This window comes from Pimephales promelas, chromosome 19 (genome assembly GCF_988280905.1).
Source record: "Pimephales promelas chromosome 19, fPimPro1.hap1.1, whole genome shotgun sequence".
Classification (NCBI taxonomy): domain Eukaryota; kingdom Metazoa; phylum Chordata; class Actinopteri; order Cypriniformes; family Leuciscidae; genus Pimephales; species Pimephales promelas.
Window position 1 is genome coordinate 5,069,157 of NC_142787.1, and position 144,179 is coordinate 5,213,335.

Below are 144,179 nucleotides of genomic sequence, written 5' to 3' on the forward strand. Positions count from 1 at the left end.
GGTGTGTTTCCTAAATCCATTTCCATTTGTATCCAGGCTCCAAGCGAGCTCTGAGTGCTTGTCGCTCCAGCAGCGAGGGATGAGAAAATGACGAGCGGGTAAAGCTGGTGGTTGACGTGCCGTCCCAAGGGGCAATCAACACTGCTTGCATTAAATCAAATAGACTCTGAGTGTTTTTCACTTGGCTTCCCAAAGTAAGGGATGGCAGTGCATTATTCATGAGCATTTGAATATGTCAAAACCACTGAAGCCAAATTAACTTTTACACTGTGTCGAAAGTTTGGCTAAGCCAGGCGGCAGCTGAATACATCTTTCAAATATTTAGAATACTCACTTGTTGAATGTTCCTTTATTTACATCATTCTTATTGAGTTGGGGCTCCAACATTTTTAACAGCCGTATCACTTTATTTTTATTGGTAGTTAAAAGTAAACGTTCCTGTAACATGTCTTAATTGGCTATATTGAACAAAAGTTACATGCAAAGTTTTAGGCAAAGTTCACGAGAATGAACCTCATTGGTTCTTACAGAAGCTCAAACGTGATGCGTAACACGAGAATGAATCTCATTGGTTCTTACAGAAGCTCAAACGTGATGTGTAACACGAGAATGAATCTCATTGGTTCTTTCTGAAGCTCAAACGTGATGTGTAACACGAGAATGAACCTCATTGGTTCTTACAGAAGCTCAAATGTCCTACGAAACACAAGAATGAATCTCATTGGTTCTTTCTGAAGCTCAAACGTGATGCGTAACACGAGAATGAACCTCATTGGTTATTGCAGAAGCTCAAACGTGATGCGTAACACGAGAATGAACCTCATTGGTTCTATCTGAAGCTCAAATGTCCTACGAAACACAAGAATGAATCTCATTGGTTCTTGCTGAAACTCAAATGTGCTGCGTAACACAAGAATGAACCTCATTGGTTCTTCCTGAAGCTCAAACGTGATGCGTAACACAAGAATGAATCTCATTGGTTCTTTCTGAAGCTCAAATGTGCTGCGTAACATGAGAATGAACCTCATTGGTTCTTGCAGAAGCTCAAACGTGATGCGTAACACAAGAATGAACCTCATTGGTTCTTGCAGAAGCTCAAACGTGATGCGTAACACGAGAATGAACCTCATTGGTTCTTGCAGAAGCTCAAACGTGATGCGTAACACTAGAATGAACCTCATTGGTTCTTACAGAAGCTCAAACGTGATGCGTAACACGAGAATGAATCTCATTGGTTCTTACAGAAGCTCAAACGTGCTGCGTAACACGAGAATTAATCTCATTGGTTCTTTCTGAAGCTCAAATGTGATGTGTAACACGAGAATGAACCTCATTGGTTCTTACAGAAGCTCAAACGTGATGCGTAACACGAGAATGAACCTCATTGGTTCTTACAGAAGCTCAAACGTGATGCGTAACACGAGAATGAATCTCATTGGTTCTTACAGAAGCTCAAACGTGCTGCGTAACACGAGAATGAACCTCATTGGTTCTTACAGAAGCTCAAACGTGCTGCGTAACACGAGAATGAACCTCATTGGTTCTTTCTGAAGCTCAAATATCCTACGAAACACAAGAATGAATCTCATTGGTTCTTGCTGAAACTCAAATGTGCTGCGTAACACAAGAATGAACCTCATTGGTTCTTCCTGAAGCTCAAACGTGATGCGTAACACAAGAATGAATCTCATTGGTTCTTTCTGAAGCTCAAATGTGCTGCGTAACATGAGAATGAACCTCATTGGTTCTTGCAGAAGCTCAAACGTGATGCGTAACACTAGAATGAACCTCATTGGTTCTTACAGAAGCTCAAACGTGCTGCGTAACACTAGAATTAATCTCATTGGTTCTTGCAGAAGCTCAAACGTGATGCGTAACACGAGAATGAATCTCATTGGTTCTTACAGAAGCTCAAACGTGCTGCGTAACACTAGAATTAATCTCATTGGTTCTTGCAGAAGCTCAAACGTGATGCGTAACACGAGAATGAACCTCATTGGTTCTTTCTGAAGCTCAAATGTCCTACGAAACACAAGAATGAATCTCATTGGTTCTTGCTGAAGCTCAAATGTGCTGTGTAACACAAGAATGAACCTCATTGGTTCTTCCTGAAGCTCAAACGTGATGCGTAACACAAGAATGAATCTCATTGGTTCTTTCTGAAGCTCAAACGTGCTGCGTAACATGAGAATGAACCTCATTGGTTCTTGCAGAAGCTCAAACGTGATGCGTAACACGAGAATGAACCTCATTGGTTCTTGCAGAAGCTCAAACGTGATGCGTAACACGAGAATGAACCTCATTGGTTCTTACAGAAGCTCAAACGTGCTGCGTAACACGAGAATGAACCTCATTGGTTCTTGCAGAAGCTCAAACGTGCTGCGTAACATGAGAATTTGAATGTTTCCCCCAATACTGTATGTATTTATGTGTGTATACAGTAGTCAATATTTGAAGTGGTTCAAAACCTTACATGAAAATTATGCATGAATTTTGAACAATACCCATTCTTGTCTTAAGACAACTTTTATGATCCACTTCAAATGTTGACTACTGTGTATTTAACATCTTCCCTACTGAAGACTTTAAATTATTACTATGAACATGACAACCAGCCCCAGTGTCTACATGCAAACAATAAATGTAGAAACAAATATAACATCTCTTATACATCTCTTACACTTTCAAAGCTGCCTTGCTAAATCTCAATTGTCACATTAACGATTACTTACAAAATAAAAAATTATATTACCGGTCCAACCGCAACATCTTACCGTTTCAGAGAAACACTAAATATAAGATACGTTTGTTTTTGGATTATGCAGCACAATCATTCACAAAGAAAATAAAACACACGACAACGGTTTCAGAGGGGAATAATTCTTGGAATGGATCATGATATTTTTTCTTCCTTTTTTATCTCTCTCTCTTTTTTGCTGAGCCATCTTTTGTTGTAAATCATTTTACTTTTGGCCAATTGAAAACGTTTTTTTTTCTTTTCTTCTTGATATTCTTCTTGCTCACCCCCATTCCATTCTCTTTATTGATTAGCAAACATGCAACTGTTAGAAATCCATTTTACAAACAAAAAACTGAAAAATACATCCATATATATTTAAATTTATAAACAGTAATAAAGTCAAAATCTATTTACGCTAAATGTATGACTTTGCACTAATGTGGCGTAGTAAAACGGTTATACAAATGAGCAAAATCCATTCTTTAAATTCACACACACAGTCCCAAGTCCTTCTACTAGACTCGTGTACAAAACCTATATTAAGACCTGCCAGACCTTAAATGAACAACCGAGTTATTGACAAATCATTGTTGCGATTCTAAAAACAATATGTACCATCGATTGGGAAGAGCGGGGCAAACGGGTGCATCACTGAATTCCAATGGCTACGAAACGTGCTATTACTGTCACATCAACAGCATACATACGTTTTACACTGGTCCTTCAGTAAAAGGAACTATAAACTTAGATTTCATTTTAGCAAAGTATGTAAATATGAATATTAAAAAAATATATATGCATACATACACATTTTCTTTTTTTTCCAAATGAACACGCATACATACGCCAGCATGCTATTGGGTAATATTGAAGGTTACAGAAACGGGACCCATTTCTGCAGGACCAGGCTTTTGAAATGAGTGGAGTGTCACAAAAAAAAAAAAAAAAACCTATATAAAGCGTGGTGTAATCTTATAAGAGTGTGTTTTTTTAGTCCTACACTCACTTAAATAAGCCTAAAAATTTTGAATGCGATCCGTTGAGCGACTCATTAATTCGACCGGCTAAAATAATGAAGCGAGCAGTCGTTATTACTGCAACCATTTACAAAATATACACAAAAAAGGGGAATTATCTCGTAAAACGTCAGCTGGACACTGACAATTTAAGGCGTAAATGAAGTGTAAGTCAATTTCACAACACCACTGTTCATATTTTACCTCAATTAACAAGAATCATATTCTCGGACCCTCATCCAAAGCTTTTTGGTTTTGGAACATCATCTAGAGATGTGAGAAATAAATATGAACACCCTGACCAAAATCAACTGTGCCACATATATCTTCTATAGAGTCCATATTTACAGGAAGTGACACTAATATTAAGAAGGAAAAAAAATCCACTATAATGCCTAAACGTTACAGAGCAGATACAAAAGCGTTTTGTTGTTTGTTTGTGAAAACATCATGAGGGCATTTCGTTTCTTCACAAAGGAAAGAGATGCCAAAAGAGTGCATCCATCGGGAGAATTTCCACCAAAGTGCAGATGACGTTACATGTTAAATCATATTAAACTGGGGGGGTGAAACAATTCAGGCAAAAAAAATAATAATTCACAGTAGTCACAAATGTTGTGAGTTACTGACATCTGCTCATGCACAGTGAAACAAAATGTTTCCCATCTCAGCAAAAGTGAGAGTTTGATACATAAAGCAGACATTTCAGAGTGACAGAAACACTGCAAATCTCCACAGACGTCTCACATTCTCGTACGGAGAACGCGCTTTGCCTTTTTCATTTCTCCATGTCTCAAAATACTGAAAACCGTCTTTAAAAAAAAAAGAGAAAGACAATAAAGTCTTATTCAAATATACTTAAATTAACTTTCACAAACAAAAACTAAAAATGAGAGTCCTTGAACAAAAAGTGGTGCCGTCTCCCCTTCCTCATCGCCTCCATGAGCGGCTCTCGTCTTCGTCTTCTTCGTCATCGTCTTCTTCCTCTTCCTCTGGAAGCAGAAAGGGGCTGACTGGATCCTAGAGAATACGAGACAAGATCCACCATTTAACTTAGGGTGTATTCACACCTGCCTTGTTTGGTTCGATTGAATCGACCTCTAGTTCGTTTGCCCCCTTGGTGCGGACCTTTTGGGCAGGTGCGGACCAAACAACCGAACCGAGACCCAGCTGAAGAGGTGGTCTCGGTACGGTTCCAAACGAACTCTGGTACGGTTCGTTTACGGTGTGAACATGAACCGACCCAATTGCAAGAAAGCACTGCGTCGAAAGAGAATATTGCGCGTCTTTCTGCGTGTCGTGTGTGAATGTCTAATCGCGCAAAGATGCAAAAAATTATAATAATCATTTGCAGTTCATAAAGCATTTGCAGTTCACCACCTTTTGGTGGTGGTTGACGAGTTTCCCCCTTAAAGCGAGTGCCGAGAAAAGTTCTATATAAATGTAATGAATTATTATTATTATTAATGTAAGGATAGTTACAATGCAAGGATGATGATGCGTTAATTTACGTTAAACTGGACAAACTGAATCGCAAGCGTTAACATTGACAGCACTTGTTAGTACACAGTAAGAATCTCATTATTTGAATGAGTGAACATAGCCCCTCTCTATGAATGAAAACTTTATACCTTCTCCGTCTTCTGTGCAGTGCCACTTGTAACGCAAAGTTGAGATGTTGCCCAGAGATAAAAAAAAACAGAAGGTGGTCGAATGAAAAGATGCACGAGAGACGAGAGTTGTCGTATTTCCCCGCGTTTATAGAGCCACTCAAACGTTACACTCGTCGTCTTCTCAAAATCCGAACTTCGTATAGATGACATTCATTAGTTTCTTCATATTGCGTTTGTACAGAATTAACACAAAATTAGTAAAAGAACAAATATTGCAGTATGAAATATATGGAAATATCTCCATGCTGAGCCTTTTTTGCACTTCCTGATTTCCCTTGAGAATCCTTGTCCAATGAATGGACGACCTTAGCGAACATGTGGTTTGGTTTACAAATTTTGGTTCACTTGCAAAAAGAGCAGTGTGAAAGCGAACCATACCAAAAAAAAAATATATATATATTTTATTTGGTCCGGACCAAAGCAAGTGAACTATCGGACTTTCCTGGTGTGAATACACCCTTAAATTTAACTTCATGTTGGTTTCGAGCCAGTAAAACGTAGTTGAACATGCAGTTACCGTCATTACATGGATTCCTGCAGCGTTGACCTCGTCCTTCGAATCTTCCTCTTCTGGTTCGGTGGACACAGATGGGGTTTTAGGTTTGTACCATGAGATCTGTAGAATTCGACCTTTGAACTTTGCTCCTTGGTTTGCAGCCTGAAAAAAAACAAAAACGATTATTTAGTGCGTTTAAAGTCTACTAAGTCTACTAAAACAAAAACCGTAAGAAGTAAGAAGACGGTACGTTTTCTGCTTCACTGCGGGTTTTGAAGGTCATTATGACACTGGTAGCGTCGTGGTCGCGAAGCTCCTCGATCTCGCCAAATTTCTACACAAGAGGTCATATAGATTGAGCATTAATTAGGTACAGAGAGACAGATAGATAATAGAGCCTGACCGATACAAATATTTTTTTTGGTTTTAAAATCCGATATATCGGCCGATATTTTTTTAAATTTTTTTTCAGAAACGCGCAACAAAATATTAACAGATTTCCCTAACATTAGTTATTTGTAGTTATTTATGAGTTTTAACTAAAATAATATGATAATGCATTAAAAAAAATAAAAATTATTGTCACAAGTTACAGACTGATGATAGTGGCATTAGCTAGCTTTATGGTTAGCTAGTCTATGATGAGCCATAATTTAGCAATGGATAACGTCATACTGCAAATTGTAAAACGTATATTTTCAATATAACAGGCCGAAGAGAGATGATGCGTCTCATTGCTATAACTGTCACACGGTATTAAAGAAATACTTCAGTCACATTGTCAAAAAAAGTTAAAAGGACAGTCATGCTTATTTAAGTTAAGAGAACTGATGGGGATGTTCTTTTAACTATTATTCAAGCAATGTATGTATCGTGACCAACTCAACGAATTGCCCTCTGGGGGACAAACTATACAACTCCAACACTCATGACATGGTTCAAGCGTGTTTCGTCCGTTTTATTTTATTTTTGAAATATTCATTTATCGGCCATTATAACTGCTGATAGCGATGGTTTGGAAAATGCCTAATATCGGCCGATAATATCGGTCTGGCTCTAGATAGATAGATAGACAGACAGGTAGATAGACACACAGACAGACAGTATATGGAGATATAATCCTGCACTATTTAAACTCTTACCACGAAGTGCGGCATGAGCTCCTCCTTCTCTTCCTGTGTGAAGCCGATAATAGAGATGGCTCGAGGCCTGTGGTCCACCACCATGTGATTGCCTCCGCCACGCCCCCTGAGGCTCCGCCCCCTGCCCCTCCCTCTGCCCCGGGCCGGTAGCGCTGGGGGTTTGCCCCGTCCCGCCGATATCAGGCCCAGCCGGGTGGCCTACGTGAATCAAATCCAGAGGGGGATGTGTGAACAAAACTTACAACAACTTTTAATATAAAGTTTAATCACATAAATATATATTTTACGCATCAAGTGCTGGGCAACGATTAATCACATCCAAAAATAAAAGTTTGTTTACATAATTATATATAGTACACACACACACATATTATTTTGTATATTTATATTGTATATTTATATATATATTTGCAAGTCAAATCACCATTTATATAAAGCACTTTTAATAATAGCATATTTCTATTATATATAAATATAACAAAAAGTATAATATATACATCCGTGTGTAATTATATATATATATATATAATAAACACAAACTTTTATTTTGGATGCGCTTAATGACGATTAATCGTTGCCCAGTACTAAAATTAATACAATGAAATAGGATATTCATGGATGTAAAGGAATATTGAGTTGCAACCATCCAGAACACCCTAGCAACTACCTAGCAACACCCTAGCAACCACCCAGATCACCCTAACAACTGCCTAGAAACACCATAGCAACCACCCAGAACACCTTAGCAACTGCCTAGCAACACCATAGCAACCTCCAGAACACCCTAGCAACTCTAAACTTCCAAACTAGTACAAGACTTTGTAACGTGCCTAACCTTTACCCTGACTGCAGACTGAACAATTAAAGCCACACCAAATGCTGATCATTTCTCTTTCATGCCCTGAACAGTCTTTCAGCCTGTTCGCTCTCTTCTGTTAATTACCTTCCCTCATCTCTTACATGGGAGCTGCTCAAACTTTAATGGGATGAAAAGCAGCAGCGTGTGTTGTTTGGGGACTGGTCCTTGGGGTTTGGGAAGTGCTCAGAGTTAAATGTGCAAGAGATGAAGTGTAATGACATGCATATTACACACCAGCTAAGATAAGCCCAGTGCCAGCCGTGATGTTTCGTTGTCTCTCTCGTTTTAGAAACGTGAACGTCAGGGCTGAGTGTGACATTGTGTTTGCATGAAATGAATTATGAAGGTTCTGGTTGGGCACATCAGTGTCTTTTGCTTCAGTAAAAAAAAAAAAAATTGGAAAATAAGTATGGGGGTCTTAGCCACTAACATATATGGCGTTTTATGTACAACTATAAAAATATGAATCTTGTAAAATAGGTTTAAATGGCTCTCATTTTCCGGTTGGCTAACACGTGTGCCACACAGCTATCGCTACTTTAGAGCGTCAGGTCATAGGGACATTTTTGATACACAAAACAACTATAATAATATTAACTCTAAATTCAAAAGAATAAATTCATTTAAATGCACAATTATATTTTATTTTTGTATATTTTCATTTTCACCACGATTCCATTAATTACTGTAATGTGTTTAGATGTTTTAAAATGTAATTTAAATTACTGTCAATCATAATTCACATTAGATTAACTAAGCAATTATACATACAAACATATATATATATATATATATATATATATATATATATATATACATACATACATACATACATACTTACAATACATACGACATTGTATGTAAACACTTGTGTCACGGTTCGGTACATTTTTTATACAGCAAAAAGAAAGAAATGCCAGAGAAATTTCCTTGATTTGATTTTATATTTCATTATATTTTTATTAAAACTAACATCATAAAGTATGATATTTTTTTTTAACTTTAAACAATGATGGAGCTATACTTGACCAGTGTTTCCCCTACCATTGTTTTCAAAACTACAGAAATATATTACTGTTGTACAGTAGAATTTAGAGATGTCCCAATATAATACACAAACACTAATTTTTTAATCAAAACTGAATTTAAGGAATAATCCATGTTTTCATTTTAACAGTAAAGCTCATTATTTAACAAAAAGTTATTTAATTTCATATTATTAAAATTTATGATAAATGATAAAATGTTTTATTATCTCATTACTCCAGTCTTCAGTGTCACATGATCCATCAGAAATTATTATAATATGATGCTCAAGAAACATTTATGATTATTATCCATGTTGAGATTCTTTGATGAATAGAAAGTTCAAAAGAACAGAACTGATCTGAAATGGAAAGCTTTTGTAACATTAATCACTACCATTCAAAAGTTTGGGGTCAGTAAGAATTTATTTTTTTATTTTTTAGGGGGGAAGAAATTAGAAAATACTTTTATTCATCAAGGATGAGTTAAATTGATCAAAAGTTACAGTAAAGACATTTAAAGTGTTAGAAAAGATCATTTTTTAAATAAATGCTGTTCTTTTGAACTTTCTATTCATCATAGAATTTTAGGGGGAAAAAATGGTACACGACTGTTTTCAATTTTGAAAAAAATAATTTATGTTTTTTGAGCATAAAATCAGCATATTAAAATGATTTCTGAAGGATCATGTGACACTGAAAACGGATGTGTAATCAGCAACAGTTAAGGTTTTGAAATTCAGCTTTCAAATTACATTTTAAAATATATTAAAATAGAAAACAGTCATTTTAAATTGTCATAATATTTCACAATATTACTGTTTGTCATTTTTTTTTTCATCAAATAAAGCAGCCAGAAGAGACTTCATTTAAAAACATCAAAAAACTTACTGATCTAAAACTTTTGACCGGTAGTGTGTATATATATGTGTTTGTGTGTATATATATATATATATATATATATATATATATATTACACACACACACACACACACACACACACACACACACACACACACACACACACACACGTATATATAAATAAATAAATAAATAAATAAATAAATAAAATGAAGCCAGTTCTGGTTAATTGGCATCAGATGAACAGGTCACAGTGACAGAAAGTGGCCGCTTACCTCCACCTGCAACTGACCCAACCTCCTCTTCAGATCTGTTGTGTCTTCTCCTGACGTCAACTTCTTATGGAAGTCCAACTCCGCGTCCAGCAACTCTTTCTGTGCCTAGAGATGGAAAAAACAGACAGTTATACAAACATTTAATAACATTTATAAAACAAAATTGGCAATGTACATTTAGGTTCTAAATTTGAAACCTGCAGTTTAAATTTTTTGTGTTCAAAAATGAACTATTAATAAAGCAAGTACACCATGGATCCATTTTCCAAACCTTGTTTTTGTCTTACCGAGACAAGCGTTTATATTTAGACAGACCTGCGTCACTTGTCATAGACATAAACAGAGAGAAGCAGCTCTGGCCACAGTGTTCTGAGCGCAGCTTCATACAAGACACACTTACGTCTGTTTTGGACTTTGATTGTGTAGTGTTGGCAGGAGCTGGTGCGGTCGGGCTGATCTCATTCTTCAGCTGAGAGATCTTTTCTGTCAGTTCTTTAAGAGTCTTCATGATGTTTGCTCTCTCCTCTGGCTTCATCCCTCTGTTCTTTTCCAGGCGGTTTATCAGCACCTGCAGAAGGCAGTTCAGGTTTGGTTACATTAAACGGCATGTAGAAACCACTAATAGTTCTAATATACGCTCCTTACATGATATTGATTCAACCGAGACTGAATCAGGACAAGCACAGTGACTTTAGGGCTGTCACAATACCTCACATAAATTCAAGTGCTCGGTTTAAAAACAATCCTTTTTAGCAATTTACTCGTATGAATTAACCGGCAAAATACCGGAAGTGGTGAACTCCACGGATAAGAATCCTTGACCTGTATTATTAATGCTTTTCTAAGGCTGCACAATATTAATACCATTTAAAAATCATATATGGGATAGTGCTATTGTGAAACATCCCAGGCTGCGATGCAATTAATATATATATATATATATATATATATATATGATTTATTTATTATTTTTGCAAAGTTGGTTGATGACATTACTGTAAATAAAGTAGCTAATAGTTAACAGTTAACACAACTTATAGTTGACTTGTTTAACAAAGTGCTATGGGAAGTCAAACTAACTTTACTTATTAATTGTGTTAATTTGCTGTCATCTCTTATCATCTAATATCCATCATCATTAGCAAAAAATGTTTTCCACATGGGGCCTTATGAAAAAGTTACATTTTAAGTTATTTGAAAGGCTATTGTTCACTTATTACACACACAAAAAAAATCCAATTACTCGATTAATCCTCAAAATAATCTACCTATTATCAAAAAAAACCAAAAAAAAAAAACATTAGTGACCACCTTAGATTCATATAATATTTACTACAATTATTAGGAATAAATTATTTGAAAAGGAAACAATTTGAGCATGATAAAAATGAAGCCATAAAATATCTTTATACTCTACATAGATACATCCTGATTTTGTATTTAATCCTATTAAAGTATTTTTCACAAATAGTTTGAAACAGGAACTAAACATCGTAACCAATAGTGTAGTTGGGAATCATATGTTTTTCAAATAAAGAGAAGGTAATGCTAATTGTACACAGCAAATATGAGATAAATGTGACATATGACATGGGTGTGAACATAAAAATAGTAGGGCTGTGCAAAAATTAATTGCGATTAATCGCATCCAAAATAAAAGTCTGTGTTTACATAACATATTTGTGTCTGCTGTATATCATTTTGTATAAATAAATACACACACATGCATGTATATATTTAAAAAAATGTGTTATTCATATATAAAATATTTATATTTATATAATATAGATTATGTATTTTTATATGTATATATATATACATTATTTAAGCGCAAATAATTCTTAAATATATACATGCATGCATAGGTATTAATTTATACAAAATAATTATATACAGCACACACAAATATATTTTGTAAACAGAGACTTTTATTTTGGATGCGAATAATCGCAATTAATTTTTGCACAGCCCTAAAAAATAGCCAAACACAAATACTCTAAAATGCAGTAATTACAGTACTATCGAAATATAATAAAAAACATGCGTGTCCAAACATTTATCTAGCTGTGTTTCACTTCAGGAATCTTTCATACCTTCTGACATTCGATCTGTTTTTCAACCATTTCTTGTTTCTTCTTCCTCATGTCTTGCTGCAGTTTCAATGCCTCCTGAAGGTCAGAGGTCATGTTAGGGGACTCATAAGTACATTACAGACTGTGCAATCCTAGTCGGTGGATCTGCCTGTATCGGCTTACAGAGGTGAGGAGGAGAAAGGAAATACTCACATGCTTCTTCTTCAGGACCTCCTGAGCTTCCAGCGCTTTGCCCGTTTTTCCCAATGACTTTGATGCGGTTTTCAACACCGTGCGTGAGAACGGACCCTTCGGTAAACTCGAAGATGGCGTCAAACCCTTGTTTAACAGAGAAAATCATACAATTGTTGATTTTTAAAGTTTATTACCTACATGTTTATGTGTTTTATAGTTTAGACACACACAATCGGTTGAAAGTTTGGAAGATTTTTGAAAGCAGTCTATTAGTTTTCGGTTTTATTTTAAAATCTATTTTATTCCTGTGATCAAAGCTGAATTTTCAGCATCATTATTCTTCAGTGTCACATGATCCTTAAGAAATCATTCTAATATGATGACATTTATTTTACCATCAATGTTGAAAACTAAATGCTAAATATTTTTTTAGTCTGTGTTTTCGATGTTAAGTCGCACAGAGGTGATAATAATAACAAAAATCCTTTAGTTCAGTCCGAGAACAGACGTGTTCACTGTAGTGTCTGTTTAATGCAGCACAGATCAGCAGCAGGAGTCAGATTTCATTTATCACGAGAGTGAGGCGAGCTGACTGACAAGACGATGGCACAAGATTTGGTCTCAAAGCGAAATGTAAAAGCACCTATTTGGCAATATTTTGGATATAAACCCAATGCTAATAGGGAAACTGCAAAGATTTAGTTGTGTTTCAGTGAACGTTACATTATTACGTCAGTAGATGGCGACGAGTCTTTATGAGCGAGACTTTTATTTTGAAATCAGCCCAAACAGGGTTGGAAACAAGGTTATTTCTAAAGAACGCCTTAAGCCAAGTTCACACTACATGATTTTAAGCCCGATTTACAAATCGTTGAGCTCGCCGACAGGTCAGGGTGTTATCGCGTCCAAATTGCAGGGGATTAGCGGGCGATGAATGCTCGACAATCTGTCAACAGCGCATCAAAGAAGCTTGCAGACATGTCGTCGAGTCCAGAAAAATATCTAGCATACTAGATATCCTCTTGCTGTCGCAAGACTAAACCTCAGTGATGTCATGAGCTACAGCCAATCAGAGCAAGTCACCGGGTAAATCTGATTTTTTTTGCGTTTTTTCTCAGTTTGCAGCACTAGTTTCTGTCTGACGTCCATATTGGCGTGTTGTGTTCTTCGTCTTTTTCGCTGGGTATTGGCGCGCGTGCTGTTTCGCGTCATTTCTGGTTCGTTTTATCGCGATTCTTTGTGACAAAACGTGGTTTGTAGACAAGAGAATCGTTCGGTGACAGACAACTCAACTTGTGTAGTGCGTTACCTCCTGTCGCGGATCAATCACGTTGTGTCGTGTGGTGTGAACAGCTCAACAACTTGAACACTCCTGATTTCACAGAGAGCAAGTCGTGTAGTGTGAACCGCACAGTTCAGCCTGACGTTTTAAAATCATGTAGTGTGAACTAGGCTTTACATGATGCAACCGGCAAATGCATCGACTAGCGCTATCATGGGAAATCCCTTTATCTGTTAAAAAGATACTAAGATATCGCTTTCCTCAGAGGATGTTTTTATTATGAATATAAGAATTAACTCGTTTACTCTCTCTCTCATTATACTCTCCAGTGAAGCAACTTAACGTTCCTTCATTACTAAAGTGACGTAATGAGTGACGGAAGCTCAGGCTCAACTATTGAGGCTCAATTTGAGATTTGAATCTGTGGTGGAAGAAAGTAGTTCTACACAAAATAGGGTTTTTTAGGGCCCTATATTTTTTCCCAAATTCCGTTTTATTTTTTCCCAAATTCCGTTTTTTCCATTTTAATTTTTGCAAATTCCGTTTTTTCCGTTTTAATTTTTGGGAATTCAGTTTTTTTGTTTACCCTTTACTGTTATTTTAGTTGTAAAAAGAGCTTTAATGTTGCTTTTAATGTTAATGATTAAAATGTACACAAATAAAATAGGCATTTACTCTTAAAATGACAAATACTGCATGATGCAACATAACACTGCACTCTAAGTACTTCAAGTAACAACAAAATATGGTTATGAGCTTTAAACTGTCCTGTAAAAATACATTATATTAGTTTATATAAGTTAAAATAAAAGTCACACTCTAGCTGCGTCGTAATGTGCATACGATCCATGCTAAATAGCAGTGTTGTAGTCGAGACCACCTCACTCGAGTCCGAGTCGACACCGAGACCAGAGAGAGTCGAGTCCGAGTCAAGGCCGAGTCCATAGAGAGTCGAGTCCGAGTCGAGTCCGAGACCAGAGACGGTCGAGTCCGAGTCAAGACCGAGTCCATAGAGAGTCGAGTCCGAGCCAAGTCCGAGACCAGAGACGGTCGAGTCCGAAACCAGAGACGGTCGAGTCCGAGTCGAGACCGAGACCAGTGAGGGTTGATTACCTAATTTACTTTTATTTACTTAGAGAAATCCTTTTTTTTTTTTTTTTTACTGAATTTACTTAGAGTTTAAAAAATATGATCAGTTTAGGGTAAAAAGGCCACATAGTAGGTGGTGTTAAAAGTAATTTTATTATAATTTGTCATGCGCAGTTGCGCACTAGAAAATCACCAATCACTGGGCGTGTCAATCAATTTAAAGAAATATTTTATTAACATACATTAATAATCATGAAAAATATTTTGAATTGAACTCGAGTGGACTCGGGAATAATTCCGAGTCCTAAAAAAAAAAAATTTCGAGTACGAGTCAATTCCGAGTCCAAATGGACACGAGTCCATGACAAGACCAAGACCATTAAAATATGGTCTCGAGACCGAGACGAGTCTCGAGTAATACAACACTGCTAAATAGTATGTGACATTACTGTCAATACTAATTCGGGCATAGTATGCACATTGGGACGCAGCTTCAGTCACTGTCGAGCGCTCTCTCGGACACACTCGTCTCTCTCGCGCGCACTGTTGAGCGTGCGGTCTCGTCTCTCTCTCGCGCGCTCTCGACTCGGGCACACACTCGGTCCGGCACCTCATAGACAGACTTGCACGGAGGGGACTTTGTGTGTGTGTGTGCGCGTGTGCGACGAGTTTCTTAACTTTTTCGCCGACGAAAGCAGAGCCATGGAAAGCCGCTTCGCCATGCTTTCAGTGGAAACGTGGCTATTGTTTTGATGCCGTCATGAGCTGAAATGACGGGAGGGGTTGTGTCGCCCAGATTTGCTTCCCCATCTCTCTGCATTTTCCCCAGACATACGTTCTTTTCCCATCGCGGAAATTATAGGGCCGTAGTTTTTGAAGACACTACCGTTTCCGACTTATTTACACACTCGTGCCGACAAACTTTTGTATAAAGGCAGTATCACGTATCCGTGCGATGTGGCTCTCTCGTCCCATGGCCGAATCACAGCCCTTCTGATAAAGAGCCATATCACAATACTACTCGTGTGATTTTGCTCATTTCTATTCTCTCTGAACAGATGTGTGTGCAAACATTCAAGTGTTTTCTTTACCACTGATGGCTCTTGGTTCGGGCTGGTGGGTTCAGTGCCGCCCATGATTCCCGTGGCAGTCTGGTGTTTGGGGAAGGTATTATTCAGCGCGTAAGCTCCTGCAGGGTGCTGCTTAATGACCTGCACACACAACTAAATTCAGTCAAAGTATGTAAACGAATGACAAAGTTTGGAACCATGAATGAACAGTCACGGTAAGAATTTCATCAATCATTTTTGAGTTAAAGGAGTAGTTTACTCACCCCCATGTCATCCAAGATGTCCATGTCATTCTTTCTTCAGTCGAAAAGAAATTAACGTTTTTGATGAAAACATTCCAGGATTTTTCTCCATATAATGCATTTCAATGGGAACCAAACGGTTCAAGGTCCAAATAAGCGTTTCAGTACAAACTGCAAACTGTTCAAAGGGCTTTAAACGATTTCAGACGATGAATAAGGGTCTTATTAAGCGAAACGATCGCTCATTTAATAAATAAATAACAAAGTTTAAGTTTTATAAGCTCAAATGCTCGCCTTGCACTGTTCTGTGATGCACGTTCGTGACTCTCCTGTTCAAACTCGTTTATCAAAATGAATGAATCTTTTCCCGAGTCAATTGGTTCGTTTCGTTCGTTGAATGAACCAAATGACTCAGAAAAAGATTTGTTCATTTTGATTCATCGTCTGGAATCGTTTAAAGCCCTTTGAAGCTGCACTGAAAGTATCTTTTGGACCTTGAACCGTTTGGTTACCACTGAAGTCCATTATATGGAGAAAAATCCTGGACTGTTTTCATCAAAAACCTTAATTTCTTTTCGACTGAAGAAAGAAAGACATGGACATCTTGGATGACATAGGGGTGACTAAATTATCAGCAAAAGTTTTTTTTTTTTTTTAAAGTGAACTACTCCTTTAATAATCTATTAAAACGGATACAAACTTCTCTATGGGGAAACGAGAACTATCAATAGTAGGGCTGGGCAGCAAGAGCTCATTCTCCAAATGTTAGGAGAGCAACAAATTCCAGTTTTAATTTTTTCTGAATCTGACAATCCATCAGTGGGTGTCGGACCTTGTGTGCCGTGGGCTGCTGCTGGCCAGGGTTTGTGTTCTGACCGGGTCCCTGCTCCTGTGTGCTGGATGTGGGCTCTCTATGCCAGTAGACTCTGATGAAGCGGTTATTGAGAACGGCCTCAGTGCTGGAGATGGCCCTCCGAGCCTCCTCATTGGCTGTGTACTGGATCAGTGCTGCCTCTGGGTCGCCCCCGAACACCACCTGTGGAAACGACAACAGCTTTACATCTCCATCACTACAACTGCATTCATTGACCTGTATAACAAAAGTGTTACAGAACAATAGCAAATATGTAGTTGATAATCTACTCTACACTGAAGTTTACCTGAATGTTGACTATGGTTCCAAATTTGCTGAAGTGCTCATTGAGTTTGGTGATGTTGTTGAGGTCCCGGGGGATTTTGCGGACCTCCAGTTTGGTGTTGACGTAATAAATCTTTTTCGGGAAGATGGGTTTATGCTGGTTATTGAAGTTTTGTCTGTAAAACAGGAAAGACCACATTACACATCTCAATCAGGACATCCATTGTAGTTTCCTTTGCGTTCAAGATATATTAATGAATAGACACTAAAAATAATGTAAATACAATTAATAATTATTAATAAACAATAAAGTAGTCTCTGCTGCATTTATTTGATAAAACACAATATGACAGTTTTTTTCTGTATTTTTGAAGTACATAATAATGAAATAATGGTTTTCTATTTTAATATACTTTAAAAAATTATTTATTTTTGAGAATCAAAACTGAATTATTATCAGCCATAACCCGAGTCGTAGGAGTCATATGATCCTTCAGAAATCATTCTAATATGCCGATTTAATACTCAAGTATTATCAATGCAAAAACAGCAACAACCTATGTTTTTTTTTTCATCAGGATAAAAAGAACAGCATTTATTCAAAATAGAAATATTCTCTTACAATATAAATCTTTATCATCACTTTTAATCAATTTACCACTGACTAAAAGTATCAGTTTCTTTGAAAAACGGTAGTGTATATTGGATATTGCTGTTCTTTTTTATTCATCAAAGAATCCTGGAAAAAAGAATAACAGGTTATAAAAATAGTTAACATATGTTTAACAATTAATGACAAAGTTATAATTAATATGTTAAATTGTAATAATATTTAAAAATACTACGTTTTTTTTTAGCATTAGAGATGACAAAAGTACATAAATGACCAAAGTAATAATAAGCATAATAATCAATATTGGATCCTTTTCACATTTCCAGGGTCCTCTGAAGTTCTCATAGTTGTGTAAACTTCAATAACAGTGAATATAATTTTTGTAAAAAAAAAAAAAAAAAAAAAGAAATTCCCATTTGGTCCAATAGCAAAAGAACAAAATCCATGATAGCGTTTCCAAGACTTGGTTTCCGTGTGGCAAATCAGTGAATGGACAGTGAAATGTTTCCTCAGTGAAATGTACTGAGCAAACACGATGGTCCTTGATGATCTCTTCAGGTGAGTTTGGATCTAACGTTACATCCAGTGCAAGTAACTTAGCCACTGATTCATCAGGTCAGTGTTTTTGGTTGGAATTCTATGAAACATCATGGTATTACCTGGTCTCCCCTGTTTATTGTAACAGCTCTTTACAAAAAAACGAACAGCCATGATTGTAAACAATGTTTTTACTATCTACTAATTTATTTTATTACTAATTGCTGACTCTGACTCTATTACTCCAACTCTGAACGAACACTCTAAAAAGATGGCTGTCGCATATGACCTTGTTATTTGTACACTCTGTGACTATACAAATCACAACATGTAAATAGGAAAATGTTTGCATTATTTTGTCACTTATTGGGATTAGTCTGCTAGCTGTATCCATTTACATCCAGTCTTTGTGCTAAGCTAGGCTAGCGGTGGGTGCGTCAGAAAAAGTTACAGCACATACGGAGATGAAAAAGCTATGTATGGACTTATCTAACTCTGGGGCACACGGTGAATAAGCTAAAGTCCCAAAAAGTCGGAGTGTTCCTTTAAAGCTGCAATACCTAAGATTTAGATGCCGCTAGAGGGCGCTACATTCAAAACAACAATGGCTTTGCTTGATGACGACGTGGAGGAACGCGGAATGATGGGAACTGTTGTTTTCAACTCCACCGTGGATAAATCAGTCAGACGGGAATCGAAAATTAGTTGTCATGGATGAGGTAAAGTTCGATTTCTATAAACGTTGCGCTTAATGACATGCTTGTTTTTCCTTAAACTGAAATAACCGCAAGAAAAGTCAGGTTTAAAAGTAAATTAGCTACTGTACGAGTCACTAGACGAAGCTATGGTGGAGAGGGTTTGAAGGGGCAGGTCTCTTGCAAGGAGTTGACGTGGCTGGTCCTCCTTGGTAACTTTATAAAAAAAAAAATCAATTTAATGTACATTTGACACATCTTTTCATGTTGTGTAAGTATTCAACCACAGCTACAGTTTCACAAAATTAACGTTAAGGGGGTCGCACACCGGACGAGAAGCTGCAGCGCCGCGTCGCGCCACATCTTTAAAATTCAAACACATTATTATCTATAAGTGTACACATACCGGCGGCGCCATTCGGCGTCTGTCCGCGGCGCCCAGCAACGCCTCAATCAGGACCGTGTTCAAAATCCTGCTGCGCCACAGAGCGCCATTTACATAGTTTTATATAAAATTTTAATTAGTTTTGTCTCAAATCGTTGCTAATGGATCCTGACTTCGCCCTATGCTGCAATATACATTTAGTTTTGCAGTCATTTACAGAAATCAGCTGCTTGAATGACAATTGCTGATGTTATTATTAGAATTTTCAGGTGAGATTCTCAAATCATTCAGTTAACGGATGATCTGAGGTAAAGTTTTCAGAATGCAGACTCAGCAACGATTGTATTTAATTGTACAGTACAATCATAACATAGAACAGACATTATCTTCATTTCCTGTCATTAAACATAACAATATTGCTGGCCATACACTGATGAGAAAGTGCGCGTCCGGTGTTCGATACTGTGGAGTTGTCCTAAACGTGGTGCGGCGCTTCTCGTCCGGTGTGCGACCCCCTTTACAGCCAACAGTTCACATTCCGAGAATAAATGAAAAGAATAATTGTGCTCCATTCCATAACAAATGCGTGAAACAAGCTGACGTTTGTTGCTTGATAGACGCTAACGCACAACTACAACTACCGCATTTGTCCAGGACTACACGTAGTACGAGCGGAAACCGAGGTAAGCGGATATGACGCGATTGACTGGCGACTCCCAGCTCACCCCTGCTCATACGCCCCGTTTCCTTGGTTAAAATCTCAATTTTCTCGCGATTTAAACATTGTTTGAAACATTTGGAATATTGCGAGTTATCATCATAACTAAATATATAACACTGGCCTTGTGATTTTGGGATATTTTAATGCAAAAATCTTAGGTATTCCACCTTTAAGGACAAGCGGCTGCATATTATAGATACTGTCTCTTTAAGAGCTGCACACGATGCGTCTAATACAACAAGCAGATTTTCTCTGTTTGCGTTCACTCCAGACATAACCAACTATTTTTATGTAGACCTTGTGTGTATTTGACAGTATTAGCACAATAAGACTTGAAAGATGTTTGTGGTGAATTTATAAAGGTCATATACTTAGACTGCAAAATAAGATCTACTGAAACAAAAGCCATGTTTCCATCTACTTGTCAATCGAATTATCTGAAATTCGGTTAAAAAACTCATGCGGATAAAGCTGGTGAAAGCGTGTTTCCATCCAACGGCTTTAAAGCGAATAAAAACCTGTACGTAATGACGTCACATGCTGTTTTGCGATCAAATTGGTATATCGAATTGATTTGAGACATTTTAAGGTGTTTCCATTTATTTTCGCACTGAATCGAACAACATTCAAGCAAACTCTACCAAAAAAAATCTACCAAAAAATGATCAATATTTCACAAGTTGAAGGCTAATAATGCTTATGTGCCAGCTGATTGCGACATATGAATGGGATAATGTATGCGAGGCGGTTGTTGGTTGTATTCGCTATAACAACCGCCTTGCTATATATTATCCTGCTTATTAGCCTACATATAAATCAACCAAATAAATAAATAAATCAATAATTTGACACAAAATATTGACTTAAAAACGAGTTTATTGATTTAAAAACGAGTATTGCTTCTGCTAAAGAAAATAGTCTGTTCCGTCTCTGAACTGCGTCCATGGCAACGGTGTGTTATACTAGAAGTTATACTCTACATTACAATTCAACCAAGCCACGTAAAAACAAGCAAAACTAACCTAAGAAAACAGCGATGCTATAAACATTGCTATGATGATGACGATGCACGTATGCCCGACGACAGCGGAGGTGACTGTGGTTTGGGAACGACAGCGCTCCATCAGTTCTGGGAGATCGTGGTTCACGGAAACCCTTTGGTTGAAGCATCTTTTTGCTTTGTCCACTTACATCTGTCTTTGTTGACATCCGCCATGTGTGCGCAAACAGACTGGCCGGAAATGAACTCGTCTTCTGACGTGTTGCAACCATAAAAGGGCATAAAACTTAATCGCAATTCATTCGGCAAATAACGTTTCCATCAGCTTTTATCGCATTAGCCGTATATCGATCAAGAGAAAATCCGATGAGACCGAACGTATTTCAATTGAGTCGATTTTCATGAAATTTCATCGAATTTTACTGTTTCCATAAGGCATTTTTTTAATTCGATATCACTTAATTCGGATAAAAACGTGTCGATGGAAACATGGCTAGTGAGTAGTGGCTCATCACTCACTTTTCCATCCAGGGTTTTTTGATCAGTGGCCCGTCACCCGACGGCAGACACCTCTTCCTGTTCTCCTGCTCAGAGTTGAACCTCGCCTCACTGCTCGACACACTCGGGACAGACGGCTCCGTCTGAATCACTATGTTAGCTGCTAAAAACGCATATTAAACACATTTAAATTGATGTTGTCATGATGAATACGTTTGAAATTCTCATGCAAAATAGTCACTGGTTTGGAACTGATATTTTACATCTGATACCTCGTGAGTTTTGTCCATCACCAGAGGTAAGGCCGATGAGGTTGGGTCTCTGCGTCTGGATGCGAGGGATGAAATGACGGTACTGAGCTCTGCCTGGGCCGGTCAGTGCCGGGGACTCTGGGTTATAGGCCTCGGGGTCGTAGCTGTCTGTATGTGACACAAGAAAGACGTGTTAAAACATTTGTGTGTGCAGGGGGGGAAAACACTACAGGAGGTTCTTTCCTTCGATAAATTAAACATTTACCACATGTGTTTGAGAGAACTTTCTCCAAATTACCCGTGTTATTCAGAAAATGCAGTGTGTAAGACGCAGCAGCAGCACAACTACATGGTCAGAGTCTGTCACTGCAGCCTTCACACACACATCCCTGATACACTACACTGAAAACTGGCTTTGAAACGACTTTCACTCAGAAATTGCTAGTACATATAAAAAATTACTACAAAGAAACAGCAAAAGAAGCACATTGAATTAAACACGAACCAGAAACAGTATTTTCTTTTAAACGTACTCATTCTTTTTCAAGGTTTTAAATGCAACAAAAATGTACACCGAGTCCGAATGAATAACCTGACTCGCGGTTTTGTATGTTTTCGGTACAGCAGGACAAAAACTGTTTTTTTAGTGGATAACTAAACAAACTATGTATGGTTATAAATGAAAAACACACTGCAGTTTATGGTGCTGTTGTATATTCGGAGGAAGAGTTTGTGAAGTTAACCCTCTGGGGTTCTTCGGGTCAATAATGACCTGAAGCGTTTAAATAAAAAAAAAAATGTTAAAAATCGCAGTTTCGTCGGAATGGTCCGAAACTTGGTGACTTTAATGGAACTTGGTATATGAACACCCAAAAAAATTGGGGACAGGATTTGAAAAGCCTAAGTGGTCGTAAAAAAAAAAAAAAACACACAACAGTGAAGGGGTGAATCTATAAAACATCAAGAGTGCAAAACAGACACATCCACACACACAAACACACTAAAAAAATTCAGATTATAAATGTGTTTTGCATTTTTAAAAAGCTCAGTTTGTCCACAAGATGGCATCCATCCAATTTCAAAAATTGCTTTTATGAAGCCTAGGCTTGACTCCAAAAAAATATATATTTTTAAAACAATTTTTCTATTATATTCAATGGGGGAAAATTTGGTCATAATTATTGCATTAAGACTAATTATAACCCAGATAGCAAACTGACATTGAATCAACGTGGAAATATGACATAGAAACAACGTTGATCTGACATTGTTTTGCTCATCGAATTAACGTTGAACCAACGTCAGACGCGTCATTCTTTCGAAACTAACGAAAAATCAACTTGAAATCAACGCGTTGTTTCAACGTTATGAAAGCAAACCAATTTTCGATTTTCATTTAGCTTTGAAGAATGCCGCGTCTGACGTTGGTCCAACGTTAATTCGATGAGCAAAATCAACGTTGCTTCAATGTCATGAGAGACGTCGAGAGACGCCCCGAGTGTGACTGTTAAACGAAGAACCCCAGAGGGTTAAACAGACTCGCTCGCTGTCAAGATAATCGTTCATGCGAGATGGAAATTTGTTACTTTACAGATAAGTATACACTGACACGTTTTAAGCGGATTACACACACATTTGACAGCAGGGTAGGTTTACCTGTGGTGAAAATCAAGATTGTAATGTTGTTTATATGTCCATGTGGTGTTTCTAATATGCTTTAAAGGGTTAGTTCACCCAAAAATGAAAATTAAGTCATTAATTACTCACCCCCATGCTGTACCAACCCCGTAAGACCTTCGTTCGTCTTCGGAACACAAATGAAGATATTTTTGATTAAATTTGAGAGCTGTATAACTACCACATTGGCTCCTAAGGGACTGCCTCTTGACGGCCCAGAAAGTCAATGAAGAAAATGTTTAAATATCCCAAGTGACTACCGTGGCTCAACTATATGTTTATCAAGTGACGAGAATACTTTTTGTGCGAAAAAACAAACAAAAATAACGAGTTTATTCGACTATTTCTTTTCTTCCTTGTAGGCCAGAAACGAGATTTCCTTAGATTTCCACGACGCATGCGCGAAAATTGCGATCTGAAGTAGTGTAAGCTGGTGTAAGCAGATCGCAATTCTCGCGCATGCGTCGTGGAAATCTAAGGATTTAGATCAAGAGGGCCGTCAAGAGGCAGTCCCTTAGGAGCCAATGTGGTAGTTATACAGCTCTCAAATTTAATCAAAAATATCTTTATTTGTGCTCCGAAGACGAACGAAGGTCTTACGGGGTTGGTACAGCATGGGGGTGAGTAATTAATGACTTAATTTTCATTTTTGGGTGAACTAACCCTTTAAGACAAACCATGTGTAAATTCATAAGACCAAAGACACGGTTTGAAATCACTGGTGTTTCTGACGTCACAAACGACCTTGTAACCAATCAGATCAACGTGTGATCGTCAACCAGTGGATCTCTGAGCTGAGTGAGTGAATGGAGGCAGGGCATATTTGCATATTTATTGAACTGCGTATACTAAATAAGGCATGGGTGTCGAGTTACATTCAAGGTATATTAAGGCATGAATAATTTTAAGGATTTTTTTTTTTAAATGTCATTTTGGTGATCAAAGATAAATACATTGGATACTAGAGCCCGACCGATAAAGGATTTTGAAGGCCGATACCGATACAAATATTTTTGGGTTTTAAAATCCGATATTTCGGCCGATATATATATATATATATATATATATATATATATATATATATATATTTTATTAAATATTGTTGGATTTCACACACGTGTAAAAGAAAAGCTAACTTTTCTGCACAAGATGCGTTTGATACTTTTTGTCTAAATGTTCACTCCTCGCAAGTATAACTTACATTTTTTTCAATGCAGGGACTGTAACTAGAGATATGCTAGTTATAAATACAGTAATAATTACTTTATTTAGGCAGAAAAAGTTCATTGTGGTTTCCAAGCTCATTAATGTTAACGTTAGCGGTCTTCCACTGATGATAGTGGCATTAGCTAGCTTTGTGGTTAGCTAGTCTATGATGAGCCATAATTTAGCAATAGATAACATCATACTGCAAATTGTAAAACATACATTTTCAATATAACAGGCCAAGAAGAGATGATTAAAGCGCGTTTCGTCCGTTTTTTTTTTATTTTCTAAATATGCATTTATCGGCCATTTATAACTGCCGATATATCGGTCTGGCTCTATTGGATACAATTATTGACTACAGGGGGACTTTAATATAAAACAAAAGTCTTATGTTTAAGACAAGCTGGATCGTCAGCAGTTCACTCTTTTGTTTCAATTGTGCTCGCAACAAATTAAATCAAATGTAAACAATATTGTACGCATGCGAAACCGAAAGACCCGCACTGAAAACGTTCGGTACGAATCCATGCATCATTACGCCCCTAACTGACACACACGACAAGACCAGAACCACCACCAACAGACAGGAAAGAGGCTTAGTAAATCAACTGATTTCTTTAAAGGGGTCAGACTTTCATCCCTGAAGGCTACTTATAATGAAGATCAATTTAAAAGCATTTCTTATGGACAGGAAAAACACAAGTAGCTGGAATATCAGAAATCTGTCATGACCCCTTTACAACACACACACACACGGACAGTAAGGTCGAAGCACCACCGCTCAAGCTGAGGAGAGAGAAGCGCAGTGGCTTACATTCAGAGAGAGTGTATTGAGGATGGAGAGAGGCAGAAGAGGAGGAAGAAGAGGAGGAAGGAGGTGGTGGTGGTGGTGGTGGTGGAGGTGGAGGAGGAGGTGGTCCCACTCCAGGCAGGGCCAAAGGGGAGGAGGTTCTGGTTCTGGAGTGGGGTGGAGTGTCTATCCCAGTAGCTGGGATTAGAGGAGGCCCTAAAACAAGACAAGAGCAAACTCAAGCACACTAACATGTACAGCTAACTTCCATTATTGCATTTTAGGACAAGCGTTCAGAGTTGTTGTGAATATAAATTCATTCTCAAGATTTATCGTCCAAGAGTTAATGAATAATATTGCTAAAAATTAACAGTTAAAGGGACAGTTCACTTTGAAAGGTCAAACCGTTCTTGTCTGTCAGTCATATAATGCAGGTCTATGGTCACCACCTCAAAGAGCATGCACAGAGACATCCAAATTAAACATGATTTAATGACTCGTAAATGTGAGTACACACTGATGGCCTAAGACACGAAATGAGTGGTTTGTGTGAGAAAACGAACAGTATTTATATCGCTTTTACCTTTTGTAACGACAGCCACGTCCAAGTGATCTGAGGGCGCGGGTGCTTTGATCTGCGCAAGCGGCTGGAGTGCTCTCTCGCCCGGTTGTGAAAAAAATTCAGCGTTGTCTGTTAATATATCGAAATCGTCTCCCATTGTGATTTCATGCATATCTGAATACGTTTAGATCTTCAAAGTGAAGGGTAACACTTCTGAAATCCCGCACCCTCAGATCACTTGGACGTGGCCGTGGTTCCAAATAAACGGTAAAAACTATATAAGTTCTGTTCCTCTTCTCACACAAACCGCTCGTTTCGTGTCTTAGGCCATCAATGAGTACTTACATTTACGAGTCATTAAATCATGTTTAATTTGGACTTCTTTGTGCATGCTCTTTGAGGTGGTGACCATAGACCTCCATTATATGACTGATCAACAGTTTGACCTAAAAATATCAAAATTGAAACTACTGTAGAAACAAAGACACCTACATCTTGGATGACCTTGAGGTAAGCTAAAACATAGCAAAAATTAATTTCAAAGTGAACGATCCCTTTAAAAGCATTTACCGTATTTTCTGGAACACAAGTCAATTTGTGTATTATCTAAAACATTCTACGTCTTGTATAATGCAATTAACGTCAAGCTCGGAAAACGTGCAAAGTGCACACATTTTAGATTAGTGGCAAATGAAAGCGGTACATGAGCCCAAGTTTATTAGTATAGGCCATTTCCCACATGCTGGCAGTTTCAGAATCACTTTAAATACATTTGTTTAGGCTTGGCTTTTTTTAAGGAATGTTGTTTATTTTATATTTATACTTATTTTCCATTCCAGTTCTGAATAGTTTAATCTAAAGGATTTGTTGTGTAGTGAGGGGAACTAACATGCATGTTTAGACTGTTTGCAATATTTGTAAATGTGTCATACTAATATTTTACATTATTTCTCAACACCATCAGGTAGCCAATGTGTTTTAGAGAAAAACATTTATTTCATAATATGATTCCCCCCCACATTCAATTATTTTACTTCAATGAAAATGTTAGACTTTAGCAATTTTTTTGAATGAAAGATCAAAAAGGATAAACAACAATTTTTTACAGCCAGTTTTGATCATATTTACCAGGGGTGCCATTAATTCTGACCACAAATGTATAATGCATCTAATAATATAATGAAATATATATTCATTTCTCAACTATGAAATTTAGACCCGGTTTAATCTATTTTAAGATGCGACAAATTTTTATGGAAAATACTGTAATGCAGTGTTGTGAGAATTTAATGTCAATTTATAAACATTAAAATAAATGAATTTATTAATCAATAACCCAGGAAAAAAGGTAAAAAAAAAAAAATTTAATTCCTAAACATTAAGACATTTAATCAAAATTAATATTTTAATATTTTAGATTTTAATAAAACTAAGTTAACAGGAGAAAATAATTTAACATTCATAATTAATAACCCAGGAAAAAGGTAAAAAAACAAAACAAAAAAACATTAAGACATTTAATCGAAATTAATATTTTTAATAAAACTAAGTTAACAGGAGAAAATAATGTAACATTCATAATTAACGAATGACTTGATTAAACTAATAAATAAAAATTACAATTAAATTGACTAATAAATAAAAAATTAAAATCACCTTCTAAAGACTTTAAAACCCCTCTAATAATAAGAGCTACAAGATTATGGATAAATTGATCATCTTTTTTTGCTTAAAATAGCGCTGCATGAGCCTACCTCGCTTCTGAACAGACAACTAAACAAAATAAAGTCATTTACTAGAGTTTATGACAAAATGTTAATCGCTGCAGTCTATTTAAAAAGTTTAAACCATTTCAATGAATTATTTAAAAGAATGGGTTCGAATGAATGATTCAATGACTCACTCATACCTATAAAACATGGTACCTGCTCTCTCTGGCTCAGCGGCAGCGCAAACACACTTCCAATGTTACGCTGTGATGATCAGGCTTCTCAAACGTTTACTATATTAAGGCCAATCGTTGTCATTTAGGAGGAATAAGATTGAGTAGGTGTATGAATCCAGATTGCGACCTTTTAATGATTAATCGTGCAGCTCTACAATATAATATAAATGACACAACTACAATTAAATTAATAATGATAAATAAAACACATAAGCATAATTTAAAGTCATTTGTATATACATATATAAACACGCGCGTCAAAATCTGTTAAGGGGTAATAATACGACGACTTTTTCATCATTTACAACAGGATCTGCATTTTTATGCATTCAAATAAATGATTTTTGTTATAAAAGACAATAAAAACAACTGTGCATCAAAACCACTCCTTTCCAGGTAAAAAATTTGCCTGATTTTCAACTGTGAAATTTAGAAATGAATTTGCAACCGCTGAATATTTTTGACAGGCCAAACATCACGCAAGTATCATGTCATTTATTTAAGCCACGTGTTCAGTGCACATCCATACATGAGAATGCAGATCATCACTGTTATATGGCTGCCAATTGATTACAACAATGAATAATGATCTCTGTATTAATTATCTTGAGCCTGCTGAAATGTTCCTATAAATATATTTTCTTTCCAACTGTGCATTCTGAATAATAAAGAGGCTAAATATATTTATCCACTGAGCTGCAGCAGTCATATATGCCTCTTTCTGACATTTCATACCTGTTGGGTTTACATTTTTAAATGAAATTGACTATTAAAATGATCGCTTGTGCGCGCTGGTGTTTATTCCAGTCTTTTAAAATGGTAGAATGAATGAATGCTGGTGAGATGCCTGTAACGACGTTAAACAGGCTAGGATATTTAATCAATAACGTACACAGCAAAGAGGAGAATGACAGTCGACAACTTTGAATATTATAGCATTTTGGGAATAAACATGTAAATAGTGAAAAGACTTTTTTTTTTTTTTTACTTTTTTTTTAAGTCTACTTGTTTTTTTTTTGTAAACTGAAAAGCTGAAAATAAAGTATTCAAAAAAAAAAGAAAAAAAGACTGACATTGAAAAATGATTAAAAAAATATTAAAATGATTTAAATCCAAAAATCCGCGGTCACTAGTGTAGGCGAACACACACCCTGTGGTGAAATAACAGCGTATTTCTAACACTGCTTTCTCAGATCGGCTTGGGTTGCATTAAAAACTTCATGTTCTGATATGCATGTCTACACAGTAAACAACAGAATATACCTTGACAAATTTGTAAATCTTATTGCAACTCATTTTAGTGAGTTTGCTCAATTCATTGACCACAGTACATTGAAAGTAAACTTAACCGGAAATACGTGAAACGTACTATTCCCAAACGGAAGTGCGTGCAATGAACTAGCCAACGCAAAAAGCATTAGTCAACTCAACAGCGTTTTATAATTACCCAAAAATCAAACACGGCTCATATCTCAGCTAAAGAGAATAAACGCCAATCCAATTGACAAACTACATCAAGCTAGTGAACATCGCTCAACGTGTGTTGGTTTTGACAGACATTATGATCGGACTACACATTCTGATTCTGACGTTCCTGATTTTAATATTTTCAATACTTTATAATGATTGATTTTTTTTTTCAGAATTGTGTTAAACTGTTAAAAGAGTGATCTTGAGATGCGTCCATGTAGTCGTCCAATCTGACTCTCATATGCTAATGTAACATATTCAGTAAACTTGACATGTGATGTAGTTTGATCACTATCTTCTCAGTTGTTCAACAGATCAAGGCAATAATCAAAAGTTTGATAAAATGTTTAAATTTCCGATACATTGTCACATTTAATTTCCCCATAACAGATTTAGACGTGTATAGCTATATATTATATTAGGGGTGTAACGATACATAAACCTGACGGTTCGGTACGTCCCACGGTTTTGGCGTCTCGGTTTGGTTCATTTTGGTGGGGTTCGGGGGTTTAGAAAGCTAAAATTGCTTTTTTTTTAATTAAACAGTGCTTTAATGAACAAATTGTGTCCTTGTCTTTAAATTAATTATATTACAAGTAAACATTTCGCAAGGATAAAAAAGATCTGCTAATGCTGTAAACTATAAATCCTAGGAGACCTTACTTGAACATTACTAAAACATTAAAGCTTAACAACAGAGGCTAGACTTTTAGCCTAAATTCAGTTGATATTTACTTTTAGATATTATAATAATAATCAAAACTCAAATAACAAATTGTATGAAAACATGTAAACGGCACATAAGGCAGTTTTTGCATTAACATATGTTTGTACTCGAATTTGTTATTGAAATATAATAGTTTACACAGTTGTTATTTTCATGACAGATATTTTAAACATACATTACATGATCAAGATAGCATTAACAGGTTCAGTAAAATATAATATATAGGCTAATATAGTGCATTTATTCAGGAAAAGAGTTAGCGAACCAACAAGCTACGGACACTGAATGACTAACCTGAGGTAAATAAATATAAAGCTATGTGAAAAACGAAGTGTTTTATTGACGTATTTCCGCTGTTGTCGATTACAGTTAGGATGCCTTTCAGTAAGTATACTGTATCTTTCAACATACCTTCGGGTATCTATTCATGTTTATTCTGTAACGGAGGAAGAGATGATCGCGTTTACTCGAGCTGCCATTTTAAATTAGGTGCCTAACGTTAGTACAGTGATTTATCACACCACATCTAAAAGCACCAAAACGGCATTTATTGTTTGAATTTCGTGATCAAAAAAAGACTACATCAGGCGGAGTTAGTGGTGCGATTGGAGGCTGCTACTGCTGGAGATGATTCGGGTGAGGTCTGTGCACCTTTACCGATCAGAGAGAGCGCTGACACGGCACTCGATGCGTCCGCTAGGGCTGTCAATCTTCCTCTATAATACTATTCGAATTCCATTCCTTATTATATGTAATATTCGAAAATTAAATGCTCAAATTTATCCTATTATTAATATTTATGACATTACACATTCTTGTGGATTGTCAATGCCACTATAGCCAGTGGTTGTTGCATGTTCGGCCCACTAGAGGGACATCTAACATTACTACAATAAACATTTAGGGGCTGTTTACACCTGGCCACTTCATGCGTTTTCTCAGATCGGATAGCTATCTGATTTATCAAAACGATTCCATTTACACCTCCTCACATAAATGTGTTTTTGCAAAACAGATATAAATCCGATTTTCAATTCCCGCGCTATATACAGATGTAATGAAGTGCACGTCACCGAAAGCAACAGATTTGAGCTGCATTTTATTGATCATCGGCTAATTTCAAAATCAGAAAAGACAGCAACAAGAGAGAGCGGCAACAGCCCTGGTAATATCATTTCATTCCTTTACTTTTAATGAAGATGGTAGTTAGGGTTGGGTATCGTTTGAATTTGAACGATTCTGATTCCGATTCCGATTCCTTGTTTCGATTCCGGTTCCTAACGATGCTCAATTCCGATTCTTTTAAGAGGCAGGGTCAAAAAAGTTTAGCTAACCTTGCTAACCAACGGTCTTTCGGAAGGAAATAATCCTTTCTGATGGAAATACTCCTGTCACAAATGCTCCTTTTGTCACAAATTTTGCATTTTGCCAAGATTTTGTTATTTTTAGAAAAGTGAAGCCACACTTTGGACCGCCGACGTAAGGTACTCATGTTCGACTCGCGTGGTTATGCCAACACTTCCGGTAGACGCTTCTTCGTTGGTGTTGTTCAGCAGTTTCTTCTTCCGCTCGGCCGACTGGGAATATCGAAACTAGGAATCGAAATTTTAACTTTTGAACGATTCCGGGAAAAACGAAAAGTTAGTCTCGGTTCCAATCGATACTCGATTCTCGATACCCAACCCTAATGGTAGTGTTAAGCGTCTGCGACTTACTTTCACTTTGATTTGCGATAGATTGTGATGCGTTGGCTTGATGAATAGGGGCTCAGATCTGAGGTGATGTGATCATCATATCGCGTCGGGAGTCTCCCGCATATTGATAGCGTCTCCCTAATGGCCGCAAATTAGTTAAAATCTCCCGGAATCCACGCATAACATACATAGCACGCGGCGCGTGCATGGCAGAGAGGGAGTGAACGAGACCTTGCGAATGTGCCACGTGAAAGCTAGTCCCGCGTTGTCTTATTGTTAATAAGAAAGCGATAAGGGGCCGTTTACACCTGGTCACTTCGGAAGAATATATTTATTTTTAAATATATATAAAAGCAATATTCGAATAGTAACTTTAGCATTCGAATAGTATTGATTTTTTTAATATTCGAATTATATTAGAATTTCGGAATTCGTTCCAACAGCCCTAGTGTCCGCATTGACGCACGGCAAAATGACGCGTTGGGTGCGCAAGACCAGAAAGACCCCATTTCGCTTGGCTGTGCGCACACCTTTTTATGTAACAGCGCACACGGCACGGCGTCCGAGGATGAATGACTTCAAGCCGAATCTGCCTGCGGGAACGTTCCAAAAATAAATGAATAAAGACGTGGCGATGCAAAAATATGACGTCAACGTAATTTTGACGTCGAAGAGTCGACACGCCGCTACAGCGCTACTACATCTTGCTCATTATCGAAAGTAACAAAACATGGAGCTTGCTATTATAGGGTGTTAATGGTGGTTAGGCTACAACGCTGTATTCGTTGAGTACACATAAGACATGAGGTCCATTAAGCAAGGGGGGACCATTACGCCATGAGAGTATCGCGATACGCGTTGTGGGTGGTGTATCACGGTTTTTCGGTTCCAATATCGTTACACCTCTAATATACACTCCTTACCCCTTCATTACACCCCAAATATACAAGGTTTTTCGGTTAATAACTCAACTGAATGGCCTAGTCTAGCATGCTGAAATCAAAGGACACTTACCTGGCATGGGGTAAATGCCCGGGGGCGGCGGCTGCCCGTGGGGTGGGAGGGGCATGGGCATTCCAGGGGGGGGTTCAGTCATGGGGGGCATGGGCATCCGTGGCAGGACTGGCGGTGGTGGAAACGGGATCATGGTAGGAAGTGTGACGTCATCCACAATCAGAGGGTCATTACCGTGGTCAAACGGACAGAGATCACCTCGTATACAAAATCCTTTCTCTGCAAACAAAAAGAAACGAAATTAAAATCACCATCACAATCTTTCCGGACAGTTTAAAAGCAAAAATGTGAGGCTTGTATATGATGTACATGTCCTTGAGGTGATTGAACTTCTGGTTGTGATACTGAGGTCATTCTTCAGTGGAGTTTGCTCCATGTAAGCAGCGTCAGTCATGCATCTCGTCAACACGCCACAGTCACTTTCTTTAAGATCATTACATAAATCGAGCAAACCATCCACCCCAAAGTCATCCCCGTGGACGTTCTTCGCCGAGTCCCACCAGTGTGGAAATACCCCAGGTAGAGCGAGGTAAATATAAACTCTGCAGCTATAAAGCCGTTCCCATAAGGCCACGCGGTGACTTTGCTACACCACAGTCATTAGTGACGCTTTCGTAACAGACACCCTAAAGAGTAAAATGTGTCCTTGGAGAATATCAAGACGCTTCAGTGTTTCGGAGCATCATTTGACTTTGATTTTAGAGTGGAGGTCCAAATACGTTTTGCAGCAAGTATTAAAACACGACTAAAATATCACACTAAGTGCAGATTCACACATACTTTCACATGGTGTGTTTGCACGGCTGTACACCACAAACAACATGTATTCATTATTTTATTTCAAATCCAAAAGTTGTTACTGAAATTTTTTTGTAAGCATTGCGATTCTCTTTGTACACAGTACAGTTAAAGGGTTAGTTCACCCAAAAATGAAAATTAAGTCATTAATTACTCACCCCCATGCTGTTCCAACCCCGTAAGACCTTCGTTCATCTTCGGAACACAAATTAAGATATTTTTGATTGAATCTGAGAGCTGTATCAGTCCTACATAGAATGCCTAAGGGACTGGCTCTTGACGGCCCACAAAGTCATTAAAGAAAAGGTTTATATATTCCAAGTGCCTACAGCGGCTCAATTATAAGTTTATCAAGCAACGAGACTACTTTTTGTGCGAAAAAAACATAAATAACGACTTAATTCGACTATTCTATTACTTCCTTATGGGCGCATGCGCGAGAACTGAGACGAGGACGTTCTTCTCCTTCAACTACTTCTTGTTACCGGCTGCTCACCGCTTAGGAGTATTACCGCCACCTACCGTATAAGATGATGTGCTGATATAGCTGGAAGCGCAAAACTTTCTGTTTACAAGCAGAGGAAGATGCGCGCTGTACATACGCTTTTCAATTTGCGTATTTTCCGCACTATAAGGTGCACTTAAAAGCCTTTAATCTTCTCAAAAAACGACAGTGTTCCTTATAATCCACAGCGCCTTATATATGGATCATCATTTTATACGGTAGGTGGCGGTAAAACTCCTAAGCGGTGAGCAGCCGGTAACAAGAAGTAGGCGAATGAGAACGTCCTCGTCTCAGTTCTCGCGCATGCGCCCATAAGGAAGTAATGGAATAGTCGAATTAAGTCGTTATTTATGTTTTTTTCGCACAAAAAGTAGTCTCGTCGCTTGATAAACTTATAATTGAGCCGCTGTAGGCACATGGAATATTTAAACCTTTTCTTTAATGACTTTATGGGCCGTCAAGAGCCAGTCCCTTAGGCAGTCTATGTAGGACTGATCCAGCTCTCAGATTCAATCAAAAATATCTTTATTTGTGTTCCGAAGATGAACGAAGGTCTTACGGGGTTGGGTACAGCATGGGGGTGAGTAATTAAAGACTTAATTTTCATTTTTGGGTGAACTAACCCTTTAAGCAATCTTTCATAGCAGATTCAAGTTTAAACGCTAAATTCAAACAATGTATTATTCAAATCATTACTTCTATATTGATTTATATATCAAATTGCTCAAGCAAGTTACTTTTCTTATGGTAAATGTTAAACATTTTATATGGAAACTTAAAATTGACAAAAACAGTTTTTCTTTTGCATTTAAATCTTTAGACAAGAAATCCTGTATATCATAAAGAACTTTTAAGACGAGTGCCATCTATTAGTATCAGTATGAGTGAACCTGACGAGAGTGGCATTTACAATCACACTTTAAGCGAAAGATTCACAAAATGTTAGGTTTAACACGCATTTAAAGAAAAGTAGCAACAGCTTTTTGTCTTCATTTTGACACCGAACTTGAATGAAGTGAACTGGGACTCACCGTCGTAGTCTCTGCAGCGGTGTTTGAACGTGCTGATCTTGTTGAAGGTCTTTCCGTCTTTGTGGTTGGTGAAGTAAGTGGACCAGCTCTCTGTGGTGCTGTCGGGCAGGTGAGCCGGCGCTGCCACGGTTACGGCGTTGGGGACGGCGGGGGTCCCCGAGGGGGGGAACTGGTGCTGGGGAAGGGGAAGGGGGAGCAGGGGGGGCGGGTGACTCTGCTGGTGGTGTGGGTTACCCATGTGGGCAGAGGATGGGTTGTAAGGCTCCGCGTCCTTCCGCTCCTGATCAAACTTGGATCTGTGCTCGGCTGAGATAAAACACATCAGAAAGGATTCATTTGTTGAGACTTGATTGCAAAGGAAGAATTCTTGTCAATATTGTTGTTTGATGAATAGCAGTCAAAGACAAACAAGAATGTCCACAGTCATAAAAAAAGGACAAAACAAAATCTTTTAAAATTCTACTTTAAAATAGAGATGACAATTCTTCCATTAGAAATTCATTTCAAGACTCTAAAAAAAATATTTGGGAAAAACCAACTATTTATTGCTACTTTGCTAGGTTACAAATATTTTCATATTCACACGTTGCACATACATGAGTCTTACTATATTGTTTTAAGTTTTGATATCATCATTTTCTGTTTATATTTTTTCCTCTAGCATGTTGTTTTTGTGTACTTTGTTCCCTATTGTTTCCAATGAAATAGCAAGAAAAGAGTATGCCAATGTACTTAAGGTTTCCTTTAACCCTTGTGCTGCATTAGGTTTTTAACACCGTTGAGTGCATTAAGGACCAAAAATGGCCACATATTAAACATTGCCTAAAATATTATATATTATTATTATTTTCCACTTTTACCAAGTTAAATCTTTTAACCAGCATCAGTCCTCATCATAACTACCAAAAATGTATTCAATTTCAGGATTTTAACCCTTTAATTACCAGTTTTGTTTGCAAAACCATCGATTTGTATAAGAGGAAAAAACACAAAAATTCAATTATTTTCAATAAACTAAATGCAAAGAGAAAACTTTAGATTCGGATTATCACAGTCCCACTTTGCAAAAAAATCCCACTTAGCGCGTTAGAGACCAAAAATGGCCACCTATTAAACATTGCCTATTGCCTAAAATAAGGTGCATTTCCACCCATAGGGAATAAATATGTAGTGACGTCATCTGGTGGAATACACTATATAATGCAAATATAATGCTTTTGCTTCAAAATGAAAGAATGTTTGTGCAAAAATCATGTTTCATGTATTACTGACAGCCTCAGATTTAAACAACGTTTTAATGGGTTTCAATGGGCCATTTTTGGTCTTTATGGTGCTGAGTGTTACTATTTGATCTACACAGTGTGTGTTATACATATTTTGCAAAATGGGATCACATTTTTACATGTATCCAAAAAGTCACAATTTTGCAAAATTTCATACCATTTGCATTAAAACAGCCAAAATGGTCAAAGAAATTAAACTGCAAAAGACCAAAAATGTCCCTAATGCAGCATAAGGGTTAAAATATATATATATATTTTATTTTAATGAGGCTTTATGATATCAGGACAAGTAGAGCTGTACGATTCTAGATAAATTGAGAATCACAAATAATACATATTTAAATAGAGCTGCACGATTCTGAACAGACAACTAAACAAAATTACTAATGTAGTTTACTAGATGTTTCGACAAAATATTAATTTCTGCAGTCTATTTAAAAATGCTTAATTAATCTGAATGAATAATTTTTAAAAAATGAATGATGCAATGACTCACTCATAAAGACTTCTTGGATGAATAAGTGTTTTTGAAGGATTCAATGACAAATACATTTTCACTTTTAAACACTTCACTTGACACATACTGGTTAATCCAAAAATTCATCCTTTTTTTTGAAGGTCAAGGTAATGTACCATTTTGATCACTACTATAAACATATGCGAACTATAAACTTTTATCCCAGTACTTTTGTGATCATATGAATTACAGTAACAAAAATATTGATACTATATGCTTTAAAAAACTGTTTGTGTTGCAATTTCATGACAACTGTTCTCTCTGGCTCACCAAAGCAGATCTGAACATTTCGGTGTGATTTTGTCAAAGGTTTTATTAGACACTGGCGAATGATTGGCATGAACTCGCATGGGTTGATTGAATCAAAATCTTTCATGATTAAATGGTTAGTTCACCCAAAAATGAAAATTCTGTCAGTATTTACTCACCCTCATGTTGTTCCAACCCCGTAAGACCTTCGTTCATCTTCGGAACACAAATTAAGATATTTAAGATATTAAGATCGCTCCTGCATACAGTCCATAGGCTTCTTGAGGGAATGACTTGCTGTCCTCGAAAAGTCATCAAAGACATCGTTAAAATAGTCCAAGTGACTACAGGGGCTCAATCTTAAATTTATCAAACGACGAGAACACTTTTGTGCGCAAAAAAAACAACAAAAATAACGACTTTATTTCAACTATTCGTTTATTTCTCCCTCTGCGCGAGTCAGGTTACTAGTTTAATAGCGTAAGCTTCTGTTATTGTACGTCACACGCATCACACACATGACCAGCGTCGGCCAATAGTGAGCCTACGTGTGACGTAGCTCTACGCAATCACACTACGTTAACTGACTACAGGCCCATGGAGAAGGAAGTGAATAGTTGAAATAAAGTCGTTATTTTTGTTTGTTTTTGCGCACAAAAAGTATTCTCGTCGTTTGATAAAGTTAAAATTGAGCCCCTGTAGTCACTTGGACTATTTTAACGATGTCTTTAATGACTTTTCGATGCCAGCAAGAGTCATTCCCTCAAGAAGCCTATGGACTGTATACAGGAGTGATCTTAATATCTTAAATATCTTAATTTGTGTTCCGAAGATGAACGAAGGTCTTACGGGGTTGGAACAACATGAGGGTGAGTAAATACCGACAGAATTTTCATTTTTGGGTGAACTAACCCTTTAATCTTGCAGCTCGACAGGATAGTTGCATCACCTTTACTTGGGCTCATTATAGGAATTTCTTATGTATTTCTGAATAAAATTATTTTCTGGACAAAAAAAAAGTGCATTATGTTACTGACCGATTAACCATTAAATCCATTTCTAAAAACTGCTTGTTTCTCAGGAATGCACACAATATAGGTGAGAGTAATGTGAAGGAAATTGTTTGGGACGGTCATTACCTCTCCTCTGATTGTGCTCTCGTTCTCGGCTCTTTCCATGGCTGCTGCTCCGGCTGCGACTCCGGCTGCGACTGTAGCTTCTTCCCCGTGAGCTTCCTCCTCGTCGATCATGGCGCTCCCGGTACGACTCTCCGCTCTTCCCGTGACGGTCCAGTTCCCGTCGCTTACGGTCGTCTCTCCTGCGGTCATCTCTAACCCTGAGGTGAGATGTACAGTCTCTGACTTCCAGATATTGGTGCAAGTCTGGCTTAAGAGGGCTTTAGACACCTAACATGGTAGTACTATGAGTATAATACTTTTATACACACACTGATGAGCCAAAACATTGAGCAGTCACAGATGAAGTGATTATCGCTGATCATTTCCTAACAAGGCCACATATTAGGGTCTGGTAGTGGGTAGATTAGCTGGTAAGCAAACAATCAGTTCTTGTATCAACATGTTGGATGCAAGAGAAATGGGCAGGAATAAAGATCTAAACGACTTATCGAGGATAGTTATAACAAGACGAGGCTCGTGGGTTTCTGAAATACCAGAAGGCGGAGCAAATCTTCCATTTAGACTAGCCAACATACAGATGTCATTTATGTCTTTTAGTTTGTCAAGAGATTTAAAGGGATAGTTCACTTTGACATGAATTTTTGGTATGTTTTAGCTTACCTCGAGGGCATCCAAGATGTAGGTGTCTTTGTTTCCACAGTATTTTCAATTTTGATATTTTTAGGTCAAACCGTTTTTGTCTGTGTCAGTCATATAATGGAGGTCTATGGTCACCACCTCAAAGAGCATGCACAGAGAAGTCCAAATTAAACATGATTTAATGACGCATAAATGGAAGTACACATTGATGGCCTAAGACACGAAACGAGCGGTTTGTGTGAGAAAAGGAACAGATTTTTTTTTGTTTATACCGTAACCACAGCCACGTCCAAATGATCTGGGCGCGGGTGCTTTAGAGGTAAAAACGATATAAATACTGTTCGTTTTCTCACACAAACCGCTCGTTTCGTGTCTTAGGCCATCAATCCTAAGTCCTTAAATCATGTTTAATTTGGACTTCTCTGTGCATGCTCTTTGAGGTGGTGACCATAGACCTGCATTATAACTAACAGCCAAGAACGGTTTGACCTAAAAATATCAAAATTGAAACTACTGCGGAAACAAAGACACCTACATCTTGGATGCCCTTGATGTAAGCTAAAACATACCAAAAATTAATTTCAAAGTGAACTATCCCTTTAAAGCACTGTTTTTGAAGGGCGTAAGACCAAGCCTATGATTCAATCTGGACATATATAACTAAGAAAAATTAGATAACCCTCAGATGTCATGTCCATAATTTATAGCAAAACATCTAGTATTAATTAGATCTCAAACAGATTCGAGATTCATTAAAATAAGTTATTACTCAACTGAGTTTGTGACATCATTTACCAACGTGGTTGAACGACCAATTGTGGGCAACAGTCGTTACTAGCAAGCTGATTTCTTCTTCTATGCTAGTGAAGCAGCGAGTTATGGTGTTGAACAGGAAAAACACCCCAAAGTGCCTCTGATAACCGCTGCCCACCGTCAAAAGCACCTACAATGGACACGCGAGCATCAGAACTGGACCTTGGAGCAGCGGAAGAAGGTGTCTGGTCTGATGAGTCCTGTTTTCTTTTACATCACGTGGACAATGTTCTGAATCAGGCCATCCAAGTGGACATGTTCCACCTTTCTTTCTACACATTGTAGCAGATACAAAGACAATGGTGCTCCTTGGTGGAAATGTTTGTGGTGGAATGGTTTGAGGAATAGGAGTTAAAGATGTTGCCCTGGCCTCCAAACTTCGCAACCTACAAGACTTGAAGGATCTCCTGCTAACGTCTTGATGCCAGAAACCACAAATCACCCTCAGGGCTCTTGTATGGCTCGTTTCCACTGAGTGGTACAGTACGGTACAGTTCGGTACGCAATTATTTGCATTTCCACTGTCAAAAGTTGTGAATGGTACCAAAAAGCCGAACCGTACCACTTTTTGGGTACCCTTCCATTGGGGTACCTAGCGCAATTAAAGGGTACTAAAAGGTGGAGCTAGACTCACTGCAGAACGGTGATTGGTGGACGGAGTATCGTCACTCGCGCGTGCTACAAGGGCATTAGAAGTATACAGTTGAAATACAATTCTGTTATTGTGTCACGAAATGTAGTTTTAAGAGTTTTTCAGGCAAGAATGTAGTTTTTTAAAGCTCAAATCTGTGGTTTTTTTATAGATTTATGATAATTTGAAGATCCATTCCAAGCAATCGTGTCCCCCGCCTGGAACAGCCTTTCCTCTGCGAGTCGTTCTGATGTTTGCCTCTGACTCTGACGTCTCTGTTAGTGTTTAAACATGAGATATAGTTCGTCTAACAGGTGATCTTTGGTCTCGTGAATCAATAATTCGTTCCCTGGCCAATAGTTTTGGCAGAAGGCTAAGTGAAGTTTCATATCTTTGAGCGCTGAATTTGTATTTGACTGACTGAATTGTTTCTTTATGTTATAAAGATTTACTATATAGCTTTTTGTACCTTTTACTTATACTTTTATAATTGCTATTATTGATAAAACTCAAATTCAACAAAAAGAGATTTTTTTATTTTATTAAAAGATCATTTGCAATGTTGTTTATTGCAACATTTGTACCAATGCAATATATGCAATACATTACATATTGCCTGGAATACGTTTAATATTTTTAAATTTAAACGAAAAGAGGCAGGGTTGTGCCTTATATTTAGTTATGTTATAAATATAACGTTACATGCATGCAGTGAATATAATCAAGGCGTCGCCTGAACCACATTTGTGTGCTTATAATGTTTAAAATCTATTGAAATGAAATCGAAAAGAAGCAGAGTGGTGTTTTATAACATATTTCTTTTTGTTGTTGCGAAAAATGTTCATACAGAGATAACCAGAGTAGTAGATCGTTCAAGAACGCGCTGTTCCAACTGTGCCTACTTGGGTATTGAGAAACGCCTAATGCCAGCGTTTGTTTCTTGTGACAAACATGCCGAGAAGCAAGAACAAGATCTGCTGTCTGTCATCCATTGTTGTTTACTATGTCGCTTTCTTCGTGCGAAAATGACGTCGATCGAGCAAACACCAAGCCTATCAAGTAAGGGTACTGTTGGCGGTGTACCTCAGTGGAAACGAGCCAGTAAAGTCCATGCCTCAGTGGTTCGGTGCGGTTTTAGCAGCACGTGCAGGACCATATAAGCATATTAGGTAGGGGGTCATTATGTTTTGGCTCATCTGTGAGTGTATATATAAAATATGTGCACTAAAAAGCAAAATAAGACAAACCAGACAGACAACTGAGAATGTTTAACACCCACACAAAACAGAACCGGTAACCTTTAGATTATATGAAGAACATTACGTCAACACAAACGATAGAATAAGGATGCGGATCTTGGAAACCAACCTTGATTCATTGAAGTCTGGGCGATTCCTCAATGGGCTTCTTCTTCTTCTGTTATCCCTATCGTCTTCGACATGAACAGGCTGAAAACAAATGTTATTGTATTAATATTAACACTTTATTTATGCATTTGCACTAGGAACTGGAAGCTGCCGTGATTATTAAGGTGTTTGATAGGAAAACAAAAACGTGAATAACATTGTGCTTTGGAAACAGAGAACGAATTAACCAAAAGTAGTTTGTTGTAATAGTAAGAAAGAAAGCAATGAGCCTGACTGTTGATGGACATGACAGAAGTGATTTTACCTCTTCCTTCTCCTCAAGCTTCTGCACTGGGATTTTACTTTCTTCTTTAGCAGCTGGATTTCCCAAATAATTTTTGGTGGTTAGACATTCAAAGAGTTTATCAACAAACCCTGTTGTCTCTATAAAAGAAGAAAAATGAATTGACACAGTAAATACAAGAAAGGTCCTGACTTCACTAATAACTGCATACTTATGTACACAGAATATCAAGGATGTGAAGACTTTTTGTCCATACCTTTCTGAAGAAACACGTCCAACTGATCCGCACACAATGCTCGGAGTTCTTTCTCTGGTTTATCCTTCTTTACTAACGCCACAACATAGTTCGCCAGTGCAGATGGGTCAGCATCACATCTGTAAAAGATATAAGGTTCATTTGTGTAAATGCAAACTACATTTAATCCAACAGTCAAATATATCCATGCAGGTGAAACAACAATTAGCCAAGAGGTCTGCTAGGGTTCACTGAGATCAAATTGGCAGCTAAAACAAGAACCACCAAGCAAACTCACACTGACTGATCATTCCTGCCAAGGCTCTAAAACTAAAATAACTTGTGCCTGATACTGTTTTGGCCAGTCTATGAGAACTATCAGGCTGTTTTGATGACCACCCCTCTCAGCCAGCAAACCCTATTAGCATAGCTTCCAGCTACATGCTTCTAACAAGAAGCTGTGTTAGATTTCTGAACACTACGAGCTTATAAATGAATAGAACATAATTGAACTGTCACATACACGTAAAATCAAAGGAAACGGTATCTGTTTCCAGCGCGGATAAGTAATAGGAATTCCAGCTAATGGGTTAGCATGTTAGCAGCGCAAGTTAGCTCCACTGCTTCAAATATCACTGTTCATCACTTACATGGGTTCAAGAAGTTTAGCAAGCCAGGATTTCAGAGCGTCAACATTTTCTATAATCATCCTGACGCGCATATGATTAATACTGATAAAAGGTTGGGTGTTTATGCGCAACTCTAACTAGCATCGTCTAATAACACACTGGGCCTTCTGTATTCACTGGCACGTCGGACAGGCTGCTGGAGGATCTCGGCAACGTCACGGGAAAACGTCACACAACGCAACCGCGGCAGCCAATCACAGACAAGCTTTACTTGCTATTTTGCATACCACATTAACCGACACCCACTTTTCATTCGAATACTGTTCAATATGTCTATGTGACAGACACTGCTAATAAAGATGCTGTCGCCATGTGTGTCAATAATGTTAATCAAACATCAGAAAGAAAGTAATTTAACGTTACTGTATTTGACTGAATTACTTTTGCAAAATTAACAAGAATGAATGTTGAATTTATAGTGAAAACCATGAAGGCTATTGTATATTTGATTACTTACTTACTTTATATAATATAATATTATTCAGTGCTTAAAGTTTTTCATAAGTCGATTTATTGTGCCTTTGTTCTATTTTAATTTGTGACTCCAATTGTCATCATAAGCTTGAGATTATTTTCTTAAGCTACTATTATTTTTTGGTGATATTGAAATTGGTCACAATAATTATGAAATTTTAGTCGCAATACATTTTGATATGATAAAAAAAATCGTGTTAAAAATAACATAACTTAACTGTGAAGTATATCATAGATGGATAAAATGACTCGGATAATAATATAACATTTAGCTCATGTAGTTGGGGACCTAAAGTGGTGGGGGGGCCCTGCAGTAACTCATTGCCCCGGGGCCCAGTGAGCTCTTAATACGGCCCTGCGGGTGTGTGATGATGTGGGGATATTTTAATTCCAAAGGCCAAGGGAACTTTATCAGGATGCATATTATCCTGGATCCATGAAATAACTGGCTTTTAAAAATAAAAATCTGCCTGACTCTATGGGAATTTAACATAGGGGTGCCCAGACTTATGCACCCTGTATTTTAAGGAAAAACATTTATTTATTTATGATACATTATTCATTCACAAAGAAAATCTGTGTCCTTAAAGGTTGGAGTTTTCCTCATTTTTCTAATTAAGGCATTAAGATCAATATCCAAAAGATGATTTTTTATTCCTCTTTTTAGGCAACTTTAGCATGGGTGCCAAAACTTATTCATACCACTGTATATATAAAAGAAACAGTTTTTGATGTGTGAAATTTGCTTCCACTGATTGTTCTCCGGGCATCATGTCATCATCAGCTTTGTCCCTCTTTGAGGTCAATGTGGAGCGCTGGTAGAGAGTCGTTGAGTCTGAGCAGCAGAGGCTCGTACTGCGTGGAATGGAGGAGGAGTGGCGATGGATCAGAGAGCTCAAACCAACAGGACAGTTGCAGCGACTCCTGTTTGTCCAGGTCCCACAGCCTGGAACCCAGTTAACAATTTTTGGTTCCCAGAACGTTCCCAGAACGTTCCCTATTGGTTACCTAGGAAAGTTTTCTTTACGTTAATAGAACGTTCCCTTTAGGTTAGGGGAACGTTCCGGGAACGTTCCCGGAACGTTCTCTTTAGGTTATTTAAAAAAAAAAACCTACAGAGAACGTTCTTAGAACGTTCTTATTTGGTTCCCAAAAAAATAACCAAATGGGAACCATATGGGAACGTTAGGGGAACGTTCTGTGTTTACTGCTTGCTGTGCCCTCCACTGCCCGGGCAAGTTCTTGTCGAGCCAACAGAGACTTCAAATGGTCGAACTGCTCAGGGTGCCATGGAGGCTTCTCCTGTGAACAAGAGCTCAACAGGTGAGGCTGAAATAAGGCTGGGCAGAGTCAAGTCTACAGAGAGACATTTTGCTTTTTCACGTTAATGTCCGGTCACATTTACTGTTGCTCAGCAAAATGATTAATATTTTAATTGGACATTCGTCTAACATTTTCAAAACATTCAAAAGTAACATTCCCATAATGAAAAATGCTAAAAATAGAGTTCTTTTTACAAAGAAAAACAATATTTTTAACCAGTTTACATTTTTTGAAATAACATTTTCATAATTTAATGGAAACGTTAGCAAAACGTTCTCAATAAGCGATGAACTTGATGGTATTTGCTCTGTCTGACACACACCAGAAACACACGCACTGAAAGCCGCTTTTGAGCAAACGATCCAGAATAGAATTCTATTTCTATTGCTCTTGAATTGTCAAATACACACAAAATTGTCAAAGGGGCTGTCGAGCCGAGTATTACAGAGTCAGTTGTATATAAATAAGACTTTGCTATGCATTTAATAAAAGTCAATGTATAATCTAATGTAAATATAGATATGATCTTTGCCATTACCAGAACTGAGACACGTGCCAGAGTTGAGCAAATGAAGCCTGGAAATGTATGTTTTCTTTAAAAAAAAAAAAAGAATAACTATATAGTGATATTTGTGAAATAAAATGACTATTAACATCGTGAAATAAGATTTTGGGAAATGTATGGAGGCATTAAGCAGAAGTCAGACGGGTAGAGTTTTCACTACTTTGGATTTGTTGCATTACAGATAATAATTTAAACAGTGAAATGTAAATGATAGTTGTTTTGAATTGTTTTTTCTTCATTTCAGGATCTAGGAAGAAATGAAGGGGTTGTTTCCTCTACAGGCTCTGGAAGGCTGTGAAGTGTGTTTTCTGCTGCTGTTGCCACTGTAGTGCAGTGAACGTTGTGGAGCCTTTTGTTCCTCCAGCAGATCTGGAGCCGGAGCCTGATCCTGATCCACAATCTCCTGCTCCTGATCACTCCGGCGTCAAGACAAATAATGGTAGGCCTACAGTACATCGCCACTCATTATTCCAAACAGTATTATCTTGTTTTCCACTACAAATAAGGCTTGTTTTCAGAGAACATTAATATTATTTACCTCTTTATATTATTATCAAGCAAACTAATATTTTTCTGTTTGTTTTTCAGAGTCCTTTGAGTCATACCGTTATAAAGATCATTGGATCCGGAGGATTTGGCAGGGTGTACCAGGGAACACGCAAATTTGATGGCAAAAAGGTCAATCTCACCAAATTGTACACACATTTTGCTCTTGCATGCATCAAAACATATTTAAAACAATTCACAGATGGTTTAATACTTAGTACTTGAATACTATTATTGTTTTTGCAGGTTGCCATCAAGCGGATCCGCAAGATTGACAACAATCGCTATCTTATTATTGTAAGTTGGCCAAAAGCTGAAATATGTATTGGGTTGTTTAAGTGCAGATTACTATTAGATAAGATTACTTATCTAAAAAGACCAAAGAAATATACATTTAAAAATGAAGCGTTTTCTTCTTTCAGATTTTTACCCTGCTAACCTTCTGTCTGCTACTTTTCACCAGCCTGGGCATCCCAAAGAGTAATAGTTCATGTGTATTGAGTTTACATGGTATTGAGCTTGATGGGGCTAGAAATGTAAATGTAATTAAAAACAATGCTGTCACTGCCACTGTGTTGGCAGAAAAATCAAGCCTTTATTTGTAAAAGGAAGCACAACATAAAAAAAAAAAAAAAAATCAAAAAGTGCATAAAGGATTATAGAAAAAACAAAGAGCTTATTCTAAACTCAATGACAAACCAAATAGGCCTACTTACTTCACCCTATATAAACCATTAACATTTAATGAATAATGGACACATCTGTATTCAGAGACATTCAAGGAAACAAATGTAAATTTTATTCGTTTTCATTGAATACATGTCATTTAACAGGGAGAAAACTGTGCTTTCTTAATGTTTTAAAGTGAAAAGACAGTTGGTTCACAACTTATTGTCTTTTCAAACACCTTATACTAGGCTTCAGCCACTGACGTATGCAAACAATTTAAAATTCAGGACGTGAAAAGAGACAGAAATAAACATTATAAACGTACAACAATACCTTCAAATGTCATTTGCAGGGACCTCGAAATATGACTCATCAGACTAAGTGAATTAATTGTTCAGATCCTCTTGGTCTTTTACTTAATAAAAAGCTAGATAACAAATATGAATCAATAATGTATGTTATACAAATACAAATCATCTAGCGCCTCGGGATTCATTGTGAATGTGGACAACATTGTTTACAGATGCATGTCAGATTCAGACGAGAGAAACAAATATAACGGTTTCAGATGTCGCTAGACCAGGTAGATTAAAGTGTCCCCGATGTCCATTTTCAGGCCGTTATCGCTCAAATGAACTTTGTTTTCTTGCAGGTCGATGTGGAAGACTGAACTGTTTGAGATGGGCAGTTTCCCCTCCTCTTCCTTCCCCAAAACTGGGATTCTCCGCGGTCCGAGCTGAGGGTCCTCAAAACGCATAAGCTTCACTTTGGATAAATCTGCAATTTTTTAACAACAGCGTTAATACTAAAATAAATGGAAACATGATCAGCAAGACTTTACCAAGTAAGGCTTGTTCCTCGATCAACATATCACAACATTCCTGTTCAAAGATTTAGTCCTAACCATATCCCTACCCATAACTTCTCCCTAAAATCAGAGGGGTGAATAAAACGGACTTAGAAGCGTAACTTGATTTAAACATAGACTTGTCCCTCAAATCTGATTGGTTTATTGTAAGGCCATCCTTAAAAATATTTTGGTTTGCAGTAACAGCAAATTTTTTTTTAAAAAGGGTCGGTAGGTAGGTCTATATTTTTTTTTTTTCAGGATTCAGTGTAAAAAAAAAAGTAAATTAAAAAAAAAAAAAATTGCATATTGTGACGTCACTGACTGGGTCTTCAAACTATGCATCCACCGCTAGGTGTTAATGCAACCTACAACCGGTTACGTTTTAGGCCAGTCACAAAATGAATAAAATATTTGTTATGCAGCAGTGTGCTGGCTCTCTTTTTTTTCATATACATGAGATATATGCAAAAACAAGTACAAACACATGGTGAAACAAAGAATACAATTAAACAAAGATACAAATTAGCCTATATACACAGTGCTTTATTTCAGGAAGGTCTAAAATTAGCTACTTTTCAGTTAAGTCTGTCGCTCTGTCTGAAAAGAAATTTAATTTAGTAATCAAATGTAAAATGACACTGCATAGTTTATCATAGTTAGATTAATGCTTATTAAAGTTTAAGTTATTCATTCAAGAGATGTGAGGGATTTTCTCTGCCTTTTGTTGTTTGATTCGCATCACTGACTCAATCGTCACATGTTTATTAGACTACTGGCCCTTTAAGACCGAATGCAGAACTCTACTGTGATAGATGTCTGATGCCCCATCATTTTCTCCCAACTATTTACGTCCAATTAAGACATAAACTGTGTTTAAATGAATCTCAGAGCAGGTCATTTTATATTTTATGTATATTTGATGGTTTAGATGCGCACATGAAGCCCCAAATGAGGCTATAGCCTATCTTGTCTCGTTTTAGTGCACTTCGGAGCGCGCGTCGCCTTTTGAACAGCGTCTCTTGCGCAGACTTTTGTGCTTTTAATAGCTCTTCTAATGATTGAACGCGTCCGCAGTTTAGCAACAGTACAGACTGCATTTTACAACAATCACCGATCGTGCTGATTCTGACGGTACGTTTGGGTTTTAGGAAGAAATGACAGCGCAACGCTGTGAAGGGAAGGAAGTTGCGCTAGACAGAATGCGTCTGTAATGGTTTCATCTCAAATATCTTTTTATAATCTTTGAAATCGGAAATCTAAAATACAATTAGAATAATATCCCAGATCTAAAGTGTAGGTAACCATGTCCTCATTGTCACTCATTAAGCAGGGCTGTAATGCTGTGTGCGCTGTGGCTCCGGGTGAGAGATCGCTCTCTCTTCTGGACTGCGAATAGCAAAATTGCATCACAGACAAATTGTTTAATATTATTATTATATATAGAAATGGTTGATATTCACCCCCGTTGCCCGTTTAATACCGGGTTTACCAAGCGGGAACACTGAATGAAACTAAGCGAACGTAAGCTACAAGCCATACAGACAGTGTGACACGGGTAAACCAATCGTGTAAACATAATCAGATGACGATGACGCCACGGGTTTTTATTTAAAAGAAAGAACGTAGCCTACGTTTATAGACATAAGCAACTTTCACAATACTAACTAAAATATCATTTTATTGAATTTGAATTAGTCGTTTGAAGAGTAAAAATAAAATAAAAATCGGTCGGTCTGAAGGCAAGTTACAACCGGCAAGTCGGTCGGACTAAAAGGAAAAAAAAATAAAAAATTGGGTCGGCCCAAAATTGACAGGGTCGGTCGGGTTACGGCAAACAAGAATATTTTTAAGGGTGGCCTAATGTTGTTCCAGGATCAACAGAGATGTCAATCCAGGAACGTTGTGTACATGGGGAAATCAGGTTCAGTGTTTGGATATTTTCAAATGTTGCTTGTTGCCTTGAATATCTCAATAGTTTCATGAAACCTTTGCTAAGTAAGCTTTACCCTTGATGGCTCTGTTGACTCGTGACAGTCTGCGGATGATGCTGTCTTTGCTGTCTCCCTGTCGGATGTCGATCTTGGTGGAGAACAGGCCGTTGGCTGGCTGAGGGTTCAGCAGTGAGACTGACACTCCAGGCTACAGGAGAAACAGAGGTCACAGCTGAAGATGATGCATTTATGGATGATACATTATACAGTATATAGCGCTTTCACAGATCCAATGGCCACCAAAGCGCTTTACATTTTGCCTCACATTCACCCATTCATAAACTCACTCACACAATGACGAACCAACACGCTGTACACTACACTACACCACAGTGAGCTGAATGTAAGAAGCATTACCCATGCACAGCGTACTTCTAAAATTAGCCTGTCTCTAGCTGCATGAAGCACAGGCCAGATCAACCATTAAAAGAGAGAGAGAGAGAATAGGGCCTCAGTGGCTCTCATCATCACCTCAGATCTGAAGACACAGAACGGTTTCCCAGGGCAACAGTCCTCCTTTACTTTGTCATCCGCTTCAGAGGCGAATACAACGTCTATCTGATCCAACTGACGGAGGAGACGGAGAGGGAGAGAGGGGTTAGAGAGAAACAACTAACAATGAGATCAGGCCTAAAGTCAACTAATAATAGTGCTCACTGCATTCAACACTGCGCTTTGGTTGGGTGTTGAAAAAACAAACAAAAAAAACACCTTTGCTATGTATTTTTAGAGTAAAAGACAATATTCAAAGGGAAATTACATGAGGTGGGGCTTGTTTTTATTGAGCAGGAACTTTCTGGACTGTGATGATTGGATAATATAATTTGCCCCGCCCACACGGCCTTGATTACATCAGCAGACATGAAAAGTTGTTTGAGAGGCAGAAAACATTTTGAATTATTTTTTTTGTTTGCGCTGATGAGACAAGTCCAGGGAGATTCATTAAGCCATACATTAAGTTAATATCGATTTTGTATTTAAGTGTTTGAAAGTAAGGGTCTTTCTTTTGGTTTTGTAGAAACTGTACATTTAGTTGGCTTAACAAGTAGTTGTGCGCTATTACCTCGAGAGAATTAGTCAAATAAACGATGTTCTCCAGTAAGACGGTGCGCTCGTCAAACTCCAGCTCTAGATCAAGAACCCTGGGCCCCATTTTCTCTAGGCTGTCCTGGAAATACACAGAAGCAGGACACATTTTAATGCTTTTTATGACACATTTGGTTCAATAATATTCTGGAAGTTATTCAACTAGCATATGTTCAGCAGCAAAACAAGGTTTAACAGTTTGCATAATTAAGACTCATTATATATACATATACAGTGTGTATAAAATACACACACAATATTATACTGTCGGGTAAATCCATCCATCCATCCATCCATCAATTATTGGGTTCGTTAACATTAAGAAAATTAAACAATAGAATTGATATATCGCTTATTTCACTTGTTTCAACCTTACTGCTTAATACTGTATTGTTTTAATAATGTATTATTAATTGTGTAAAGTGTTTGGCTGAATTGAAAACAATATTGTGGGCTTACAGTATTCCAATAATAATCTAAAACCCTGTTTTTTTCAAGACCGTATTCAAGTACCAGAATTCTCTTCTACCTTTATCATGGCTACAAAGGGCATCACTCTCTTCATGTACTTCTTGAGCTCCGGCATGGCACCCAGCTCTGTGGCGATGACCTTATTGTCAGGTAGAGCTCCACTGTTGCTCTGGAAATGAAAATGGGAAAGAATAGCCATTAGATTCACGGCTCAGGTCAAGATTTAACCCTCTAAATTCAACACTGGCATTAAAATAGAACTGGAGAAATGATCAGATAGTTGCATATCCAAATACAGCATAATAATACAGCACATAATATTCACCATTATTACACGGCTCTGTGGAATACTTGATTATGATAAAAAACAGATTGATCCATATTATTTTAGCTAAAAGATTATTAGGAACACCATACTAATACTGTGTTTGACCCCCTTTCACCTTAATTCTACGTGGCATTGATTCAACAAGGTGCTGAAAGCATTCTTTAGAAATGTTGGCCCATATTGATAGGATCGCATCTTGCAGTTGATGGAGATTTGTGGGATGCACATCCAGGGCACGAAGCTCCCGTTCCACCACATCCCAAAGATGCTCTATTGGGTTGAGATCTGGTGACTGTGGGGGCCATTTTAGTACAGTCAACTCGTTGTCATGTTCAAGAAACCAATTTGAAATGATTCAAGCTTTGTGACATGGTGCATTATCCTGCCGGAAGTAGCCATCAGAGGATGGGCACATGATGGCCATAAAGGGATGGACATGGTCAGAAACAATGCTCAGGTAGGCCGTGGCATTTAAACGATGCCCAATTGGCACTAAGGGGCCTAAAGTGTGCCAAGAAAACATCCCCCACACCATTACACCACCACCACCAGCCTGCACAGTGGTAACAAGGCATGATGGATCCATGTTCTCATTCTGTTTACGCCAAATTCTGACTCTACCATCTGAATGTCTCAACAGAAATCGAGACTCATCAGACCAGGCAACATTTTCCAGTCTTCAACTGTCCAGTTTTGGTGAGCTCTTGCAAATTGTAGCCTCTTTTTCCTATTTGTAGCGGAGATGAGTGGTACCCGGTGGTGTTGTAGCCCATCCGCCTCAAGGTTGTCTGTGTTTTGGCTTCACAAAGGCTTTGCTGCATACCTCGGTTGTAACAAGTGGTTATTTCAGTCAAAGTTGCTCTTCTATCAGCTTGAATCGGTCGGCCCATTCTCCTCTGACCTCTAGCATCAACAAGGCATTTTCTCCCACAGGACTGCTGCATACTGGATGTTTTTCCCTGTTCACACCATTCTTTGTAAACCCTAGAAATGGTTGTGTGTGAAAATCCCAGTAACTGAGCAGATTGTGAAATAGTCAGACCGGCCCGTCTGGCACCAACAACCATGCCACGCTCAAAATCACCTTTCTTAAATCACCTTTCTTTCCCATTCTGACATTCAGTTTGGAGTTCAGAAGATTGACTTGACCAGGACCACACCCCTAAATGCATTGAAGCAACTGCCATGAGATTGGATGATTAGATACTTGCATTCATGAGAAATTGAACAGGTGTTCCTAATAATCCTTTAGTTGAATGTTTATCCGAACTGATATTGAATCAGAATCTGAACTAAATCAAAAGCTAGTCAATTGGAATCGAATCAATTTGAAATTTGTGTCAATACCCAGCCCCATTAAATATGTGAAGATTGTCTCTATTTGCACGCTGTGATATACGAGTGATATACTGATATATACTGAGCTGTGATTAAGGTGTTTGTACCTTGTAATGTTTGCCCAGCAGAGAGAGGGCGCTGTGCTGCCAGGGTGGGTAGGTCTTCGCCACATAGATGTTGCAGTGCGTGGGCTTAGCTGGTGGTTTGCTGTCCGCCTTCTGTTGACAAAGACATGCAATCTTAAACTGAAGATGAGATGGTTTAAAGCCCATTACACAAGAAGTACATTAATATTAAAGTCCCTGTAAAGGTAATTCAACAAAAAAAAGTTCTAAACACAAATGTATTGCTAAAACATATTACAAAGACTGTGAACTGTGAAGTACTGAAATACGGAGTTAGACCGTTAAACAGTTTTTTGGGCGGGGCTAAAACAGGGCTCGATGACGCACTGGAGCCCAAGAGCTCGTGGACACACCCCAACTTGATGACACACGTTGGCTGATCCATAGACAGGGGATGATCTCTACCCTAACAATAGAGCACATTTGCATTCGCCGCTCAATTACTGTCAGTACTATTAGTTACTAACGTTACAGTCTACAGTTTACTAGCTTGTTATGCCTTTGACAAGGAAATACATAGGTTACTACCTGGATGCGATCATGTACAGAACAGATCGGTGTCTTTATTTAAATTTCCTAAAGGCGATCACATCAAGAAGAGTTGGATTCATTTTGTGTAGAGCCAACCTTGATGAAGAGCAGAGCTGAGGATCAACGACAGCAACACCCGCCTCTGTAGTGATCATTTTACACAGGATCGTTTAATAAACTTTCCTCAGAGACAACTGGCATTTACTGATAATCCGATGCTGCTGGTGAACGGGGCCGAAACGTCTATCTTCCGCCTCAGCGTTCATCCTCCCGTTCCGAGAGCAGTTTCACCTAATATCACCGTCGACAGCTTTCCCGCGAGTGGGCGTGGTTTCAGCGGACACGCCCCCAGTGTTTGAGAACAGAAGCTGTGTCTGAAATCGCTCCCTATCCACTATAGAGTGCACTATATCGGGTGTCGGCCATTTTGTAGTGGTGTCCGAATTCTGAGTGAACGACATCATTCCCTACTTTTACCCACAATCCTCTCTGAATTCAAGTGTACATTCGATGTACACTCGCTGAAGCCCTATTTCCCACAATCCAATGCGGAGAGAACTGAGCGCTCATGAAAGTGTGGCGTGAGCAAGTTTAAACCAGAGATTACATTACATCCAGTGGAGGATTTGAAAAATATCCGTTAATCGTCGTTAAGAAGCGTATTCATTTGAATATAATAACGGTCGCCGGAGGGCGCTCGACGACACGTCATCTGTGAACGTGAGAGTTACAATTTCAGTTGATGAAACTACAAAGCTGGCATGGAGGTATATAATTACAAAATAAAGTCATTATGATTGTTATTGTTGTTAATATTATTTTATAAAGTAGGTAATGTAAGATAAAAGGAGTTTTATCAGTACGCGTGACGAAGCCTTTACTGCGACAGCTCCAACTCTCCGACGTACAGTTTAAACGTCAGCGTCCGAATTCACTCACTTCATCTCGTTCACTCCTTGCAGATATAGTGCACTCAAATGCCATACACTATATAGGGATTAGTGAATGAGTGAACGAGTGAGCGGTTTCAGACACAGCTAGAGATAACTGCTGATTTTTTCAAGATTTTGATAGCTTATTTTATGTACTTGCCGGCTTTTTTATCATTCAAATTTGGCTGGGTGGCTAAGAACACATTTTTCTGTGGTATGACAGACTCAGAACACATACTTAATTTTGACTTTACAGGGACTTCAAGTATTCTGAACACAGACCTTGTGATATAGTAATAACAACATCAATAATATATATATATGCTAACATTTTAGTTTAGGTACCAATTCTCACTTTTAACTAGTTGCTTCCCAGACAGCAAACTGACATTGAATCAACGTGGAAACGACGTCTCTCATGACATTGAAACAACGTTGATTTTGCTCATCGAATTAACGTTGAATCAACGTCAGACGCGGCATTCTTCAAAGCTAAATGAAAATCGAAAATTGGTTTGCTTTCATAACCTTGAAACAACGCGTTGATTTCAAGTTGATTTTCCATTAGTTTTGAAAGAATGACGCGTCTGACATTGGTTCAACGTTAATTCGATGAGCAAAACAATGTCAGATCAACGTTGTTTCGATGTCATATTTCCACGTTGATTCAATAGGCGTTTCTCAATGTCAAGGAAGGATCCTCGGAAGCCGGAATTTCGAGGATGCTACGTCATCGACGTCCGTCGAAGGACTGTTCCAATGTCGAGGATCCTCAGAATTTCAACCAAGGACTGAGTCCTTCGTTCGGAAAATATCCCATACACAGGAAAGGATGCATATGTGTAGCCTTCGCGCTCTTAAATCACCCACAATCCTATGCGCAGCTTTGCTATCTTGTTCAAAAACTAAAAAATGTCGACCGTTAGCGGAGTCGGAGTGATAACGGCAATATGCTTTCAAATGTAAGCAAGTATAATTTCAGTTTAGCCATTTATTTAATGTTTGTTAAACTATTTAACATATCGGCTCAAATTTGCTGAGGGGATTTAAAGCTGTTCCCTTTTACTGGTGATTAACTTTTTAATTTTTACTTCATAGCCTTTTTTGTTGGTCACATATTTTACAATTGCATGCGTTTTAACAGCTAGATCATGTTGCTATGGAGGTAGTTCTGTTAACTCCGGTAATATAATCGTTTTTGAATGAATAAACTCCTTTTTAAATCAATATTTTGTGTCAAATTATTGATTTATTTGGTAGGTAGCCATGTTATAAGTGGGAAAATAGCGAGGCGGTTGTTACAGCGAATACAACCGGCTGATCAAGACCCCTCTGCTTTAGAGTTTGCAGGGTTGTATTCACTATAACAACCGCCTGGTTATACATTATCCCTTTATTTATTTATTTCTATGAGGACTGACAAGACAAAATAAGGACTGTCAAGTGTATTTAAACAGTGCAGTACACCAGCACAATGATTTTTGCAGCGCCGAAGCGGACCTTTCACTGATGTAATGACGTGCACTTGCTAGCCTGTTCCATTTACATGTTCTCCGAACGCTAAAGAGGACCCTTGCCTAGCCTCTGAAGGAAATGACTTGGAAGGACCCGTCCTGCCAAGGAAGTATCCTTGACATTGAGAAACACCTAATGTCAGTTTGCTATCTGGGTTATTAGCTTGCATATTACTAGAATATTGCCTGTTTATTAGTACTTACTGCATAAAGCACATATTAACCTTACTAACTATTAATAAGCAGTAAATATGAGTTTATGAAGGCAAAAGTCATAAATAATAGTTAGTTAAGTGAGAACTGGACCCTAATCTAAAGTGTGACCCGAAACACACATAAAGAAAATGGACTGGAGTAAATCTAGGGATGTTTTTTTCCCCCCATTACATCTCACAGTCTAGTTTCCTTCACATAGTCTAAAAAACATCAGCACAACAACTCCTTATCCAAATCGACATCCATTACCACATGATCTCAACAACAGGGCTGAGAAAAGCCTCTTTCCTGAGAGCCTTGACTCATAACGCTTACGTAAGGACCGGCATAGGTAGAAACAGACTGTAGGGAAACCGTCCCATGATAAAAGCGAGGGATAATGCATTACTCTTCTGTCAGAGGAGGTCTGGGACGGCGCTGAACTCACTCTACATGACAGCTGTCGACGACTCATTCTTGAGGTCAATTCTGTTTCGGTGCAGGATCTCTGTCTAACGGCTTAATGTTACAAGGATTTAATATGGATGCTACTATTCCTAGCTAACCAGTCCCTCCAGGATTTCACGATTTTTTTTTGTGATTTTTGCGATCAAAATGACTGATTTTGTGGTGGTAATTTCCAAAAATTTGTGAAAAAATTTGCGATTTATATATAACATTTACCATAATAGTATTTAGTCCTTCCAGAAAAACGCAGAGTTTTTTTGTGATTGTTGTGGGCAAAAAATTGATTGATTATGCGGCCCGTTTTCTTTAAAAATGCAATGGAATATGCGGGATATTTATGCAATTTTATGCGATGAAATTGCAGGAATTTGCAAAAATTGAGGGAACTTGCAAAAATTGCGGTTTGATGAAAAAGAGAAAAAAAAGTGATTCCCCCAACATCCTGTTCTCACTAGGCTAATGTAAGAGTCATTTCTTATTACTTCCTTTGATACACAAGCATACTACATCATAGAAAGTGCTGGGAATATTTAATTTCTCATCTTGTTTTATTTCAGACTGTAACGAGTGTAAATAAGGTGTGGCCCCTTTAAGAGCTGCGCGCTCCTGTTGAACTGTCTGCAGTGTTATATTATATGTGCGCCTCGAACACCCCATGTGTGCGGATAATTTCTGTTTGATGCTACTTCTTTTATCTTATGTTGTTTATTAAGTAACGATGTGACGGTAGAACGTGTGACAGACAGTTATACGAGTTCGATTTGTGTCAATCGCCTCCGTTTAGTCTGTCTGGCGTCGCGTAATTGCGTCACTTCATAACGTTCCCATGGAAATAGGGGGAAATGGCTGCTCTTGTGTGAAGCAAAAGCAACATTTTTCAACTTTCTGCTAAGATACATGTGACTTTTTTTTGCAACGAAAATGCGAGGATTATGAAATTATGCAAACCCCGCATATTTTGCACGGAAATCGGTAATTTATGCGGCGAAAGTGCGGCGTATTTGAAAAAATGCGGCCCCCGCATAAATATGCGGACTTTGGCTGATTTTGCATTGAATTCAGCGATCGCATAATCGCGTTTTTCTGGAGGGACTGGCTAACATAAAACACTAAAAGAAACTAAAACAGTTTTAGGCAGTTGCTAAGGTGTTCTGCGTGGTTGCTAGGGGGTTCTGGGTGGTTACTAGGGTGTTGCTAGGCAGTTGCTAGGGTGTTCTGGGTGGTTGCTAGGCAGTTGCTAAGGTGTTCTGGGTGGTTGCTAGGCGGTTGCTAGGGTTGGCCACTTTTAGTTTCCCCAAAAATCTTCATAACTAAAAGACATTTCTGAACATTTTTATGTGGTGTAGCAGGGATGAGGTTTTGAATATACCACTAGTTGCTATGAAACACATTCAGTCCATGAAATCAACAGCCACTCTCACCCTTCATGAGTGCAAAGTTTGGCGAGTTTTCACCATAATGATCACCATAATGATAAAAAGTTAGAGCTGTTCAAATCGTCTATTATTATCATAATTACAATAAATATAGCTGCAAGCAGCAATTACAAAAGCAAGCACGGCAATGGTAGATTTGCTGTTTAAGCACTATTAAAAGAGTCATAACAGCAGAAATATGATTTTAAAATAACCAGATCAATGAAAATAGGCCAATTTAATCAATTTTATCCAGTAGGGGGTGTTCAGAAGGACCCTAAAAGCTGTAACACAAAGTGATGGTGGGTCATTGTTGGGTTGTTGTTGAGTGTCTGTCTGCCCAGACCGTTGCCACAAATTGGACAGAATCACATCATGTTGATTTGGGGTCAGAGCTGTTGGTTAGAGATCACTGATTGGCTGTTCGGCATAACGAGCCAATCAGAGAGAAGTTAATTGGTTAGTGCTTCTCTTCACGCTGGTACCTTTCCACAGCATTTAAGCAAGCTCGGGTAACCCCAATGCTTAAGAAACCCACTCTAAATCCAGCACTTTTAGAAAACTAGACCGATATCCTTTCTTCCACTTATTGCAAAGACACTTGAGCGAGATGCGTTTAACCAACTCTCCATCTTGTACAGAACAACCTCTTGGACAACAACCAATCAGGTTTCAAAAGCTGCCACTCAACTGAGACTCTTGGTTATTGAAGCTCTAATACTGGCAAGAGCATCTTCCAAATCCTCAGTACTCATCCTGCTGAATCGGTCTACTTCTTTTGACACAGTCAACAACCAGATCCTCCTGTCAACCCTCATCATGCAGATGGGTGTCTCAAGAACTGCACTCCAGTGGTTCAAATCTTACCTCTCAGGTAGGTCCTTCAGATTGTCTTGGAGGGGTAAGGTCTCTAAATCACAAGTTCTTGCTACAGGGGTGCCTCAGGGCTCAGTGCTTGGCCCACTTCTCTTCTTCATCTACATGTCATCACTAGGATCTATCATTCAGAAACATGGTTTTTCCTATCACTGCTATGCTGATAACACTCAACTCTACTTCTCATTCCAAGCAGATGATCCAATGGTACCTGTTTGCATTGCAGTCTGTGTGACATAAGCCGCGTTTCCACCGCAGGAACTTTCCCCAGGAACTAGGAAGTTTGGGGTGGTGGTACTCTGTGTGTTTACACAGTTCTGGGTAAAAAATTTCCCCCCCAGAAAGTCCCTGCTGGCGAGATGGTACTTTTTCAGAGTTCAGGAACTTTCGGGGTGGGACTTGTGTGCTGAACGTGCTGATTGGTTCTCACCACGCTATTTTTCTGCCCGATTGCGCGCGTTCGTCTCATCCATCTCACGTTCAATGTCCGCTAATAACAAACGTCTACTTTTCTACTACATCTAGCATTACGAGCTTTCTAAATACGCTTTGGGTGCTTATCTCTTTTCTGCCGTTTTGTTAATTACCTCGTTAGTAAACCAATCGCACACCACAAAAGCAGCAAAGCTTGAATCTCCTCCATACAAAACTCAAAACAAACGCGCAGGCTTGGAAGAGCAGTCGCAAGCAGTTCAACGTCACTACTAATCTTCCCGCCCCGGACCGGTACTTTAGTTCGCGGTGTAAACGTAGTAAGCAAGCGGTCTGGGGAAAAAAAAAAGTTCCTGGGACAAATAGTTCCTGGTAATTGCGGTGGAAACGCGGCTATACATTTCTTGCTGGATGTTGGACAATCAGAACTGCTTGTGGTCTCAGCCAATCACAACACTCCATCATAACTTTTCTATACAGCCAGGTTCGTCAACCATAACTCCTTCCAGGACAGCCAGGAATCTTGGAGTTGTAGTGATCAGTTAATCTTCACAGATCTTATTACTACAACGGCCCAGTCTTGCAGATTTGCTTTATACAACATTAAGAAGATTAGACCATTCCTATCAGAGCAGACCACACAACTCCTTATCAAAGCTCTTGTTCTCTCCAGACTGGACTATTGTAATGCTCTCTTAGCGGCCTTTTGACACGTACTGTCAACTGATCCAGAATGCAGCAGCGAGGGTGGTCTTCAATCACACCTATCTTCATCAGTTTGAACTGCCCGCCAATAACCGCTTGCATCACATTCAAGGCACCAATGTTTGCCAACAGAACAACCACTGGCTCTGCACCAAAAACCTAAACTCGCAAGTTCAGACTCCAGAAGCTTGCGTTCTGCAAGTGAACGACGCTTCATGGTGTCATCCCAAAGAGGCGCGAAATCACTCACAGACATTTAAAAAAAAATCTAAATACACATCTTTTTCATCAGAAACTGATCAATTAATCCTAGTACTTACTTTTCTCTTATATTTGGGGGGGGTTCTAAGAGAAAAAAACTTGCTATGTGTACTGTGTTAGACTTACTGAGCCTTGTTACAGCACTTGTATACTATTGCCCTCTTGTTGGTCTGATTGCTTCCATTGTTCTCCTCGTTTGTAAGTCGCTTTGGGTAAAAGCGTCTGCTAAATGATTAAATGTAAATGTAAGTCAAATAAAAAAGACAAAAGTCAAGATGGCACACACAGATAGAGGCCACACAGGCTCTTCTAATTCTACATATCTGAGCATTCAAATATTTCAGTAACAACATGGGCGCCTGGAAAGACTAAAGTGAAGACAAACTGAACAGTGTGATTCTTATTCAATATGGTAGAAAATCACTGCTTTATTCTCAGTTTATATATCCGCAGTACAAAAACAGACTACTGCCACCTTCTGGTTTGGAGAGTTATTTCCTCTCAAGGTAGGGCTGGGCGATATGGCCAAAAAATCATCTCTCGATATTTTTTGGTCAAATGGCGATATACGATATATATCTCGGTACTTTCTACGTTTTCTATTTAGATAAAGAAAATCTTTATATTGAAAAAAAAAAAAAAAAATTATATATATATATATATTTCACATTCAGCCCAATGAAATCCTACAAACAATGTTGATATTGAGAGATATGGAAACAAATATAATATAGGCTATGCAATATATTATGTGCAAAAAGCTTTTGTTTTTATATTGACTAAAAGCTAAACTAAAAATGAAAATAAAAACAAAAACAAAAGCACAAACTAATTATATTAGCCTGCATTTGATTACCCCATTATAATCACTTTCACTTTCATTAAAAATATATACTTGTAGGTTTAAAATTCCACATATGGCACATTTATTTTCTCCAACAACAAATATTTTAGCAATATGTTTATTTTAGTCAGAATTATTGCGTACTACGTAGTACTATTCACGCGCATGCGCGCGCCGGCGCTCGTTCAAGGAAGCATGAATTTTAGCGGAGATTCACTTGCAGAAGCTCGTCCTCTTCTGACATGGACATATTTGTTGTGAAATGGACATATTTGCTTTACTTTCTAACATTTACAGATGGAGAATATGTGAAATGTAAGTTGAGCACTGAGGAAAGCACCACATCTCAAACGCATTAAACAGTGCAAGTATATCTGTCAGTCAGCAACAGTGTCTGTCAGAGCATTTGACAGGGCGGCAAGCTGCCTTAAACTTGTTAACTATATCAAAGTGATTTTGACGCAATTAATATAAGCTTGTATCATGTTTAGGACAAATTGTACTACGTAGCCTAGCTACTTTCACTGCAGCAGCTCACACTGCAAACTCCGCTATTTTTCAGATGTGCTCATATCAAACTACTGTATCGATATAAACGGTATTGCCTCATTCCATATCGTTTCAAAAAATATAACGATACATCGTACATACTCGATATATCGCCCAGCCCTAGCTCAAGCACACGCAGAATATTCCTGATAGTTAAGGGCCGTTGGCTGTTGTCTTCGAGGTGTGATCAAACACAAGATTTTGGCCTAAAAAACAACAGTTCCGTGAGGCAACAAAAGTTGGATTTCATTGGTGATAGTTCTCTGATTGGTGTGTTACATCCCTAATAAAACCCATGTTTCACTGTGCAACGCTTTGCCAAAACATTATCCCTCATTATCAACAAGCTGATATGTTACCCCTATAATATTCATCCCTAATTGACATGTAAGTATTACCTTTAGATCTTAATGATACAGAACACGACACTTGACTTCTTGTTAAATGTGTTTGACAAAATTAGACAAAACATAATATACCAACACAAAAACATATACAAATATATTGTGGTGATCAATGAAGTGGTGAAGTCCATACCTTGCCCTTGGCTGGCTGGGTGTAAGCTTTCAGACGAAGGCGGAGGTCATGAGCAGTGTCCATCAGATACTGTGAGGATCGAATCAAGATCTCGTCCACTGGACCGCCTGTAGGCCAGCGAGCCTTCATTACAGAACTGCTCTATAAGGAGAGAAAAAGTGAGAGTTAAAGATGCATTGTGTTCCTGCTTCAACTGGAATTGCACAAACTTTCATTTAAACCAGACAAATGTAAAGTCAGTATGTGATTATCAGTTGTTTGTAGAGATACAATCTCCTATATATGTTAAATACAATTTAAAATGCAAAATTAAATAGACAAATTAAAGTAAAAATTATGCCAGAGTGCATATACCAAAGCTGCAATTTTAGTCCAAATTATTCTTTTACCAAATGTAAAATAAATAAATAAACAAACAAACATTTATTTTGGGAAAGTCTTCAATTAAAAAAAAAAAAAAAATCAACCTATTATCTATAAATTAATGTGAATAAAACTAGTTAATTAATATTTTTCTTTCTAAAATTAAATAAATGTCAATTCACAGTGATGTCACAAGATGTTTTAAATATTTTTGAAAGAAGAATCACTAAGGCTATTTGATTTAAAAAAAAAAAACAGCAAAACATTATGGTAGTGCAATTTAGCAAATTAAAAAGGACTGTTTTCTATTAAAATCATCATTTATAATTTTTTTATTTATTGAAATAAATGCAAATTATTCCTGTTGGCAAAACTGAATTTCAATTTAATGACAAAAAATACGATTTAAAATAATTCTGTTCTTTTGGATTTCCTATTTCTTTAAAGAATCCAGAATAATCAAATATATGATTTGTTTTTTAACATTGATAATAGCGAGAAATGTTTCTTAAGCACCGAATCAGCATATCAGAATGATTTCTGAAGCATCATGTGACACTGAAGACTAGGGATGGGTATCGTTAAGGTTTTATCGGTATTACTACTCTTACCGATACCGCTTATCGATCCGGTACTTTAACGGTATTCTTATCGGTTCTTTTTGGTGTTTTTTGTTATTTATTTATTTATTTTAAAAATTAAGAACATAATTAAACTTTATATTTTGAAATGTAAAATAGAAAAAGCAAAACGAAGAAAAATATATTTTTGTTATGCAGCAGTGTGCAGGCTTTTTTTGTTTTTAAACAAAAAGGACACATAAGAAAAAAACAAGTACAAACACAAAAATACAATTAATCAAAGATACAAATTATGTACAAAGTGCTTTAATTTCAGGAAGGTCTACTAGCATATCTTTTCAGGTAATTGTTTCTGTCTGAAAAGAAACCTAGTAATCAAATATAAAATGTCACTGTATAGTTTATCACAGATAGATTAATGCTTATTAAATCTAAAGTTACTCATTCAAAAGCTGTGAGGGATTTTCTCTGCCTTTTGTTTGATTTGCATTAATGGCTGAATCGTCAGCAGGTTTAGGCTATTAGACTGCTGCCCCTTTAAGACCGATTGCAGATCTAATGGGGACTGATGCACCATCATTTTCTCCCTATTATTTACGTCCATTTAAGACATACTTGTGTTTAAGTGAATAAACTGTGTTTAAGTGAATCTCAGAGCTGGTCATTTTGACATTTTTATGTATATTTGATAGTTAAGGACACACGAAGCCCAAGTACTTTTCTTTTCTCGTTGCAGTCCGTTTCGGAGCGCGCACCGCCTTGTGAACAGCGTCTCTTGCGCAGGTTTTTGTGTTTTTAATAGCCATTTTTTGATCTTGCAACAGTAGAAGACAGCATTTTGCAACAGTCGCCGATCGTGCTGATTCTGACGGCACGTTTGAGTTTTAGGAAGAACTGACAGCGCTCCGCAGCGCTGTGAAGTAAAGGAAGTTAAGCTGGACAGATCGTCTCGTTTTTTAACGGTTTTATCTCAAATATCTTCTTTTTATAATCTTTGGAAGCCAAAATACAAAATATATTAGAATAATATCCCAGATCTAAAGTGTAACCACGTTGAATGTTAGTTCTGTCGTGTTGCGCGTGCTGTGGCTTTGCGTGAGCGATCGCTCTCTCTCTTCTCTCTCTCTCTCTTCTGAACTGCGAATTGCAAATTTGCATCACAGACAAATGGTTTAATTAAAATACAGTTTATAGAAATGGCTGGCGATATAAACATGTTCAAGATAACGTCTTTATAGGAATAATAAATGGTAGCCCAACTTGCGTGTATTTACTTAATTTCTCCAGTACCGACAGCAGAACCGATAACGTCCGAGCTTATCGATACAGCGGTCTTTCAAAATTCAGTACCGGGGCCCGTTTAATACCGGGTTTCGGTACCCATTCCTACTGAAGACACATGAATGAACATTAGGACAGAAACTATTCCACGTTATTATTGTTCTGACTGTATTGTTGATGTGATCATGGTTTAAGGGGGGTCTCACCTTTCCCAGCAGAGACCAGGTGTGTTCACACAGGTGGGGGCAGATGGGAGCCAGCAGGAGCGTTTGGTTCTCGATGAACTGGAACACAAGATCCCTGTGCATGCCCTCGATGGCCAGCTCCCTGTACTTATCCTTAGCAGCCTTCAAAGTATCAAGAACATGTTTATTATATACAGTCTCATGTTACTGAAGGTTCCCTGACAAATATCAAATAGTACATGTCTCAATGTTTTATTGTTCTTTTTTTATTAATATTACTACTGCTGATGTATTTGCTCCACCCCACATTGACAGGATGTTGATGTGATTTAGTATCCGTTACCTGGAACTCAAAAAAGCCGCTCTTCAACGCCTCCTTGTACATCATTCGCTCATAGTGCTGATCTGTTTTAATGATGCCGGAATTCATTTCACTGTAGACAGACACACACATCATGTAGGATTCAATTTTATCAAACACATGCCAGATTGAAATTCAGCCTCTACGGCGGTCAAAAACACTAAATGAATGAGTGAATGAATTATTGAATAAATGTCAAAAGTACAATACTTTGAAAGAAGTTTCCTATACTCACCATGGCTGCATTTATTTAATCAATAAGAGTAAAAACAGTAAACTTGTGAAATATTACAATTTAAAATATCTGAATATCTTTCAAAATGTAATGTATTTCCTGTGATCAAATTCAAGAAATCATTCTAATATGATTATTTGCTGCACAAGAAGATTTTATAATCATGTACTATATTATATAATAGTTCATATTTTTGAAGAAACCCTGATAAAAATGTTCAGGATTCTTTGCTTAATCGATTTTTTAATAGAAGTATAGTGTAACCATCACCATTTTATTATCTTTACTCATCTATTACTTCAACAGATCATTGTTATTATGCCAAATTGCACCCTGGTACATAACATTCACTCATTGTACTAATATAGTGAATGTCTTTTTTGTTTTGTCATAGTGTGAATAGACCTTAAACAGTCCCACCAGGATTGCACGATTTTTTTGTGTGATTTTTGCGATCAAAATGACTGATTTTGTGGTGGTAATTTCCAAAAATTTGTGAAAAAATTTGCGATTTATATATAACATTTACCATAATAGTATTCAGTCCTTCCAGAAAAACGCAGAGTTTTTTTGTGATTGTTGCGGGCAAAAATTGATTGATTATGCGGCCCGTTTTCTTTAAAAATGCAATGGAATATGCGGTTTTTTTACGCAATTTTATGCGATGAAATTGCAGGAATTTGCAAAAATTGAGGGAACTTGCAAAAATTGTGGTTTGATGAAAAAGAGAAAAAAAGTGATTCCCCCAACATCCTGTTCTCACTAGGCTAATGTAAGAGTCTTTTCGTATTACTTCCTTTGATAAGCAAGCATACTACATCATAGAAAGTGCTGGGAATATTTAATTTCTCATCTTGTTTTATTTCAGACTGTAACGAGTGTAAATAAGGTGTGGCCCCTTTAAGAGCTGCGCGCTCCCTGTTGAACTGTCTGCAGTGTTATATTATATGTGCGCCTCGAACACCCCATGTGTGCGGGTAATTTCTGTTTGATGCTACTTATATCTTATGTTGTTTATTAAGTAACGATGTGACGGTAGAACGTGTGACAGACAGTTATACGAGTTCGATTTGTGAGATGTCGATCGCCTCCGTTTAGTCTGTCTGGCGTCGCGTAATTGCGTCACTTCATAACGTTCCCATGGAAACAGAGGGAAATGGCTGCTCTTGTGTGAAGCAAACACAGCATTTTTCAACTTTCTGCTAAGATACATGTGACTTTTTTTGCAACGAAAATGCGAGGATTATGAAATTATGCAAACCCCGCATATTTTGCACGGAAATCGGCAATTTATGCGGCGAAAGTGCGGCGTATTTGGAAAAAATGCGGCCCCCGCATAAATATGAGGACTTTGGCTGATTTTGCATTGAATTCAGCGATCGCATAATCGCGTTTTTCTGGAGGGACTGCTTAAAACACCAGTGTTACCTAATAAACACTCTGTCATTAAACGTGTCCGCTGGGCCGGTCCTCAGGTTGTCCTGATTGGCGATCATCTCTTTCACCCATTCCACCCACGTAAAGAGGCGCAAAATCCCCGCATCTGCCATGGCCTCAACAAAGTTGGCATCCTCCACCGTGTCCCCTGCATCAGCCAGAGCCAAACGCATACCTAAGACACACAGATGGAGACAGAAACAGATTGGGATGGATTTAATTGAGCTTTATGGCATTCACAATCTTACATCTCCAATATAAGTCACTTAAAAGAGCATTGAAGGCGACATATGCAGACCCGTACATCCATAAGGATTGAATCTATTCTTGATTCTGGCACTAAAGAGTCTGACCGCATGTAAAGTGTTTGGCCTTCCAGTGAGCCGCTATTTATGAAGGACTCACCATCTGCTGAAAATTTGCCAATGGCTTGCCTCAAAGTGAGAAAGTTGCCAGTGGATTTGGACATCTGGTGGATATAAACACAGCTAATTAGATCGCTAAAGAGAACAAACACACAGGAACTTCTCAAGCAGTCTTGTTATTGTTCACTAAAACTATTCACATTCTTTTTCGTTAAATGAAATAAAGCTGACAAAAGTAAAACACAAACAATAATACGATTTTGAAAGTAAGAAATTAGAAATTATGTTATATGAAATTTTAACTGAATATATATATATATTAGGGATGCATGATATATCGGCCAGCATATCGGTATCGGCCGATATATGTTCATTTTTAATGTTATCGTTATCGGCCTGGTAAGAAAATGTGGCCGATATATTAAAGCCGATAAATAATGTATTATTCCCTTCAGCTGAGACACTTGTGTAGTAGCACTGTTTATGTTTTTGTATTTCTTGAAATATGATTGAAATCTCTTCAAAAAATGAAAATACGGTTCGGTACAACATGTGCAGCGCAAATCTGTCATATCGGCTATACAACCTTATAATGAGAACATCTTTATAATTGTGCGCTTGGGACATGGATTTCATTGAGAGACTTTTGTATTTGTAATCAGGCTCTCAGAATTAGAAAAAAAATTTGGATTTAAGTTTATCGGCCGATATATCGGTTATCGGCTTTCAAATATAAAGAATTATAGGTTATCGGTATCGGCCAAAAATTTCATATCGGTGCATCCCTAATATATATATATAGGACAAATATATATATATATATATATTAGTGCTGTCAGTTAAACGCATTATTAATGCCGTTGACACAAACACATTTTAACGCAATGCTTTTGCAACAGGACGAAACTCATTATAATACGCAAAACTGTTATCCACTCACAGCAGTGGGCGTTTACTTAAAAAGTCTTCAGTGCGAGACGCCCATAAAAACCGAGCGTTTCTGAGCGAGACTCAAAACTAGGGTAGAAAATAGCCTATTACTTATTCATTTTGATGTTTTTGAATGCAAAAACCAAGCAAACATCATAAGCTGACCTCAGACAACAATAAAAAATTTTTTAAAAGCCAGTTCATGGCCCCTTTCAAGCAATTAATCGCGATTAAAAATTGTAATCATTTGACAGCACTAATATATATATATATATATATATATATATATATATATATATATTAGGGCTGTCAGTTTAACGCGTTATTAACGGCGTTAACACAAACCCATTTTAACGGCGTTAATTTTTTTTATCGCGCGATTAACGGTCTTTTTGTCCTAGCAAACTTTGTTGTTTTTTCACATGCTTTTGCAACAGGACGGCATGCGTCCTGATCCATTTCAGCGTCGCGCGCTCGTCATCCACTTAAAGCCGGCTCGCAAGCCCAAACGTGTGTTTGCGGCGTGCCTGTTGTTTTGTTTACGGTCTAGATCCGCTTGTGCTTTGGTCGAAGAAGCAACAAAACGTCCTCGCGCAGCACAAGCCATTGGAAATGAATGGGTTTCAGATCGCAGCGCGGAGACGTTTTGTTCCGCACACACTCGTTTCGGCTTACGAGGTAACGTTTTGAGTGGATGACGAGCGCGAGACGCCGAAATGGATGCCCTTAGAAGATTCTGAATGGAAAATTTACTTTCAAAAAGTTGCCAAATTGTCCCATTAACAAGACCAAGTGATCTGTGTTTTGTCGTTGTGAACTGAGCGATCATCATCGCAGCACGTCCAGTCAGAAACACCACTTGATGATGGCCAAGCAAACACACACACACACACACACACAGATGATGCGAATTCTCCGCCCCCTCGCCAATATCAGGACCTCGTCAGTATTTCTTTCACCCTTTTATTGATAGACAGTGTTACATAGTGTGAGAGATTATTTGTATATGTTAGTGTGAAATTGAGCACTATTTCAATGTTATTTTCAATAATAATAATAATAATAATAATAATAAAAAAACATTTGCATTAAACAAGCCAATCCACTTTCCCATGTTGATAATAAAATAAGAAAAAATAATGTAACAAATAGAAATCAAAAGACATTTAGAACAGATAAAAATGTGCGATTAATCGCGAGTTAACTATGACATTAATGCGAATAATCGCGATTAAATATTTTAATCGTTTGACAGCACTAATATATATATATATATATATAGAGAGAGAGATTAGACTATGTTTGTAACGAAATTTTCCAGATATTTGGCCCTCACAATTATACTGAAACCAATCCCATTCCATGAAAGCTAAAGATAGAGCAAGTCAGCGCATGTCATGAAGCCACAAATGATTCCTGACAAGAAAACAGAAAAACTCACCTTTTCAGAGTTTAGCAAAAGATGACCGTTGGCACGCACTGCTTGTGGCCATTTTCCACTATTAAAAAAAAATTATAATACTTAATTTTCAAGTCATCTATCCATCCATCCACACACACACACATATTACTTTCTCCCATGTCTCTTTAATGTGAAAAATGGAACAGTTTGCACTGCAAAACATAAGGAAAGTCGAGATACACAAGAAAAATATACTTCACTTTTTCCTCTACATACGGTACAGAATGGTTTATCGGGTCGTTGTACCTGTCTTTGGGCCACATGGCCACATGATTGTAGAGGTAATAGGAGAGGTGGTTTGGCACCAGGTCCTTCCCTGAAACTCTCACGTCTACAGGGTACCAGAACTCAAACTCCCTCCTGAGCTTCAGCAGGTGCTCCTTCGGGATGTCCGTCTTCGGGAAAGGTGTTGTTTTGAAGAAGATGTAATCCCACACCTCTCTCGTCATCTGCTCGGGTCTGGGGGAAGACATGTATCATTACTATTTTTACTCGAGTAACAATGAGCGTGTGTCAGGACATTTTCCATGTCATTTTTGTTCTCAATTTGATTCACAATGAGCCTGTTTTGTGCTAATATAATTAAATAATACAAATTTAAGTCAAGTTTTCCTTTTAATTGGAAAATGTACTCAATTTAATATCATGTTTAACATTACATCACTGCTTAATTCATTGTTTTACTTCAGAGAGCACTGTGGTGACGGTGTATTTTTATAGTCCAGCCTTAGGAAAGTTGGCATCACCCGGGTTCAGGGCTCGACAAAAACCAAATAGGATTTGTCCTGTTCGATAACTAATAACTTAATACTGATCTTCATTATCTTAAGTGCAGGGGAAAACCCACGAAAGTCATGTGGTTCACGCTGCAATGTTTTAAATGGTCAGTTGTATCCTTATGCCTTTAGGTTCGGTGTTAAAATGCCCATGTGAACACTAAGCGGACCAGGACAACATTTTTTTGTTTGTGAACCAAGCAAACCGAATTACGAGTGTGTGAACACACCTTTAGTGACAGCAGCCTAATATCCCTGCAGAACTAATATGTTTAATTTGTACAGTGAGGATTGTATGCAGTGTTATTTTACATTTTAATTATTAGATTTAATTTATATTAGGCTAGTAGATTTAGCTTTAGAATTGTGTCATAACTTTCATAGCCGCTAAATGTTCTAAATGTATTCGAAAATACATTTTGGTCAAAAAAATAACAAAAAAATGTTAGACTTTATTCAGCTTTGTATTGTCTTCCGGTTCTGTTGTGGATCCGCGTTCAGTGCCGCTGCTGACATGTGTCTGGTTCGTCCGTGTATTCGGGTTCAAATAAATATGGCTGGGCAAAAAAATGCAAGTCTTCCTCTGTGTGGAAATCCTTATGCTACGTTCACACCGGACGCGAATAGCGCGTCAGGCGCGAATGATTTCAATGTTAAGTCAATGCAAAGACGCTTTACGCGCGTGAAAAATTCCTGCGGCGCGAATGAGGCGTGGAGCGAGGCGCGAAAGACGCGAAGTTCGCGCGAATTGAGCGTCTGGCGCGTTAAGCGCGTTACGCGCTAATGATTCAGTTAGTGCCATTTGTGCATTCACGCGTTTGACGCGAATTCGCGTCTGCCGCCCGAGTTGAAAAATCTGAACTTTGGCGTGAATTCGCGCCGCGTTAACCAATCAGGAGCCTAGCTGCTTTCTCACGTCATGAAGTGTCTGGATGCTTCAATAAATTATTTTGTTAATATGACTAAATGCATGGTGGGATTATGCACAACAAAGCAAATGTTTTATCACTTAAAACATTATTTCTATATACGAGACATGTTCATTTTGTATTGAATGTTATTCATTCCATAGCTAGATTATATGAAATAGTATTATGTTGTAAAGACAATCAACATATGTGCATAAATTCGTGTCTGGACGTGAGAGAGAGAAAAAAAAAATCACAGGACAGGTTAATAACTTTTGAAGGCTGGCTCTATTTATCATCAAAACAAAAAATAAATGACAGCTAGATTAGATGGATGAGGTGCCGGGCGAGGGTTATCCTCGCTCCGATGCGGGACAACATGTCATCAAACTGGGCGCGGGACAGGCGGAAGTACCGCTGACAGCGGCCGTCATCCAGCGCAGCTCCTGGAGCGAGCAAATGGTGAAACTCGCCAAACGGTTCGGCTCTTAAGGGTCCGATGGACACAAGTATACGGCGACGATGATCCCGACGCCGCTGTTCTGCTCTCCAGAGTAAATACAGAGCGGTAACTCTCTTGATGAATGCTCGGTCGACATAAAAACAATGGCCGCCAACGGATTTCGATTCTGACGCGCGTAAATTTCGCTTCAAACTTTTGTTTTTACGCACGCCAGTTTCGCTCTTGACACGCGAATTAACACAAAGTGGTCAAGCGTCAAACTAGACGCGTCAGGCGCGAATTTGACGCGCGATTCGCGTCCGGTGTGAACGTAGCATTAGACATGTTTGTGAAGACTGTTTTGTACAGCCCCTCAGACTGTAACCGAAGCTCAGCCGCACCAGACACACGTCAGCCGCGGCACTGAACGCGGATCCATAACAGAACCGGAAGACAATACAATGCTGAATAAAGTCGTAATTTTCCTTATTTTTGGACGAAAATGTGTTTTCGATGCTTCAAAACATTGTAACTAACCCACTGATGTCACATGGACTACTTTGATGATGTCTTTATTACCTTTCTGGACAAGGACAGTATACCGTACATACATTTACAATGGAGGGACAGAAAGCTCTCGGACTAAATCTAAAATGTCTTAAACTGTGTTCTGAAGATGAACGGAGGTCTGATGGGCTTGGGACCATTGAGGGGGAGTCATTAATGACATCATTTTCATTTTGGGGTAAACTAAGCCTTTAAGTGATGTTCATTATGTAAATCTGTTGCATGGAATGGTCTTTTTTGCATCTTTTTTTAAACTCTTAAACCATTTCTGGAAGAGCAAATACCTGATTCCCAGTGGGGAGGGTCCTTGTCCGTTGAGAACCCCTCCCTGGAGGAGATGGGCCACGGTGTAGTAGGCCATATAGATGGTGGAGTCCGACAGGGACTCAATGAGCCATTGTTCATCCCATGGCAACCGGGTTCCTATGGGAAACAAACACATGAAAGAACTAGAAAATCAAAGGTTCTCTCTGAGGAACAGCAGGAAAATTGCTGATGGTATCGCTGAGTGGTTTGGGGGCAAGGGAGTATTACAAAAGAAATATAGATGGGCCTTGTCCTTACAAAAAGACTTTGATTAAGATAAGCTTCACACAAAGGTGGCCATCTGAGGGGATTTCAAAAGGAAAACTTTGTGCAGTTTGCCTAACTATTACAAGCAATTTATTCCAAAAGAAAAACCAAACTCGATACGAAAAGCTTGCAACAAAGCTACAACGGCGCAGACATTAGCAGGTCTTACCTAACCCATACGTTCTGGAACAGGCGTGCTCCTGAAGCCAAGCCAACGTTGCTTCAAAGTTCTTTCTGGTTTCATCACAGAACCTGAACGTCAATATTCACACATTAATGACGCTTCTCCAGCAAGAATGGCACCCCAAAGCAACATGACAACTTTGTCAATGCCAAAAAGTGCAAGACTTACGTCTCCAGAGCCTCCAGGACACCCATGGCTTGCCTTTTCCATTCCTCATTGCCATAATCCAGATACCTGCCAGATAAAGACCCCAGTCACTGTCTGACAAGTCAAATCGATCAGGGACTCCGCATGACAAAAAAAGGGACTAAAATCGCACTAAAGGATAAAGCATTCTCTTATGGAACAGTATTTTCTGCACCAACCATTGATCGCACAACGCCACAACACACTCGTCTGCAGACCGAGATAACACCTGCTTCTCTGGCTCCATGTATATCAGTGCCTCACCCTAGAAAAATAAACAAAATTGAGTTAGATTAAGTTTATTCACATATTTTATTAAAAAAAAAATTGATTCCCAAACCAACATCTCAGTAATAATCATTAACCCTACAAAGCCTACCGCATAAAATTTGATATGCAAAGATCTCTAATAGGGCTGTCGATTTTGTATATATATATATATATAAATATACACACATTTGCATGTATATATGAAAAAAATATGGTTTATATATAAAAATATTTATATATAATATAAATTATATCAAAATCTATATACAGTATATACATGAAAATATTTCTTAAATATATACAAGCATGTGTGTGTGTTTATATATATATATATAAAATAATTATACACAGTGCACCCACATATATTATGTAAACACAAACTTTTATTTTGGATACGATTAATCGCGATTAATCATTTGACAGCCCTAAAATTATCAACATGGTCCAAAATTGTAGTATATATTTTGGAAATATATCGAGATAAACACTTTTCAGGTAGACTGAAGTAACTTGATTTATTTTTCTAAAAATGTATTGATAATTATGTTAAAAAAATGGGTCCCACTTTATATTAAGTGGCTTTAAGTACTATGTACTTGCATTGAAAAATAAGTATAATGTACTTACTGTGCACATGTTGTATTGTAAAACACTTTTGCTGCTATTGAGGGTAAGGTTAGGGACAGGTGTGGTGGTATGGGTAGGTTAAAGTGTAAGGGGTGGGTCAGCTATATGTAATTAGTTACAGCTGTACTTACATGCTGGTATTTTTAACGTTTCAGGACAAAAAGTGGCCTTTGTCAAGGTATAATTTAAATTTACACTTTCTTTACCTTAAGTTTTTCCCTTTAATATGCACCTCATAACAGTCCCTCCAGAAAAACGCGATTATGCGATCGCTGAATTCAATGCAAAATCAGCCAAAGTCTGCATATTTATGCGGGGGCCGCATTTTTTCAAATACGCCGCACTTTCGCCGCATAAATTGCCGATTTCCTTGCAAAATATGCGGGGTTTGCATAATTTCATAATCCTCGCATTTTCGTTGCAAAAAAAAAGTCACGTGTATTTTAGTAGAAAGTTAAAAAATGTTCTGTTTGCTTCACACAAGAGCAGCCATTTCCCCCTGTTTCCATGGGAACGTTATGAAGTGACGCAATTACGCGACGGCAGACAGACTCACGGAGGCGATTGACGTCTCACAAATCGAACTCGTATAACTGTCTGTCACACGTTCTACCGTCACATCGTTACTTAATAAACAACATAAGCTAAAAGAAGTAGCATCAAACAGAAATTACCCGCACACATGGGGTGTTCGAGGCGCACATATAATATAACACTGCAGAGAGTTCAACAGGGAGCGCGCAGCTCTTAAAGGGGCCACACCTTATTTACACTCGTTATAGTCTGAAATAAAACAAGATGAGAAATTAAATATTCCCAGCACTTTCTATGATGTAGTATGCTTGCTTATCAAAGGAAGTAATAAGAAATGACTCTTACATTAGCCTAGTGAGAACAGGATGTTGGGGGAATCACTGAAAAAGAGAAATCTTTTTCATCAAACCACAATTTTTGCAAGTTCCCTCAATTTTTGCAAATTCCTGCAATTTCATCGCATAAAATTGCATAAATATCCCGCATATTCCATCGCATTTTTAAAGAAAACGGGCCGAGTAGGCTAATCAATCAATTTTTGGCCGCAACAATCACAAAAAAGCTGGAAGGACTGAATACTATTATGGTAAATGTTATATATAAATCGCAAATTTTTTCACAAATTTTTGGAAATTACCACCACAAAATCAGTCATTTTGATCGCAAAAATCACAAAAAAAAATCGTGAAATCCTGGAGGGACTGTCATAAGGTGTGCATTCGCTTTGCCGTTTTAAAAAAATATGAATGAATATCACATATGAGTCATCAGGCTTTTGATGAAAGTTTATTTGTATCTACATCTACAGACAAGTTTTAGGTAGATCTAATAGTGGTTTGCTCTTTGTCCTTTGTTGTTTGATTAACATTAAAAGCAGGAATATTAGGAGCAAATCCGGACACCTGGCAGTCCCTATTGTCCAGCCTTTTTAGACAGTGTCTGTAAACGGTGTCATTTCAAAAACTATTATCTCATATGTCAGGCTTTACATATAGTCCACCAACCTTCTCCACCATCATCTTCTGAATGGGCTTCTTCACATCCTGGACCTTCTGTCCCTTAAAACCCTCCACTAACATGATCTAGCAAAACAAAGTTTAGGAAAGTAGTTCAGATGTGCACAAGCAGACATCTAAAGAAAACATGCAACCTTCGGATGGGCATTAAAAACAAGCGTATATCATATGGTCTGTCTGAATAAAGGTGTGGAATAAAACAGTTTAATACACAGGTACTTCTAAATTAAAGGTGCAGAAAGCGCACTTCACAGCCAATCAGCAGGAAGGGGTGTATACACTGATGAGGGGGGTGGTGCCAGAGTTGCATAGCTTGTTTGTGAATTTGGGGGTGGCGTTATCAAGATAACTGCTTACTGCACCTTTAATGCGCTGCTTTCATTGAAGCACACACACAAAGATCATGATTTACACACTAAGAAACATTAAGAAGTACAGAACCTTACGCTGCCCCGTGACTTATTTAACTTCGCATCCACCAAACAGCTAAATTATATTACTCAGCAAAGGTGTAACGTCACTGTTTTTGAAGTAATTCAAATTGCACAGAATCAGGTAATTCACACACATTACTGTATCTCGATAGGTTAATTCAGTCAAATAAATGTAACCTTAAAGGAGTAGTTCACTTTTGCTGATAATTTATGGTCTGATATGGTCCAAGATGTCCCTGTCATTCTTTCTGATGAACATTCCAGGATTTTTCTCCATATAATGGACTTCAATGAGAAACAAAAGGTTCAATGTCCAAAAGACAGTTTCAGTGCAAACTATTCAAAGGGCTTTAAACAATTTCAGACGATGAATAAGGGTCTTATCAAGCGAAACGATCGCTCATTTAAAAAACAAAAACAAAACAAAGTTTAAAGTTTTAGAAGCTCAAATGCTCGCCTTGCTCTGTTCTGTGATGCGCGTTCGTGACTTTCCTATTCGAACTCGTTCATCAAAATGGACAAATCGAGTTTTTTTCGTGTCATTTGCTTCATTCAACGAATGAAAAGAACGCATTGACTCAGGAAAAGATTTATTCATTTTGACGGAGAGTCACGAACGCGCATCACAGAACAGAGCAAGGCGAGCATTTGAGCCTATAAAACTTAAACTTTGTTATTTTTTTATTAAATGACCGATCGTTTTGCTTGATAAGACCCTTATTCATCGTCTGGAATCATTTAAAGTCCTTTGAACAGTTTGCACTGAAAGTGTCTTTTGGACCTTGAACCGTTTGGTTCCCATTGAAGTCCATTATATGGAGAAAATCCTGGAATGTTTTCATGAAAAACCTTAATTTCTTTTCGACTGAAGAAAGAAAGACATGGACATCTTGGACGACATGGGGGTGAGTAAATTATCAGCAAAAGTTATTTTTTAAAGTAAACTACTCCTTTAAAGCACTACTTTATCCCTGTGTGATTTAAAGCGGACAGAAAGCTGGATCTAATGAGTCGTGAATGACGAAACCATTTTGATTTCCAGTTAAATCTAGGGTAACACTTTATCTTTTGAACATCCTGTTGACTAGAAGTAACTTTTCAACTACATGTCAGCTAACTCTCATTATAGTATTAGTAGACTGTCTGCCAACTCTTTATAGTGATGCTCCTCCAACAGACACTATAGACCATTTCACAACATGTAAACAACACTGGTCCAGAAACACTTCCTGTTTCAGTTTGTAACTGTTTCTGTTTTCTATCTTAAAGATGTTTGTTTAACTTTTTGATTCATTTTTAAATGTTCTGTTGGTTGTATTTTATCCCAGCTTTTATGTAGTGTTAAAAAACTGAAACAGGAAGTGCTTCTGGACCAGTGTTGTTTACATCTTGTGAAATGGTCTATACTGACTACATTGCAACTACATGTCAACTTATTCTATCCCTAACCCTACCAGTCTACTAATACTCTAGTGAGAGTTAGGTGGAACATTACTTATAGTCAACTGAATGTGTTAAAGGGACCATCCAAATAAAGTGAAACCAAACTGAGCGCTGTAAACATCAATAACAGCTTTAACTTTTCGAAGCTGACAAATGACCATGGTATAAACGGGATAATCCACGGCTAGCTGTGCATTAAATTGGTTTATTATTTCATAAGTTGTCCCCTACTTGCGTTCGACCAGTAAAATGGGGAATTTGAGTGATGCTGGTGTTCGAATGGTCTCACCCCCTCGTAAAAGCCCTTGAGGTAGACTTTCTCTTTGGCCTCGGCCAGTTTCTCTCTGTCATTCTGGCTTTGGATCTTCAGTTCATCACAAACCAAAGGAGCCGACAGGTTCCCATAGCCTGGAATCTCGATGATGGGTACCTGGTGGAACATAAGCCACTTTAGACGCACAGAATTTAGGAACGTTCGGAAAAATCCCTTAATCCGTGATTAGCAATGTGAGGAACACGTTCAGTCATGCTAGCAATGTGCAAAATAATGTTAAAACATGTTAACAACTTGATAAAACATGCTATCAATGTGTTAACATATGCAAGCAACTTTCTAAAATGTTTTATTGACATCTTTAACTATAATCTTCAAACTTTAAGCTTTTCAAAGTTATTTTTTAAACTTTTAGATTGGTTTTGTCAAGCCAAGAAAAAAAAGCAATTAAAAAGATTTGGGTAACACTTTACTTGAAGGGGTGTGCATAAGACTGACATGACACCTTCATAACCATGATATGACATATGTCTTGAATATGATGTAAGGTTTATGCATGTTTATGACAACTGTCATTAAGTGTCATTTGCTCAGTTATGACATTTTGAATGCAAATATGACATTGTTTAAGATGTCTTTATGACAATGTCTTTATGTCTTTGTCATGACAACTTGACATAAATGAAGCTAAACGGTCATGTGATTGGATTTGGCATTGGCTGTCATGAGGTCATTATAACTGTGTCATGAATATTTTTCGTGAGCTCAACTACAGTGGTACTAATTGAATTTGTCATTAAAGAGTTATAATGGCTTCATGACAGGCAATGTCAAAACCAACCACCTGACACTTTAATGTAATATTGACCCATAAAGACTCTGACAGGTTATGATGTATTGGTTTATGTCAAGGTGTCATAACAAAGACATCTCAAACAATGTCATATTTGCATTAAAAATGTCATAACTGAGCGAATGACACTTAATGACAACAAACATGCATAAAACGTCCTTCATATTCATAACGTGTCCTGTCATGATTATGAAGGTGTCATGTTAGTCTTCAAGTAAAGTGGTACCCTCACACACTGCCACCATGAAATGAATATTGAGAATTCTTATTTCTTAGGGGATATTGCAGTAAATGTATTACACATGATACATCACAACAATCCAATGATCCAACCAATTCCTGACAGACAAAATCCTTGTTTCGCTTCAAAATAGAGAAGGAAAGTCTTGACTTTTCCGTTTCAGGCCGACTTATAAAATAAAATAAATAAAACTTACCGGCTCAAACGGTAGGACCATAAAATCTTGAATTCCATACTTCTCTCGCAAAGCCTAAAACAACAAAAATATCATCATCCACCACATTCCTCTTATCTGAAATAGTTATCTCTATGGGAATTTCCCTCAGAAACGGAACTGAATCAAGAAAAGAAAATGAAATTCCATAAAACAAAAACAACACCTGCTTCTTTTTAATGTCCCTCAGAGCGGCGATGTCATCCGGCGCATCTGACGGCACACTGGTGACAACTCCAGTTCCTGTGACCACAAATGAATTTCGAGATAACTTACTAAACGTTCAAACGATCGATATTAACAATTCTAACGTATCAATTTGGAGCCCAGGGTACAAGAAAAAGAATAACTGCCGAATCACATATAATCAGGCGAGTTTGTGATCGGGGTAATGTGGTCCGCACAGCCTGAGGGAACATCCATCTCTCCTAGCTTCGCTGTTCTCCTCAATGACTGACGTCGCTTTCACTTGGGCTTTTAAAGGGATAGGTCTCTTAGAAATACATTTTTGTTATGTTTTAGCTTACCATCCAAGATGTAGGTGTCTTTGTTTCCACAGTATTTTCAATTTTGATATTTTTAGGTCAAACTGTTCTTGTCTGTCAGATATATAATGGAGGTCTATGGTCACCACCTCAAAGAGCATGCACAGAGAAGTCCAAATTAAACATGATTTAATGACTCGTAAATGTAAGTACACGTTGATGGCCTAAGACACGAAACGAGTGGTTTGTGTGAGAAAACGAACAGTATTTATATCGTTTTTACCTTTTGTAATCACAGCCACGTCCAAGTGATCTGAGGGCGCGGGCGCTTCGGTGTGCGCAAGCTCAGGGAGTGATCTTACGCGCGGTTGCGGAAAAAAATTCAGTGTTGTCTGTTGATTTTATCGAAATCGTCTTCCATTGCGATTTCATGTATATCTGAATATGTTTAGATCTTCACAGTGAAGTGTAACACTTCCGAAATCTCTCGCCCTCAGATCACTTGGACGTGGCTGTGGTTACAAGAGGTAAAAACGATACAAATACTGTTCGTTTTCTCACACAAACCGCTCGTTTCGTGTCTTAAGCCATCAATGTGTACTTACATTACGAGTCATTAAATCATGTTTAATTTGGACTTCTCTGTGCATGCTCTTTGAGGTGGTGACCATAGACCTCCATTATAACTAACAGACAAGAACGGTTCAACCTAAAAATATCAAAATTGAAAATACTGTGGAAACAAAGACACCTACATCTTGGATGCCCTTGAGGTAAGCTAAAACATCAAAAAATCCTTTCAAAGTGAACTATCCCTTTAAAAACATGAGGTATTGCCCTGCGTTCAGAGAAGCGTCTTGTCTGTGCAGGGGTAATGTGATGCGACGATATTATGGGGTGGTGGTGTCGGGTACCTTTGTCTTCTTTAATGGTGAGCATTGGCAGGGCATAAATGGTCTTGTATGAGGTGAGGGGGGCATTCAATGCACAGCCCAGGATGTCCTGAGAGAGAGAGAGAGAGAGAGAGAGAGAGAGATACATGCACAAGCTGAATTTATTTTTTTTATTTAGCTTTTATGCAGTTTCTTCTTTTAAAAAGAAATAAAGAAACCAAGTTAACATTACTGTTATTTTATAATAGAATAATATAAATATAAAATAATAAAAATGTAGCATGTCAAAAATCACACAGAGAACAGTGTTCATTTTACATTTTTCATGTGCTACCATTACTATCCTTATATATTAATAATATTAAAGAGACCATATGATGCTATTTTAACCCTTATGCTGCATTAGGGACATTTTTGGTCTTTTGCAGTTTAATTTCTTTGACCATTTTGCCTGTTTTAATGCAAATGGTATGAAATTTGGCAAAATTGTGACTTTTTGGATACATGTAAAAAATGTGATCCCATTTTGCAAAATATGTATAACACACACTGTGTAGATCAAATAGTAACACTCAGCACCATAAAGACCAAAAATGGCCCATTGAAACCCATTAAAACGTTGTTTAAATCTGAGGCTGTCAGTAATACATGAAACATGATTTTTGCTCAAACATCCTTTCATTTTGAAGCAAAAGCATTATATTTGCATTATATAGTGTATTCCACCAGATGACATCACTACATATTTATTCCCTATGGGTGGAAATGCACCTTATTTTAGGCAATAGGCAATGTTTAATAGGTGGCCATTTTTGGTCTCTAACGCGCTAAGTGGGATTTTTTGCAAAGTGGGACTGTGATAATCCAAATCTAAAGTTTTCTCTTTGCATTTAGTTTATTGAAAATAATTGAATTTTTGTGTTTTTTCCTCTTATACAAATCGATGGTTTCGCAAACAAAACTGGTAATTAAAGGGTTAAAATCCTGAAATTGAATACATTTTTGGTAGTTATGATGAGGACTGATGCTGGTTAAAAGATTTAAAGGGTTAGTTCACCCAAAAATGAAAATTAAGTCATTAATTACTCACCCCCATGCTGTACCAACCCCGTAAGACCTTCGTTCGTCTTCGGAACACAAATGAAGATATTTTTGATTAAATTTGAGAGCTGTATAACTACCACATTGGCTCCTAAGGGACTGCCTCTTGACGGCCCAAAAAGTCAATGAAGAAAATGTTTAAATATCCCAAGTGACTACCGTGGCTCAACTATATGTTTATCAAGCGACGCGAATACTTTTTGTGCGAAAAAACAAACAAAAATAACGAGTTTATTCGACTATTTCTTTTCTTCCTTGTAGGCCAGAATGAGACTTCCTTAGATTTCCACGACGCATGCGCGAGATTTGCGATCTGCTCACACCAGCTTCACTACTTCAGATCGCAATTCTCGCGCATGCGTCGTGGAAATCTACAAGGAAGTCTCGTTCTGGCCTACAAGGAAGAAAAGAAATAGTCGAATAAACTCGTTATTTTTGTTTGTTTTTTCGCACAAAAAGTATTCGCGTCGCTTGATAAACATATAGTTGAGCCACGGTAGTCACTTGGGATATTTAAACATTTTCTTCATTGACTTTCTGGGCCGTCAAGAGGCAGTCCCTTAGGAGCCAATGTGGTAGTTATACAGCTCTCAAATTTAATCAAAAATATCTTCATTTGTGTTCCGAAGACGAACGAAGGTCTTACGGGGTTGGTACAGCATGGGGGTGAGTAATTAATGACTTAATTTTCATTTTTGGGTGAACTAACCCTTTAACTTGGTAAAAGTGGAAAATAATAATAATATATAATATTTTAGGCAATGTTTTATATGTGGCCATTTTTGGTCCTTAATGCACTCAACGGTGTTAAAAATCTAATGCAGCACAAGGGTTAAAGGTCGTTAAATTAACTTGCTTTAATGTATAACTAACACATTAACATCTATCTGAAACGCTCAGAGTTTCTTCAAAGCCCCTGCTTCTGAAAAGCCCAGAGTGTTCTGATTGGCCAGCTGACACAATGCATTGTGATTGGCCAACACAAGTGTGTTAGAAAACGTAACGCCTCTTACCATAATCACAAGCCTCAGCTTCATTTGCTTCTAAAGCAATTGTAAACACAAACAGTTAATATTGTTTCCGGTATTATTGTATCAGTTCAAGCAGCGCGACTTCAGGCCCCGACATGCTTCAAGCGAAATGATGCGACATCATTTGGTAATAAAAAGGTGTTTAGCGTCATTTTGAACAAAATCAGGCCAAAATGAACTCCGTTTGGATTTTCGAAACAGCTTGCCAGCTTGAGAGAGCTTTTCATTTTAATATATACAACATAATAATACACACTACTATTGGTTCGTGGCGATTATGTAATAGGTAGATGTGCGCTGAGGCTCCGCCTTCTTTCACATGGAAATCTTTTCTAGTTCATTTCCACTGTTGGAGGCCGTAGAGGTGGAGTGAAAACATGAGCACAACGCGGTTTATAGTAGAAAATCAAGTTGTACTTCTGATGAAACGAGACACAGACACTGTAATATGATCAAGCTTTTCTTTGACTGACCAAATTAGAAAGTTGAGACTGTTTCATAATAAATATTACCTGCTCGGTCAGAATTCTCTATTTTTCACTGCTATTTTTCACTCATTTACTAGGCCTATTCCCTACATTAGTCCACTAATACTGTTCACTTGAAGGAGTGAATGAGAAGGAGTAAGTAAAAACGAGTGAGCGCATTCGGACAGCCGTTGCTGACAGAGACGCGATCTGACACGCGTCCCATTTTCTCCCAAATCTCTACGTTCGTTTAAGACTGCTCTTATGGACATTTTGGCATAATTTGTGTGTTATGGTTTGTTCAAGCCCCAAAGAGAACTCGATACCGACGCGCGTCTTTTCTGTGAGTCGTGTGTGTGTTAAAGGGTTAGTTCACCCAAAAATGAAAATTAAGTCATTAATTACTCACCCCCATGCTGTACCAACCCCGTAAGAAAAAACAAACAAAAATAACGAGTTTATTCGACTATTTCTTTTCTTCCTTGTAGGCCAGAACGAGACTTCCTTAGATTTCCACGACGCATGCGCGAGAATTGCGATCTGCTTACACCAGCTTACACCACTTCAGATCGCAATTCTCGCGCATGCGTCGTGGAAATCTAAGGAAGTCTCGTTCTGGCCTACAAGGAAGAAAAGAAATAGTCGAATAAACTCGTTATTTTTGTTTGTTTTTTCGCACAAAAAGTATTCGCGTCGCTTGATAAACATATAGTTGAGCCACGGTAGTCACTTGGGATATTTAAACATTTTCTTCATTGACTTTCTGGGCCGTCAAGAGGCAGTCCTTTAGGAGCCAATGTGGTAGTTATACAGCTCTCAAATTTAATCAAAAATATCTTCATTTGTGTTCCGAAGATGAACGAAGGTCTTACGGGGTTGGTACAGCATGGGGGTGAGTAATTAATGACTTAATTTTCATTTTTGGGTGAACTAACCCTTTAATGCTAAATCCTGAAGTATCCCTTTAAGGGAAGTAGGTAACGTCTGGACTTCAATCCATATGTTTCAGGCAGGTCTGGAGCAGAGTTCATTAGATGCTTACTTTTGTGGGGAGACAATGACTTTTGTGACTTTGCAGATCTTGTATATGCACAAACACACATCATATGCGCCCTATAATATTAGTAATAAAAATAGTACAACAAATACTCTCATGCTTTTTCATTTAAATTACATGTTACTCTTATAATTTGGATTTCATATTCCATTTTAGGGACACAAACCTGGCCCATGATGTTCATGAGCACCGGAACCACTCCGTTCTCTTTGGTGAAGCCCTGGTAGGACATGTTCCTGGCTGACCGCTGTGTGCTGATGAACAGGTCACCGTTGGCCGTCTCAAATATGATGTACTTCATATCTGGCCGAATCCAGCAATTCGTTTGACCAAACATGGTTTCAGGCCTCAGAGTCGCAGCAACCAGAAAAATGTTCTTGTCTTTAAGAACCCTGAAAACATACCATGATTTTGGTACCATGACACATAAATATGTCAATCATTGTCAATCGTCGTAATATTAGGGATTTTACCTCAATTTTGCTGGGTACGGTTCCACAATCTTCATCTTAATAAGAGTGTACTCTTGAGGACCGACTCCCTGCAATACAGATCATTACTAAATGACACGCATTAAAAAAAAAGAAAAAAAAAAGAGGAAATTCGTAATTAATTCGCCCACCTCTCCTGTCTGTCTGTCATGGTCCATGCAGGGCTGCCCATCTTTCGGAGAGTAAATGGTATATCTATAAGACCAAAAAAAAAAAAGGTTTCATAAACTTGTAAATAGACTATGACGCTCTTCACCTTACACATTTGAGGATATAATAGTGAGTAATTATTACCTGGTCTCCCCTGTTTATTGTCGCAGCTCTTTACAATACAGCGAACACCCATGATTGCAAACTATGCTTTTACTATCAAGTAATTGCTGACTCTGACTCTATTACTCCAACTCTGAATTAACTGCGTCTCAGGTGCTGCGTTAATCAATCCGCCAAAGTAGCAGTGCTTCGCCTTCTGAGAATATAGTTCCCAATATTTATACGGCTAAAAGATGGCTGTGTCGCATATGACCTTGTTATTTGTACACTCTGTGACTAGACAAATCACAACATGTAAATAGGAAAATGTTTGCATTATTTTGTCACTTATAGGGATTAGTATGCTAGCTGTATCCATTTACATCCAGTCTTTGTGCTAAGCTAGGCTAGCGGCAGGTGCATCAGACAGAGCTAAAGGATTAGTTCACTTTTAAAAAAAACTTTTGCTGATAATTTACTCACCCCCATGTCATCCAAGATGTCCATGTCATTGTTTCTTCAGTCGAAAAGAAATTAAGGTTTTTGATGAAAACATTCCAGGATTTTTCTCCATATAATGGACTTCACTGGGAACCAAACGGTTCAAGGTCCAAAAAGACAGTTTCAGTGCAAACTGTTCAAAGGGCTTTAAACGATTCCAGACGATGAATAAGGGTCTTATCAAGCGAAACAATCGTTCATTTAAAAAAAATAATAAAGTTTAAGTTTTATAAGCTCAAATGCTCGCCTTGCTCTTTTCTGTGACGCACGTTCGTGCCTCTCCTGTTCAAACTCGTTCATCAAAATGAACGAATCTTTTTTCGTGTCATGTGGTTTATTCAACGAACGAAAAGAAGGAGTTGACTCGGAAAAAGATTCGTTCATTTCGATGAACGAGTTTGAACAGGAGAATCAAAAACGTGCATCACAGAACAGTGCAAGGCGAGCATTTGAGCTTATAAAACGTTAACTTTGTTATTTATTTATTAAATGAGCGATCGTTTCGCTTGATAAGACCCTTATTCATAGTCTGGTGTCGTTTAAAGCCCTTTGAACAGTTTGTAGTTTGTACTGAAAGTGTCTTTTGGACCTTGAACCGTTTGGTTCCCATTGAAGTCTATTATATGCAGAAAAATCCTGGAATGTTTTCATCAAAAACCTTAATTTCTTTTCGACTGAAGAAAGAATGACATGGACATCTTGGATGACATGGGGGTGAGTAAATTATCAGCAAAAGTTTTTTTTAAAAGTGAACTACTCCTTTAGCTCTGTCTGACGCACCCACCGCTAGCCTAGCTTAGCACAAAGACTGGTTGTAAATGGATACAGCTAGCATACTAATCCCAATAAGTGACAAAATAATGTAAACATTTTCCTATTTCCTACTCTTTTAAAGCACACAAAGAGATGAAAAAGGACTTATCTAACTCTGGGGAATATGGTGAATAAGCTAAAGTCCCTAAAAGTCGGCGTGTTCAGAAAAAAAAAAGGTCTTACGGGCTTGGGACGACATGAGAGTCATTAATGACATCATTTTCATTTTTGGGTGAACTAACCCTTTAATATTTGACCATACCTTTTCCCAAACTTGATCTTTTTTCTCTCTTTCAGAGTGATGAACTGCCACCTCACAAAAGAGTCGTAGAAGGGGTTTACATCGGTCGTGATGAAGGAGCGACGCCAATCAACCTACAGCGTTAAAATGGTGCATTTAGCATTTAAAAAGCAAAGTACAAAGCATCGGGTAGAACGACAATGTCTCAGGCGAGCTTTCGCTACCTTGAGCCCCATTTTCTTCAGGTCTTCTACAGCACGAGGAGGGAAATAATCCAGCCAATGTTCAGCTTCAGCAAACTTTACAATGTCGTCGTCCCGCAGGCCCAGAGACTTCATGATGTCCCACTGGAACTTGGCGCTTCCAGACTTTGCAACAGCTTTGCTCTGCCAATGGCACGACATTCAAAAAAATTAACCATTAATTATACTACAATATTGATCATTCGTGATACAACAACACTATACACAGGACATTTACCTTCTTCCCCTTTGACTTGTCCTTGATGATGACCTCATCAGTGGTCATCTTCTGCTCTTCTACCTCTTCATCTTCCTCAGGGAATTGGGGCGGGTATCCATACAGCTCCATTTCCCTCTTCAACTTGTCTGCACACGCCTGGTAGACATAGATGTTATGTTGATTACAAAAGTGTACAGATCTGAGGAGCAGAAGAGTTTAAGCGACTCACTTTGATGGGCATCCCAGTGCAGTGAAGTCCAAACGGGAAAAGACACAGCTTTCCTTTCAGCCGCTGGTAACCCACTGCAAACTAAACGAGAGATTATAATCCAGTCATACATTATATGACATGATGATATATTCTTTGATTGGCTTTCAAACTCACCTCACACTTTGACAGGCAGAACGTATGTCCGAGGTGAAGCCTCCCATTCATGTAAGGGTAGGGAAATGTGACCATGAACTTGCTCTTACTGGGTAGACGACGCATAATAATACATTAGTCGTGAATATAATCTGGAAAACCTTAGGAAATATTGCAATATATATAAAACAGACTCACTCTGTACTTTCTCCAATGGTGGTTGGAGCGTCCGTCTCAAAAATCCTTTCCTTCTCCCATTTCTGCTGAATCTCCTCCTCAATCTTTCTCAAAAAGTCCAGTTTTGCTGTTCCTTTGCGTTCCTGGAATGACATATTTAACTTAAAAATTGAACTTCTACATGTGAACTATATGGAAAAAATATCCCTACACACACACATATACATACATATATATATATATAGACACACATACACACACGCACAGAACTAGTAAAAAAACACACACACACAGACACACAATATGTAATTAACAATATTAGTAATATTATAATATTATAAACCGGTTGTGTGCGTATATATGTATATGCGTATATACAGTAGTTAACATTTGTTGATCCACTTCAAATGTTGACTACTGTATATGTACCTCCATATACACACAACCGGTACAATTTTTGGAAACATTACTGATTTTAATGTTTTTGAAAGAAGTCTCTTCAGGGCTCAACACTAAGGATTTTTTTCTACTGGCCAAAATTTTGACTGGCCCCACAACAAAAAATGTAGGAAAAGAATAGAAAAGGGGCCTACGAAATAACCCTAGTATTGATTTCGTTATTTTTTGATACATGTAACCATAATAAATAAGGTTGACACCAAAAGCAACTAGATCAACTTATTTAAACAGTAAGTATTCATAATTAAATATTGTTATTTGAAATAATTTTAAAACAAATGAAAATTTAACCTGCACTGTTAATGAATGTCATTGCGATTCAAGTCAAGTCAAGTCACATTTATTTATATAGCGCTTTTCACAATACAGATTATATCAAAGCAGCTTCACAGTGATAACATGAAAGTAGCACAACACAGATCAACAACATTGCTAAACACTAAATAAATAACCCCAACTGAGCAAGCTCAAAGCAAGCCAAAAGCAAGGCGACAGTGGCAAGGAACCAAAACTCCATCAGATTGGATGGAGAAAAAACCTTGGGAAAACCCAGGCTCAGTCGGGGGCCAGTTCTCCTCTGGCTTACATTCATATTGTTTAAATATAAATATTAAATATAAATATTGTTTATGAATCAAACGGCGCCATAACATATCGCAGGCGTTGAGTCGTCTCATCACAGGCGTTGAGTCGTCTCATCACAGGCGTTGGGGCATCCGAAATCCCCGTGAGAGGCAACCGATTCATCCAAATGGCCGATTCATTCAAGAAGGAATAAGTTGCTGTGTCCGAAATCACACTACTCAATATTTATACAGTGAACTATATAGTGAGCTCGCCATTTTGTAGTGCTGTCCGAATGTATAGTGATGATTATTATACCCTATATAGTCCACTCATGTATCCCAGAATGCATTTTGAAAAGTAGTGTACAACCGATGGTCACTAACCTTAGCCCTACATACCACTATGGAAACTATGGAGTGCCGCAGGGATCTGTGTTAGGCCCTTTATTATTCTCGAGATATATGCTGCCACTAGGTAATAAGGAAACATGGAATTAGTTTCCATTGTTAATTCTGATGACACTCAAATATATATTTCATCACGGCCAGATGAATACGCTAAATTATCCAATATAAAAGGTATAAAAGATTGGATGACGCGTATATTTCTTTTATTAAATCCAGACAAGACCGAGGTAATACTTATCGGTTCTAAAAACTGTCCACAAAACCTTTCGGAGGACGACTTTAACATATTAGGATGCCCTGTTACTTTATCAGCTGCAGTAAAAGACCTGGCTGTTACATTAGACTGCAACCTGTCAAAAACAGCCTTTTTCCACCTTAGAAACATCGCTAAGCATGACATCGTAACATGCTATCTGTCTCTGATGCAGAAAAGTTAGTTCATGCATTCATGACCTCGAGACTAGATTACTGTAACACTTTATTAGCCATTTGTCCTGCATCCTCAATAAGAAAGCTACAGTTAGTCCAAAATGCAGGAGACCAGGAGAACTGGCCCCCGACTGAGCCTGGGTTCTCCCAAGGTTTTTTTTTTTCTCCATTTGGTCATCTGATGGAGTTTTAGGACACCGTCGGGTCACTTGATGGAGTTTTTCGGTTCCTTGCCACTGTTGCCTTTGGCTTGCTCAGTTGGGGATATTCAAATTAAATGACCCATCATTAATTGATATTGTGAAGCAGCTTTGATACAATCTGTATTGTGAAAAGCGCTATATAAATATATTTGACTTGACTTGACTGTGTTAATCATGTGTGGGAGTAGCGCATTATAACAAAAACGGCCAGAAATTACTTTTAGTTTTTAAATTTTGGAGAAATAAGCTCAATATAATGTAATGTATTTATTTAAAAAAAAAAATCTATTTAGGCCAGAGCCGGCTAGGCACCAGCTGACAGATGATGTAATCAACGGCGCAGACAGACGATTGAATAGTGTCCGAAAGTGGTGTTTCTATTATGCTGGTGAGCTCACTATATAGTGCTCCACTCTCTACCCCCAACATAGGGGGTAGGGAGTAGTGCTTTTAGTGGAGATTTTGGGCACAGCAAATGAGTCATTGAATCATTGATTCAGCTGATTCATTCAAAAAGTTGATTCAATTAGTAAAAATACCGTCATCTGTTGCTCAGAGGCGAAAAAGTGTTTTGGAACTATTTTCGTTGGCGGAATAGAGCGAAACAGGCGATTTGAAGTCTAAAATGTAAGTCACCTAATATTATTACTTGTTGTTTATTAACTTTATTAAACTGTATGTTGTATAAACTCAATATCACATTTGTAATCATGCTGATATTTGGAGAAACGGCGCTTTTCGATTAATACTGGTTTACTGTATTAAATTATATAAATATATAAGACATACAGGGGCATTTTGGCACCCTATCTTGAATCTGGGGGCATTTTAAATGCATTTAATAGACTATCTAAAGCACACGCAGTAAAGGCGTAACATTACAAATGAGTACGCGCGCTAGTCTAATCTCCTAACTAGACTACATCACGCACGGTAACGTTACTAGAGTATGCGTGCACTCGTTTTTGTTTTTTTTTGTAAAGTGAGGGACATACTGGATGATGTCGCACACTTCTACAACACTGGCCCGATCGGGCAAGTGACAACTGTCCCCATCGTTCACAGTGGCCCCGCCCTGTCTTACTGACCACAAACTTTGGAATATGTATATGTGTATATTTTTATATGTATATTTTAAATAAATGCTTTTGTTTATTTTTTTACTTTTTATAAGTATCACAGGTTATAAAAAAATAAGCAGCACTGTTTCCAACATTGTTAATAAATCATCATTATGAAAGTTTCATCATCTTGTGATCTGTTAAATATTATAGCTTATGCTCATTAATTTACCTTCCAGTCCAGATACCAAAATGGTAAATTTGCTAAGCTATAAACTGGTACTTGAGCATCACTACTGTTCTGAGCTACACACATCAGCAACTCTGATTGACAGCTGTCAAATATTACTCTGCCAACAACTTTGGCAACTTGCAAGAGTGTTAATGTTGTTGTAGAGATCGCTTTCAGAGTGGATCGAATATTTGCAACTACTTTTTGTTCAGGAGGATTCAAAGAAAATACATGAACAACGTTAGACATATGCATGAAGCTAAGGTTAGTTGCTAAAGATCACCATGCTGCTCAATGGACCGGTTTAATATTGTTTAAGGTCGTGAAACAGGCAGTGCTCCGAACCGAAAGAAGTAAAGAGTGAGAAACATTAAACCGGCTTAAAATAAATCACATTTACCGTCATTTTGAATAACTTCAGCTGGATTTGTTGAAGAATAAAACCCACGCTGCACTCGGCTGATGACACCGGTCAGAAACGTCACCGCCGGAAGCCGGTTTGCATTGTGGGTAATGTGGTTTTAAACAATTTTACTATTTCACACACACAGAAAGAAATTATAATAATACAGTTTTTAAAATTGCTTACGGACAACTTCTAAAACTATGGCTCCATTTCTCAAAATCTTCTCAAAACACGCTCAACAAGATGCAAAATGTCAGTCATCTCTTGCAAAAGCAAACACTTCATTCAGAACTATTTTAAATCTTCTAAAATTTGTATTTTTGCATAGTAACTCGACACACAAACCGTCAATTGAGACACATATATGCCAAGCTACACAGAAATGTAAAAATGTAAAACTCTATTGTGTCTTTGGCTTGTTCGAGTTTGTCACACATAGGCTATGTGCACAAATAGCTACTCAATTCATTAATTATTATAGGGTGATATCAGCTAAATTGGGCCACTTTTTGGTAAATCGTTTGGGACAATAATACAATACCATATATGCAGTATCCATGTGTTTTTATGATTAATTATGACTGTTTTTGATACATCTGTGTTGAAATTTTGTAATAAAATAAAATTATTTAGGCCCTACAGTTCTTGAAACATCAGAAGTGCCGAGTTTTTTTGCATGAGCCGTTTCAGGTAAAATGGGCCAGCTGTTCAGGTAAAATGGGCCAGTCAAATTGCAAAGGGAAATAGCAATTTATCATCAATTATATTTAAACACAATTTCTTATACAGCCAAATTAAACAAACATAGTTCATATGTGCCATTTAAAAACAAAAATGTGTGTGTGTGTGTGTGTGTGTGTGTGTGTGTGTCTGTCAGTGTGTGCGTGCGTGTCTGAGTCTGTGTGTCTGAGTCTGTGTGTCTGTGTCTGAGTCTGTGTGTCTGTGTCTAAGTCGGTGTGTCTGAGTCGGTGTGTCTGAGTCTGTGTCCGAGTCTCTATGTGTCTGAGTCTGTGTGTCTGAGTCTGTGTGTCTGAGTCTGTGTGTCTGTGTCTGAGTGTCTGTGTCTGAGTCGGTGTGTCTGAGTCGGTGTGTCTGAGTCGGTGTGTCTGAGTCGGTGTGTCTGAGTCTGTGTCCGAGTCTCTATGTGTCTGAGTCTGTGTGTCTGAGTCTGTGTCCGAGTCTCTATGTGTCCGAGTCTGTGTGTCCGAGTCTGTGTGTCTGAGTCTGTGTCCGAGTCTCTATGTGTCCGAGTCTGTGTGTCTGACGTCTGTGTCCGAGTCTCTATGTGTCCGAGTCTGTGTGTCTGAGTCTGTGTGTCTGAGTCTGTGTGTCTGAGTCTGTGTCCGAGTCTCTATGTGTCCGAGTCTGTGTGTCTGAGTCTGTGTGTCTGAGTCTGTGTCCGAGTCTCTATGTGTCCGAGTCTGTGTGTCCGAGTCTGTGTGTCTGAGTCTGTGTCCGAGTCTCTATGTGTCCGAGTCTGTGTGTCTGAGTCTGTGTCCGAGTCTCTATGTGTCCGAGTCTGTGTGTCCGAGTCTGTGTGTCTGAGTCTGTGTCCGAGTCTCTATGTGTCTGAGTCTGTGTGTCTGAGTCTGTGTCCGAGTCTCTATGTGTCCGAGTCTGTGTGTCCGAGTCTGTGTGTCTGTGTCTGAGTCTGTGTGTCCGAGTCTGTGTGTCTGAGTCTGTGTGTCTGAGTCTGTGTCCGAGTCTCTATGTGTCCGAGTCTGTGTGTCTGAGTCTGTGTCCGAGTCTCTATGTGTCCGAGTCTGTGTGTCCGAGTCTGTGCGTCTGTGTCTGAGTCTGTGTGTCTGTGTCTAAATCTGTGTGTCTGAGTCGGTGTGTCTGAGTCTGAGTTCCTGTGTCTGAGTCTGTGTGTCTGAGTCTGTGTGTCTCAGTTTGTGTGTCTGAGTCTGTGTGTCTCAGTCTGTGTGTCTGAGTCTCTGTGTCTGAGTCTCTGTGTCTGAGTCTCTGTGTCTGAGTCTCAGTCTGATTTCAATTTGAAAATTGAAATTGAGTCTGTGTCTGAGTCTCTGTGTCTGTGTGTCAGTCTGTGTGTCTGAGTCTATTTGTGTGTGTGTGTGTGTGTGTGTGTGTGTGTGTGTGTGTGTGTGTGTCAAAGATGATGGCCCATTTTAGCTGAAACCATGTTGCCCATTTTACCTTAGTGGGTTAAGGTAAATTGGGCCGCCAAGAAAAACATCACTTTTACAAAAAATATGTTTATATACCAAACTAACAACATTATTTCTGATTAATGCCATCGAGACAGACAGTATGCATAGTTTTTTTATGAGCATGTCTGTTTTTTTATTGATGTATCATCCTTATAATAGTTCAGTGCAATTTGGTATGCCAGGCTACTTACCATGCAGCTTTCTGGTGTAGTCTCGATTTGAATTATTCCCCCGCCCACCATAGCAACCATAAACCAATCTTATCGCCTGTTATTTGTCAAGCACAGTTATGACAACAGTTTGAAATCCTTTGCAGTCATTGGCTCTAAATTCCAGAGCAGCTGGGACCCCCAAACCTTAAATGGCCCATTTTACCTGATGGCCCATTTTACCTGATATCACCCTACCTTTATTTAACCAGAAGAAAACTCGTTGAGATTAAAAAAATAATAATAATAATCTCTTTTCCAAGAGTGTCCTGGCCAAGACAGGCAGCAGCAAAAATAACAAAGTTGCAGACATGACAAAAAAAAAAAAAACATGGAACATATAGCATAAACATAAAACATAGAAGCAAGGATCATCCAACTAATTATTCATAGCAATTACAAACAGTATGTATAGGCTCTATATCATTTAAAACTAATTTAAAAGCAGCCAATGAAACTGGTTCCTGAAGATGTAAGACATCTTGTCATCTTTCATAAACTTTACAGTTATTAAACTGAACTGAATCAAGCACTGAACTGAAATTTTAGCTTTATAATGACAATATTGGCTTGTTAGATTTGCTTTACAGCATAATTTGAGTTTGTTACTATTCTGCTTGGAAACAATCTGTATTGTGTAAAGACTGAGATATAGGTGCTTGAATTGTATGCAAATATGTTTAGGAAATATATACAAAATAAACTGAAATGCAAGGGTGTTTCTCATTTCAATGTGATCAAATTAGGTAGGCCTATTTACACTATTGACAGAAATGCAAGAGGGTTTTATTTCTTTCTGAAAATATTGAGTTTTGATTTCTAAGTGATAACTTCAAACACTGATAAAGTTTTTGTTTTCAGATCTTTTTAAGATGTGGTTTCTGTTCATGTGTGCCATGCAATACATTTTAGAAATCCGGACTGAATTACATTTTACGTCCATGTCCAGGAAAAAGAATACGGTCACCCAACCAATATTCATACAGTTAGGGTGATATTACTGTAAATTACTTAAATTTTGTCCATTCGCCCATCTCTAAGTCACTCATTCCCTGTGTGACTTGAAAAGGCTTGCATAGGCCTTAGTTTGTGGCCTCAAAGCTTGAGCACTGCTCTGAGCTCGATTGATGATGTCTGAGGTAAACCACACACCCCTCATTACCATATGGACTATGGAAATAAATAATAAATATGAAAAATACAATTATACATAAACAAGGAAATAAAATAGTATAACTCATAAACGTATTTATACACATATTTTTACATTTATATTTATTTATTAGTATGTCAGCTTTGGAATTTCACAAATTCAATGTATTGAAGTCACTGTTTTGCATCACAGCTTAATATAACAGTAAAGCTAACTAACATATTCATACAAAAAGCCAAACAATTTCATGTGGACTTTAAAGGAATTGTGATCAAATTAGGTTTAAAAGAAAAATTAAGAACATTCTTCTCTCACAAATAAGATTACTTTAAAGTAATTATTTTTAAATAAGTTACTAAAACAGAGACTTCAGAAAAGAACAACAAAATAAGAAAACTTTTAATTAAAACCGTTGAAATTGCAACTTTAAATACCTTTTTGTACTAATTTATACTTTGTCTTCAGACTATTTTATTTTGTCATTAACAGTCGAGACCTCAGAGTCGGATTCAAGTGCGCTGTGCAAAACCGTCTCAAGTTCACCATGGTCTCAAAACTAGCATTTACAAAATGAATTCTCTCCCGCTGCTCACTGTGCCTGAGCAGTTTGAAATAATTTGTATCCAAACCACAATGTTTAAAAATGCGTTTAAATGATAAACTTACATCGATGCGCAGCAAAATTTAAATATTTCTACCGGATATACAACCCGGTATCACGACAAGACGTGAAATAATCAAGTTGGTCCACTTTGGAAAACGTATAGATGTCACGGTTTAACCCCCTCAAACGTGAAACTTACACGTTTGACCTATTCTACACGCAATCGCCTAAACCGAGAAAAAATGGAATTTTGTTTTATTGACGATCACTGAGAAATGTTCTATTAATTAAAATGCAAAAAAAGTATTATTTTCAAGGTGAAAAGGATTCATTTGCCTTGATCCACGCTGAAAAAAACGTCAAAATGTCAAATGTCAATGTTTTAATGAAGTAGCCAAATGAGTAAAAGGTCTATTTTTCCGGTGTCCCCCAGCTCCTCGTTTAAGCAAAAGGTTCGCTAAAACAACGCATTACATCGACGTTAAACCACATTAACCGTGTTAACCATGACCTTTTAAATACTCGACCTACCGTTGCTTAGCAACGGGAAGAAACTCCTGTGACTTCAGTGCCGTTAGCATCTTAGTGCTTACAGATTAGGAGACATTAGTGTGTTCGCTGCATTTGTAATGTTATACTTTTAAAATAGGTTAACATCCGGGTATGTCTCCACTAGAATGTGTTAACGCAAACGTGTAAGTTTCACGTTTGAAGGGGTTAAACCGTGACATCTACACATTTTCCAAAGTGGACCAACGTGATTATTTCACGTCTTATATTATCGCCAGTCCTTTAGGCGAATATAGAGTTTAATCAAACACAAAAAGCAAAATTATACATCCATCAAGTTAATATTCAAACTTACCGAAAGTTTGTGGGGTCGATGATGACGCTGTGTTTTAAGAATAGACTAGAATGAAGTGAAGAGTAGGCTAAAGGCGATTTATTGGTTTATGTATTCTAATAAGGCGCAGGCAGCCATCATCATCTATATGCCTACTTGCAGCAGCAGGTCAATCGTTCACAAGTTAAATATAGAATAAATATTTGTCATATCAAATTAAAACCTGACGTTTCAATTTTGCCCTACTGCCCACGGGGTTTGATTGACAGGTGGCCTGGCCAATCATAACGCCGAATAAACAACTTTGTCCGACAACAAAGCTGTCAGTAACGTCGGTGGATATAAACTTGAAAACGGTATTGTTAAAAATTACTTAAGTGACAATATTTGAAAGTTGAGACTTTGTTTCATATCATCAGTAAGCTCTGAACTCTCTCTCGTAATCACTCGGTGTAACGTTAGTCTTTGCCCCGCGATGTATTTTTCACTGCGTGAGCGCATGAGAACATGATGTGCGTGACTCGTGAGACCCGCCTGGCTTGTTGCTCGTCACATACTAAAAAAGGCGGGTCTTTGCGAACGTCTCTATTAATGATAATGATTCCATGATAATGCATGGAATATAACAAGGGAAAGTGCCACTAAATAACAGGGCTAATTTGTGGGGGACGTTGCGTGGTAAGGCTTTGGTAATCAGATGGCTTGCAGTATCTGCTCCACAGCCAATCACGGGCCCCCTCCTTGCTTGGGCCCCGGGGCTTTAGCCCCGCCTAGCCCTATGGTTAATGCGGCCGTGACCTTCCATCACACAGAAGGCGTTCTGGCAATTTCCCTGCAATTTTCTGGGATCAACTCTCTGTGTGAATGGGGCTCTAGAGATTGGCATGGGGTACTTTCCATAAGATCATCTTTCAATGCAAATCAAACCAGCTATTAGGCTAACTGAAGTAAAACCATGCCAATCTCTAGGTGTGGTGGAAGGTGTGTGATGATTTGGGGATATTTAAAAAAAAAAAAACGGTTGTATATCAAGCAGGAACATGTTTTTTTCTGTGCATTAGGTTTTGTGATTTCACCATAACAAATATAGAAAAATCTTTCAGTCCCTCAATGGATTGAAGCGCACGTCCGTGTGAAGACTGTGCACGTCACAACAGCACTGGCACGTGCAAGGAAAAATAAACTCGCAATTGCGAGGAAAAATATAGGCTACTTGGAATTCTGACTTTTTTTCTCAGAATTGCATTGTATCTCGCAATTCTGACTTTATAATAGTCTACGCAATTGGAAGATATAAAGTCAGAATTGCATGATATAAAGTCGTAATTGCGTCATATAAAGTCAGAATTGTGTATTGCTGTATTTTACTGTTTTTTTTCTAATTAACTGAATTAATTTTGAGTCTGCATTCTTCATTCACTTCTGTTGAAATAGCCTCTAAATTAGTAATAGGGCTTTTGTCTTCTTACTTTGTGATTGACTGCTCTTGTAATAATGTATGATGCTGACACAATGCGCATTTTTTTATATTTAAATTAATTGTATTATTACTCTGTGATCCAAATACATATATATATATATATATATATATATATATATATACTATATACATTCAATTTCAAATGTATTTCTGCCAGATTGATCTAGTGGTTGTAAAATTCTGTTTATTTTGGTTAATATTATTGTTATTCTATTTATTTACTTTATTTTTATTTGTTTTGTTTTTTTTGTTGTTGATTTGTGTTTGTGATTCTGTATGTATTTGTTTGTCCAATATGTATAATTGTACTTTTGTTTATTTTATTATTGTTATTTTGTGATGGCTGTGATGTATTTTAGGACCCCCTTGAAAACGAGATGATGCATCACAAGGGGTTTATCCTAATAATATATATATATATATATATATATATATATATATATATATATAATCATGTGTTTGAAATCTGTTAGAGCAGTGTTTCTCAACTCCAGTCATGAGGACCTCCTTGTAAGTTATATGTCCACTAATTAAAACACCTAATTTACTAATTAACTCAACAGATAATATATCTAAAGGCAAGTTCTGATATTGAATACATGTGTAAAATGTACTGAGGTTGTTAAGAATTCAATCATTACCCTTGAATGAACAAGGTGCAGGCTGCCTCCTCCTGATTGAATATGTACTACGTAGTGAACAGTAGCAAGGCCGGACAGGAAGCTGGGCTGAATGCTCTCCTCACTCACAACTTGGCCTTCCAGTGTCCACTTGTCAATAGTTTATTTTTTACTATGCCATTTTAATTTTCAGCTTTTTCAATTTAAACTATATTTTAGTATTCAGAGTGCAGGAACTCTTTCTTTTAAATAAAATTAACAAAGGAATTATGCAAACAATAAGCAAATTACACACAGAAAGAAGTCTATCGCTAAAATTCAGAGTGCAGGTTAGCATTATATGACGCACATCCTTCGAGAGTCTGACGCAAGACTTTAGCAACGGCGTTTTCATTTCGGCACCCATTTTAAAAGATTGATTTTGATTTGATTTACACCATAAAATAATCACGACGAAGTGTACTGATGAACACGAAGCTCGTGTGAATACCGACTGTTGTTATTAAAGCATGTAATTCTTAAAATCGGGGCCCATACTAGATCCTGAGGAATGTGTGAAATACTGCCACATCCGGGCTGCTGAGGAATCAGCAACAAGAACAAGAATCAGGATCAGAATCAGAGTCAGAGTGGTGGTCTGATCTCTTCCTTTTCCGTTCTCTACTCTTTGAACTGCCAGACGTCTTTCTTTTTCTTTTAACACCCTGTCTCATCTCGACCTGACTGCCTGAGCTTTGGTCAGCAGGTGTTGTGGAGCCTCCGGATCTGCTGTTGACCAGGTGAGAAGGTCCAGGCTGTTCGTCATCTGTGCTGGCCCCATCCATAGATGATCCTCCAGCTCTGGCCTCACTGTTGTCTCTGTGAGAAGGTCCAGCCTGATCATTATCTGAATCAAAATGTGATTTCTTCTTTTTCCATTCTCTGCTTTTTGACCTGCCAGAAGTCTTTCTTTTTCTTTTAACACCCTGTTTCATCTCAACTTGAGTGCCTGAGCTTTGGTCAGCAGGTGTGCTGGATCCAGTGGTTCTGATCTCAGATCTGTTGTTGACCAGGTGAGAAGGTCCAGGCTGTTCATCAGCTCTGGATGTGTTTCCAAATAATGCTGGAGAAGAAATGCCTGAGATGAGTGAAAAACTTGAAGAATCAGAATCAGAGTCAGAGTGGTGGTCGGATCTCTTCCTTTTCCGTTCTCTACTCTTTGAACTGCCAGACGTCTTTCTTTTTCTTTTAACACCCTGTCTCATCTCAACCTGGCTGCCTGAGCTTTGGTCAGAAGGTGTTGTGGAGTCTCCAGATCTGATCTCACTGTTGTTGACCTGGTGAGAAGGTCCAGGCTGTTCATCATCTCTGCTGGACCCATCCATATGTGATCCTCCAGATCCAATCTCAGAGCTGTTGTTGATCTGGTCGCCTGGTTGAGATGGTCCAGGCTGTTCATCCTCGGTGCTGGACTCATTTGTTGATGTCTCCACACGTTCTGCCGGTTGGGTATTAATATACACTGGATAAAATGCAATTTCCATAGAGTCACCTGATGCGTGCAAAGTGACAGACCAGTGATCTGCATTCCAGGCCAGCATGGAGAGCAATGGATTGTGTTCAGGACCAGCTGTCAGGAAATTCCGAGCAAGTTCATTTAGAGACCTTCGAACCAACCCAATATAAAAACGTGGCCTGGTAGCAGTTAAATGCAGTGGTATGTGTATATCTGGAAGAGTCCTCTGGACATCACCATCTTCAATTGTAGCTTGAATCACATATTCTGGATTATCAAAACCGTCATCCTGAACGATATCTTCAGCGATGTTGCCGTCAAAATTTTCACCTTGAGCCATCTGAACTGTACAGTTATCTGCTGACCTAAAAAACTGGTATTTGTTCGCTAGTACCCAGGCAACACTGATTACCTTTCTCAACTACTGCTGTTATGAGCCTCTGAGGTGCATCAGTTATATATACAGTACAGCTTTTGCTTAGAATGCTGCTGTGATGTCATCAGTGATGTCATCAGTGGAACAAGCCAGGGCAAGGGACCCGTTTAAAAAACAACAAACTCTGTCTGTAATGTCATCAGTGATGTCATCAGTGGAACAAGAGAGCAAGTCGTTTAAAAAACAACAAATTCTGTACAGCTGTGAATGATCCAACCTACTGAAGATATCCAGTAAGTTGCTGTTGCGTTGTGTGTGTGTGTGTGTGTGTGTGTGTGTATACAAACAAAAACATCAACAACTTGAATAAGTTACTTAAATTACTGAACTTCAATATACAAGCTTGATATGCAAGAAAATTTCAAATGGCACTTAGAGGCTTTTGCATCTGAACTCTTCATATATATATATATATATATATATATAGTGTGTGTACAGTACATGACATCTAAAGGCATATTTGTTTACTAACATAATTTCACGTAACATTCATGAGAATGGTGTCACTGGATCCATCAGTCCATCAGAACCACCTGCATAAAATAAGATTTACAGCCCAGCTTTAACATCCAGACCACACTCATTGCATTATTTATCATCAGGTTAACTTGTAACATCCTGAAGACAATAAGATCAGGAAAGTAAATAGACAGCTTTTTATAATGTACGTTTTTTATAATGAAACTCCTCAGTAAAACACTGTAAATTCAATTGTTCTGTTTAGAATAGAATACACCTGTTATTTCATAGAAAAGTGTGTTAAATTGAATGTAACGTTCAAACTATACTTTGTTGTCACACAACCTCAGCACTTTGCTAGTTTAATTCTGTCCAACATGACATCATGAACTTTGCGTAAACATACACGCCAATTTCGAGTCAAGTGGCGTGTTATCTCGACGCATTTTGAGATATCCGCGTGTATCTCTATGCGTCGGTCTACGCCATTAACGTCCGCTTCATTCCGCATACACGCCGTCAAATGTCCGGGAACTGTCATAAATGCCATTAACCCCAGTGACGGTTAGGTTTAGGGACAGGGTTGAGGTAATTAAGCCTACAGTAATAACGTTAAGTCAACGGCGTTCATAAACACGCTGAAAAGTGATTATGCGTGTTGATAGCACAAAAATACGAATTGGCGTGTCATACACACGCTACTTTATGTCTGTGTCTTCTGAGGAGCACTGAGGGGTGAGGACACTCTTGGAATTGCACGGTTTATTATTGCAAATTGATCCAGTTTTGTTTTGTTTTTTTAAATGATCCCACTCTATTTGTCACTTATTTTGAAATAAAAATAGAAGGTTGAGCACATTACATTGTCAGATATGAGAAACTGTATCTCAGGCAACATGAGAAAATTTCCACTTTTCACAAACTTACCATTCTTGAAAAGCAAAAGGTTACATTTTATTAGTATTTATTTATTTATTTATTTTATTAGTATTTTTTACAACTGTGACATCTCACAATTTCTTTGTGTTTAAGTTATGTTAAGCTAGACATTAATTTCTGAATAAACTGTACTTCATATGGCTTATATAATTACTAAAAGTAACATTGCTAATTTATTTATTTATTTTAGTAGTTAAGTTATCTGTTCAAGTGTACCGCTGCCCCCCTCAGATTCAATCATTTAAATATCATTTAAATATTTAAATTTGTTTTTATGCCAGAAAAATGCAACTGATTAAATGACAAACAGCATTATTATATATATATATTTTCTATGGTGGCCTAGAGAGCTCATCGTGCTGCAACTGAAGAAAACACATGCAAATAGAAAAAAAAACATCATGCAAATTAAGAAAACATCTTCATCAGTTTGACAACAACAACACACTGCAAAAGTTCACTATGGTTTCGGACACCACTACAAATGTCTGTCCCCTCAAATAAAGTCTGTCAGACTATCACAGTCCTTATGCTAGACAGTGATTTCAGACTAGACCTAACGTTAAAAGTTTATCACCGTTGGCTATAAGGTAACGTTAGTAGGCTATCTCTAAACGGGTTCACTAACTTTTACTTTATGCTAGCGAGCTAACTGGGATAGCTAGGATTCATTTCCAATCGATTTCACTTTCTGGAGATTAAAACGGACTAAAGGGAACTTCGATTTTTAAAAAATATAAAATTCAGTTTTAGAATATATTCAACGTCTCAGTAGCCTACACAATATTTCATGTTATAAGTAATATATAAAAAGACGACATGACTTACTTTTCGTAATCAGGCTGCAGAAGCTTCTTTGTGTTGACTATCACTGGACGTTCATTGCTGAATGTGGAAACCATTTAACCCAACAGCCGGGTTATTTACATTTTGTTAACTGTATTGCTTCCATTGTTTTACTATTAGAGTGAAATAATAATAAAAAAAAATAGTATAAATTGATTAAAAAGTAACAAGATCAATCACATATTTTTTCTGATTATTTATGAATAAATCACAATTAAAACACATTTTAATATTGTGTGATGTTGTTAAAACAACATAAAGACAGGATATTTGAAATTTTTGTTTTGGCATCTTTTTATGAATAAAGGCCTGATTTCTTGACAAAATGATTCCCTATTTTAAACATTAATTATAGACCTTCGACATTAGAGTCAGGGCAGGACTTAGGGCGGTGGAGGCCCCTCGGCTTGAGTCATTTTCAGCTCTACTTTCTACATATGACTTTAAATAGAACAACATGATACATACATGATCTGTGTAGCTAAACGATTCTGGATATGAAGAGTTCAGATGCAAAAGCCTCTAAATGCCATTTGAAATTTTCTTCTTGAATGATGATTTTTATCAAACTTGTATATTTAAGTTCAGTAATTTCACTTAAATAACAATTAATAGGTAATTATCATCGCCATTTAAGTGAAATTACTGAACTTAAATATACAAGTTTGATAAAAATCATCATTAAAGAAGAAAATTTCAAATGGCATGTAGAGGCTTTTGCATCTGAACTCTTCATATATTGACAATAAAAAAAGCGATCACGATTCTGAACAAAATAACAATTTATTAGAGGTTCTGGCAAAATGGCAATTGTCTATTTAAAATGTTGAATCATATAAATAAATACAAAACTTGGTCTGAATGAATTAATCAATGACTCACTCAAATACTTGACTTGTTTTATTAGTGGATAAATCAGCATTTTTGAACAAATCTCTTGAATGAATGATTCAATGACAAATATTTTTAACAGTTAGGCTACTTGTCGCCATCTGGTGGTGGAACAATGTCGTCGATCCAATCGTTTTCACAGTGTGTTAAAAGAGTAGGAGATATTCAGGCCCTCTCTACATCCCCTGAGTGCCTGGAGTTTGCTCCATCTTGCATCCCCGGCCGGGCTAGTTTGTGCGGCAGGTTAGGCCACCCCTCCTACATTTACAAAATTTTGCAGTCTGACCTTCCTACGACCCAGAAGCCCATCCTAAGTTGTGACAGCCTCACACTAGGACGGGTAGTGTTTGTTGTGGCATAGTACGTATTCTTTCCCTAAAATTTCGTTTCTGAAAATTCTCTAAAATATTTTTTATTGGTCTCATATGTCATTTACTCTCTGAAATGGACCATAACAGACAGACAGGAGATGTTTCTCAGGGGAGCTATTTCAATTTTGGTATAAAATAGGATGCATATGTCCTATAGTAATGATCTGTATTGCAAAAAGTTGGTCCTCAGGAGTACACCTCATTAAGATGAAGATTGTGAAACCTTACCCAGCAAAATTGTGGTAAAATCCATAATTGTCAAAAATCAAGCCTCTGTGGCTCCCTCTGATTACCACCAGAGGGCACCATCACCTGAGTATTAATCCATTTCACGGATAATTCATTTCCCATGATCCCGGATCTAATGCTGATTACACTCACCCATGTCCCTAAAGCACACACACGCACTGCTTGTGTTTCATAGTGAATAAAGTTGGCCCATTTGACTTTATGACAGTAATGAAGAAGACAGGTAAGCTATTACTTGCTCTGTAAAAAATAGATAATGAAATTCAAAATGTAAGAGTATTATGTTATTTAAATACAAAGTGCAGTATATTTGTTGTACTATTTTATTATTATCATTAAAGGGGTCATGCTGCTTTTTAATGTTTTCCTTTTCCTTCATGTAATGTGGAAAATGATTTATTTTATTTCATATGTGAATTACCCCCCATTTTCAATTCTTTTACAGCAATGAAAGGTTCGATTTTTGCGAATTTTTCAAATCAAATCAGATTTATTTTTTACTGCCATTTTGATCATATTTACCAGGGGTGCCATTAATTCTAACCACAACTGTGTATCTTCATGTGCTTTAGTAACTTTGTTTTACTATCACGTTAGTGGAGGGTTTCAAGGGACACAAGGGTGTCCAGGATGTGAAGAAGCCCATTCAGAAGATGATGGTGGAGAAGGCTATGGGACTAGCATTGTAAGGCCTGAAATAATAGTCTGAAAAATCTAGTTTTCTTAAATGTAAGTGTTTATTGAACCCTTTTATTTGTGATCTGGACCAAAAAAAAGAGAGAAAACAATAGGCCTACATTTTTAATCCTGGTTCACTTAGTGGTCACACTGTCATTATTAGGACAGGACCTAAAGTGAATTTAACAAACATCTAAAAGAATGCTGTTCTGGGCCAAATGGAGATGGAGGAGGCTGACATTAAATGCAACTATACCTTTAATTGTAAAAAAACATTAAAAATGTGAAAGGAGTGGCAGCGTATGACTGTGGCATATAAGCGCAATAAATACATCAATGTAAAATTTCCCTGGCTCCCGGCCCCATCCTGCTTTATTAACCTTAATGAAACTTTTGGTAATGCTTTAGATTACAGCTCAGAAAGTACTGCGTAATTAAAGCGATTTTACAGCGCAACCTTCAGTAATTATAGTGCACCTATACTTACAATATAAAGGAACAATATTTTAAGTTTGGGGAATAAGGGGTAACAACCAGTGTTGGGAGTAACGCATTACAAAAGTAATACATTACAGTAACATATTACTTTTTGCTGTAACGCAGTAGTGTAAGGCATTACTAATCAATTTTCAGTAATATTTTGTTCAGTCAGGCTTGTATTACAGTTGTATTACAGTGTAATGTCTGCTTTTACTTCTTAAAAGGCAACAGACTATGTGAAAGTTTTAAAGCAGTCTTTTAGTGCCAGTTCAGAGCGGTCGCGCCTGTAACATTGTTTTTTCCTCATAAATGCGAACACGAAAACTAAAATAAAATGAATATTTTAAGTTCTATGGAGACTGGAGAGCCAACCCTTCCTCATCCGATTTGCGCAGTGTAATTAACAGAATTACAAAAAATATATTTTGCCTCCTATTTTTTTGTCACACATGAATGTGTGTCTTTTCCCTAATATTAAAAATAAAACATAGACTGATATTTGTCTAATATCTGGAGTCCTTTAAGGAAGTAGCCTATATACGTTTCAATACATGAATTTTCAGAGAATTTTTATTTCAAGTTTTGACTGCAAATGTCCCAATTTTAAATAATTTATCCTCAACTAGTTTTGTGGTTTAGGTCTACGTATTTTATAATGTTAACTCCAAATAATACTAATAGCCTAATTTAAAGATAAGGCAGCATTGGATCTGGACGGTAAGGAGAATAACGCTGGAGTTGGAAGAGGTGTGTCGCGATTCTGTAGGTTCGTGGATCTGAGTCGTGTGGCGAATCGCGATTTCGGTTTTACATTGCATATCGTTACAGCCCAAAAGTTAAGTTCTACTTAGTTATTTTGGTGAAAGTAACTCAAAAGTAATACATGAGTAATGTAACGCATTACAATTCTGGGACAGTAATATTGTAAGGTAATGAATTACTTTTAAATAACAGTAACAAGTAATACCTAATGTATTACAGTTTCGAAGTAACTTGCACAACACTGGTAACAACCAGGAGAAGTATTATATTACTAAGGGGAACTTATTCTAATATTTGAGCCCATTCTCATCCCATTTTGCCAAAGCGTAGACATCCAACGCACATGGCACCTTTTCGCATCAAATGAAACGCAGTGCAGCCCGTTCTCATCCTTTAACGTCATATAGAACGCTATATGCAAAAACGGCGCTATACTACGCACATGGCACCCGTTATCGTTAATATAACACGCGAACCCAAGACGTTATAAATCCTTTAGCGTGAATATGACACGCACACCCTACCCCACACCTAAACTTAGCCCTCACAGCGCATATGTTATATTAACGATAACGGGTGCCATGTAGTATAGCGCCGTTTTTGCATATAGCGTTCTATATGACGTTAAAGGATGAGAACGGGCTGCACTGCGTTTCATTTGATGCTAAAAGGTGCCATGTGCGTTGGATGTCTACGCTTTGGCAAAAGTGTCGTATATGACGCCTTGGGATGAGAATGCGTTGACTATGTATGATATAACAATCTTACATTTGGGAGCAATTTAGCAAGAACATACCTTTTTGAAACAATGGTGAACCAGTATATACTGTACAGGCTTTTTAAAAATGAAAGGGTACATATCTATGCATTTATAAAGTAATATTTTTAACAAAAGTGCACTGAAAACGAAAACTATTGCAACTTTTGCTTAAATATTCAGCCTGGTCTCATTGTTAATACGTAGGTATTTTACGTTTTTTGCAAAGATAGAAAACGTACTTTTCAGTACGTTTGGATAGGTGCTGAAACGTATAATATAGACGTATCTGCAACATTTAAACGTAACATTATTACGTTTTTACAGCTACAAAACGTAAACTATTTACGTATATTCTATATCATAAAGATATCTGTATAATTTCCCTTTTTATCATTTTATACATAAATGTAAGATCCCGTAACCCTAATCCCAAACCTAAACATACCCATTTTATACTTAATATAAAAAAGGATAAAACGTAACGGACAGGTGTTGGGAAAGGGCAGTTTTATTAACAATATAACATTAAAATATATTTTGAGCTATCCTACTCCTACCCTTAAACCTAACGTTACCCATAACAATTCCTTAAAACTACGTAACAAACTACAATTATTAAGAAAAACATAACTAACAGACAAGTATAATCACAATAATTTATTTATTGCAAAAATGTCGAAAACCGATACCAAAAGCCGTTCACATGATGAAGCGTTGCAGTCGCAGTCTTCTCTCTGTCTCTGGCAGTATTGTAATAGTTTTGTATGAAGTACAGAGCAGAAATTAAATAATGAAAATGTTAATCCGGCTTCGGTTCGCGCTTCTCCATTTCAAAATTCAAATGAACTAAACTAACCAACCGGCACAGTCCTTCATGTCGCAAACTGTGACGAAGCAGGGAAGAGCCAATGAACGTTTGATATCACTGCCGTAAAACATGACGTATCGCTTCTCAAGGGCGCAATTTTTGAATTTGAATTCATCAGCGCGGGGTTTGACATGTACGGTCGCTGCTGAGAATGGAGAGATCACGATAAGAGGCTGAATTAGGAGTTGTTTCTTACAAACAACTATGGATTCTAAAGATTTGGATTACATCAAACTAATCAAATTGATGTCTTTTGTGATTTTTTTGTTGTGTTTTATAGGAGAAAACGCTTTATGTGTCTCAAGGTAAATAAACTATTACAAAATGGTTGAACGAGTAGCTAACGTTAAAGACTGTATTTTTAAGGTTTTATAGTGTATTGTTTAACAACATGCAGGCGAAACGAGCAAAATGTTCATATTTATGAGTATTATATCAATAAATGCGACTGAAAACTTCATTAATAAGACAGTGGAATGCAACAGAGTCAAAACATAATGCTGCTACGATATTAATATGCATAAATTGTGATACGTACAATGTGTACGTCGGTGGATTTGTTCATACGTAAATAAATTACGTTTTTGTGCTGTCAATACGTAAATATTTTACGTTTTAGTACTGTAAATACGTCAGTATTATACGTTTCTGCGCATATAAAACGTAATTATATATACGTATGATAGAACGACACTTTACGTATAAATACATACGTATTCTCATGAGATCACGTTGAAATATTGGGGAAAGATACTCTTATTTCATGTATGGTGCTTGTTGCCCTCTTGTTTCATGTACTGTAGTTACAGGGTAAGTGTGACATTGCGGGCTGTAAATTAAAGTGGTGTTTGTTACCCTCTTGTTCTATGTAGTTACTGGTACCCAGATAGCAAACTGACATTGAATCAACGTAGAAACATGACATCGAAACAACGTTGATCTGACATTGTTTTGCTCATCGAATTAATAGGCTTGTTTGAGATGAGCAAATTCTGCGCAGAATCGATCACCGGTGATCAGCGCGAGATGCATGCCGGTTAGAAATGTGTCCGAGAACGGTCCGCCTGGCTCTGATGTCATGCCGACGTATGTCAAAAAACTCTCGCGAGCTCAAGGCGGAAGGGTCGGATTCTGCAGTCGCGCGCAGTTGCTCTCCACCGACTGCGCTGATCAAAAGCATGATGGGAAACGACTTGCTGACGACACAGCTTAATGCTCATTGGTTTAAACAACAGTGATGAAGGTAAATTCCATATTCATTAACAGTGGCGGCTGGTGATATTTATTTTTGGGGGGGCGCATTTTTTATTTGTATTTTTTTATTGAGGAGGGCAAATAAATACAAAGCAGTACCAAAAACCATGTTGACTACTACTTAAATTTATGATCTTTATTTACATTTAATACCAATAAAGAAGTACCAAAAAGCATGTTTCCGACTTGAACATAAATGTTGCTCTCTTTTATATACATTTTATACTAATAAAGAAGTACCAGAAAGCATGTTTCCTACTTGAATATAAATTTTGCTCTCTTTTATATACATTTCATACCATTAAAGAAGTACCAGAAAGCATGTTTCCTACTTGAACATAAATTTTGCTCTCTTTTATATACATTTCGTACTAATAAAGAAGTACCAGAAAGCATGTTTCCTACTTGAACATAAATATTGCTCTCTTTTATATACATTTTATACTAATAAAGAAGTACCAGAAAGCATGTTTCCTACTTGAACATAAATTTTGCTCTCTTTTATATACACATTTCGTACTAGTAAAGAAGCACCAAAAAGCATGTTTCCTACTTGAACATAAATTTTGCTCTTCTTTCTTTCTGGCCAGCAAATTTCTCAATTACTCTCTGATTAAAGTCAGTCATCTCTGTAACAAGTCGCTTTTCCATGGACAGCAATGCCAGTGCATTCAGCCTCTCCTGGGTCATGGTGTTTCTGAGAAAAGTTTTTATTCTTTTCAAGGTTGAGAAGCACCTCTCAGCTTCAGCCGTGGTCATGGGTGTGGTAATGATAACTTTTAGGAGAGTCACTGTTTCGGAAAAGACTTCTTCGAGATTATTCTCCATAAATAGCTGGAATAGGTCCACAGCACCACGGCAGGCACTGAACTCGTCTTTGCTGTAGATTAGACTGAGCTCTGTCTTCAACTTGCTACCACTGAGCATCGGATACGCTTTCATGGTGATGCTCAATGCTTCTTCAGGAAAGGCATCCCTGTACTCATTAAATCTGTCCCCCTGCAACAAAGTGGCACAGACAAGGTGGTCTGTGAAAGAGAAACGGTCCCTAGTGTGTCCCAGGATTGTGTCACAGACCTATAGAGATAATTAAACAAATAGAAATATAAATGTAAGGTAGTAGCCTGGAGTAGACCACTAATTGTCACAGTTGCAATTACTTTCAAAAGAAAAATAGAGCCATTTGAGTTGTCCCATACAAGACTGTAGTTTTTGATGGCTTTAAATTGATCATTTATTTTTATGTTGCCAAGTTATTATTTTTGGGATGCTGTTGTATAATATTAAAATTATTATTTTTGTAAGGATTTATACCAAACTAAAAATGTTTTCTTGAGTCTGTAGAATATGATATGTAAGACATTATGGAAGCTTGTTTCCACCATTGAATGAAAAATAAAAAAGGTAATTGCAACTTTTTATCTCACAATTCAGACTTTTTTCCTCACAATTGCGAGTTTACATCTCGCAATTCTGACTTTATTTCTCAGAATTGCGAGATATAAAGTCAGAATTGTGAGATTTAAACTATTCTGAGGGGGGAAAAAGTTAGTCTTTTCCCCCCCCTTAGAATTAGCTTGATAACTCACAATTGCGAGTTTATATCTCACGATTCTGAGAAAAGATATCAGAATTTCGACATATAAACTCGCACTTATGTGTTAGTCATATAAAGTCAGAATTGCAAGATAAAAAGTCACACTTATGTCTTTTTTTCTCAGAGTTGCGACTTCATATCACCCAATTCTGACTTTATAACACGCAATGAGCTCTATGCACAGTTGCACTACTTTCCGAACTTAAGCCAGCTCCTTGTTTCCTGTATTGGACAATTTGATTAATTCAGGTGTGCTTGACCTCAGTAGTCACGGCAACAATAATCAGACACACCTGAATTAATCAATGCGTCCAGTAATGACAGACAGGAAACAAGGAGCTGGCTGAAGTTCAGGAAGTAGTGGAACTGTGCATAGAGCCCATTGTGTGATTAAAAAGTCACAATTATTATTATTATTTTTTTTTATTCAGTGGCGGAAACGCCAACTGAAACATCTCTGCAACAAAAATATAAAATGGTATTTTGACTGATTTCTATAACAAACTCACCTCTGCTGCAATCCTTTCACGGTCTTCCGAACTGAGCGCCCGGCGCCTCTTTGTTGGACGAGAACCACTGCTTTGCTCACCAATGGAGTGGAGAGAGTTTCTGCAAAGGACATAATTTATGCAAAGGAGATAATTTATTATAATTTTGGCAAAGGATAAAGAAAGTAAAAAATGAAAGAGCAGGCAAATAATGATCATATTTCAGGAATAAAGTTACCTGATCTTTTGTATTTCCTGTTGGAACTGTTGGATGCTCACTTTGATATGGACCGAATCAATGTTCTTTTTCTGGAGCTTGGCATAGAGGAAGTCTACATGTGGCATGATGTGATGATAAAGTTCAAGAAAGAACTTAAAATCCTCATCATCCAGTAGCATGGCCAGGGCTCCTGCTTCTCTGACAGTATTGGGGTCAAAGTCACCCGAGTCTTGTATGCTCTCAAAACAGTGAAGGAGATCCTCTCTGTGCTCAAAAACTGTATTAATGGCACGGCTATGAAAGTTCCATCTGATGTTGCTGGATCTGGGCAGTCTATGGGCAACCACTTTATCCAGAAAGCATGTCCGCTTGGGTGACTTAGAAAAAAAGCTGGCAAATCCACCAATGTTAGAAAAAAAAATTCTCGTCTTGGATATGTGAGACGTGGCCTGTTGCATTATCAGGTTGAGCTGATGTGCATAGCAGTGGATGTAGTGGGCATTTGGGTACACATCTTGTACTTTTCTCTGAACACCTCCAGTGGCACCCCTCATCACGCTGGCCCCATCATATGCCTGGCAGATGAGCTTACTCTTCTGATCCTCAGGAAGGATAGAAGCAAGACGCTCTTTTAGTGCAGTAGCAATCGACTCAGCTGTAGCAGACTGCAGAGGGATAAACTCAAAAAATCTTTCCTGCACGTTATTTTTTTCGTCGATGTAGCGGAGCACAAGCACAAGTTGGGAGTGTGTGGCAATATCTGTTGTTTCATCTGCCTGGATTGATAAAAAACTACTTGTCTGGACTTCTTTGATTATTTCTTCTCTTGTAACAGACAACATACAGTCCAGTAGCTCGTTCTGTATAGTTTTCGACGTTCCCTTAAATACCGTAGCACTGTCAAGGTGCTCTTTCAACGCTCCATCAAGAGAAGCAACGAAATCCACCAACCCGCGAAATATACCGGGGTTATCGGAGCTCTCACTCTCATCGTGGCCACGTAACGCCAACTCAAATGCTCCACAAAATTTCACACAGTCTATTATCCTGGACAGTATGTGTCGATTTTTTGTCACCTCTTCGTTGTGTCTTCTAATGGCAATCCTATAGCCTTCATCTAGTTGTTCAGCAATGCTAACTCTGCCCAAAAACGTTAGTTTCATGCTATTCTCAATATGGCTGCGGCTACTTTCATGACGTTTGCATTTTTCAGAGAGATGTTTGAGGTCTCTTACCCCCGTTGTTGTCCACAAAACTTCAGTGCCGACACTTTGAAATAAAAGGCAGGGAAAACAAAACAGAGAATTGCTAGTATCACATCCAGCCAGCCACCTCCGTTTCTCATAACACGCGCGGGTGAAGCTTCGTGTGTAGCTTCGTCCCCTGTCACTGGCCTGCTGCTGAATTTGTAAATCGGGTTGGTCCGGTCCGAGATCCTTTATCTTTTTTTTTTCTTCCAGCGAAAGCCTTGTGAAAGGGTTTTTTTGTAAAAAAAATCACAGAATTTGGATGAACTGCTGCCATTATTTATAAAAAAAAATGTCGAAATGGTGTCGTCTGCGCGCTCGAAATAGTATAGTAACGGCTCTGGTAGTGGCCCAGAGCGTGAAGTTAAATGACAGGTGACGAGAACCAATCATATTGGAAAAAATAACGTGAATCCAATTCTGATTGGCCAGGGACGCAACGACTTGCGCCCTGAGGTGAATCTTTAAGAAACCAATTAGAGGCCAGCTTCAGGTCACATGTTGCACGAAAATTTAAAGCCTCACATAGACACCCATTAGTCCGGCGTCCCAATGAAACACATTGAAAAACATAGAAAATAGTTGACCGATTAAAGCCAGTTTTTATTAAATGCTGATGCTTTTCTTACTACCAGCCGGTACATCGTATGAAAAAAATATTTTATTGTTGTATTTTTATATAATTTTTGTATATGTATATTTCTTGATGGGGGCGGCGCCCCAGCGCCCCCTATTGACAAGCCGCCACTGTTCATTAAGCTAAATTCTCCAAATCAAGGCCATGTTTTATTTATTTATTTTTTTCAAATTGAAACTGATCTATATTGTGAATCTCTTAAACGGGTTAAAAATAAGAAAGCTATAGTCAGTAACTCATATACTAGGCCTACTCTAAAATGTTCAAGTGAAAAATAGCTCTCATTTTATAGATGATGAAGTTTGTAAGTCTGTCTATTTAAGCTAAGCTTATTTTGATTGATTTATTTATTTTATTATTAATTTTATTCTGATGTTTATGTATTTGTCGCTGTATAATAGGCCTAGGCCTATTTGTTTCACGAATTGTGGTGCTTGTAGGTAGGCTATGTTTGTAACTTGCATTCTAATAAAAAAGTAAAATAAATAAAAATAAAAATAAAAGAACACCAGATGAATTGTTCTCTTTTAAAATGTTTGATTTTAAAACTGATATCATGTTTTATGTGTATACATATGGGTAAATAAACTATCTGACAGTGCCATATGGGTTATATTTCATTTTTGTTGAAACAATAGGCTATATAAAAACACGTCTGTATTAAAGAAAAAAAAGATTGATAAACCATAGGCTATTTGGAATGTAATTAAATAACAAGTACTTTGGGTTTTATTTACATTTTATTTATTTTTATATAAAAGCAACAGAACTTAAATCACATCCAGTTTATTAGCAACACGTGCACGAGCGTGAATCCCGTTAATTCCGCGATATCCGCCTTTGATCTCACAGGTGTCTGATTCACTGCGAGAACCCTAGATCTGTCCGGCTTGATTGCGCTTTTTTCACTCCTCCCCTCACTGCAGCCGCCTACTCTCGACTACATTGCAGGCGAGGCGAGGCGCATCTCAAACAAGCCTAATGTTGAACCAACGTCAGACGCGTCATTCGTTCAAAACTAACGGAAAAATCAACTTGAAATCAACGCGTTGTTTCAACGTTATGAAAGCAAACCAATTTTCGATTTTCATTTAGCTTTGAAGAATGCCGCGTCTGACGTTGGTTCAACGTTAATTCGATGAGCAAAATCAACGTTGTTTCAATGTCATGAGAGACGTCGTTTCCACGTTGATTCAATGTCAGTTTGCTATCTGGGTAAGTACAATAAAAATGCATACACACAATCTTATATATCACTGAATCAGAAACATTTATTTATTATACAAGCACCACTTACCCTGTAACCACATGAAACTATATTTCCCAGTATATTTAAAATAAAATGCAAAAGTCTTAGCTTTTCTTGCCTTTTTCAGGATTTAATAAACGTGCGATTAGTCCTAATTGCTTAAATTAATGACTACTAGTCTATGGCATCTCTAACATTTAATAGTAGCCTATTAACAAAAATAAATCTTTTATATTAATTATTATTATATGGAAGAAGAAAAAAAAACCTTATAGGCCTATTGGGAATGCATTGATGTCACTTTCCTGCTGGAAGAACCCCCCTCAGCCTGACTGAGTGGTAAAAAATCTGCTGCGTGACTGGATTTAATAGGGGGAAACTGTGAAAATGCGACTAAAACAAACAATTTTTAACAATTTAAACTAAATGTTGGACTCAATATAGTGTTTCTTACAACTTACTAAAGATCCAGTGATCCATGGATATTGACATGCAGCCAGGAATCATGTCTGCCTGATTTCGACACCGGGGAAATAAAAGCAATATAGATCTAAACATAAAGCAAATTTGCCTATAAATACAATATAGGTATAGGTCTAAATCCGGGTGATCACTTATATCAGTGTTATAAATAGCCATAAAACTTTATAGTTTTTTTTGATCAGCGTTTATTAAAAAAAACATCCAATAATGCAGAATATGCAATGATTAATATTTCATTGATGAGTTGTTAATATATATATATATAACAATACAAAATATATGGGTATGGTTTTACACCTAAATTCAGGATATTGACACAAAATGATAACTGCAAATCCACCTTTCGTTGTTTCTGTGAATTGCAGCGATCCATTTGCTCCTCTTTCTATAGCGTCTGTAAAAATATACCTCCGATTTTTTGTTAAATCTAGTTGTCAATCACTTTATATGTGTTGTGTTTGTTTTTTGCAGCATTCACACTGAAAACAAATACAGCCGCTCAGTCTTTTTGCCACTCTCTGTGAGTAACTGCAGGCACTCCGGCCGACGGTGACGTCACGCGCATAACCTCTATATAAAATATATTTTAAAAAAGGGCCTCACCGATTAATTTTACCTGGGCCCCAGTCAGTGTAGGTTATCCTCTGATTGGAGGCTGCTGCTATTTGCTTCAGCTTTTTGAACGTAAAGACATGATAGGCTATAGGCTATACATTTTATGTGGATAAAGCCATATTTTGTACATGACTACATGTTTTTAAGGCCAAGAAAATACATTTTAACGACATAGCGTCTCATTATTACGAGATAAATATTTCATTTTAATAACATAAAATCTCGTTATTACGAAAAAAGATGTTAAAACAACATATGATCTTGTTATTATGAGAAAACATGTCGTTTTAATCACTTCATTAGTTTTATTATGACATAATTGAGTGGAAAAATATGAATGTGGCAGCAATGCGTCACCTTACTATCAGCTGTAATACGAAAACGGCATCATCAAGCTACGAAATTTGCCCAGTGGCCTCTGTCCATCATGGCCTCCTAATCATCCCCATATATATACCAATTGGCTTCATCACTGTCTCCTCTCCACCAGTAAGCTGGTGTGTGGTGGGCGTTCTGGCGCAATATGGCTGCCATCGCATCATCCAGGTGGATGCTGCACACTGGTGGTGGTTGAGGAGATTCCCCCTTCTATGTAAAGCGCTTTGAGTGCCGAGAAAAGCGCTATATAAATGTACAACGCATTCTCACCCCAAGGCGTCACCTTTGACCATGCTTCAATATTTGACGTTATAGGCGCCCTTTAGCGTCACTTACATGACGCGATCCTACGGCGTCATCTAACTGACGCTAAAGGAAAGCGTCAGTTAGAGGACGCGGTTAGGTTTAGGTGTGGGGTGGGGGTAGGGTACACGCGATCCTAGGGCGTCATCTTAAGGCCATTGCACACCGAGTCCGAAATTCGCATCCGAAATTTTCGCACGTTAAAAAAAAAATTCGACCTCACGTTATGTCAGTCACGCTTGCACACCGCCTCCGAAACTTTCGTCCGTCATAAAATTAATCGGATCGGGTTCGATTTTCTGCGTTTTTCGCATCCAGAGCCAGCATTTTGAGAGGTCTTTTGACAATTCAGGGCCGGGGGGAGCTCGTCCTCAAATCATCGCACATATGCGCCGTGCTTTCAGTTTCGGTTTTCAATCCGATCAAGTGTTTATGTTCTCTTCTCTATATTGGATTATGAAATTAATAAACCTCCCCTTTCAATCAGATTGAAATTTAGGATCGAATAAGGTGTGATTGAGCAGCCTATTCGATAACTAATATTATTTGGGCACAATATACACAATAACAGCCTAGCTGTTCTGTCTGCCCAGCGCTTCCAACGGGCCGCGCGCGGGTGTGTGTTTTTCCGTGTGTGTGTGTGTGTGTGTCCATACCTGGTCCATTTCAGACACACTGCCAGTCTCCGTTCAGAATCGATTGGTTCACGGAAATTGGTGGTCTTGTTTTTAATATGTGGCTCCAGAATCGCTAGCAAAGCATCGAACTGTCCCGCTGACATTCTGAGGTAAATTTTGAATCGCTCAGGATAAATTCGCAACTCCTTGATAATGAACTCTCCTCTCAGCGCAATTTCAGGATTGGATGGACGTAATATTTTCTCTTTCTTCCCTTTTCAATAAGAGAGAGGGCAAAAATCATCCTCACTGCTTGACGAATCCATTTGGTATTTTTGCGTTTTTTCCCGCAAAGGTTTAAGAAATACGCAACGGACTCGGTGTGCAAGGTTTCTATGCGTGACGAATTTTTAAGCTGACGAACACGAAAATACGCATACGAATATTTCGTGCTCAGTGTGCAATGGCCTTTACTGACGCTAAAGGGTGCCTAAAGCGTCAGATATTGAAGCATGTCCAAATGCTTCCCAAGGCGTCAGTTAAGTGACGCCTTGGGGGTGAGAATGGGCTGAAATGTAATGAATTATTAATATTTCAATGATTGTGGGACCATGTCAAATGCTGTATGAAAATGTGTCAGCACTACATTTCAGAAAACTCACAGGCAACCAAATGGTAAACTGCATTTATATAGCGCTTTCACAGATCCAATGGCCACCAAAGCGCTTTACATTTTGCCTCACATTCACCCATTCATAAACTCACTCACACAATGACGAACCAACACGCTGTACACTACACTACACCACAGTGAGCTGAATGTAAGAAGCATTACCCATGTACAGCGTACTTCTAAAATTAGCCTGTCTCTAGCTGCATGAAGCACAGGCCAGATCAACCATTAAAAGAGAGAGAGAGAGAGAGAGAGAGAGAGAGAGAGAGAGAATAGGGCCTCAGTGGCTCTCATCATCACCTCAGATCTGAAGACACAGAACGGTTTCCCAGGGCAACAGTCCTCCTTTACTTTGTCATCCGCTTCAGAGGCGAATACAACGTCTATCTGATCCAACTGACGGAGGAGACGGAGAGGGAGAGAGGGGTTAGAAAGAAACAACTAACAATGAGATCAGGCCTAAAGTCAACTAATAATAGTGCTCACTGCATTCAACACTGCGCTTTGGTTGGGTGTTGAAAAAACAAAAAAAATACATAGCAAAGGTGTTGTTATTTAGTAGAGTAAAAGACAACATTCAAAGGGAAATTCACCTTTGGCTAAGCCCCGCCCCCCTTAGTTACTGTTGCTAATTCCGTCAAACTTCATCTGGGCTCTGGTTTGGTATCAACATGGCCTATGCTGTGACAGCTCTTCCTTCTGAAATGTTATCGAACTTTTAAAAAGCAGCAAATAAAGTGTCCGATAGAAGTAGGCAAAAGAGACCTATATGCGTTTGAAGGCTATATTCAAGACATACAGTACAGGTGAAACGCAAGGCATCCAAATAGAGGCACAAGCATAACGTTACCGGTCACAGTCAAAACATGAACCACCGCATATCCTAATTGAGACGGAGGCTGGGAATAACAATAGAGCTGGGTGGGTCTCCATTCACTTCCACAATCGTTATTACAAAGCAAACGGACTACACGAGTATAACGTTGTATTTATTAGCACCGAGTGCTAGCGTATCAACCGAAATACGCTATGAGAACCGAGATCATAACCTAAAACATTACAAAACGGTCTAACTAGTATAACTTCACAGTAAGGTTAGAAGCAAAAAAGATGTGCTTGTTGATCTTTGAGGGGTTTAGCTGACTGAGGACGTCCGACACTTGTCAGGATTTGACTTCGGTTTTGGGAAGGGAAAACCTCTCTGGGAAACGCGTATCTGTGTTACATATACCCCAGGCACAACGTTTAACCATATTTTTGATAAAACTACGACGGTAATAGCCTGCCGAGACCAAAAATATGAGATGCGTGCGTTGAAAGTCAATGGAGCGCTGTGAAAAAGTGTCGGACCTCTGTGGGAGATCGTTCTTGGCTGCGCTGTGATTGGTCAATTTACATTTTAGGGCGTGGCTTAGCCAGAGGCGAATTGCATAAGGTTTGACTTGTTTTTATTCAGCAGGAACTTTCTGGACTGTGATGATTGGATAATATAATTTGCCCCGCCCACACGGCCTTGATTACATCAGCAGACATGAAAAGTTGTTTGAGAGGCAGAAAACATTTTGAATTATCATTTTTGTTTAGAGTATTGTGCGCTGATGAGACAAGTCCAGGGAGATTCATTAAGCCATACATTAAGTTAATATCGATTTTGTATTTAAGTGTTTGAAAGTAAGGGTCTTTCTTGATTTCTGCAGAGGCGTATTGCATTCACTTGAAGAAAAAAAATCTACTCTGTTTTTCTGAATTAACGAGTTAATTTTTCATGAGAAAAAAAAATTGCTCTGTTTTTCTGAATTAACGAGTTAATTTTTCATGAGAAAAATTTTTTTTGCTCTGTTTTTCTGAATTAACGAGTTCATTTTTCATGAGAAAAATTTTTTTTGCTCTGTTTTTCTGAATTAACGAGTTCATTTTTCATGAGAAAATTTTTTTTTTTGCTCTGTTTTTCTGAATTAACGAGTTCATTTTTCATGAGAAATTTTTTTCCCTCTGTTTTTCTGAATTAATGAGTTAATTTTTCATGAGAAAAAAAAGTTTTTGCTCTGTTTTTCTGAATTAATGAGTTAATTTTTCATGAGAAAAAAAATTGCTCTGTTTTTCTGAATTAATGAGTTAATTTTTCATGAGAAAAAAAATTGCTCTGTTTTTCTGAATTAATGAGTTAATTTTTCATGAGAAAATTTATTTTTGCTGTTTTTCTGAATTAACTCATTAATTCAGAAAAAAAGAGCAAACAATTTTTTTTCTCATGAAAAATTAACTCATTAATTCAGAAAAACAGAGCAAAAAAAATTTTTCTCATGAAAAATTAACTCATTAATTCAGAAAAACAGAGCAATTTTTTTTTTCTCATGAAAAATTAACTCGTTAATTCAGAAAAACAGAGTAGATTTTTTTTCTTCAAGTGAATGCAATACGCCTCCGTAGATTTCAATCCTTTGGTTTTGTAGAAACTGTACATTTAGTTGGCTTAACAAGTAGTTGTGCGCTATTACCTCGAGAGAATTAGTCAAATAAACGATGTTCTCCAGTAAGACGGTGCGCTCGTCAAACTCCAGCTCTAGATCAAGAACCCTGGCCCCCATTTTCTCCTGGAAATACACAGAAACAGGACACATTTTAATGCTTTTTATGACACATTTGGTTCTATAGCCAAATGTCCCAAATCTTCCACCAGATGGAACTGGATGAATATTCTGAATGTTTTGATCCAATCTGTCATAATCATTCATTTTGATTCTGATTGGTCAATCGCACCATATGTTATTCCCCAATAACAACCCTCTGAAAGGAGAAAACACTGCTAATGCTTACTAAAGTTTGGTGAGCGAATAAAATATTAAAAAGTCAAATCAATATTTTGTGTACAGTTATTTAATTATGTCATGTAGTGTCGTGAACTTGCTCTCTAGTTTCATACAAACGCAGCTGCAGCCATTTTGCGACTATTGTTTTGTACACTGTTGGATTATGAGATAGCAAAAGGTACGAGAGGAGCATTTTGATAAATATGTGCAATAAATATATAGGTTGACCAGATTTCTCAGAGTGGAACACTTTGTATTGCCATTATGTTTTGCATTATTGTAAATACTGAATTTGAATCCTGAACACTAAACATGTCCTACAAACATTATGTATATGGACTTATAACACTTTAGTTTAGGGTCCAATTCTCACTATTAAGCTTGCATATTACTAGGATATTGGCTGTCTATTAATGCTTATAAAGCACATATTAATGCCTTATTCTGAATGACCATATTCTATATCCGTTAATCTTACTCAACAACCTTACTAACTTTAAATTAGCAGTAAATATGAGTTTATGAAGGCAAAAGTTATAAATAATAGTTAATCTAATCTAAAGTGTGACCCGAAACACACATAAAGAATATTGACTGGAATGAAGGAAATTTAGGGACGTTTTTTCCCCCCATTACATCTCACAGTCTAGTTTCCTTCACATAGTCTAAAAAACATCAGCACAACAACTCCTTATCCAAAGCGACATCCATTACCACATGATCTCAACAACAGGACTGAGAAAAGCCTCTTTCCTGAGAGCCTTGACTCATAACGCTTACGTAAGGACCGGCATAGGTAGAAACAGACTGTAGGGAAACCGTCCCATGATAAAAGCGAGGGATAATGCATTACTCTTCTGTCAGAGGAGGTCTGGGACGGCGCTGAACTCACTCTACATGACAGCTGTCGACGACTCATTCTTGAGGTCAATTCTGTTTCGGTGCAGGATCTCTGTCTAACGGCTTAATGTTACAAGGATTTAATATGGATGCTACCCTTCCTAGCTACCATAAAACACTTAACTAAAAATCTTCATAACTAAAAGACATGTCTGAACATTTTTATGTGGTGTAGCAGGGATGAGGTTTTGAATAAACCACTAGTTGCTATGCAACACATTCAGTCCATGAAATCAACAGCCACTCTCACCCTTCATGAGTGCAAAGTTTGGCGAGTTTTCACCATAACGATAAAAAGTTAGAGCTGTTCAAATTGTCTATCATTATCATAATTACTATAAATATAGCTGCAAGCAGCAATTACAAAAGCAAGCACGGCAATGGTAATTATCAAAAGGACCCTAAATGCTATAATACAAAAAGACGGTGGGTCAATGTTGGCTTGTTGTTGAGTGACCTTTGCCACTAATTGGACACAGTCAACGGATTTTTTCAGCTCACTGATCATGTTGATTTGGGGTCAGAGTTGTTAAAAGGCCAACTCTGAGTTTTGGCCAACAAAAATACTCCATTCCTGCAGCACTCTATTTTAATCGTATTTACAGTAAGTGGTCCTAACCCATGCTAGTGTTAAACTATCAAGGCAAAAGCTGAATGTGGAATATGGGAATAATTCCCAGATAGCAAACTGACATTGAATCAACGTGGAAACGACGTCTCTCATGACATTGAAACAACGTTGATTTTGCTCATCGAATTAACGTTGAACCAACGTCAGACGCGGCATTCTTCAAAGCTAAATGAAAATCGAAAATTGGTTTGCTTTCATAACGTTGAAACAACGCGTTGATTTCAAGTTGATTTTCCGTTAGTTTTGAACGAATGACGCGTCTGACGTTGGTTCAACGTTAATTCGATGAGCAAAACAATGTCAGATCAACGTTGTTTCGATGTCATATTTCCACGTTGATTCAATGTCAGTTTGCTATCTGGGTTTATATATAAAATAAAACCAGACTCCAACTTTCCATTTAAAAAAAACTCTCAAACCATTTCTGGAAGAGCAAATACCTGATTCCTTGTCCGTTGAGAACCCCTCCCTGGAGGAGATGGGCCACGGTGTAGTAGGCCATATAGATGGTGGAGTCCGACAGGGACTCAATGAGCCATTGTTCATCCCATGGCAACCGGGTTCCTATGGGAAACAAACACATGAAAGAACTAGAAAATCAAAGGTTCTCTCTGAGGAACAGCAGGAAAATTGCTGATGGTATCGCTGAGTGGTTTGGGGGCAAGGGAGGAGCGAGAAATAAGAGTATTACAAAAGAAATATAGATGAGCCTTGTCCTTACAAAAAGACTTTGATTAAGATAAGCTTCACACAAAGGTGGCCATCTGAGGGGATTTCAAAAGGAAAACTTTGTGCAGTTTGCCTAACTATTACAAGCAATTTATTCCAAAAGAAAAACCAAACTCGATACGAAAAGCTTGCAACAAAGCTACAACGGCGCAGACATTAGCAGGTCTTACCTAACCCATACGTTCTGGAACAGGCGTGCTCCTGAAGCCAAGCCAGCGTTGCTTCAAAGTTCTTTCTGGTTTCATCACAGAACCTGAACGTCAATATTCACACATTAGTGACGCTTCTCCAGCAAGAATGGCACCCCAAAGCAACATGACAACTTTGTCAATGCCAAAAAGTGCAAGACTTACGTCTCCAGAGCCTCCAGGACACCCATGGCTTGCCTTTTCCATTCCTCATTGCCATAATCCAGATACCTGCCAGATAAAGACCCCAGTCACTGTCTGACAAGTCAAATCGATCAGGGACTCCGCATGACAATGCACCGCGACAAGTTCTGAGACTGTCAATTTTGAAGTTCGGATGCCTCTAAATTACAGTATCAACATGATCCACCTGAAAGATAAAAACAATTCCTTCTGTTATCTCTGATTGATTGCTTATACTATGTAGATGATCTTTTAGTATCATTCTAAATTCCTCCACCTATAGGTCATGGTTCACGTGTCTTTTGCTGTGAAACTTTACTGATTTTTATAAAGTAATCGAAAGTTAAGCTTATTTTAGTCTATATTGTTGGAAATAAATTAAGATAAACACTTACTGAACTGAAGTAACTTAGGTTATACATTTTTTGATTATACATTTTTGCCGCCTATTCAAAACAAAGGCAGCTGTAACACAGTCTCATCCCAAGAAGTCATATAACTGACGTCTTGGGACGTCTTTTGACCACACGTCAACATCCGCCTTTTTAGGGCCCGATCCCGGGCCGTCACACAACTGACGCTTTACCTTTAACGTCGGTTAGGTGACGGGGTAGGTTTAGGTCTGGGGTAGGGTTAGGATCCGATAACGTCATCTAACCGACGTTTAAGGGTACCCTAAAAAGGCGGATGTTGACGTATGGTCAAAAGACGTCCCAAGACGTCAGTTATGAGACTGCGCTGGCATAATAATAATAATAACAATAATTCTTTAACCCTTTAATGTTAGGTTTAGGTGTAAGTACAGGGTACGTATTTAGTTATTACCAATTTTTGTGAAATTACTGTAATAAGCGCATTGTATGTACAGGTAAAATAAAGTGCTACAGGAAACGTTATATTAGTAAGAAATTGTGCACACGGAAACGTTCAGGCGCATAAACTTAAACCTCTTCCCCATGAATTGCTATAAATAAAATAGCTCACCACTGAAAGCTACATAATTAAATGTGACACCGAAGACTGGAGTAATGATGCTGAAAATTCAGCTTTGTCGTCACAGGAATGAATGACATTTTAAAAAATATACAATTAGAAAAAGGTTACTTTACATCGTAATAATATTTCACAATAATATTGATTTTACTGTATTTTTGATTTGTTTTTGAAGGAAGTTCACATGACAACACGCATGAAGTTCACGCATGCCTTGGTAGACTTCTTAAAAAAAAAATGAAAAAAATCTTAAAGGGATAGTTCACTTTGAAACTAATTTTTAGCATGTTTTATCTTACCTCAAGGGCATCCAAGATGTAGGTGTCTTTGTTTCCACAGTATTTTAAATTTTTAGGTCAAACTGTTCTTGTCTATCAGTCATATAATGCAGGTCTATGGTCACCACCTCAAAGAGCATGCACAGAGAAGTCCAAATTAAATATGATTTAATGACTCGTAAATGTAAGTACACATTGATGGCCTAAGACACGAAACGAGCGCTTTGTGTGAGAAAACCAACAGTATTTATATCATTTTTACCTCTTGTAATCACAGTCACGTCCAAGTGATCTGAGGGCGCGGGCGCTTCTACAGGTATCTGCATGTCTTAGGCCATGTGTACTCACATTTACGAGTCATTAAATAATGTTTAATTTGGACTTCTCTGTGCATGCTCTTTGAGGTGGTGACCATAGACCTCCATTATACGACTGACAGACAAGAACGGTTTGACCTAAAAATATCAAAATTGAAACTACAGCGGAAACAAAGACACTCTTGGATGCCCTTGAGGTCAGCTAAAACATACCAAAAATTAATTTCAAAGTGAACTATCCCTTTAAGATTTTCTGTAAGGTTGGTGACAATATATAACTATTGGTTATTTTGATAAAACCATATTGGATGATCAGTAATCTGAAATTCCCTCATAATCTTTGGTTTACAGCTTGGACTGAAGTGAGAAAATGGTAAGGTTGAGTCCAATGACAAAGAAAAGTTGCAAAAAACACATTTTCGGACACAAATGTTCCTGTTTTCTGAGAATGTGCCAACCCTACGAGTCCAATCCCAAGCAGGCCATAGCAGATATGAAGACGGCTCAATTTTACAGTCTGATGCAAGTGGAGACGAGATCAGCCGCGAAGAAGCGCGTTCAGATAAACGATTACATGCACCTCAACAGACTTGACTGGCAAACATATAAGCGAGCCGTTCTACGTATGACAGCTACATGCAATGTTTCATTATAGTGGATGTGACACCGTTGGATGTGCGTTAGCTGCGGTGCAGAAGGAAGTGATGCGAGACATTAACCTCAAGAGGACGTGCTATTCTGCACTGCTGCTCTTGGGGTGAATTTATGTAACATCTTATTCACACAGGCTGGATCGCTGGTAAGCTTCAGTTGCGTATTCGAGGTGTCATTCGATTTGATATTTTTATGTGTGTGAATTGTAGGCTCCAGTGGGATGTTTGTAAGTAGGCCTGGAGTCCCAATTATACATGATTATGTGTTGTATAATTGCATTTGAGAGGAATTTCTGTACTGTGACTGCTATTGTGTTACATTGTGACTTGAGAGTTAGTAGTAGAGATGTGTGAGGGTCTCCTGTGCATGTGTGTGTGTGTGTGAAGGCTTATCAGCTCACAGCAGCTTCTGTCAGGGCTTCTTGGCGAAGCGACTATCAGAACGAACACACACCACTGTCACTATAGGAAACTCACCCCTGTCTTTTCCCTTAGTCTGTTGTCATCGTGAGGGATTGTTCTGAGCCACATTCACCATGTAAGTGTTCACCCTCATTAATATGCATTTCATATATTTAATGTCACAATGCTGTAAAAAACTTTTTTTAGGTCAGGTGAGGACTTTTCTTATAGGATCGTGCGTCAATGTTTTTGATCTGATTTCTTGTATCGCCTTCAGATTCAAATGGACTCTCCAGGTGGAAAAGATGTCGAAGCAAACCCAACAGGAAGTGAGGCGATGGAACTTCCTGTGCTGACTCAACCTGGCCTCGGGGAGACCACGACGACGGTGACCACTATCACTCAAACAGGGGGAGACTGGAGCTCAGGACTGTTTGACGTGTGTGGTGACGCCAGCACATGTAAGAGGAAGCGCTTGAAGTTCACAATTAATATCGTCACATTGTGAGATATACAAAATCACATTGTGACATACTAAACTAAAGCAACACGTCAAAATTTGGAACGATGTAAGTTCGCTAAAAGTCATAGTTGCAAGATATAAATTTGCAAATACAAAAACGAGCCCATTGTATAAAGTTTCACAAAAAACTGGATGTAAAGCCACCTTGTGAGTCATAAAGTCGCATCTGCAATATTTAAAGGGATAGTTCACTTTGAAATGCATTTTTGGTATGTTTTAGCTTACATCAAGGGCATCCAAGATGTAGGTGTCTTTGTTTCCGCAGTAGTTTCGATTTTGATATTTTTAGGTCAAACCGTTCTTGTCTATTAGTTATAATGCAGGTCAATGGTCACCACCTCAAAGAGCATGCACAGAGAAGTCCAAATTAAACATGGTTTAATGACTCGTAAATGTAAGTACACATTGATGGCCTAAGACACGAAACGAGCGGTTTGTGTGAGAAAACGAACAGTATTTATATTGTTTTTAGCCCTTGTAACCATAGCCACGTCCAAGTGATCTGAGGGCACGGGCGCTTTGTCTGGTTTTTCAATGAGGTAAAAACGATATAAATACTTTTCATTTTCTCACACAAAGCGCTCGTTTTGTGTGTACTTACATTTACAGTCATTAAATCATGTTTAATTTGGACTTCTCTGTGCATGCTCTTTGAGGTGGTGACCATAGACCTCCATTATATGACTGACAGATAAGAACGGTTTGACCGAAAAATATCAAAATTGAAACTACTGCGGAAACAAAGACACCTACATCTTGGATTCCCTTGACGTAAACTAAAACATACCAAAAATGCATTCACTTTGCTCACTTTGCAAGATATAAAGACATTTTTAGAATGTAATATTAGGGGAGGTATAACATCGCAATTGTAAGAAATAAATTCACAATACGTTGCGAAATAAGTTGCAGCAAATTACAGCAAAAAAAAAAAAAGCAGGCAGGAACAGGCTTCCATAATTATTTCTTCATTTTTTTTTTTATTGTATTAAATGGTTAGTCCATCCAAAAATGAAAATTCTGTCAATTACTCACCCTCATGTCAGACTTTCGTTCATCTTCAGAACACAAATGAAGATCTTTTTGGTGAAATCTGAGAGTTTTCTGTCCCTCCATTGACAGCAATGTGACTTCACAAAGTTCACAAAGAGATCGTAAAACTAATCCATACGAATTGAGCAGTTTAGTCTGAATTTATCAATTTTCTTATATGATGAACTCATTGAATTGAGGGTTTTTAGGAATTTAGGAGAATTTGGAGGGACAGAAATCATTCAGATTTCATCAAATGTATCTTCATGTGTTCCGAAGATGAACAAAAGTCTTGCAGGTTTTGAACAACATTCGAATTTTCATTTTTGGACGAACCATCTCTTTATGACTGTCTACTTGGCAACAAAGAAAACATATTTGTCTGTTCCAGGATAATGAAACTGGCCTGGAACTCTAGTGGGACACAATTTGTTCTAAAACACGTGTAGCCTCGAGAAGTCCAACACAGCATCTTATGTATTGTTAGTCTTCTCTATACAACCAACTGAGATCTAGATTACTGTACATGAAGTTCTATTGCTGCATATGTTTATATCTTTCGGGACTCAGGCTGGCCCTTAGCATCACATTTTGTTATTTTGTATACATTTGGAAAAAAACACAATCCCACAGTCACTCAATTGATTATATTTCCTCATAATTACATTTATTATTATATAATGTCTCCTAAAATATTTAGTTAGTATTTAAATAATACTTTATTTTGTGTTGTACTACTGTAGCAAATTGCAGTTTGGCACAATTAAACATAACTCAATTTGTCTAAAAGATGTGCTCTATCCCTCTGAAAATACAAATCCACAGATTATGTATTTCACAAATCGCAAAAATGTCTTGAAAATCTTGTAGATCAAACTTTTTGGATCACAGCTAGCCTTAATGTGTAGTCTATCATGTATGAGTGATTACTGTTGTTTTCCTAATCCAGTGGTTTGTGTACCGTTTCATAATCATTAAAAGTTAATGACATTCCTTTAATGATTATAAATTGTTAATGATTTTTCCGTTCATTAAAAAATAAAGCTGGGCATGAAACAAAATTTTACTTCCTCCAAGGACATTGATTTGTCTTTCAAAGGCATTTTTATTAGAATTGAATCCTTTTTTTTTTTTTAAGGCAGTCAATATAAGCAGTGTTAAAGTTTCTCGACAGATCCCAGCACACGTTTCAAAGCATCTCTGCTCTCTTCTGTGCAGGTCTGATGGGTGCGTTTGTGCCATGTTGTTTGGACCTGAGCCTGGCTCATCAGTATGGAGAATGTGTGTGTTTGCCTCTTCTGCCTGGCTCCACGTTCGCCATGAGAGTGGGCATTAGAGAGCGGTTTAAAATCAGGGTAAGGATTCAGCTAATGTAAATAATGTGACATGCTGGGAATGGAGTTTTTGAGTTTCGATGACCTATAATGATCTATTTGATCCGTTTAGTATGCAAAATTATTCATAAAATGAAACATTAAATAAAGAAAAATGCATGATCCCATTACTATAATATTTGACTATTTTGCTATACAGTTCAAAATCCAATATCTAATTCTACAGTTTACTTTTATTGTAATAATACCATGTAGTAAAAAAAAAAATCAGATTGTTTTTTAATGCTTAAAGGAGTAGTTCACTTTTAAACAAACTTTTGCTGATAATTTACTCACCCCCATGTCATCCAAGATGTCCATGTCTTTCCTTCTTCAGTCGAAAAGAAATTAATGATGAAAACATTCCAGGATTTTCTCCATATAATGGACTTCAATGGGAACCAAACGGTTCAAGGTCCAAAAGACAGTTTCAGTGCAAACTGCAAACTGTTCAAAGGGCTTGAAACGATCGCTCATTAAAAACAAAAAAAACAACGTTTATGTTTTATAAGCTCAAATGCTCGCCTTGCTCTGTTCTGTGATGCGCGTTTGTGACTCTCCTGTTTGAACTCGTTCATGAAGATGAGCAAATCTTTTTTCGTGTCATTTGGTTCATTCAACGAACGAAATGAATGAATTGACTCGGTAAAAAAGATTCGTTCATTTTGCGAATGCATTTATGCATCAGGCATGAAACAGAAAAAAGTACGACCTGGACAAGAAACATTCAAACATGAGGGCTTAAATACACAGACTAATGGTGCGTTCATGTGTTATGGTAATTATAGTAAATGCCAAAAGCCGACGTGGAAAATGCACATGAACACCCCCTCATGTGGTATTTTCCACTGGACAACTTGTAGAAGATTTTTATGCATGAGTTGCTGAGATGAGATAACCTTTGACCTTTTCAAAATTTCAGAGAGCAACGCAAGAGTCGTGAATGGTAAAAATATGTACAATTCATGATCCAGATGATATACGAGTTTTGATAAATCATTTTCTTGCTGTTGCAGATGACTTAAGCAATCTAAAATAGTTTTAGCTAAATAACAGGTCTGGATCTCAATCTTTTTACCACATTACGACAACAAAAGCACTTGAACACAACACACTGGTAAATACCAATTCACAAGTGGAAAATATCATCTTTTTTCCAAAGCATGTGAACCTACCATAATTACAAGACAAGGAACAGAAACAGGAACAAGGAACAAAACCCAAACCGTGACAGTTCCAGAAAGTTCAAGTTTGGTCAACTATGAGCTGTGAATTCGCATCACATGACGACGTGTTAGCCGAAGATTGATACTTCATGGCATGACCTCTTGGCTGAATAAAAATATATACATTTTTGCATAGAATTTAAGTAGACTGTAGATTTTTTTTTTTTTTTACATTTTGAGTGTATTATTATTTCTTATAGTATGTTTAATTCATGTTTACATACATCATAGTGCATGATGTCATATCACGACTGGACTGTTGCAGTGTCCAAAGAAATTTTGTACGCTCAAATTCTATTGCGACTGCTGCTTCAAATTGATTTGACGTGATTTTCAAATTTCGTTACCAGAATAGCACGCATTTTTTTTAACCACTTATGCGCATTTAAAGGGTTAGTTCACCCAAAAATGAAAATTAAGTCATTAATTACTCACCCCCATGCTGTTCCAACCCCGTGAGACCTTCGTTCGTCTTCGGAACACAAATGAAGATATTTTTGATTAAATTTGAGAGCTGTCCCAGACAGCAAACTGACATTGAATCAACGTGGAAACGACGTCTCTCATGACATTGAAACAACGTTGATTTTGCTCATCGAATTAACGTTGGACCAACGTCAGACGCGGCATTCTTCAAAGCTAAATGAAAATCGAAAATTGGTTTGCTTTCATAACGTTGAAACAACGCGTTGATTTCAAGTTGATTTTCCGTTAGTTTTGAAAGAATGACGCGTCTGACGTTGGTTCAACGTTAATTCGATGAGCAAAACAATGTCAGATCAACGTTGTTTCAATGTCATATTTCCACGTTGATTCAATGTCAGTTTGCTATCTGGGGTCTCACTACCACATAGACTTCCGGGACTGGCTCTTGACGGCCCAGAAAGTCAATGAAGAAAATGTTTAAATATCCCATGTGACTACCGTGGCTCAACTATAAGTTTATCAAGCGACGAGACTACTTTTTGTGCGAAAAAACAAACAAAAATAACGACTTTATTCGACTATTCCTTTTCTTCCTTGTTGGCCAGAAACGAGACTTCAAGAGATTTCCACGACGCATGCGCAAGAACTGAACTGAAGTAGTTGAAGGAGATTGCAATTCTCGCGCATGCGTCGTGAAAATTAACACAGTCTCATCCCAAAAAGTCATATAACTGACGTTTTGGGACGTATTTTGACCATACGTCAATATCCGCCTTTTTAGGGCCCCCTTAAACGTCGGTAGATGGCGATCCCGGGCCGTCATACAACTGACGCTTTACCTTTAACGTCAGTTAGGTGACGGGTTAGGTTTAGGATTAGGTTTAGGTATGGGGTAGAGTTAGGATCCCATAACCTCATCTACCGACGTTTAAGGGGGCCCTAAAAAGGCGAATATTGACGTATGGTCAAAAGACGTCCCAAAACGTCAGTTATATGACGTCTTGGGATGAGACCGGGTTGTGGAAATCTAAGGAATAGATTTCAGATATCAGTGTCGAGTTTCCACTAACCAATGGATTATGAAAAAAAAAGTGTTTTACAGATTTATCCTGTCATATCCTTCTCGTGCTAGAAGTAAAACACATCCAGTATTTGACAGTTAGATGAAGATACCTTGAATTAAATTTCATAACTAGATTCCTCTACTTGGAGGAAGGTGTTAAATCAATATCAGGGAAATGTATCCTTACTTTGAAATCTACAGACCTTAATTTGCTTGGTAATATTAAATTAAGAATACATTACAGTGTGCTGTGTGTGTCTCCAGGGCAGCGTGTGTGAGGACTGGACTACGGTTTATTGCTGCTACCCTCTGGCCCTCTGTCAAATGATCAGAGAGATGAAGAAGAGGCTGAAGACACAGATCTACACCGTTTCTACCCTGCTAGAGAGCTCCTGAGACACTGTGCGTGTGTGTGCATGGCCCCGATTTTCTTCTCATCCGTGTTTTTGGCGATGCTAAAAGACTGAGGGGCCGTCTCAGCTGTCAGGATGTTTATTACCCGGGGTCCTGAACTTCACGCAGGGTTAGACGTATCAGTAGACTCTGCTTGAAGATTGATGCCGCTGACATTTCCAACTGACGGAGAGATGGAGTGACAGATGGGTGGAGAGACGGATGAGTGGAGAAGAGGCTCCTGATGTATACTAGCACTGTCTATATGCTTTCATTTCAGATTGCTCTCTCACGGTATAGAACATATGCAGGTTTTGCTATTTGAATTCTATTTTTAATTGTATTTCAAATTCAGAGTCAAAACTGATTTGACATCTAATCACTTGTTTTATCCAAAATAAAGTGTGTTTTAAAAAAAAACTAGATTTAATGTTATACATCATTTTTGTATTTAGCACATTTTGTTTCATTTCTAATCCAACAAATGGCTTATACAGGACACCATTATTTTTACAATTATATTTAACATATCATTTATTTATAATTTAATATTACAACATTATTTAACATTATACATATTTAATAAACCATTATTTAAAGTCAGCATGAAATGGCATTCAAAATCACATACTTTCCAACTACATAGGCAAAAAACAGTATGTGACAAAAGAAGTTGAATGTCCGAATTCACAGTACTCATAAACGAGTGGGTAAAGAGGATGGCCAATTATTTCCGGCAAGATTCTGAAGTGTGCATACGATGGTCCCTTTGCTATCCTGTTTGTGAATCGAACCTAGAACATTATTTAAAGGGATAGTTCACTTTGAAATTAATTTTTGGTATGTTTTAGCTTACCTCGGGGCATCCAAGATGTAGGTGTCTTTGTTTCCACAGTATTTTCAATTTTGATATTTTTAGGTCAAACCGTTCTTGTCTGTCAGTCATATAATGGAGGTCTATGGTCACCACCTCAAAGAGCATGCACAGAAAATCCAAATTAAACATGATTTAATGACTCGTAAATGTAAGTACACATTTATGGCCTGAGACACGAAATGAGCGCTTTGTGTGAGAAAACGAACAGTATTTCTATCGTTTTTACCTCTTGAAACCACAGCCACAGACTTCAGATCACTTGGACGTGGCTGTGGTAACAAGAGGTAAAACAATATAAATACTGTTCGTTTTCTCACACAAACCGCTCGTTTCGTGTCTTAGGCCATCAGTGTGTACTTACATTTACGAGTCATTAAATCATGTTTAATTTGGACTTCTCTGTGCATGCTCTTTGAGGTGGTGACCATAGACCTCCATTATATGACTGACAGACAAGAACGGTTTGACCTAAAAATATCAAAATTGAAAATACTGTGGAAACAAAGACACCTACATCTTGGATGCCCTTGAGGTAAAATAAAACATACCAAAAATGCATTTCAAAGTGACCTTTCCCTTTAACATTTTCAATATTTAATAATGCATTGTTTAAACAACAGGCGGTTTTTGTCACCGATTGATTTTTCCGAAAATAGGCCTAATGGTTGAAACGTTCAATAGATTTTTTACTTAATTAACCCTGTGTCTACCTTCAGAAATATTCACTGGAGTAAAACGTGTCTGGCAACCTCCCCTATATAAATAATTTCAATCATCATGGTTTTTAAGGATTGTATGTCACCTAAAAGCCCTGGATACTTCCTGTTCACCTGGTCCAAAAGTATGTGTGTGTGTGTGCATTTCTGTAGAGGGCACTGTTGTCACACATACACACACACTGTTCTGGGGTAAAGGAAGGAGAGTGTGTATCTATATACGACGACAGGTGTATGGCTGCCGTCAAGGGTTTTGTGTTCGGCCCCTGTGGGACATCAGCACTGCAGATACAAAACCGGAAAGGGGAAAAATGAGGACAGGAGCGACTGTGAGGAAAGATCATGGAAAGTTTCAAGAAGAAGTTTCTCAAGCACAAATGATTGCCAATAAGCCTCTTTTTTGAAGGGCTTGCATGGAGTTTTAATAAAGATCAGATCACATCCAATTATGAAATCCAAAATTTAGTCCTCAATCAAAGAGGATGTCGGAATGATCCTGTTTTTCCACTATGTAGAAATTGGGTCAATGAAATCCCTAATTTCAAAAACATAAGGTTTGGACACCCCTCTGTTCTTAATTTCAATATTTTGTTTGGAGACAAAGTAAAAAAAAAAAAAAATCCTGATAATGAAAAAAAAATATGACATTTTTTTAAATTAAATTTTCATTTGAAATAATATTTTATCATATATATATATATATATATATATAATAATTTACAAATAAAGTATCAATTACACAACTAATGTGCTCTTCATTCTATTGCATTAGTGGTTAAAATCCTCCAGTAAAATCCAAAAAATTGCCGCAATCATGAGTTTCTAGCTTGCAAGTATAGCACCTTCCCAGGAGGATCCAAGAGCATCCGTGGCACTTTTCGGAGCGTCTGTCCCCTAGAGAGAGTCTTGCTGTGACGTGTTTCAGTGTTTGTGAGTGCATCTCCTTAGCAGCCACGTGTCCCTTTGGTAACAGCCCAGTCCACAGCAACAGCTCGGGCTCCTGGGACCGAAACCACCTCACCCAGTCCAGCACGACACTGATGATGGACGGCCAGTGCCTCAATCTTGATTCTGTTCAGCCAAAAACACGAATCTAGTCCAGCAATGATGTGTGTTAGAGGATCACCTATTTAAGTCAACTATATTCTGCATGGCATTTTGTGTGTTTTATCTTTGCTCCTTCAGGGTCTCATCCTAACTCATGTTGTAAGTCTTTGATCTCCCAGCACTGAGCTCTTATCTGGGTGTCTCTTGGAGTGTGACATGCAGGTCACGTGGAACATTTTATCTCCTCATGGTGCCTCTGTTGTGAAGTCTACTGAATTGTACATAATGATGAATGGTTTGTTTCTGTAATGTTTTGAATGTTAAAGATCGTGTTGTCCACACTTAGACTGAATAGCCTGAGGTAAAAGCAACCTAAGCTCATTGGGAAATGTGCCTCTACCTATTTTTTTTTTTTATTTTTTTTTTTGCAAAAATGATACTTCAGGATTTAGCATTAAGCTTTGTATTAGTAGTAAACCTGTAGTATTTTCGAATTACCATGCTTTCCACCCTCATATCCCCCTGAGACGAGAAATTTATGTATTTTTTGTCAAAAAAAAAAATCCTCCGACTACGCAAAAATCGTCATTTTGCGTCATTTGAGTATGTTTTGTCCAGATGCTAAAGACTACAGTCAGTAGTTGGGTCTGTCCCGCATGTTCTCAACCCGCCCATAGATGGTGGATCTCACTCACAGAATGAACACATAGTGTCGGCCATCTTTTTTTGGAAGCTAATGTGACGGTCCTCTATTTATCACTCTTGTTGTGTATATGGAACATCTGCACAAGGGGAAACCAAAACGAATCAGGAGTGGCATGACATCGCAAACAGAGAACAAAACACAGCCCACAGCAGTTACCAGAAATTCTGCTCTTTTTTATTAACTGATTCCAGTGTGATCGTATAGTGGAATGTTTGAATGAAATGTTTCACAATTCGTTGTCTTTTCCACAGAAAAATGTGAAATAAAATAAATAAAATCTCTGACTTAAGTATTTCTTCCATATGAAACAGTTTATAAAACAGCAAATTGTTTTCAACAGGAATATTGCTGTTATAACGTACATTTTCCACATAACAAAAATAAACATCAAATTCAGTATTACCTGCACAAGGGGAAACCAAAATGAATCAGGAGTGGCATGACATCGCAGACAGAGAATAAAACACAGCCCTACACAACACACAGTAAATCAGATGGAGGAATATCATTAGCGGCAGCCATGCAACATGTGCTACATATAACATTAAACTCTAAACTAATGACTCACTCAACATCAGACAAACAGCATACATCTCTTAATTACATCATGACAAAAATACAGTGAAATAAACATTGTGTAGTGATATTTAAGGCACTTAGGCTATTTTTGTCTCTGCAGCGTTTAACATGCGACTTACCACAGCAGTTACCAGAAATTCTGCTGTGGATTACCCAGAATTCGCGATTTTTAACACCGTGGCGCAATACCAAGTGACGCCAGCAGATGGCGCTTACCCCATTTAAGCAGGAATTTAACTATATTTATACCATGGTCTGGGTGAATACTCGATTCTGATTGGCTGCAGGGTGTCCGTTAAAAAGTGATAGAGGACACCTAGTAAAGTAGTTCTGGTGAAACTGCCTGTTTACCATTCGAAATTAATAAATAAATGCGCTGCCTACAACGGCTGTGAGTAACCATAGCAACAGGCAGTCACATGCTCTATCATCTAACGTTAGATATTATAGCCTAATACAACAATGAGCGACTTCGTGCTATTTCTTTTAACATTTATGGAGAATATGGCAACTTTGACGACTGGTATGCTGCTGAAGAAAGAAAAAATGTAAATAAAACGGAGGAAATTACACCGCTGCTGCGCTGCTCCATTGAACTCTATTGGTAACGACGTAACTTGCGACCATAGTTGGATAACACGATGCTTTCGGGAAACGCACCCCTGAATGAGACCCTGCGGGAGTTTTACGCAGCTGTCCAGACAACCAAGGCAGGAGAAGGCTGAACGTTACAGCGTTTCAAGCCTAAGGAGCCTGAGGCAAATGACCCTCTCTTTGATCTGATTAATTTTTGCCCTCTATAACGTTAAGCGCAAATCGCTGGAGCTCAGAGCTAATTGTTTTTTTATTGTTGTTTGATTAATTGTTTTATGTGTAATATAAAAAAAAACTATGCCTACCTGTGTGTTTCATGAAAAAAAAAATGCATTTGTGAACCTGAAGGGATACGAGCTAAGCGGACTATAAATATCTCCGGTTGCTAGATAAACAGTCAGTCAAGTTATTATTTGTAAAAACTAGATTTAGCCTAATTAAAATATAAACTAATGTTTTATTTGGCAAGTGACCATGGTATAAGCGGGTTAATGCCCTCCGAGGTGTCCATTGTCAGGTTTTAATGGACTTCGGCGGAGGCAACCGTCCTCCGCTGCGCGTCGGCCGGTTTACGCCTCGCCGTCGTCCATTAAAACCTGACAATGGACACCTCGTCGGGCATTAACCCTTACATATTATAGCCTAATACAACAATGAGCGACTTCGTGCTATTTCTTTTAACATTTATGGAGACTATGGCAACTTTGACGACTTGTATGCTGCTGAAGAAAGAAAAAATGTAAATAAAACGGAGAAAATTACACCGCTGCTGCGCTGCTCCATTGAACTCTATTGGTAACGACGTAACTTGCGACCATAGTTGGATAACGATGCTTTCGGGAAACGCACCCCTGAATGAGACCCTGCGGGAGTTTTACGCAGCTGTCCAGACAACCAAGGCAGGAGAAGGCTGAACGTTACAGCGTTTCAAGCCTAAGGAGCCTGAGGCAAATGACCCTCTCTTTGATCTGATTAATTTTTGCCCTCTATAACGTTAAGCGCAAATCGCTGGAGCTCAGAGCTAATTGTTTTTTTATTGTTGTTTGATTAATTGTTTTATGTGTAATATAAAAAAAAACTATGCCTACCTGTGTGTTTCATGAAAAAAAAAATGCATTTGTGAACCTGAAGGGATACGAGCTAAGCGGACTATAAATATCTCCGGTTGCTAGATAAACAGTCAGTCAAGTTATTATTTGTAAAAACTAGATTTAGCCTAATTAAAATATAAACTAATGTTTTATTTGGCAAGTGACCATGGTATAAGCGGGTTAATGCCCTCCGAGGTGTCCATTGTCAGGTTTTAATGGACTTCGGCGGAGGCAACCGTCCTCCGCTGCGCGTCGGCCGGTTTACGCCTCGCCGTCGTCCATTAAAACCTGACAATGGACACCTCGTCGGGCATTAACCCTTACATATTATAGCCTAATACAACAATGAGCGACTTCGTGCTATTTCTTTTAACATTTATGGAGACTATGGCAACTTTGACGACTTGTATGCTGCTGAAGAAAGAAAAAATGTAAATAAAACGGAGAAAATTACACCGCTGCTGCGCTGCTCCATTGAACTCTATTGGTAACGACGTAACTTGCGACCATAGTTGGATAACGATGCTTTCGGGAAACGCACCCCTGAATGAGACCCTGCGGGAGTTTTACGCAGCTGTCCAGACAACCAAGGCAGGAGAAGGCTGAACGTTACAGCGTTTCAAGCCTAAGGAGCCTGAGGCAATGACCCTCTCTTTGATCTGATTAATTTATTGCCCTCTATAACGTTAAGCGCAAATCGCTGGAGCTCAGAGCTAATTGTTTATTGTTGTTTGATTAATTGTTTTATGTGTAATAAAAAAAACTATGCCAACCTTTGTGTTTCATGAAAAAAAAAAATGCATTTGTGAACCTGAAGGGATACGAGCTAAGCGGACTATAAATATCTCCGGTTGCTAAATAAACAGTCAGGCAAGGCAAGTTATTATTTGTAAAAACTAGATTTAGCCTAATTAAAATATAAACTAATGTTTTAAAAATGTTTTATTTGGCAAGTGACCATGGTATAAGCGGGTTAATGCCCTCCGAGGTGTCCATTGTCAGGTTTTAATGGACTTCGGCGGAGGCAACCGTCCTCCGCTGCGCGTCGGCCGGTTTACGCCTCGCCGTCGTCCATTAAAACCTGACAATGGACACCTCGTCGGGCATTAACCCTTACACAAACCGTTACACTAAGCTCGAAGGCTCTTGTTCTGTGGAGAAAGCGAGTGGAGAAGTTCTGTGGAGTAATGGAGTAACCATCCTCTTTTTCCCGGACATGTCCGGCCAATTCAGCTTTTGCTTTTTGCAGTCGCCATTCATTATTTACATGTACAGCTTTTGTTTCAATCTAACTGAATTCATTCCGATTGAATCTGAATGTAGTGTTTACATGAACGCTAAACAAGTGATCGGTTGATGTGCGTTTAGGAAAATTCCCGCTCCTCTGTGAGAGATACGAGACCTGCTGTCTCACAGCTGTCGGTCATCGGTAATCACACCACCGGCCTCGCGCCGTTCTCCCGCGGCCCTCACTCGTCCTTCTTGCCACAGTAAACATGATGAATGGCGACTGTAGAACGCAAAAGCCGAATCCCGGACATTTTGAGTGATCTCGAAATCGCGGGCAGACTCATCACGAGACTCACTAGTAGCCTAGACTTGTTGTTTAACTACTGCGCTCTGTTACCGGTAGGCGTGGCCTCCTAGGGGAGCGAAGCAAATGCATTCTGGGAGTTGTTGTCTTTCATCCACATAAGCCAAAAATACATTTTCTGGCTTTTCTCAGTCTAGAAAGCTCAAAAATCAAAAAATAATTGAATATTTCTTCTACATAAATGACCCATTTTAAATACACATCCATCTTTCCAGAGGTGAAGTATCCCTTTAAAAAAACGTGCTTATACATCACTGCAATTCAGTGCAGTTTCCAGCTTGAAGTGAACACTAGTGGCAGTAAAAAACAAACAACTTTTATTCATTTTCACAAACATTCAGATTCAAAGGGCATTATGTAAGCAATAAGGTACGAGAGGCTGTGCTGTATCGTGAATAAGTAACGACTGGAGGGCGTTGTAAGGCACAAGGCGAAGCGGAGAAACCCCTTCAGCCGTTACTTATTCACGTTACAGCACGATTTTAAAGAACACTTTATGCAAAAAAAAAGGTTCTACAAGGATAAATGTCTCAAATGATTGGATAGTACTTTCGTGTTTAATGAAACATTTCAATATTTTCTAGTGATAAAGCAACGCAACAGCCACTTTCAAGATCAAGAACTTGCCTACTCTTTTGCTACACACTCAAAAGTATGTACTTTTTCTCCACAAAAAGAGTACATACTTTTAGGGCGTAGTATAAGTTGGCGAATTGGGACGCAGCAAATGAATTAACACTGGCAGAATATGCCAAGTGATGCGTTTGAGCGAATCACGTTAGCAGAAACCAGCAGTAGCCAATGAGATTTCGTCATTAGCTATAAATCACCCTTTGGACATTCAGGATTGGTTACTGATATAAAGGAAATGCCCATATTTGGGTTACTCAGCGTTGTGCAGGAGATTCAGAGCAGAGCATACACATTTAACAATGTCTTTACTACCTTTCTGGGCCTTGAAAGTGGTTGTTGCATTTCTATCTATGGAGGGACTGAAAGCTTTTGGATTTCATCATAAAAAAACTTCATTTGTGTTCTGAAGATGAACGGAGGTCTTTCAGGTTTGGAACGGCATGAGGGTGAGTAATTAATGACAGATTTTTCATTTTGGCGTGAACTATCCTTTTAACCTTTTAGTGCCACTCACCAGACATTTCACTTCGAAAATGACACAAAATGTGCAAGAAGAAATGGACCCTTTTCACACTTTCAGGGTTCACAGAAGCAGAAGTCATCATAGTTGGCTAAACGTCTCTGGTGATAAATACGATGCACTGCGATTGATCGCGTCTGGAGTGAATACTGTAGCTCCATAGGGATCTATTGTTTAAATTCAAGAGAGTCATTGCAACCTACAATTACGTCACTTAATTGTGCTCAGTGTGAAACGGCCTTAACGTTACAAATGTTTATACATTTAAAAAAAAAATAAAAATCTGAAAAACTTTACTAGATTTGCAATGTTGATAACTGTGGAAACGTCGGAGCCTCTAAGGAGACATGGTGGTGAAAAATAATATGAGATGAGAGGAAAAATAATAAGTCAATGGTTTTGCACACTCTTGTAAATGTTTTGCTTTCCCCTGAGAAAATTTGCGTTCGCTCGCCAAACTTTTGAGTTGTTTGCATCTTATATATACTGTATCTATCTATCTATCTATCTATCTATCTATATATGAAGAATATATATATATATATATATATATATATATATATATATATATATTCTTCATCATGACCCTTTAGGGGCTCTGTAGAAACGTGTCATCACAGTAAAATCAGGTCATTTTCAAAATCAAGTTCCAAAACAACATTGGACCCAGTTGACTTCTAATCTTTTATATTATGATAAGTGTTAAGATAATTTAGGGCGCAATATATAAAGCATTTAGGTTCTTATATTCAGTCAAGGTCATCAGTGATAGGATGTTGTCTCCGGAAGCCCTCCCCCATGTCTCTTCACTGCTCATCTTGATAAGGAATAATTTCCGATAAAACCCAGACAAGATGCCGTGAGAGATTCTCATATATTAAACATTAAAATATTAACAGTTGGTAATTTTTTTTTTACATGATCATTTAACTAGATCAGCTCTAGTATTCCAGGAAAATTATTCCAGATGCAGCTTATGTGCTTGTGTGGTGTCCTATGGGTATTATTCCTCTGCATCAAGATGCCCTAGTGACCTTCCTTTGGACACTATGCATCAAGCTTGCTGAAAATAGAAAGCTGAAAGAAAAAACCCCAGTGGTTAGTGACAGAACAAGACAAACAATGATAGCATATAATAGATCATGAGGAAACACACACACAGGGGGAAATGGAAGACAGCCCATATTATTCAGTCACTTAACACCAAGAGAACTGGATTTTGCACGAAATTATACATAAAATGTTCACACTGAACAGTGAGAAGTAATGTTTAGTGACTTGTTTGTATGGCTTTGTTCAAACATTACCACCTGTGTTTTTTTAATATGCATAGTTTTTTCTGTATGCAAAGGTTACCAAGGTAATCTACTGTTCCATTAAAAATGTAATATACAGCAGTGGCTCTCTTTATATCACTTTACAATGAGATTTCCCTGCTGAAAAATCCAGCTAAAACCAGCCTAGGCTGGTTGGCTGGTCTTAGCTGGTTTAAGCTGGAAGTAGCTGGTTTTAGATGGTCACCCAGCCTGGCTTAGCTGGTCAAGCTGGTCTCCCAGCCTGACTTAGCTGGTTAAGCTGGTCTCCCAGCCTGGCTACCAACTTGACCAGCTAAGACCAGCCTGACCAGCTGAAAAAGTGTTCAAAACCCCTCTAAAACCAGCCTGATAAACCAACTAACCAGGCTGGGAGACCAGCCAAAACCAGCCAACCAGCCTTGGCTGGTTTTAGCTGGATTTTTCAGCAGGGTTATAATTAGGGATGAGCGAGTACAGCATTATCTGTATCTGTATCTGTATCTGTTAACCATATGAATTATCTGTATCTGTATCTGTACTCGGACTGGGCGGGGCCTAAACCCGGAAGTGGGTCGGGTAGTCTTGAAATGGGCGGGGCTTTAACCGGTATGTTATTTTAAGCATGCAATTGATATGGGTTGATCTGAAATTGCTTTATTTTTTGCTGATAAGAAATAAAACTATTTACATGACAGCATCAGCATTGAGCTTCAGATCAATGGTTTTGATCACGATAACAAACGAACTACAAAACAAGTTTTGCAACAATGAATACAACACATGTGGCTGCAATTATGAAGTAAAATGTAATGAACAAGAGTATTCATCTCAACTACGGCTGGGTGATATGGACCAAAAGTCATATCCCAATATATTTAGGCTGAATTTCGATATACAAAATATATCCCGATATTTTTTCTGCAAAGTGAGAGCAAATGTTCAGTCAAAGCCAAATATGACATGTCACAAGTATAGTTTTATTGAAACTTGAACATTTGCCAAACCAAATGAATAAATAATAAACAGGTTTCTTCACCTTAGGGCTGCATGATTAGCTATGACAAAAATCTTCATTGCAGATTATTCCCTTGGAATTGTAATTGTGATTTATTAATTGGTTTATTTATTTTGTTAATACAACGTTGGTATGAGCCATTACAGTCATTTAAAAAAATATAAAAAATAACACAAAGAAAAATAGGGGCATTAAGGGGTTAATATAGAAACGACAGTTACTATGGTGAATAGTGAATACACAATACTAACAAGAACTGTTTATGAAACATGGAAACTGCTCTGGTGAATAGAATGAAAATCATAACTGCATTGCTTTTATTTCGTGTAATTTACAACGTAACGGTGTTGCATGCTCGTATAGTTTCTTTTGCACTTTATACAGAGGCGATCCAGCGCGCGCAGCCGCATTTGCGCGTGCAATTGAGTGTGCGCTACGACTAACGTTACAGTATAACGGGTGACAGGACAGAAAGTCCGTTTTGCTGAGGTGAAAGACTTTATTTCATAACATAACATGCTTTAATCAAGCACGCAAAGTGGAAAAGGAGTGGCTGGGGCGCGGGGAGCAGTGCAGAGAGCTCTGGATCAGCACTCTTGCAGCTTGCTTGGAGCAAGGATCACAGCGCAAACCTGAATAGCCTATATCGGTATGCAATATGGTTTAATTACATATCACATTTAAAAATATATATATATTTTTATATTGATATATCGCTCAGCCTTAATCTCAACATAACTTTTTTTTTTTTATCCGAGCACAGATATTGACTCGTATTACTCGTATAATATTCGTACTCGACAAAAGTGCTTTATCCGTACCGGATACTCGTTTCAGCCGAGTATCCGGCTCAACTCTAGTTATAATACATTATTCCTTAAAAAAAAGGAAATTTATTTCACAAAAATGGTTGACACACAGAAGTACCGTCCCACTTTACTTAAGTCTTTCACCGCCATTGATGGACATTTCCATAATTTGTGAGAAAACGCTGCCCCGCCATTGACAGAATTTTCCAGCTTTTAGTATTTTCACTGTTATACGGCAGGGGGTGCTATTACGGATCGTCCGAAAGAGTACTGAATCTCCTGATCAGAACACATTCGAATAAGATGCAAAAACAAACGTAATGAAATGTAATCATATCAGAGTATGTGAGCGGAGTGGAGTGGGAGCGGAGCGAGGAGTGGAGCGGCATGATTTTGAATGGAATTTTTTAAAAGTCGGAGCGTCGTGGTTTTCACTCGCTCCGAGCGCGCTCCACTACAGCTCTATCACGAGGACAATTCATGCCAACGGCTCATTATAGAACTGCATTTTTAGTAAGGATTCACGTGTTAAACACATTACGCTAGCATGATACAGATGGATCACTCAAATCAGAAAAAAATGTGAGGGTTATGATGACGCCGATGGACATGAGTGGCTGCGGGAGGTTATAGTTATCAAGCCTGTACTGAATATGAGCGGGCACCACGATCTCATGAAAGTGCGAATCTATAGCACACATTTTATTTCTCGTGCCTATTATTATATGCCAAAAAATTGTTTGTGCGTGCAAATGACGCACACTAAACCCCTTGGTCAGGATGGGTGTGAAGTGCGTTCTTGCCATTAAGTGCGTATCGTAGGCTATGCCCACGAGAAATAAATAGATAGCCTACGCACTTTCATGAGATGGGGCGCTGGATCGGGCGGGGTGAAAGCACATTTTAAACAGGTAACACTTATTCACCAACGCAATCGCTTTCTCACTAATGCATTGCATTCAAACAAATGTAATCATACAGTCGGCTCTCTGTCAGTATTTGATTTTAAATGAGCATGAATCTGTGAGAAATGTAGCGACCCGTAGATAAATAACTGATGAAAACGTAGTTATTTTCTTCTTTCCAAAAAAAATGTGCTCTGCAAAAAGCAGCAATGATATTTAATTTATAATGCTGATAACCTGTAATAAGCAGCATGTCATAGGAAAAGTTTGCACACTATCCAAATCCAATAAACAACATTGCAACTATTCTCCTAACGTTGTTTTTTATTTTATTTACTATGCCTATGTATCTATTATGAGGAGGAGACATTTTGTGAGATTTTAAAGCATACTTAAATACTTTATTCGGAATTTCCTTGGGGAGCGAACACGGAGCGGTGTTTCTGATATCAGTGAGCGAGGAGTGGAGCGGGAGCGGTAAATGGTGAACCCGGAGCGGAGCTGGAGCGGAGTGATTATATAATGCTTGGAGCGTGGAGGGGAAATTGTTGCCGCTCCACTCCGCTCACATACTCTGAATCATATGCATATGTA

General features: G+C 38.0%; 5 protein-coding genes and 1 long non-coding RNA gene across 13 annotated transcripts; 2 read left to right on the forward strand and 4 right to left on the reverse strand.

Annotated features, from left to right (window-relative positions):
* Positions 1-2,864: 2,864 nt before the first annotated feature.
* Positions 2,865-43,294, reverse strand: rbm27 (RNA binding motif protein 27). 5 transcript variants are annotated; one of them, XM_039650247.2, is made up of 21 exons: positions 43,104-43,294; positions 42,475-42,593; positions 42,240-42,358; positions 41,937-42,016; positions 38,486-38,682; positions 35,298-35,603; positions 32,964-33,182; positions 25,576-25,767; positions 21,897-22,043; positions 21,646-21,784; positions 17,198-17,351; positions 16,870-17,073; positions 15,817-15,936; positions 12,373-12,498; positions 12,181-12,255; positions 10,488-10,655; positions 10,088-10,192; positions 7,068-7,265; positions 6,176-6,259; positions 5,947-6,087; positions 2,865-4,776 (listed from the first exon to the last, which is right to left on the reverse strand). In XM_039650247.2, the coding sequence occupies exons 1-21, from the start codon at positions 43,172-43,174 to the stop codon at positions 4,687-4,689; spliced, it is 3,054 nt and encodes a 1,017-aa protein (XP_039506181.2). In that variant the 5' UTR covers positions 43,175-43,294; the 3' UTR covers positions 2,865-4,686. The 5 variants fall into 5 exon arrangements, with proteins under 5 accessions (XP_039506181.2, XP_088979568.1, XP_088979567.1 ...); XM_089123442.1 differs by having other exon boundaries at positions 5,956-6,087; positions 21,646-21,787; positions 21,888-22,043; XM_089123441.1 differs by having other exon boundaries at positions 21,646-21,787; positions 21,888-22,043.
* A 2,468-nt stretch (positions 43,295-45,762) lies between these two features.
* LOC120461895 (uncharacterized) lies at positions 45,763-46,349 on the forward strand. Its single transcript, XR_005618269.2, has 3 exons — positions 45,763-45,943; positions 46,093-46,182; positions 46,297-46,349. It is a non-coding gene; the product is annotated as an uncharacterized LOC120461895 (long non-coding RNA).
* Positions 46,350-46,822: 473 nt separating this feature from the next.
* lars1b (leucyl-tRNA synthetase 1b) lies at positions 46,823-91,119 on the reverse strand. 2 transcript variants are annotated; one of them, XM_089123957.1, is made up of 32 exons: positions 91,003-91,119; positions 87,266-87,387; positions 87,089-87,176; positions 86,933-87,013; positions 86,722-86,859; positions 86,466-86,627; positions 86,263-86,375; positions 84,566-84,629; positions 84,417-84,484; positions 84,110-84,335; positions 80,309-80,396; positions 79,076-79,152; positions 78,892-78,945; positions 77,617-77,757; positions 75,439-75,516; positions 73,183-73,268; positions 72,986-73,051; positions 72,803-72,885; positions 72,345-72,483; positions 69,614-69,826; positions 69,347-69,404; positions 67,016-67,079; positions 66,602-66,785; positions 64,921-65,011; positions 64,599-64,739; positions 62,168-62,308; positions 52,891-53,001; positions 51,176-51,286; positions 50,624-50,728; positions 50,032-50,127; positions 49,576-49,708; positions 46,823-47,496 (listed from the first exon to the last, which is right to left on the reverse strand). In XM_089123957.1, exons 1-32 carry the CDS (start codon positions 91,006-91,008, stop codon positions 47,294-47,296), a joined length of 3,531 nt encoding a protein of 1,176 aa, XP_088980083.1. In that variant the 5' UTR covers positions 91,009-91,119; the 3' UTR covers positions 46,823-47,293. The 2 variants fall into 2 exon arrangements, with proteins under 2 accessions (XP_088980083.1, XP_088980082.1); XM_089123956.1 differs by lacking the exon at positions 91,003-91,119 and having other exon boundaries at positions 87,266-87,399.
* A 17,786-nt stretch (positions 91,120-108,905) lies between these two features.
* LOC120473030 (zinc finger MYM-type protein 1-like) lies at positions 108,906-112,871 on the reverse strand. Its single transcript, XM_039662633.2, has 3 exons — positions 110,901-112,871; positions 110,684-110,783; positions 108,906-109,654 (listed from the first exon to the last, which is right to left on the reverse strand). The coding sequence occupies exons 1-3, from the start codon at positions 112,043-112,045 to the stop codon at positions 109,127-109,129; spliced, it is 1,773 nt and encodes a 590-aa protein (XP_039518567.2). The 5' UTR covers positions 112,046-112,871; the 3' UTR covers positions 108,906-109,126.
* A 6,781-nt stretch (positions 112,872-119,652) lies between these two features.
* On the reverse strand, positions 119,653-122,639 carry LOC120461884 (leucine--tRNA ligase, cytoplasmic-like). The gene is made up of 4 exons (XM_089123991.1): positions 122,508-122,639; positions 122,325-122,407; positions 121,837-121,989; positions 119,653-119,678 (listed from the first exon to the last, which is right to left on the reverse strand). Exons 1-4 carry the CDS (start codon positions 122,531-122,533, stop codon positions 119,653-119,655), a joined length of 288 nt encoding a protein of 95 aa, XP_088980117.1. The 5' UTR covers positions 122,534-122,639.
* A 2,012-nt stretch (positions 122,640-124,651) lies between these two features.
* plac8l1 (PLAC8 like 1) lies at positions 124,652-131,606 on the forward strand. 3 transcript variants are annotated; one of them, XM_039650206.2, is made up of 5 exons: positions 124,652-124,912; positions 125,154-125,304; positions 125,446-125,629; positions 127,942-128,078; positions 131,076-131,606. In XM_039650206.2, exons 3-5 carry the CDS (start codon positions 125,452-125,454, stop codon positions 131,205-131,207), a joined length of 447 nt encoding a protein of 148 aa, XP_039506140.2. In that variant the 5' UTR covers positions 124,652-124,912; positions 125,154-125,304; positions 125,446-125,451; the 3' UTR covers positions 131,208-131,606. The 3 variants fall into 3 exon arrangements, with proteins under 3 accessions (XP_039506140.2, XP_039506141.2, XP_039506142.2); XM_039650207.2 differs by having other exon boundaries at positions 125,262-125,304; XM_039650208.2 differs by lacking the exon at positions 124,652-124,912 and adding an exon at positions 124,954-124,993 and having other exon boundaries at positions 125,262-125,304.
* Positions 131,607-144,179: the final 12,573 nt, after the last annotated feature.

What these genes read in the sequence shown, in the direction of transcription:
- rbm27 (XM_089123441.1), bottom strand. Translation starts at nt 43,174, where the DNA reads ATGCGCGTCAGGATGATTATAGAAAATGTTGACGCTCTGAAATCCTGG. An exon ending in TGGGTCAGTTGCAGGTGGAG is followed by an intron (nt 7,266 to 10,087) that starts GTAAGCGGCCAC and finishes TGATTCACGTAG; the next exon opens with GCCACCCGGCTGGGCCTGAT. An exon ending in CCCGCAGTGAAGCAGAAAAC is followed by an intron (nt 6,088 to 6,175) that starts GTACCGTCTTCT and finishes GTTTTTTTTCAG; the next exon opens with GCTGCAAACCAAGGAGCAAA.
- lars1b (XM_089123956.1), bottom strand. Translation starts at nt 87,399, where the DNA reads ATGTCATTCCAGGAACGCAAAGGAACAGCAAAACTGGACTTTTTGAGA. An exon ending in TTTTGCTAAACTCTGAAAAG is followed by an intron (nt 67,080 to 69,346) that starts GTGAGTTTTTCT and finishes TATATCCACCAG; the next exon opens with ATGTCCAAATCCACTGGCAA. An exon ending in GCGGCTTTTTTGAGTTCCAG is followed by an intron (nt 64,740 to 64,920) that starts GTAACGGATACT and finishes GATACTTTGAAG; the next exon opens with GCTGCTAAGGATAAGTACAG.
- LOC120473030 (XM_039662633.2), bottom strand. Translation starts at nt 112,045, where the DNA reads ATGAAACTAACGTTTTTGGGCAGAGTTAGCATTGCTGAACAACTAGAT. An exon ending in CAGGAAATACAAAAGATCAG is followed by an intron (nt 110,784 to 110,900) that starts GTAACTTTATTC and finishes TGTCCTTTGCAG; the next exon opens with AAACTCTCTCCACTCCATTG. An exon ending in GTGAAAGGATTGCAGCAGAG is followed by an intron (nt 109,655 to 110,683) that starts GTGAGTTTGTTA and finishes TTATCTCTATAG; the next exon opens with GTCTGTGACACAATCCTGGG.
- LOC120461884 (XM_089123991.1), bottom strand. Translation starts at nt 122,533, where the DNA reads ATGGGTGTCCTGGAGGCTCTGGAGAC. An exon ending in GTCCTGGAGGCTCTGGAGAC is followed by an intron (nt 122,408 to 122,507) that starts GTAAGTCTTGCA and finishes ATTGACGTTCAG; the next exon opens with GTTCTGTGATGAAACCAGAA. An exon ending in CTTCCAGAAATGGTTTGAGA is followed by an intron (nt 119,679 to 121,836) that starts GTTTTTTTTAAA and finishes GTGTATTTCCAG; the next exon opens with GAGAAAATGGGGGCCAGGGT.
- plac8l1 (XM_039650206.2), top strand. Translation starts at nt 125,452, where the DNA reads ATGGACTCTCCAGGTGGAAAAGATGTCGAAGCAAACCCAACAGGAAGT. An exon ending in GTGTGGTGACGCCAGCACAT is followed by an intron (nt 125,630 to 127,941) that starts GTAAGAGGAAGC and finishes TCTTCTGTGCAG; the next exon opens with GTCTGATGGGTGCGTTTGTG. An exon ending in GAGAGCGGTTTAAAATCAGG is followed by an intron (nt 128,079 to 131,075) that starts GTAAGGATTCAG and finishes GTGTGTCTCCAG; the next exon opens with GGCAGCGTGTGTGAGGACTG.